Source organism: Sabethes cyaneus, chromosome 3 (assembly GCF_943734655.1).
Source record: "Sabethes cyaneus chromosome 3, idSabCyanKW18_F2, whole genome shotgun sequence".
Classification (NCBI taxonomy): Eukaryota; Metazoa; Arthropoda; class Insecta; order Diptera; family Culicidae; genus Sabethes; species Sabethes cyaneus.
Window position 1 is genome coordinate 216895399 of NC_071355.1, and position 117646 is coordinate 217013044.

Consider the following 117646-nt stretch of genomic DNA (forward strand, 5'->3'; position numbering starts at 1 on the left):
ACACACCGACCCACGACGACGACAACAGCGAGGTTTGCGACTGCGGAGAAAGCAAGCGCAAACGAAGGAAAGCTCAAATTAACTGAATAATTTCTAATTACATTTTCATGCTCCCAGTGGACGAGGAGTTGTTGGAAACGGTGTCAACCATAAAATTACTTTCGCTCAAGAGTGAGTCATTTTCATTTTTCGCTCTAAATTTTATCTGATATTAACTGGGAGGATCTTATTCAGTGTAATTTTACTTTATGAATATTCTATTTATACTCATGGAAGACATATCTATATCAGTTGTTTAAATAACCAAAGGGCATAAAGTGCTCGAAAAACATATTTACTATTAAAGAACAAAACTTTACTTAAATCTTTTCGACTAACATCGTACGAAAAGTTGTCAAACAATACTGCGTGTTAGGAAGTATTAAGGATATTGTGGATGCAATTTTTTCATCACATCTATAGATGTGGATGTAAATGGGAATGTGGATGTTGATTTTCAAGTTTTACAGAATTCTACAGACACGGATACTAAAATTAATTTGAAAAAGTAAATGCGATTTTATTCGAAGAAAAATACTACTGATTGCTTTATACAGCAGCAGCGTCTTTAGTGGCTGATTGTGGAATATTCCGAAAGAAATTTTTGTATGAAACTGCAAGCCTAAAATTTTCATTCCGATAAAAAAGCACAAAAAAGTGTGACTCGAGTGGATTAGAGTAATTATCCCAGTTGAACATAGGATCGGTAACTGAACTGAAAGGTTTTAAAGTCAATCCAGGCAAATCCAGGTCTTTCGGATCGGGGTATCACTTGAAAACACTGTGCACAAGACCGTTAGGGTCTTTTGAAAGACTTTGCGAGATCTCACGAATTTTCGACTGTACCGAAATTGAACGGAATTGGGCGAAATTTTCATAGCGTTAACTGCAATTTAATGGTCATAACTTACTTACTTTACTAGCCGAGAGCCGGGTGGCTCTTCTCGTATCCAGAATTCCTCTCCATTGTACTCGGTCCTGGCCTGCTCGTCGCCAATTCGTTGCGCGTCTCGACACACGCAAGTCGACTTCAACCTGGTCGAGCCATCTAGCACGTTAGGCCCCCTCTATTCCTGGTGCCGGTATGGTATTTGAAGAGAACGGATTTCACAGCACAGTCGTCCGGCATCCTTGCGATGTGGCCGGCCCACCGTAATCTCCCAACTTTCGCCAGGTGTACGATGGGAATCTCTCCAAGCAGTGCCTGTAGCTCGTGATTCATACGCCTACGCCACTCTCTACGCTTTCCGTTTGTACTCCGCCAAAAATAGTCCGCAACACCTTTCGTTCAAAGGTCCTCCGTAAGCAAAGTTACTCTTAAGTCCGTAGAGGACTACCGGTCTGATTAGCGTTTTGTACATCGTCAGCTTTGTGCGGCGGCGTATACTTCCAGATCGAAGCACCTTGCGGAGGGAAAAGTAGGCTCGATTTCCAGCTTGAATACGTTGTTGGATTGTCCTTACTCGTATTATTGTCGGCGGTGGCCAGAGATGGGGCTGTTTTTTACGAGCAAAACTGATTACAGTACATTTTTGAATGCTGATTAGCATACGATTACAGTTGCACCCATCGGCAAACAAATTGATCAATTTCTGAAGACGCAAACAATTTGATGTGGTTTCGATTGGCAGATAAATTTTTATATCACCAGCGTAGCACAGCCTTGTTACAGGAGGTAACAGTCGAGTGACGTCGTTCACGAACAGCGAAAACAGCAAAGGTCCTAAAATGCTACCTTGTGGAACTCCAGAATCATTCTGGAACCATCTCGATTGATTGGGACCCAATTTAACAGCGTTTTTACGATTGCGTAGATATAAGTTAAGCCATGAAAGCAAATTAGTTGACACTCCTAATTTGGCAAGTTTGGCTAGCAAGATATCATGATTGACTCGATCGAATGCCGCTTTCAGATCAATGTAAATGGCATCGATCTGGTAACCCTATAGAAATAATACAAAACTGGTCTCAAAAAGACAAAAAAATAATAGCAAAACTATTAAAAATAATCAAAAATAAGTAACTGAAAAACAAAAACAGAAAAATTATACAAAAATGGCACCTAAATAATACAAAAATAACCAAAAAGTGGGGTCAATCCCGGCGTAGTGGTTAGCATTCACGCCTCTCACGCCGAAGACCCGGGTTCAAATCCCAACCCCGCAAAAGTCCCGAATGACCCAAAACTAGCTAAAGTGACTATAAACTAAACAAAAAAAAACAAAAAATGACTGAAAAATAGTACGAAATGATACATAACATTACACAAAAATAAGGTAATATGGAAAAAAATTAAAAGCACAAAAACGGTACAAAAAATAAGAAAAACATTTCAAAAATGATATACAAAAGATACAAAAATGACCCAAAATGAGCAAAATTAATCAAGGATAAAAACACTGTTCGAACCGCAAAAACTGACTTCCAAAATGACAGAAAATGTGTTCCAAACTCTTGCGAATGACACAAAATGAAGCACCAAACAATACAGAAATGAAACAGTAATGACAAGAAAACTGACCCGAATTAATCCACCTAGCGGTGTGACCTAGCCTTTCTACTGCCGCAATAATTATTTTTTAATTTCTCAGGAGGAACATCTATAATTAACTTGACTATATTTTTAAATATCCGCTTCTTATTTTTCAAAATCCATATCTAAAAAAGATAATATCTGAATTTGAAAAAATAACGGAGTAGAGTATTAGATATGAAAAACGAAAAAGAGAAATTGGACTTTTACTTAGTTGGCGCTCTTTCAGTTATTTATTTTTGCATGAAAATCAAAACTTGTGCTTCTTTTGAATAAACTTTAATGAAAAAATAGTCATTAGCTTGATCGTATCGTTTATACGTTAGATATTTTAGGAAACGATGAGAACAAAACCGGCGCCATAAACATGCTTGAGGATGGGAAATATAATCAATATAATTTCGGCGCTTGTTATTTTTGCTGGTATGAGTGGACCCATATTCATTTATTTATTAAAACATGATACATGACATATGACTATTATCTTTTAAAGTGTCACTAGCGAAAACAAATCGTACAGAATTATTAGTAACCTTTTCTTCCTCTTTTTCATATAAAATTTCTAAGCTCTAGCATCTATTGATTGGAAAAGCATCTGTTGATGCGCAAAATTTGTTTGAAATTGGTATAAATTTATGGATTTGTTTTGTCGACTGTAGAATTTAATATTCTCGTTTTAATTGGCTGTCAGTCTATTGATAGTAGAACAGATTTTGAAATCTTTCCAACGTTTCCAACTGTTTATTTCAGTCTTCTTCAGGGATTGAATACTGTCTGCTCTTTGTCAAGTATCTGAAACGTTGGAACGATTTCAAAACCTGTTCTGCTCTCAATAGACTGACAGCCAATTAAAACGAGGGTATAAATTTATTTGGGAAAATCAACTCATTAGTATTTTCAATCCTGTACATCACTATACCTATATGATTAAATCAAATACTGTTCTTCGGTTTTTGCTTTGCTCGTCCGATTGCGAGTAACAGCAAGTAAAGAAAATGACAATTGAAATGTTTCTCACTCTTCTTGTATTTCTATGCAAATTTTAAAATTGCAAACCGCATTTACATACATACACGCATACATACATACATACATACACGCATGCATGCATACATACACATACATAACACATACATTGAATACAATCGACCCTTGATTAATTTATTTCAATTTTTTACATTTTAACGGTTTAACATACGGCGCTTAAGTGTTAAAGTTTGAATTAGTTTTGAATAAATCGTCCGATTTGCATTAACTTGGTTTCGTTTGATATATCTCAACAGTAACTTTCGAATGATAATAAATTGTAGGATGTTTCCCTTTGAATTAATGCTTATATGTAACAAAAAGCAGTTTTAAATACATTTTTTTCCACATTTCTTTATGTAACTTTCAAACCACAAGCCTATTCGTCATGAAATCTTGAAGTTGAGATTTTGAAAGACTCCCCTTTCATATGCAATCAATTTTGTTCAAATCGGTTAAGGAACCTATGAGATAATGAAGACTCATATTTTTCGTATTTTTATACATAACTTTTTAACTAAAAGTCCAATCAGTATGAAATTAAATAGCGAACAATGGGACACCTAGACTTTTCATTTCACCCTAAGATCATTAAAATCGGTCCAGCCATCTCCGAGAAATGTTGGCTCAATCAAAAGCGTTCCACACACACACACACACACACACACACACACACACACACACACACACACACACACACACACACACACACACACACACACACATACACACACGCACATACACACACATACATACACACATACATACACACACACATACACACACACACAGGCACGCACACACACGCACACACACACGCACACACACGCACACGCACACACACACACACACACGCACACGCACACACACGCACACGCACACACAGAAAATGCTCAGTTTTCGAAACTGAGTCGAATGGTATATGACACTCGTCCCGCTAGGCTTTCGGTTTTTCGAGTGATCCTAAACCTTTATACTATATTTTCATATAGTACAAAGGCAAAACACTTATCCATTCATGGCATCTGTGGTCTCAAAAGGTGTACTCCGTTGTTCACATGAACAAATTGCTTGCCAAATCAAGAATTTCTTGGCAAACTTCGACATCTTCTGTTTTCGGAAGTTCTCTGGAACATCAAACTTATCCTTTGCGGCGAAATGCTGGTTTCCTGGAATCTGGTTGAAGTCCGCTTTCACGTACGTCTCGTCGTTCATAACGCAACAGTGTGATTTCGACAGCTTTTGATCGTATAACTTTTGGGCACGACTTTTCACGACCGTATTCTGTTGGGGCCTTTTCTGAAGCTTGATCATACGTAACCTAGCACAAGTTTTGGCCTTCTGCAGGAAATTTTACTCACTTAGTTTTCTTTAGCACATCTCAAACGAAATAGTTTGGTTTCCCGTCGAAGGCCCCAACTACGCGGGTGTCAACCTTAACAGTATACAGACGACTTTTTTTCATATCTTAGCTTACGATCGACAGTCAGACCGTTTAATGACACGAGAAACCGTAGAATTCCGGATTTCCAACTTTTTACCGATGGCACGATATGATAGATTCTTATTTTCGAAGTATATATGCAGAATGTTTTCGCGAACGAGCCGTTTTTCGAAAAGATTCACAGAGCGCAAATAATGCACTTTGAACATTCTCCGTGCAAAATTCCAATTAATTTTACCCAGCAGTTAGAGCAATTTGACTGTGTTGCACTTTTACCATGGACCTTTTGAATAGATTTAATGAACGCCACTAACTGCTTAATCTGCGTGTGGACATGGTGCCTGTCCATAGCGAATTCGTAAAGTTCCTCGATTTTCGCACTAATCTCCACCATTCCACCTCGGGGTGCGCAACCACCAATCTTTGGCCTGAGCATCTGTCAGCTTCATACCCATGCCCTCCTTTCTGCTCTAATGGATGCATGCTACTGGAAAGTCCGCAACTCTCTCATAGGGACTTCGAAAAAACAATTCGGAATCGTGCAGTTAACCGCGAGTCGTGTGATTAAACGTTACTAGGGGAAAAGTGTATAATGTGACCTCATGTGTGCTCACTTTACGCAATCGAATCGCTACAGCCGGCTATTTACAGATTCTGTCAAAAAAATAGCTTACGGAAACGACGCAAAAAGTTATATCGGAAGCTGCTCAAAAACAGATTTATTTTTGCTTTGGTTTTATAACATGTCATACTTGCATAGTAAGCTGGTTCCATCAAATACTATAGTTTCTGGGTGGTTTTGCATTTGAATTTCGCTTGTTTAGGGAAAAAAGAAAGGGCGGCAAATTGGCCAGCGGCGCACGTTATACACAATTCCGTTACGAAACTCTGAACACCGTACGGAAGGAGAAAAGCAGTCAGAATGGATGTTCTATTAGTGATCAGGATCACAAGCGTGTCGTGAAAGCGTTTAAGCGGAATCCCAATGCTTTGGTCAGGGATGTGGCCAAAAGTTGAATCTGTCCAAGTCTTTCGTTCAGAGAGCCAAGGACCGCGAGGGACTGCTTACGTACAAAGTGCAGAAGGCTCCAAATCGTGACGAACGGCAAAATAAGGTAGGAAAGCTACGGGTCCGGAAAATGTATGCCAAGATGCTGACGAAGCCTCATTGTCTCATTATGGATGAGAAGATTTAGGTCAAGGCGGACTTGCGACTGCTTCCGGGGCTACTGTTCTTCACCGCCCAGCATAAGTTTGTTGTTCCGGAGGAAGTAAAGAAGTAGAAACTTTTAAAGTTTGCCCAGAAATACATGGTTTGGCAACGGCAAGCGATCTGCTCATGTGGCAAACGGAGTGCGTCGTTCGTGACTACCGAGACTGTAAACGGGCAGATCTACCTCAAGGAGTGTCTACAGAAGCGTCTGCTTTCTCTGTTGAAGCAACACGAGGACCCTACGATCTTCTAGCTTCGGCCACTACTCAAAGGGTGTCTAACGCCAACGGGGTCACTTTCGGAACCAAGGACATGAACCCCCCAACGCACCGGAACTAACGCCCATCGAAAAATGCTGGGCTATTATGAGGCAGGCACTACGGAAGCATACCAAGAGGATCAAATCTGAGGAAGACCTGAAAATAAAGTGAGTTTGCTTACAGAAGAAGCTGCAGCAAGATTATGTACAGAATCTTATGAGTGGAGTTAAGCGTAAGGTGCGAGCATATGGTTATGGTATTGAAGTTGAATGAAATAAATATGCCAAAAGCTTCCTTTATTGGCTGTAAGTTTGAAAAATATCAGTCCACTAGATAATTTTCTACAGCGGTTTTTCCTGTTATGTGGGATACCCTTCAGTCTTCCACCTCTTGCGAATACATTCACCTCTTTGCTAGGCGTCAAACCGTTGTTATTTCGAATCTCCTTTTGGGTGCCTGAAATCCCACTCCTGGGTGCCTGCTGGTGCCAAATGGCATTGGAATGCAGCGGCAAGACTGTACATTTTCCTTTGATTTGACGATAGTATTTCGCTTTCATAATTTAACCTTATTTAACAACGGTCTTTGCATCTAACTGTAAGTGTAAATGATGATTACAGGACCAATGCTAAAATACTACTTACTCACGTATTTGAATTTCTGAGTATTATTACATATTTACTTCTACCAAACCTGTTAAATTACTATTGAAATATTTTACGTAAAATAACCTAACTACCTTATTTTTCTGTCATAGACCTTTTCGATTCATCTTTAAATTAATTATTTTTGTTATTGTTTTAAAATAAATTACACAATGACTTTGGAAAATTAAGTTTACTTTTCTTTTTGTAAATTGCAATAGCAAAAACTTTGATATGCATATTCCGATGGTTTATTATATATACTGCAGCAATCTTATTTGTAAAGATTTGCTGTAAACGATCAATCAAAGAAATAATCTGCTTCATTGTCCACGATTGCTCCACCAATCAATTTAGTATCAATTTCCTATTCGCACATAAAACCTAAGCGGAGGAGAAATTTAACGCCAGGCAATGAAAAGGAGAAATCCTCCCTGCTGAAAAAAAAATCTCCACAACCAACCAGGATTGTCTGCGACAGTGTAACGCACAGGAAATAAAAACCATCGAATTTATATTCCGACAGCGTGACTGGGAATTCGATAGTCGTAAAAAGACAGGAAAGAAACAGCATTCGGGAATTCCAACATAAAACATAACTGTTACATGCACAAACCGAAAAGCGATGATGATCATCCCACAATGAAGATGATGCTGACTGCCAGCGCTGCGTGCTCCCGCAGTAAGCAAAAGCCTTCTCATCCCGTTACCCACCCAAAAGGTGAAATTGCAGCAGAGGTAGGACTGCTTTCTACGTTCGAATACGTGCTTTTCCGGGTGATGGCAAGAAACGATGGGGAAAGAAAATACGACCCATCAGGGAGCGAGTAAAACCGTACCATATCGCAGCCGGTGAGAACGGGATGCTGCATGGCATGGCGTACCTTCGGCGGGATCTGCAAATGGCTCAACGAAAAGCGTACGATAGAAAGTACTCTGCATTCAGGAAACCAAACAGCAGAAAAGCCAACATGTGAACCAGCGAAGCGATAGAAACACAACCAGCCTGGAAATCAGTACACCAGAAGTGTTTAACTTTGAATTTACGACACTTTTGTGCCATCCCAAAGGGGGTATGAAATCAATGCGTGCGTTCACACGTGGCGAATAGAAAGGATTTTCGCTCCGGAAGTACTGGAAAACTCTCACTGGCAGCTGAAGCTGGAGAACATGAAAATCTAGAATCGATTGCAATTGGCAGGATGTTTCCGAAGATTGATTTCTCAATAGAAAACTTTGAACGTTTCCCATCCTACTGATTCTCAAAGCAATCAAAGCAAAATTTGAAATATTTCTACTGACCCATTTTTTATTTGGGACTATGGTTACAGTCAAGCGCAAATAATACCAGATGCCATCGTATCATTTCGCATACCAACGGGGAATGAAGTAATAAAAGGCAAAGACAATTGCACTCATTTGGATTTCTTCACTCACTTTTCGACTGCCTTCGTTTTCCGGCTTGTCTTCATTGTGGCTGCTAGGATTTTCACTTGCTCCTCACAGGGTAAACTCATTTTCAGTAGAGTCGGTAGGAGGTTACATACTGGGAGGTCTTACTGAGAGGCTTGAATTCCTCCCACATTTGACCACTAACTCGAGAATGCTATCTGAACAAATTCATCGATCCGTTTCACTCAGCACGGTCAGATCCTTGCTACACCACTGACAAATTTCAAGCCACCCTTCAATCTCAAGCAGTGCTAAAGCTTCGACAGGCGGTAGCTTCAGAAGTAGTAAAGGCGAGGAAAATCTCCTCTCTAAATGTGTGCCAAATCCTTGCCACTGCAGGGAAAGTAAATTCGGGAAGCGACTCAAGCCATTTTATAAATCCGTACCAGCCAGCGCTATAACAGTCGGGCACCGATAACCGTTGCCAACGTGGCATTTCATCACATCATTACCTTCATTTAATGCTAATACCTTTGAAGCTTTTTCGGGGATTTGGAGCTGTTAAGAACGAATTTATCCCTAGTGGCAGCAAGTAATGAATGAGGATTGGAAACAATGTCCAAATTTGAATCGAAAATGAAGCATTTTGCGAACAACTGGTTTGGATATTTAAAAGAGTTTTCATCAGCTATATCGTCATATCTACGACGCCACCAGAGAAGCCAACTTCCTGTTATTATCATTGTCTTATTCTTTTCCTAATGAGTAGAAAATACGAGCTCTAATAACAAGTTCCGTAATTACAAATCTCGTTTTACTGCAACCAAAAGAAGACAATCATTTCAAGGAATACAATCAACCCCTCGAACCGAGAGCGACAGCAGCAAGAAAATCTATTTTTATTTAATAACAATATAAACAACCCAACCATATATAATATGTCTTCACTTCCGCCATGTGATCCTTCGGGTTGCGCAAGTAGTAGAGTCTTTGTCTGGCTCCGTGATAAAACATTTGCCCCCACGAATGCTGCTCTTTGCCTTCAGCCAATTCTGGACTGCAGCCGTTATTGCTCCGGGGGCATCATCCAGCTCGTACCTATGCAGCGTTGACAATAAATAATACACGATATTAACCTTTTATCATTAGGAAGCAACGTTCCACTCCGATGCAGTCCGGTTTTGTGCGCGCTAGGACTCGGTAGGTACCAAGACCGTCATCTGACATGCTGGCTTTTCCTAGCTACCGAAAGAGTAACACTTTAATGAACTTAACCTGGGCGACGTGGCGTGAACAGGACGAGATTTATGCTTCATTTTACGCTACGAACAGGAAGAGTAGTGGCTAGAGAAACGTTAATTTTCCTCAGCGTTCGCTTTGCTTCGGTGTCAGCAAAGCTGAAAGACTATCAACTATTACTAAAGGAAGCATCGGTTGACCAAAATCAATTTTTTTTTGTAAACATTAAAGTCAATAAAGTGTAATCCAATTTTTTTTAGCATTTGAAAAAAGAAAAACGCCAAATGCTTTTGTGAGTCGAATGCTGTTCAATGTTTTTAGTTCCTGTTTTAGCAACAAACTTATTTTAATAGATCTATGGAGACGAAATTAATGCTATTAATTTTGCAGCCCGGTAGAAGAAATTAATGTAACAAAGTTGTTGATATTGTCCAAACAGAATGGGACAAGGCGTGAAGTGGAAAGAACCTAAACTTGGGTAAAAAGGAACGATACGCAACTTCTTGCGTGTTATTTCAATGACCCTCTCTTACATAATTTTCCACTTTTTCCACTTCACGCCTTGTCCCATTCTGTTTGCACACTATTAACCGAAAATTCGCCAGGGGGTTCGCGAACCGAAAAACGTTGGGAACCGCTGCACTATATGGAAAAGTGTAAAAATTTCTTCCAGCTACAAAAATCACGAGTACACTAGGGTATTGTCGTTATCGTTGGGCCACTGTTATGGTCGGGCCATCACGATTTTACAGTTTTAGTAACTCATGATATCTATGATACAACCATTGTAAACTTCTTACTGTGACAGCTAACTTTTCACAATATTGTGAGTTTCAATCGTGTATTCAAAACACCCGTACTGAATTCAGTGAATAAATCTTATAAAAAAAGTTTTCTAGGCGCAATGAACTTTTCTTCAAGAAATTATTCATGAAATGCAACTATCGAGATAAATTTTGAAAATGTATGAAATGTGTTGTGCTGCACACGAAGACTATAGAAAAATCCCCTCCAGTAAGGTGTTTGGGAAGGCTAAGGTGAAATACTAGAAAAGCGCTATTTGTAAAGGTCGGGCCACTTGAGTAGTCATGGTTCGGCCACCATAATTTTAGGCGCAGAAGCGGAAAAATTCGTACAGAATGTCAGTCACGTAAAATGTGATGAAATAAAGCAAAATTAATACCATAAAAACCTAGATTTTTGTTGTTTTTTTTTTTCATTGTAGTTGTACACTTCGAAAAAGGCGATTATAGCAATATTAATTTTACCAGATCGCCAAAATTTCGCAAAAATGCAATTTAAAATAGGGTATTTGTATCTATATGAGCCGTTATTCACGGAATTCATTCTTTTCATGTCTCTATATGGAATTTCAATACGTATGTCTTAGATTTTCTGTGCTGGCCCAACCTGTACAACATAGCCCGACTAGGACAACATTTTTTGTCTTCACATAAATGCCAATAACTTTTTTATTTTTCAAGCAATCAGTTCAAACACTTCAAAAACTTTCAGAAAATATACCTTATTCTTAGACCTTTGCAACGATGTATTTAGATTTCCAAAATTCCTTTTGAAACGAAAGTTATGGGCGAATTCCAAAACGTGGCCCAACCACGACGACACTCCCCTACATACAGTGAATAACATCCCGAAAAGCATAACTTTGTTTTTTTTTATAACGGGAGTCTTTCCAATAGACAGTGGGTATGGTAGGAGAAAGTAATGAAATAAAAGTAAAGCATAGTACTCTATAGTGTGATAATACGTGTAGGGAAATGAGGAGAAAATTAAGGTAGGATCATTGAAGCAATAATTACTAAGTTCGTGGTTAGACCTTTTTATTAAACTGGAAAATCCATGGATTGAACCAAGTAATAAGGAAAACAATAAAATTCTTTAAATTGAAATGATAATATGAAAGTTTCTTATACACTTCTTCTGAAAGAAAGGAGCGAAAAGGATCAGTAGGGAGGGTTTACTCCAATAAATAGTGTATTAAAAAGGGAACATTTGCGTTAATGCTGTCATGCTGTCAATACGAACTTGCATTGTTCACTTTGAGAGCAGATAGAACTTTTCAGTATTATATGCTTTGATGGGATGACATTCTTCACTTTTGGGCTTTTGCTCTCTGAGCATTGTAAGGTTGAGGCATCAGCCTGTTTCTATTTTGGGCCTACCCTCTGTACTCCGCATCAAAGGGGGAAGGGGAAAATCATCACTAATGGTTGCACATTCGTTTTGTGATGATAAATTGGTTCTTCAGGAACAGGCAACACGCAAACAGAGTAGGCCCAATAATTAGAAGCATGCCGAAAATACCATCCCATGCCCTATACATGTATTCACATTAATAGTAATGCTAATATTTTGCTGGTTGGAAAAAGGTGAAATATTTTTGTTTCTATTTCTAAGCACATTCTGAGAGTTTCTAATATGATTTCTGTAGTGCGATAGAACTTCAAACTCTTTACTACTGTCAAGCGAATAAGGTGGTTCTTATTAACCAAGACGAAAAGAAAACAAAATAAGACAACAAACAAGCAACAATTCTAAAGCCCAATCCGCTTTATTTGAATTGTGTAAAGGTTTTATTGTGGCATTCATCATGACCTCGGATTTTATCATGGTATTGCGCAATACCGGCCCTCCCAGTTGGCCTCGAGGTAAGACGCTGGTCTAATAAGCCATTCGTCGTATGTTCGAATCTCGGCTGGGAGAGGCTGTTAGAGTCAATAGGATCGTAGCACTGACCCCGCACTGACCTGTATTCTAACAGCTGGTTGCGAAGTCTGTCGTATAAAAAACAGAAGGTTAAATTTCAATAACGGAATTAGCACCCAGGCTTTGCTTTGCGCAATACCAAGATGATACGAGGCAAAAACTAATTCTAGCTAACTTTGTTTTTGTATGTCAGAAGGGTGCAAAAAAGCATGTACACAGGATATAGTAAAAATTTGCTTAACAGTCTTGCCAAATGCCTAAATTTATACTGAAAAACTGGCACCGATGATAAGGAAATTTTTTTATACTGTGTACATGCTTTTCACTAGGGCAAAGTATTTTTACATTGCATAGAGACTTGCTGCTTCATGAAAAGGTAATTTTACTCATGGTTTTACATGAGAAATTGAGGGTTGCTTGCTTCAAAACGCTTTATCTCTGGATCGGCAAAGAATACCTCGTGACAATAAGTGATTCTTATGTAAAATAATCTGGGGAATACGATGGAGTCGAAATTTTTAAGATCAAATTCATTGTATTCATTGAGAGAAAAATGAAAATTTAGTATTCAAATCGAATTAAAAAATATTTGACAGCACTGCTGCCAAAAAATAATATCTTTTTCGAAATCCTTAGGCAATTTTCCTTGAAAATGTCGAAAAAGTGTCTTTTTAGACTCGATATTTCCGAAGATAAAAGCAAAAGAATGTAAGTGGATTTGACGAAAACAAGGCTTTTGCTTATAAAATGGGGGGTTCGCATAAATCGAGGGGAAGTCCAATTGGCACTAACCTTGGGATCTTTGCTTTTTGATTCAAAACGAACGGTGTGACCTAATTTGATAAAAAGCCGAGAAGGTCGATTTCACGGGTCTGGGACACTTGGCATGGAATGACCCATACACTCAAGTCTTTTTTTACACGATTTGTTCTTTCGATTACTCAAGAACGGTGACACTGAGGGACTATTTACAAACTACGTGACGAATGTCGGGCATCTTCCAAATATATTGATAAAGAAATGAATGGTACGTAAGTTACCCCATTCTTAATAATCGAAAAAACAAACCGTGTAAAAAAAGAACTTGAGTGTATTACATAACTTTTACTTGAAAAACTGTGGGCCACTTTCCTAATGAGAAAGTTTTCCTGATGCCGGATCCGTAGACCCCGGAGCTTGTACAGGCCCCCAATTTTGAACCATCTGTAAAAAAGTAAATGGACGACCGGGGCCTCTATTATTCCACATTGAGCGATCTGTTTCAATCACCTCATATGGAACGTCCATATTGGGCCTGGCTTCCATGCAGTCAGAGACTGAAGTTACTAAGGGTGTCAGATTGAACTCCCGATGTATGCGAAGATGACCGATTTAGTCACCTTCAAGTATAGTTTTACTCCTTTGCAACCATAGTGCGCCAAACTCTGTTTCCTTCTTCACATGAAGATCCAAAGGCAGTAAGCATAGCATTGCCTCCATAGCTGCAGTAGACGTTGTACGCTTGGCACAGGTAACTGAAAGACAGATCAGGCGCTGAACTTTGTTTAGTATGGCTTGGGCTGTCACCTCGCTCACCTTTGGCCACCATACGACTACAGCATAGGTTATACTATGCAATAGTATAGCCGTGCAATAGAAGTATATGACCAAAAGGCTAGTTGAGGTTTCAATCCCCAGGTTTTGCCAAACAATGAGCTGCATGCCCAGATAGACGAAGTTGCTTTCTTAACAAAGGCAACCCAGTTTAGTTTTTTATCGAGAATTATTCCGAATTGTTTGACTTCATTACAGAAGCTCAGTCTGACACCATTCAGTATAAGGGGAGTAATAGTATATTTCCTTCATCTAGTGAATGGTATAACGACTGTTTTGGTAGGATTTACATTAAGTCCCTCTTGTGAGTACCATACGATGGTGATGTTTAGAACTCCTTGCCAGCGACTTGACAATATTGTGTTAAACTTTCCTCTGACGATAAGTACAACGTGGTCGGCGTAAGCAATGGTCTCTTAACCAAGCTGTGATAACTTGTGAAGGAGTGCGTTGAACACCAGTGACCAGAGCAGGGGAAGCGAACTCCTCCCTGTGGACAACCTTTGATCACCGAAATCGTAACCGACGTAGCTCCCAATGATGCTGTAATTTATCTGCTCAAGAGCATTGCTTGAATCCATTTCATCGTAGTGATGTCGATTCCCTTTTGACAGAGAGCCGTATTAATTGACATGAAGGACGTGTTATCAAAAGCGCCTTCAATATCAAGAAAAGCACAAAGTGCAGTTTCTTGATATTTAAGAGATTTTTCAATTAACGTCATTAAGCAGTGCAGTGCAGTTACCATAGATTTACTGTATTGGTATGCATGTTGATGTACATGTAACGAAAAGTTTTTTTAAAAACTCATTGCCGAAATAGTTATCCGTGATTTTCTCCATCAACTTAAGATGTGTTGAAGATGTGTTCAGACTTATCGGTCTGAAAGCTTTAGGCATGGTTTTGTATTTTTTGTCAGCCTTAGGTATGAACACCACCCTTTCTTTCCGCCAATTTTCCGGGATATATCCTGAAGTGAAACTGGCTCGAAAGAGGTTGATGAGCTCAGACATTATAACACCGTCCGTTTTTTGTAAGAAAATGGGTAGAATATCCGGATCTGAAGATTTCATTGGTTCAAAAGAGCTGAGTGCCGATTTGATTGAAGCCTCCGTAACTACCACCGAGTCATTTGGCACATTAGGTCGTATGAACAAAACAGTTCACTTTACTTCCTTTACTATCTTATGGGTGGTTTACACGGGAAAAGTAAAGCAATTGGTTTTATTCATATGACGTATAGTGTAACGACCCATTCCGCTGCCGCCTTCCTATGTCTTGTCCAGTGGTCACTGTCGAGCCAGGAAAATGCGTGTTCACTTCCAGAGTTTCCCTGGTGGTAACAGTGAGACTCCCATCCTCTTTGTTTAATTGCCCTACACCATTGCAGTGGTCCTTAGACATCGCTTTCTGCAGACGCGTAGCGTCTGGTTGAGTTTGTATGCTGTCGCTAAATTTAACTCGTGATTTCCTTTTGGCTTTGCGTAGCTCAACTTGTATATGGTGAGGGAACCTCTTTAGTCTTCCCAGTAGGACATGATTTTGGCCCTGTTGAACAGATGCCTAGCCTTCCGATGAAGATTGCTAAGCGTCTCATTCCACCAGGGTGCCAGGGGGGATTGAGGCTGGAGACTCGAGTAGGGTTTTAGTGGGTCTGGATCCTCACGCCCCATTAGGGGGGTCGGGATATCAAACCCCACTCCCTGAGTTGTCTTCTCAGGTGTCAGATAGTACCGTATCTTTTAAGGTGCTGAGCAGATTTCCCTACTCGTTAAAAAAAGCGTCTCATTCCACCAGGACACATCACGAAAAACTGTTCGCGTGTTTACGGGACAGTTTGTATTATACGCGTCCGTGATGTTCCCTAAAGGAACTCCAATTGGTTTTCCTCGGATTCCTGAACTGTTCTCTCTTTAGAGAATAAGTCTCGATGTCGAAAATGATATGTTTAGCTATAAAACCACAATAAATCTGTTAATAAAATAAATTTATGGTGGTTTTTATATTACCACGTAAAAACTAGTTGGCTGTGGCACATCTCTTATTATCTTACCACACGTAGGGCGTAGCAATATAATAGCATAGTCTATGTTTTTCTAGCTCACAAACAAAAATTCATTAATTCAAAGCCTGTTGCAGAAAAAAAAAGTATTATCAATCGGTTTTCATGTCACAGGAAGCAACTAAAATGATTTTGCCAGAAACTGCGATTGGTTAACTATATATTAATTTTATTAAAACAACTAGTTCAAAAACTACAAAATTTTGTTAGCACGTTAATTTTATCTACCTATTATACCAATATGCACGATAAACTTTGATGCGCATATACTGCACAACTACGAAACATTTATGTTGAAATTTATTATTTATTCTAGCGAATAGTTTACTAAGGCATAAATTAAATCGAACAGGATGATCTGACAGTAAAACTTGTATTTCCAAGTTAACAAAGCTGGCTGACTGTATTAGCTTTTTACCAAAACAAGCTGTATGTAGCGAAAAGCTTCATTAAATTATAACGGTGGCTGTCAAGTGAAAAACATATTGGTTTTATTGCTGCTTTCTGCGGAGCGCAATAAGATTCCTTGAGCTTATAACCTGAGTCTTAGAAGTTAAGACTCTTCTGAAGAATGAGCCACTTGGTTGGAAGGCAGTTTGAAAGCGGTTATGAGAAAGTTCTGGTGGAGCTTATAGCATAGAATGTATGCTTGTCGTACTCTCATATGGGTGGTTGAGGACAAGCGAAACATACATCAGTTTTTAGTACTCAACCTGAACTTTAACGTTAAGCACTGAATTCACAAATCCACTTGTCCCATTTTACCTCATAGGCCCGTGAAGCTATGGAAAAGTAGAACATCAATATTCGATAACTAAGTAAGTAAAAATTTAATAGATTTGCGGTCTTTTGCAAAACCGTGTGTTTTGTGTATTTCGATAATTACCTAGAACAATGTATTCTTGTACAATTCTACTAAAAAGCTTAGTATGGTTCCGTACTCGGTAGAACTGGAAATTTTCTTTCTTCAGCAAAGTTGCTTGCTTTTATAGTTTTAACAACGTTTCCGAAGAAACTATGTCTATACTTCCTAATATAAAAAAGTTTTTTTTTTATTTTTATTATTACGATGACTAACTTTTGACACTTTTAGATTATAGCGGGTATTCAAACGAACAAAAGTGCTGAAGACCCTTAATGCTAAAATGAAAGCAAAGACGCTAGGAAAACCCACACTTTTCGCCGTTTTAGACCACTGTGCATCGGGTTTTGTTCAAAATGGTGCAACCAGATTGGCTGAAAACTTTACGTGAAAATTGAATTAAATGCCTATTGTGCATATATGTCTTTGTGTTATCAAATTATCTTTTCCAGCCCTTCTCATTCCGTCTGTTTTCCTGCCAGTCATCATCAACTGAATGAATACACGGGCAGAATAGGCAAGGCACAAAAAATTTCACTCGATTGTGAGGAACGTGCTGCTTGAGCCACAAATGCTAATACCTGATACCTTAAACAAACGAAGGTCAAAAAATCGAAACTTACTGCGAGAATTCAATGGTCGGTTGCCAAATAGGTTTCAAAGACCGTCAACCTTTTATCGTAGATTAGAACTATACTGTAGTAACTAATTTATGAAGCTTGCACACGCGAAACTTAAATTTCTTTTACATATTTCCCAATTATATTTTATTCAGTTTTTAATCGTTTTTATGTTCATTTTTTAGTGTAGATTAACTTTTCTGATAGAAAAATTATCAGTTTGAATATCCTCGTTGAATTTACATTACTATTAGCGAGATCTAAGAAAGTATCAAAGAATTTCTCTACTCGCAATTATAGGACGAACTCGTCTGTTCATATTGAAGTTCTGAAGTTCTGATTGGTTCAAAGCGAAATTCCAATGAACAAAAATCTCGAAATGTACATCGTAGTGTAGCGCAATGTAAGCTTTTGGCGATCAAAACACAGTGTTGAACTTATAATATTCAAAGCAATTCCAAGCGTTAGTGCTATGCTAACGCTAAAATCTACCATCAACCTTGCGTCCACATTATGTTTTATGCTGTCATTCTACCGGTTTATGCGTTTTGCTCGTTTTTCTGATAGCTTTACCTCAAAGCTTAACTGCTTGCTAACGCTTTCCGATAGATGTCTCTTGGCAAGTATCATCGGGTTCGTTTGAGAAACAGCGTTGGAATCCTTTTATCTATCGGATATCTGCAAATCGACTCACGCAAGGAAAAATAAATTACAGACGAATCAATTTTTCCGAATTGTTATCTAATCCTACATATATTTACAGAAAAATAACTTAAATTTTTACAAGAGAAAAATTCTAATCGAATCTAAATAGGTAACGCATCTGCTTCTAGCGCTTTATCAAAGTTCGCTTGGTTTGCAAACAAAATTTGGCTACATGTTCCCTCATTTCGTCGGTATGTGGTAACGGGTACTATTCAAAATTCAAATTATTAATCTAGTTCGATCTTACAAGAAGCAATAATTAAAAATGGTTGAATCTCTTTCGTATAGTTTCCGCTTTTGCCTATCACTATCACTAGAACATACAGCACTAGACTAAAGAGCACAACTAGGAGTTTGCAGCTTGGTAAGAAGCGTGACAACTTCCTTCATTCCGAAACGAATTTTCTGTATTGACATTTGCTTGCACTCGCGTTTTTTTTTTGTTCTTCTAAGGATTACACCGACACACGCAACACGAAGGAAACAAGAACCAGTCCATGAAAATTCCCTTGCAGTCATTGTCCGGATCGTAGGCCAGCAACCGGTGCCATTTATATTTTTGCTCGCAGCCACAATCGCCGGAGCAGCGAGATGTTTGAGTTTTCCTAAAAATGAGCAAATAAGCTTTGTTAATTATTCCTTAAAATTACGAATTATGCACGTACGAGCAAACTTCCTGGTGAATGGCTTGCTCGAAGTGTTGTGTATTCACAATGGCACGAACTTTTCCGGCAGAATTTGAAGCCCAGTATGGAGTGACGATCTCGATCTTCGATTCACATGCATCGACTCTGTAAAAAACTGTGAATTAAAACTTGCTAAAACTAAATTCGTGTCGTCACTCACCTCCCCGTACTCTCGCCACTACTATCGGACGAACTTTGCTGTCGTCCCGTAGATCGATTGCTATTGCTGCTTGAACTGCTTCCTCCGCCGCCGCCGGTACTTCCACTGGAGCCTCCACCCCGGTTCGAACTTTGCCTCTTGTCGCGCAACCTTCCAAAGTAGGAATCCCCTCCGCTGACGAACATTTCCGGTGCATCCGGTGATCCCGGCACACCGTACAAATCCATCAGCTCCGGCAGTATCGTGAAATGATCATCAACGTCCTGCAGGTGACGTTTCCGTTTCCGGCTTGGTTGCAACGGCGGAGTTCGCGACATTTCAAAGTCGCCGTACATTCGCTTCATCAACGCCTTATTCTCATCGATGAACGTTTCGATTTTGTCTCTGTGAAGGTATACAAAAAGGAAAAACAAACAATCGTTTCATGATCGTATTGACCTCTTGGGGCTGCTGCACATTGCTGTGAGATTATTTTCGATTCACAGGCACAGATAATGTGCCTGAACGCAAAGAGTGGCGACACGCGGCTGTCGTCGTCGATTGAAGCTTGCTAGCAAAGTGAAAGATAGTTCCGAGGATGGCCTTGTATTTTTGCCAGACCGAAAAAGCGCAAATGAACCAAACTTAGAGGGGTAAGCACTAGACCAGCAGCCTTGACTCCATTGGTTTGTTCGCTAAATGGCATTAATAAAAACGAGCTCCAGTTCGCGACAAACGATGTTTTGTTTTCAGGAAAATAATTTCCGAATGGAAACCTATGGAAGTTTTTAACCCTGACAAATTTCGCGCTGATACGTTTAAGCGACTAAACCTTCACTAAATGCAACGAAACGTTCAGATGCAGACTGTATCTAATTATGTAACATTGCATAATTTGGTTTCCCAGAATTTATGTTGAAGGCCATTTGGAAACGCAGAAACCTTTTATAAATATTTTTATAAATAAATATTGTCTAATATGATTTTTGAAGTTGCATTGGCTAAGGTCTTTACAACCAAAAAATTCAGTAAATCTTAAGAAAGTGCTTTTTTCTACTGCTTCTCAATTAATTAAACCACCGCGTGGAAAAAATCATTTAGGAAACGTGTTTTAAAAAGTTCAGTAAACCCAAACACCTACTACTATAACCACCTATTCTATATATGGAACGGGAGATGTAAAACGTTTTACTAATACAATCCTGAAATAAACTTAGGGTTCTATTTTTACAAGCAACAAACTCTAGCTATGCTAGTAAATTTTATGCTTATCGGTACAAATTATTTCACCTAATGCCCGTTTTTCTTTTCTTTTTTGTTTTTCATGATTTATGCACTCACATTCACTTACATGGGATAACTATTGCCCGCCGTCGGACAGAACAACTGATGATTTTTCTTAACACAAGGAACACCTTTGATCACATCTCCTCGCACATTGAGACCAAGCGCTAGCGATAGAGCCGTCCACCAGATCTGAAAAAAATAACATAAAAATAAAACAAAGCTGTTTAAAGCAATCCAAACAACTCCTCCACATAGTCTAATGCTAGGAACGTAACACCTTCCCGCACAAAGATTCGGCCGGCAGGTTTATAAATGTCTAATCAACTGTTTTAGCCTCCTCCGCACTCGCGCACATAAAACGGCTAGACGCTTAGGTCCTGAGTGAAATGTTAATCGGCGTTCGGAACTAAGTTGACTCACCCGCCCCGATGCGATGGCGATGGATGGAGCTACACTTGGACGATCATGCTACCCAAGCCTCAACTCCTGTTCTGCAAATTCTCCCGAAACACTGAGACAGTCATCTCACGTATCGGTTAGTCGTGACAGTTTGATTGTATGGGAATGGAAATAAATGTGCTGCGACGAGGTTCGTCGCCTATCTCGCGAGAACACACTCCTGAAACCATGATGGGCGGCTCATCCAGGTGGCTACCCAAGGCAACCGTTTGTCTATAGCAATCGACGATTTATATTCTACTCCGGTGCTGCACATTCACTGCCGCAGCCTGGATGTCATTGACAAACTGATTTATTTTATAATTTTCGCGAGTCGGCAAAACACGACTTCGATATATCGGAATTAGAACCAGTTTTTTTTTTAATCTTGATTTCACCGCTCTCGCACCTTGTCGACGTTTGCTTGCTTTGGGGAACTCCAATCTGGCAAACGAGTGTAGAATTGTCATTTCTTCTGTTAACCCAGAAGCAGAATCGGTTAACCATGAACAGCAGATCGCGAATCGAGCAGCCGTCGTCGGTACCTGGCCTTGTCCTTAGCGTGTGGTCACTTGATACGTAAATTTATTTGCATTTTAATAACATACCGCTCGAATCACAGATATTCGAGCGGTGCCTGATCTACATGTACATGCTGACCGTGTCGGCGGCGGCAGTCAACAAAAGCGAAAGAAGTTGTTTTCGGATTGTTCAAGCTCTGCTGCCCCAACCAGGGTGTGGTTCGTTGTGTGCCAGAGTCTACTCTTTGTTCACGAGCACCAACCTATGCTAGAACGAGGCGTGGAGGGGGAGGGGCGTGGATTTGAGTGAAGAACAGGTGTGGTGAACTACAACAAAACTGAAGTTGTTTGCACTCAATCAATGAGTTAGCGGAGTAAAGAAACTAGTTTAACGCTGAGAAAGCTAGAACGGGTGCCGAGTAATATAAATTATTGATTAAAATTGATATTCGAGTGCATTCGTCTAATTTCCGTGCTAATGAAACAAATGTCGCTAACGCAGATTGAAGTGCAGCTGCAAATTGCCTTGCTGATTATTTTGATTTTAATTCTAACTTCTAGTTTTTCAGAATGTATGCTATGTATGCTGCATCACAATTATGTGATTTAGAATACTGAACCATGCAATGGAGTATTTATTCATAGAAGAAATGAGCAACGGAGTTAGAATCAACTGTCAAACAACCACAGAGCGAAGCCAATATTGCTATATTACCAGAAATATGTAACCATACACATTAAAAGAATGCTGCCTGCTTTCAATTTCGATAACTAAGCAACGACTTGCAATATGTCAGTATGCAATCTGAATTGATTCGTCTGCTCTCAATGGCATTTTACAATTATATGCCGAAAATATACTCAAATAAATCCTATAATAAGAAAACTGAACAGCGATTTCAGGATTCTAGTGCATCTTTTATGAAATACACCATGAATAATTTTCAATATAACATGAATTTCTTGCGGTACAAAGATCAATGTTTGTTAATAATTTACACATGTAAAGCTGCCCAGGTAAGCAACAAGCATTACCAATGCAATTTAAATGCAAGATAATCAGAAAAACTGCCTTACAACCAAGGGGCCCAATCTTCAGAAGGCTTTTACCTCTTTAAGAATCAGATCATAAGCTTAAGTAGTCTTATCACACTCTGCAGAAAGCAGCAATGAAACCGGTTATGTATTTCGCTGCTTGACAGCTACCGCCATAATGTTAGCTTTTCGTTACATAGCTATAAAGCATACAGTTTTTACATACAGCATGCTCTGGTAAAAAGCTAAATTAGGTAAAGATTTGGTTTATAGCAAGCATTGTAAAATATCCCATAGAATATTTAATAAATTTTCAGCAGTCTCCGTTGGTTTTCAGCATATGCACATTAAATATTATCTTGCATAGTAGTATGATAAGTGGATCGAAAATTTTATTCGTAAACTGGTTGTTTTAACAAAATAAATATATTCAGGTAATCTCAATTTCTAGCAAAATCAGCAAAAGCAGCAGTTTTCCGGAGCATTCTGCAACCTTTTCTGGCGTACCACAGGGGAGCAACCTTCAACCACAACTGTTTTCTCCTTTTTTAAAAAACTGTCAGCTCTCCTGCCACATGCTACATTTATGCTCACCATGAAAGAATCTTTAATCATCACGCAAGATAAGTTTGCACGGCGAAGTTATGTATCTAGAAACCGGAAGTCTATGCTGGAAGGAGTGTCTTACAACCGCTGATAGATAAACTGAAGCAGGTATACGACGATCAAGGAGAAACTATTACAGCATACGCGGACGATATCACGGTGATAATTAAGCATTCTTCCAAAACGCAGATGGTGATTGATAGCTTTCGCCTATTCGGAACAGCATCCGGAGCGCAACTAAATTTACAAAAAACCGTGGGCCTCAAACTGTCAGAAGACTTCCCTACCCCGCAAGAGCTTATAATCCAAGACGAGGTGAAAATCCTCGGTGTAAATTTCTGCCGAACAATTGAGGAAACCGTACGCTCTAACTGGGACAAATTAAAGCGTAATCTGAACTCACTTCTTTGGTTAAATCATACGAGAATAATGAATGTAAGGCAGAGAACTTGGATACTGAATACTTACATATGCTCCAAGTTATGGTATATCGCATCTATATTACCATTGCCAGCTGGAACAGGAACAGTGATTAAACAACGAATATCGCAGTTTCTTTGGAGTGGAACTCCGCACAGAGTTCGATATGAACAAATTGTTAAACCGAAAATCAACGGAGGTCTTGGGTTACACTGTCCGCTTCGAAAAAGCAAGTCACTTCTAGTAAATCGATTTCAAGAAACCAGAAGGATACTCCCCTACCAAAATGGATACGCTTTGCAGACCAGGAGCCGAAGAGAGATACAAAACATCCCTGTCGAAATGTCACATATCAAGGAGATAATAAAAGAACTTCTTAGCATTCCGCTAGAAGTGATAACCGAATCGACAGCGCAAAAGTATACAAACACTTTCTCCATAGACTCCCAGAAAATCGCATCGAACGTGACGCTAACAGGGACTGGCCCAAAGTTTGGAGAAACATAAACCGCAAAGAATTGACATCTGAGGAGAAGTCTGTATATTACCTACTCTGCAACGAAAAACTAGACCATCACCAGCTGAATCACAGAGAGAACCGCAGAGACACGCCCAACTGTGCGAATTGTGACGCTGTTGAGACACTGGAACATAAATACTCAGAGTGCACGTATATTCAACCACTATGGAATTACATATTCACAGAATTATCAAGCATAGCTAGAATTCAATCTTTCAAGACTTTACAATACCCAGAGCTGCAAAGAGCAAATCATCCAAACGGCATGAGAAGAATAATGAAGATGTTCATTAGATATATTATATTCATAAACGAAACACCTCAATCAAGCCAGAATGTTGCGAATTTGATACACAATTTGACCATGTACATATAAAATTTTAAAAATAAAGAGGATTAAAAAAAAAAAATATCCCGTGGAATGATATAAGCGACATTGCTTATAGATCCACCCGACCCCTTTTGGTCCTTCACGAACAGCATTGACAGTAGCTAGGTAGATAAATTCGATTCTGCAGTATTTGCATACAATGGGAAATCTTTGAGGTGATGGTAGCTACCCCCATACATACATACATACGTTTAAAGAATCTTTAAGGGGACTAGAACATACTTTCACTACATTGAACCGCAACGCCCAATAGACAGATTGGAGATTGGTGCCCGGTAACATGTAACATCTCGAAGTACTTCGCCATCTACGGGATATAAAATATTTGTTACAACGTGGCAATCATATTTGTGATCTTGGCGTCTTCCTGGATAATGTAACATTATCTTGCGACATTGTCTCCAGAGCTAATAAGCAACTAGGGTTTATTTTCAAAACTGCTAAGGAGTTTCCGTGACCCTGCACCTGCAAGGACGGAATGCAACCTCGTTCACCGTTAGCCCTGAACGAAAAAACAACAGCTTGAATATTCTCTTCTCGCCGATCGTCAGTCACAGAAGGATCTTCTTCGGGAGCTTGGCGCGAAAGACATATACTTGACGCCTACCTTCTTGGTGGAGGTCCCATATAGCCCTAGCTGTGCTGGCGGCCGGCCAAATGGAATTCTTGGTGGAGGACATAAAGTACTCGGTCCTCTACGGGTCTTTGCCGCCCAGCGTCATCTAGTTTTCGTACTATTCGTCGCTCATTATGACCGCGATATCGTGTTCTCAGGACGATTGCCCGCTACTCAAATACAGCCAGTCTCGACTGACGCTTCCGCATAAAAATGCCCATTTTGGCCAAGAACCTCTTCACCGTTTAGCCGGCTACTCCGACCTCCCGATCCAAGACGTGGAACATTGAGACGTTAGCTTCTGCTGCACGATATTGTCGCGAAGCACTGTCAGGCTGCCGGAATCAGGTTTCCGCTCAACGATTTAGCCTTTCTCGAGAAAGAGGATGTTGTAAATGCCGGATTGGTTCTGTTCAGCGGATACGAAGTGCTTCATCATGTCCAACTTCTTCGCTACGGGGTGGAGCTGGCAGTACGAACAAAGTATCGAGCGTAGTTGTTTGACTGTTTTCGCTGTTGCATGCAACCCAACTGATAACGTGGCATGAAAAATCGTTAAGATCAGTCCATGCATATGTTATTGCTAATGCTTTACTGAGATGCAAGCCCTTTTTGACGCTCCTAAGAGCTAGCACCCTTTCTGGTGCCCTTGAAGGCTAGGGCTCTTGACGAGGGCCAGTTTGGCCAACTGCACGCTACGGCGCTGACTGTATGTATATTTTATTTCATATCATGAAGATCACTAAGAGTCCCATGACTTTGCAGGTAAGTCCAGATGTCATAATGCGGTTACTAACTATCGTAGTATATCCATACTTTACACTTTAGTGCTTTAGTAAAGTACACTCAAGTCTTTTTTTATACGATTTATTTTTACGCGGTTTTTTTGACGATTTTTGAATTAACACGGTTTTTTATGACGATTTTTGAATTACCGTGGTTTTTTTACATCATTTTTCGAATTAACGCGTTTTTTCAGGAATTTTTAAATTCGAGCGGTTTTTTTGATGATTTTGATTAACGCGGTTTATTTTATGTCAATTTTTGAATTAACATTTTCCAACATTTTTCGAATTTCTTAAAGTAACCGCGTTTCTTTAAACAGTTTTATTTTACACGCCACGTATCCCCCGTGTAAAAAAACACTTAAGTGCATTAGAAAATCTACATAATTTTGAACAGAGCATAGTAACGATCATCTCTAATAGTCAGCACAAAGCTAATTGCTAACTCCAGAATATTTTGCATATCATTTGCTTTGCCCCAAGGCAGTGGGCTTGGCGCTCTCATCTTTATTATCTATATTAATGACCTGTTGGAGCTCCTCTCATCATCGAAACTTTCTTTTGCCGACGATCTTAAAAAAATTCCTGTGTTTGCCACTCCTGTCGACTACATCGCATTACAAACAGAGATAAACTATTACTAATTTGGTGCGGTGACAATGGTATGTGTGTAAAAATGCAAAGTAATTTCCTACAGTCGCTGCAATCAGGGATGGTTCGATCACTTTTCGGCTCAATTTTGATTCATTTGACAGTACCGTCTTAGCTTAGCCAAATATAACAATGTTATGTGTGGGAGATTTGTAGAACTATTTCTAATCTACAATTTTCCTGAATAAAGTTTTGCTGTATCTTTTGTAGTTACGGTGCTACAACGCTAGTAACTAGTCAGTGACTAAATGAACGTTCATTTAGTCACTAATAAGATACTAGCATTGTAGCGCCGTGACTACAAAAGATACAGCAAAACTTTATTCAGCAAAATTATAGATAATAACCTGTTCTACAAATGTCCCATACGTAGCTATGTCATATTTTGCTCCGTTAAGACGGTACTGTCAAATGAATCAAAATTGAATCAAAGTGATCGAACCATCCCTGGCTGCATTACTGTTGCTCTCTATCACTATAAAATAAAATCGGATTGTCTGGAACATAGAGTTATTTGCCATCTAACGCAGCTGCTTGGTTTTATGCGGCGTCATGCTTCTGTATTCTTTGACTTTTCAACCTCAAGCAGTACAGCGTTTGCTCGCTTATCCGAAACATTTTGGAGTATGCATCCCCTGTTTGGATGCCTTTCCACGTAACGCAAACCTTCGCGATTTAACGAATCCAGAATAAATTTTTGCTATTCCTCTAGCGTCAGCTGCCATAGAATGAACCAGTTAATCTTCCTAACAATCCAGTTAACAAACAAACAATCTGAACTAAACGAACTGCACTTTTTATATGGTTTGAATGTTACAGAACACACATTGTTGAATTCAAAAATTACCTCTGCGGTCCAGTAAATCCGACGTCCCGCAAGGACCTCATTTAGGCCCCTTACTTTTCACTGTATGTGTCGATAATGTTGCTCTTATACCGAATCACCTAGAGTATTGACTTATGTCGATGTTGTGAAACGGTATATGAAAATTGCAAACAAATCCGATCTATAGCAATTTTAACAAGATGTTATATATTTGAAAGTTAGTAGATGTAAATTCATATAGAAAACAGGTTAATTCACTTTTCTATTTAAAAATCCATGTTTATTCATGTTCTCCAGCTTTACAGCACAGTCGAAAATATGTAATCAGAAACTTTTTTCACATGAGTTTGTCACACATGTATTTTATTCTTTAATATTATTTTCAAAACCACACATTTAATCAAAACAGACGAATCACGTGTTTGTTAGTATTATGAAATCACACACTGAAGAAGAAGAAATTAAAGAAATAAACATTTTTATCCTAATGCTATTTTCTTCCAAATACCATGTGCATTTTCACTTTGTTATCAAAACGGGACGAAAATGGTACGTTCTGCTAACACTGGCGAACGGTTAAACATATGCGGGTGAATCATGGCCAGCCGGCGTGATCAGCTGATATTCCGCAACTGACTTGTGCTTGTGAGATTCCAGTCAAGACATAGACAGCAAACCAGTAGAACAATAATAGACTTTGCTGCGGGTGCAGATTGGAATTAGAAACCGGCGACAAAACTAAAATATCCAACTAAATTTTGCAGAAACTTACACCAGCGATATCATAAGTTGTTATATTACAAGATTATCATTACAAATAATAATCGTTACAAATTTACGCTCTCAAAAGAATATCAAAACCGTGGATAAACAACCTCAAACAACACTTTCTGATATCCAGCACGATTCACACTATCATAGACTTCCGTAATATTACTCATACAAACCGATATGGCCACGGCCACCGGCCGTTTTGCGTACGCCACTCTTTATATTACCCAATAATTCCGTCCTGCCAGCATTTTTAACAGTTCTGATATCCAATATTAATGAACGGTTAGCTTAATATGTCGCTTGGTATATACAAATATTATTATTTTTGCTCTATCCACCACAGTATCCCGTTGGCCGAACTCCGACTGGTGGGTGTAAACCATCAGGGAATGAAAGAAGTCATCGGAATTCCGCATTCAATAACAACAATAATAATAGTCAGAAGAATTCCACTATCAAAAAAAGACTAATAAAAACCGGTCCGCTTGCAAATCATTCTTGTGTTTCAGATTGTAATGTCAACCTCAAAACCGGAACGATATAGGCAGTGCCAATCCCAATGAATGTTTGCGTGCAGATTTCCTTCCCCCCCGGCCCAAAAACTGCAGCAGGTTTGGTGGGTTTCAGACAATGGGTATTAAAATGTCAATGAACGAAGCCTCGGAACAGATAGTGCTGTTTCATGTGAGTTTGATTAATGAGCCTGTCATATGGAAATTTATTTGATCGCCTTACAGGGGACTTTACACACCACCTGTCAGCCGCGAAAGGTCGGCTACGCTAATTAAATCTATAGTCACACCACTTGACCTCCTTGATCCACCAGCTGGATATTTGAGGTTTGAGTTTGTTATTACCGAACAATTGATTCAAACTAGATACAGGCAGTTTTTGGTCAGATAGAACCATTTCGATGTGTTATGGAAATTCTCGCTTACCATCATAATAAGAAACAAATTCATATACAAACTTCCGACTTTTCGAACTGGTTACCACCGTTTTCATTTATTACCGCTACCGATTGTGCTAAAATACAAACCGGCGGGATTTGAATAAAACCTTCAAAATCGCAAATAAAATACCAATTCAATTATTATGCCATATAACCTAAACACACTGATGATGGTTTCAAGCTCACGGACTATCGAAAACTGTCTCAACTCTCAGGTGCCAGAATACCGATACCTTTCGCTAATGATTGGTGATGATGAAATCACTACTAAGGAATTCCAATAAATTTTAGTTTTGAACCGCTGAGCCGAACGCGCAAATGCCGGATATTCATGGATGACAATACCTACTATTCGCGTGAAACCGATCCCGGAGCGGAGAATTTGAAGTATCATGATAGTTGCTGATATCAAGCTGCTGACATTTGCCGTGCGGCGATCGAGCAACGCCCAAAACCGTGCCGAATCGGGAAGCAAAACCGACCGCGTGAGGCCAGTGCTCCTGTTCGCGGCGTTCCTTTCATGGTATCCTGCGCATTTGTGGTGGCAGCAACGAGCAACATTGCCGTGGCAAGTAAGGGGACACAATGAAATGAGAACTTGTTCTCATGAAAATGCAATTTTACTTTTTTACCTTTTCCTCTTCATCAGGATGACCATGTGGCGTGAATCTCGAAACAATGTAATAAAGTTTCAACCATACGACCAAGTCATAAACAGGCCCCTCACATTGAACGCTACCGATCTCTGCTGCACATTAGCGATCATTTACGTACAGCGGTAGAAGTCGCGTGCCTATTAATCTTTGGGCGCTACAGCGCCGACCTGACTTCCTTATTCCGTTTAAATTCCGTATTTTACTAAATATCATAGCTGTTCTCAACACAAATAGTAATAAAAAGGCTTTGTTTAACAGTTCGCCAATCAGAACTGTAGCATTAAACGGATTATAACATGTCAGTTAACTTGACGCTAATCGTTTAACATGAGCAGTGTAACTTACCGGTATCTGGACAAACGTTCCGTTGCTAACTTGAGGATACGCAAATAATGGCACGACAGGAACTGTTCCATTCTTTAAAAATATTGGACCCTGAATGGGGGTTACCGTTGGCATACGAGACTGTTTACGATTGTCTGAAAACGAAAAAAAAAACGAATACAAAAGAATTATTATCCGAGTATAATCTCTTTCATTCAATACACAATGATTCATCACTAACTACAAAGACCTCTGTGTACATAAAAAAACAACTAGACGCGATGGAATTCATGTTTAAATGTTTCAGTCGAGACTGTAATAATTAGTCTAATCAATAGTTGTTCAACCAATTTATCTAGATAGTAAGTACTGATTCAGTTCAACTAGAAAGGCAAGTTAGTGTACATGATGCTTCCACTTTTAACGAGTCTATTCGCATTAAAAATATAATTTACTGTTCAAAGGAAAACAGCGCGAATCATACTTAATCATACTTATAATCATACAAAGATTTATGCTTCCTCAAGCTAATCTTTTCAGGTGCACGCCATACTAGGAATAGAAAAAAAGCCGGGTGTGATCAACATCATTTGATCAATGCATCCATCATATAAGCACGCGAAACTAGATTATTTCGTGTAAATAATTTTTCCAAGAAATGGTCGATACTACAGGGTAAACTCATAACAGCGTAAATGAATCTAAACTACGACCGTGATGTGTAAAACGTTGTTCCAGATATAATCTCCAGATAAAAACGAATGGACTACAGCTTTCTTGGTACTGTCAACTTGGTTATGCGGTCAACCGTTCGGGCTGTGCTTGGGGGGCTATCAAACTGGATTGTGCGAAACGGCAGCAAATAAATATAACCATTCATAGGAGAACAATCACAACATAAAATTAAAATACAATGAACGTCGTGCCCCAACCAAGTCGGCACGTGACAGGCGCGATATAGCTATGCACGCCCTGACACGACCCGGGAGTAATCACTAATATTGCAATAAACTATACAACTGTCATGCATGTCAAGTCCCGGCTACCGCGCTCCAGACGTACGCTGTATAATAAAATTAAATATTTTAAAATGTTTTGTTTGTGAATATCGGTGAAGTTATATCATACAATATTATATTATGTAATTTTACTAGATAATCACGCCTTTATGCTCAATATAACTTTTATTCAGCGACAGATACTTTGAGTTGTCCACAAAAGCAAATTTCGTGGTCCGATGCTGTTAATCCGATCCTAATCGTTGTCGTTACAAAAACCTCCAATCTTTCTCGTTAAGAAAAATATTATGTTTATTTTCTTATAAGAAATATAAATTTCTAACCAAGTTGATTATCTATGACGTTTTTCAAAAGAAATTTAATTTCCCTGTTCTAAGTGCCATATATTCTATTTTAGTTCAAAAAGTCGTGGCCAAAACATAAATTTCAGAACCAGGATAACAATAAAAAATTACTAAACCAATGTATGTTCTGCTCGTGACGGATACCCCTAAACGTTCATGCGGTCATGCATCGTAAAATTCTGTTATAGTAGTTGCACGACATGCGTTCAATTAAAAGGCACAGCTACGTAAATCAAAACGGAACTCTAGCTTAGACAAACTATAAACATATCAACTGAGAAGTAAATCAATATTTTTTTAAACAAATGCATGAATTGCACACTTAAAACAGAATTGCCTAACAGTGTTGTTGATATCTCAGAAAACAAAAGCTGTCTGAGTAAAGAAGAGACTTTTCCATTTTATTCTGCTGCTATGGAATTCACAAAATATTCAGTTCACAAATAGGGTCTATTTCTAATTCCCGTCGTAGTAAGTAAATCCATTCTAATTTTCATCATTTGTTGGATGGATTTAATGAATACTCCAAAAGTTCTTGTGCTGATTTGACTAAAACATATTTACTTTTCGATCCGTGAACTTTGGAATCACTGAAAAGCGATTATTAAAGGATATTATTGAAATTACGCAGCTGACTTTATTTCTTAAATTCGTCGTACCGTTTTAAAATCCGTCCATCAAAATTTTTCATCGTCTGAACTAAAAATCATAACAATGCCCAAGTAACAATGTGAGTTTTATTTCACTCTTATCACGGTTCTCATGACCAATTTTGGTTGTTAAAACCATCATAAGAATATAATAAAACCCAAATTGTTACTTGGGTGTTTACAAAGCTAACGCGCATGTATTTGTGTAGAACGGCATGACAAATGTTATTCTGCAAAATTTCTGCAGGTCAGGCAAGTTTTCCTGGCTGTAGAATAACGACAATGCGTTGCGTGAGTTATTTTCATTTATGAATGACGGAAATTAAAACGATTAGTCGACATTTTCTTCTTCTTCGCACGAAAAAACGTAGGAAATTTGGTTGGTAGGACTTCTTTAATGATAAAAAGCATTTAAATAGATCTCAGCTCACTTCCCGAGCAGGAGAAAATTACTGAAGAATACCTGATCCAGATATTTTTTGGGTGAATAACTGCATATCTGAATTTGGTATTGACGAGGTTGATATAAGAGGTAAAATAGCTAAAATAATAGCTAAAAAATGTTCTATAAACACTTAAATAATAACTGATTTTGCTATTGCAATACCTAAATAATATCAAATGTTTTTGCACACGGGACGTCAATCGAATATCTCAGTTTGGTATTACTATGCTATTCAATACTAAATCTATATCTCATTTTGGCATTTTAAGAAAAAAATGAAATATCTCGTTAAGTTATTCAGATGATATTCAATACTAAATGAATATCTCCTTTTAGTATTATAAGAAAAAATCATTAATATTCCATTTTGTTATTGCTATGGTATTCAATTCTAACAGAATTGCTCATTTTAGTATTTTTACCCAAAATTAAAATACACTGAAATCGCTTTTTACGCAAATTTCAGAATTTACGTGGCTTTTCGTGATTTTGAAATTTACGCGAATTTCGGAATTTACGTTGTTTCGATTTACGTGGAACGCATCATTCGCGTGAAAAGTGACTTGAGTGTACCTCATTTAGCTGATACGTAGAAAAATAAACATCACAGTTAGCTTTGTAAATTTCCATATTCTTTCCAGCAGTTTTCTGAGTTTCATGTTTATTTAAAAACATCAATCATAGGCATAAAGGCCTGTCCGGCCATACAGCACACTTCACCCTATATGATTTACAGTATTAATAAAAATCTTAATCAACCTTAGACGTTAATTTTAGAACATTTTAAATGCAAAAATCAGATTTAGGTACACAAAATTCCAACCAAGTGGCATTTTTAGTATCTTCGGACAACTTGTTTATTTTTGTCCAGCTTTTGTACGGAGAGGATCCATAGTGCGTCGAAGCAGCGCTAGCATCGAACATTAGGCCGTACGAATAAAACAGTTTGCTTTGCTTTTCCCGTGTAAATCTTATGGGAGAGTATGCTCTAACTCTTTTATTCATACGGCCTATTGTTTGTGCGAACGAGACAAATCGCATTTTGAAATATGCTTACATACTTATTTCTTACATGCTTCTTAGATAACGCTAACATTGTTTTCTGAATACACCATTGTGTGTGAAACCCGTACCTGATACGACGTCACTACAGCGGAGTTTTCAAAACCATCTAATAAAACCGCACTCTCATTGAATATTTTGCTTAGTCTTTTTCCTCGCTCTAGTGCGCTGCTAAGCATTAAATTCACGTAAAATACGAATTGCGTAAAAATAAATCGCATAAGCGACTTCAACACTTGCCAAACCGCAAGATTGGTTGCCGAAAGTAAAACGCCGTGTGATGTGATACAACAATCCCGTCGACTAAACTAACGTCCCGAAAGTAAAGTGAACAGATCTCTGCTCACGCCACGGCACCAATTATTTTCGCACAAATCTTCGGTTTGGTGCAGTGCCTCAGAATTGTATGACATTTGGCAGTTAATGGGCTTATTAAAAAAATAGTATTTAAAAAATCGAGATCTCCAGTTTTCCCTGAAAGCTCTAAGGGAAATTTTCAGATTTTCTCGGACATCGCTTATTTGAAAAATTCATAACTCTTGAATCAAGCATCGTAGAACAAAGATTTTTTGTAAAGATACAAGAAAATTTTCTTAGCAATCTAGGAAAAATACCAGTTTTCACAAAATTTTCCACGGCAGTGGTAAAGAAAAGTCGAGAAAACCATGTTCTAATTCAAAGATTTTTTTTTAAATATTGTTTTCTTATTTTCAAATTCATTATTTTTTAGTGAAAAAACTTTACGATAGTGTTTTTGTTAGTCTAAAGCCGGAAAAGGTAATTTTTATAAACATTTATTTATCTCAAATAATCATTTCTCAGGAACTAAGCATCGCTGAGAAAATCCTGTTTTATGAAAATATTAGTTATATTTCTTGGTTATCCACAAAAAATGCTTCCTGGAAAAAAAATTCTACAAAATCTTTCTCGGTGGTAGAAAATTTCAAAGAAATGTCGGAAAATCTATGTTATAATTCTTAAAAATTACGTTTTTCTTACCCGTAGATTCATAATCTTACGATGACAAACATTTCACGATGTCGTCACGATTGACCATAACTCAGGAAGAAAACTTAACGCTATCGTAAAATTTTTGTCATCAAAAGATAGGGAATTGGACTTGATATTGTACTCAAATCAGACTTGAAAAGGAAAGTGAACTTAGAATTGAGCTTGAAATTATACTTCAATTGGATGTGACGTTGGGATTGGATTGGATGGAACTGAAAGTTGGACTTTAAGTTGAACCTAATTTACTGTTATTGCTTAAAAACTAAACTTGAAATTTTCCTTAAAATTGGATTTGAAATTGAACATATCAGACTTTCATTTGGACCAATTCAGACTGGAAGCTGGAACATGAAATTAGATGTGGGAGAAAACTTAAAATTGAAATTGAGATTTCACTTGCATTTACACATTAAGGTTGAAATAGTAATAAATGACCAGCCCACAGATTATTGTGTTAAATATAATTATGCGTAGCTTGACATGTTTCAATAATCTTACTTACTCTCGCTTGTGGCCTTTAAAATCGTCATTGGTTACAAATAACATTACAGCCAAAGCACGTTCATCGCAAATAAGATGAGCCATTCGAATGTCCTTCTCTTCTGACATGAATGGCAACAGGCACGATTCGATTCACCGTCTTTTGCTCCGAGAAGGTTTCACTAGTTTACTTTCACAGCTTACCACTTGTTACATAGCAAAAAATATGGCAAATACGCAAAAATTTCTATTTTATTTGTATGAGAGTCCTTATACATACATACATTATGCTTATCCTTGGTAGGAGGCACAGGGGTGAGGGGTCTCAAACCATCATAAAATAAATTCATGTCTCCAAAAACCCCATCTGCCAAATTTGGTTCCATTTGCTTGATTAGTTTTCGAATTTTGTGGAAATTTGTGTGTTATTTGAATGGGAGCCCGCCCACTTGCGTTCTTCATAAAATTGCTCTCTATCTCCCTTCATTAAATTACTAGTCATTTTATCTATCCAAAGACATATAAATTGTTCTGTTGCGTTCAGTGGTTTAGTAGTTATTAGCATTAGAAATCTTTCATTCAAACGTTACACTTATATTTTCGTTTTCACAAAGTGCTACCCAGTCCCATATAGTAAACAAAGACGTAGTACTACGTCAAAAAGTTGCTATTTGTTAGCTTATATGATGCACTAATTTTTTAAAACGGCATTCACTACAAATGGTTATATAAATAAACAAATGCGTTGTTTGTAAAAGGAAACCACACTAACAGATGGTGTGGTTAACTGTCTTCCCTGCTTCTGAAGCAAGGTAATCATAATCACGAAAAAAATGTATGGGAAAATTTGAAGTCGAAAAGTTTCGTTAATTTTAACTGTATTTAGTGATTGAAAATGAAAATTGTAATGAAAACCATATCATTATTACATCTATTCTGAATCGTTTGGTATTCAAACCATCAAAATCCATTCATAATTAGCGTTCTAAATCTTTAATTTTACCCGACGCTCACATTTTTTTATTTTTTGTAATTAGGCCATTGCAAATCATATTTAAAGTTTTTGTCACCCCCCCCCCCCTCCCTTGGAAATTGGCTTAAAAAAATCGGGGGGCAAAAAAATAATTTGTAGGATATGAGTCAAATTTCTTTTTATAAAATCAATTGTCTGTGGGCCTACAGTCTGAAAAACTCGAAAAATGAGTCTCCGAGTTGAATTAACGCTTCTAGCACGAAACAGGAATAGAAAATTCAAACAATGGAACTTCCGAAAATCGTCCAAAAAATTTTTTCTTCGTTTTTGTCTTTTTTCGTATATTTTTGCAAAGAATATTAAATTATCTCGTGTTTGACCCATCCGTTTTTTAAAATTCGAACGCATAACAAAATGGCGGACATTCAAACATAAAAGTAAGGTTTTTAGCCGAAAAAATTGACTTTAAAGATTTATAAAAAATACAAAAATTGTGATATCGAAAAAAGGATGGGTCAAACACTAGATAATTTTGTTAGCTTTGAAACAAAAAAGAATCATGAGAATTGCTTCAGCCGTTCTTGAGATATTTATGGTACCGACTTTCAAAACCTGGTTTCGAGAAAAACGACATTGAAGTTTTTATTCCCTGTGTAATCGCTCCAGACATGCGCGGTACAAATAGCTGTAACTTTGTCAATTTTTGGAATTCGTCGAAATGACTTGAAACACATATGGTCAAAATGTTAATCTTTCGAAATAATCAATAAAAAAAATTTCGATTTTTTTAAATTGAAAAAGTACTATGCCCCCTTAAATAAAATTTTTTAAAATCCATGTTTTTTTTGCTCGATTAAAAAAATCACTTTGTTTTTTTCGCCCCCCCTTCAGTGGCCGAACACCGGAAGGACAAAAACTTTATAAAATATTTGTAATGGCCTTATCCCCAGTACCAGCTACCTTCCTGGGAGACGTAGTCCTACGTCAAAAAAGAAAATTTAACTTGCTTAGTGAGTTATTCATTTGATGTAACATAAAACAGCACAATAATTAATTAATAACAAATTGAGGTATTATACCTCAATGAGGCATTTGTAAGTCATTCTTTGTAACTTCATAGCTGATTCAGTAATTCATTTGGTATAGTACAAAAATGTAAAATAACTTATTAATAGCATATTGAGGTATCATATCTCATCGAGATATTTACGAGTTATTTTTTATAAAAATACGATTACTAATGAATATCAAATTTAGATATGATAGCTGAGTTGGATATTCATTAGGTATGGATGAGGTATTGGCTCCTGCTCGGGTTTGATTGATCGCGTATAATAGACAACGAACTAAAATATTAGGGAATAACTAGTTTTGCATTGTGTGTCATAAAAATGCTGATATTTTTAACAATTTGTGTTGGATAGGACGGGAATAGGCAATTACGACGAAGCAGCAACATACCCTACTTGCCTCAAAAACTGTTCACTATAAAATATAAAATATTTCATCATAATATAACACTGCACAAATATTTCGTAGATATGTTTATTTCGAGAGTAACCTAACCCTCTAAGGCAGCGGTTCCCAAATGGGGGTTCGCGAACCCCCAGGGGTACGCCAAAACTTTAGTTCGCTTCAGAATAGTATAGGGAAATCCGTCAGGGGGTACGCGAACCGAAAAAAGGTTGGGAACCGCTGCTCTAAGGGATAAGGTCCTCTGTGAACGGACTGCGCTTTTAAAGCGTTAAAGCAACACTTGAAACTTGTTTTAAATGGACAACCGTGCCGACATTATGGCACCAACACCACAACATTCTGACCACACGTTCAAGATTAATCATCTTTCAAAAACAATAATTCAGATGAAATGCGAAAAAAATATTCCGCATTTTTCGTCGTGTTTACTTTCGCGAAGAAAAGTGGCATCTAGAATAAAATGATCAAACTCAAATTTTTTGTGAATAATTGACATGCTTTATATAAAATTTTTGTTATATATTTGGTTTGATAAAATATCCGGGTAGACTTTTTGACATTAAAAACGAAAACGATCGCACCGTTCTCACGATGTTGCTCTTTAGAGGGTTAAATGCTTCTTCTGTGCGTTGGTGAAAAAACCCTATCGGCGTTCTCACCCTACCACGCGAATGTAGCTAGCATTTGCGTCGTGAATGAATAATATTAAAAAGTGTTGGAAGAGAGGAAGAGATTTGAAGAGCATCAAAACACACCATCTAATACAGCGAAGAAGTTTCTGTCATAAGCTGTCAAACTGAGGGCTCATTATTGTTCGTTAACAGAAGACCAATATTAGTATCTCGTGCAAGTCCTCCGTTTATGAACTCTCTTTGGTTTTGAAATTTTCTTTCGACAAAACAAACCCCCCCCCCCCCCTCGCCCTTGGAATCGGCTACTTAACTAGCGGGTCCAAAATCTGCATCAATCGGAATGAAAAATCTCCTAAGCGTTCCAATACATTCCAATACGGATAATATCAAATAATACTAAATCCCCATAATAAAAAGGTACGAGGTACAGCCCTAAGGGTTGTACGAAAGAATGACGTAGGACTATATCAGATCATTAGATCAAAGACTAATGTAAACTGCATTTCTGGCATATGTATGTTTATAAGAATTTGTGAGTGCCATTGTTTATGTGAATATTTAAAAGAGAAGAGCGAAATATTCAGATTCAATTCTTCTTTGAATGCAATGGTGGCTTTGAAAATACGTGGGCGCTGGTTCATAAGTACAACGCCTGCAACCATTGAGACATTTTAAAAATCACTTTTGTGCATCTTAATGGTTGAAATAGTAATGAATAACCACCCTACAGAAATTTGTATTAAACATGATTATGCGTAGCTTGACATGTTTCAATAATCTTACTTGTGGCTCGCTTGTGGCCTCTAAAAGGGCCATTGGTTACAAATAACATTAATTCGAATCATTCGAATGTCATTCTCTTTTGACATGAATTGCAACAGGTACGTAAGTTAGCGGCGTCGATTCACTGTCTCTTGCTCCGAGAAGGTTTTGCTAGTTTACTTTCACAGCTTACCAGCAGAAAATATGGCACATACGCAAAAATTTCTGTTTTGTTTGTTTGAGAGCCCTAATCCACAGGGGTTAGAGGTCTCAAACCATCATAAAATAAGTTTATGCCTCCAAAAAACCCCACATGCCAAATTTGGTTCCATTTGCCGGATTAGTTCTTGAGTTATGAGGAAATTTGTATTTCATTTGTATGAGATCCCCCTTCTTAAAGAAGGTAAAGGTCCTAATTCACCATAGAAAAAATTCCTGCCTCGAAAAACCCCGAGTTCAGTAGTTCAATAGTTATTACCATTTGAAATCTTTCATTCAAACGTTACACTTCTATTTTCGTTTTCACAAAGTGCTACCCAGTCCCAGTATAGTAAACAGAGACGTAGTCCTACGTTAAAATACCGATTCTTAAAGGTTCCATATAAAAAATTGAAAATAATGAACATTTACTTAATAATTTTCTAATTTGCATTGTATGCAACGTGAATCTACTACTTTCATTGCACATTGCACAAGCTCTTAAGTCAGTCAATAAATTTCAAAGATATTTATATCAAACAAATGGCAACTTTTTTACCATTTTTAACTATTTTTTTAAATAATTCAAAGTAATTGAGGTTGGAATAAGTATTGCTAATTTTAAATTATATTCAAACGGCTTAATACAACTTACGAATCAACAAAAGATGAAGTAAAATTTCGTTCAAACCTACTAGAACTAATATAGTACATAGGGTTTTTTTCTAATTTCCGTCGTAATACTCCAAAAGTTCTTGTGCTGATTTGACTAAAACACACTTACCTTCCGATCCGTGAACTTTGAAATCACTGAAAAGCGACTATTAAAGCATATTATTGAAATTACGCAACTGACTTTATTTCTTAAATTCGTCGTACCGTTTTAAAATCCGTCCATCCAAATTTTTCATCGTCCGAACTAAAAACCACAACAATGTTTACGAAGCTAACGCGCATGTTTTTGTGTAGGACGGCATGACAAATGTTATTCTACAAAATTTCTGCAGGTCAGGCAAGTTTTCCTGGCTGTAGAATAACGACAATGCCTTGCGTGAGTTATTTTCATTTATGAATGACGGAAATTAAAACGATTAGTCGACATTGTCTTCTTCGTGGCACGAAAAAATGTGGGAAATTTGGTTGGTAGGACTTCTTTAATGATAAAAAGCATTTAAATAGATCTCAGCTCACTTTGATTGACCTCGTATGATAGACATCGAACTAAAATATTAGGGAATAACTAGTTCTGCATTGTGTGTCATAAAAATGCTGATATTTTTAATAACTTTTGTTGGATAGGACGGGAATAGGCAATTACGACGATGTAGCAGCATACCCTACATACATACAATATATACTCTTTCTTGTTGATAATTTCATTTCTGTGTCGCACCTCCAAGGGCAAACGGTATCACAGTTTTATGTTTTTACAAAAACTCCTCGTCCATAATCTGAGTTTCATTACGATCAGTAGAGCAATGAAAATTTTTTTTATCTTTAATTACAAACCTGGTCGTTCTGAAAAGAACGGCTTTTGGTAATTGTTAAAACACTGTTACGAATTTGGGCTTTTTTCTTTGGGTTTCAGTTTTCAGGCTTCAATTAACAGCAAAACGGTTAGAATGTTAGGCAATACACCATCTTCGGCATTGACACCCCCATTCAGAAGTGTGTTCAGTTGTTTGTCGTTACGGATGACCAGCTGCAAATGACATGGGATGATTCTGGTTTTCTTGTTACCACGAACGACCTACCAATTCCGAATACTTTATCACTAGGTAGACGGGAGTACCTACACTAACAAGTTCAATGCAACCGTAAACTAGGTAACAGCATGACTTGTAGTTTGTTGTTAGAGACGGCGTGCTTTCGTCTTTTTCTTTGTTCTTTGGATGCTTTCCATTAATTTATGGTGCCTTTCCGCTAGTTTGCGTTTTCCTTCTCTCCGCAGCAACTGATAGCCCTTGTTTTATTCGTAAACTTTTCTGCAATTTTAGTCCATCCCATTTTTTAAGTTGTGCCATTTCATTACTTGCAAAGCCGAACCTTTCATTTGATTGATTGTGTTCTGGTGTATAACGAGAGGTGTGTCAATGGACGGCATCAGTTTGTTGCTATTTCTTTTGCAGTAGACCGAAATTAAGTCATTCAACATATCTGAGTGCAGCAAAAAGCGAATGGCAAAGTCTCGGTGAATTCTGTTTCTATTCCGCGGCAGCGTTGAATAACAACTCATTTGAGTTTTACCTTTGAATCAATTGGCCATTTTCAGAATCAATCGGCCCAACACAATATATGAAGATAAATTAGATTTTCACACCAAACATCAATTTCTGAAGTTGTAAAACGTTCAAAAATTAAAATTTTTATTTATTTAAATTGTTTGTCTTCGGCTTGCTAATACCACCCAGTGTGCTACGACTAGTGCTTTCACGATATTTTTTTAACTTGTTTCTTAACGTAAATAGTATCATTAAATGATTAACCGTTATGTGTGCGACAAAAAAAACACCTTTAGCAGGGCGACAAGGGTACCCGGGTACCCAAAATTGATATTGTTATAGCATCAACAATTTCAAACCGATTTTTATAAAATAGGTGTCATTTGATTCGTTAATTAATCTAGTTTTGAATTACTTGGCCATTTGGCCATAAAAAGACATACGGGGCCCGAAAATCCGGAATTCCGACAGAGTGTCCGCTGTGAGGTAGAGAACTGATTGTATTGCAGGAAAATCAGTCATGCGGATATAAAAAATCTAAAAATTCATACAATGATCTATTTTATATAATGAGATGAATCAGGTTGGCCATTCCGGAGTAGGTTCCTGTGGGGTCATGGGTGGCCAGGATTGGAGGTAAAACCTAGCAATATGGGTATCAAAGTTCTTGGAATTAGTTCGGTAGGTGATATTTTTTACATTTCGATGTATTTTGATTGGTTATTTTGAAAATGGTTTCTACGGGGTCACAGATGATACCGCAGGATTCAAGATAATGCCTAGCATTATCAGAACAGTTCAAAATGTAGAACCATCCGTTATACATTTGGAATCAGTTCCGAAAGTATTAATCAGTACTAAACTGGCCATATCGGCTCAAAACATCTAAAAGATCCGCTAAACCAATTCTAATATTGGATTAGGCGCCCAACTGGCCATGTGTAACCCTACAGAAATCCAATTCTGGAATGGCCAATGCTATCTAAAGTCACCAATTTATATAATAATATGAAAAAAAGGGTCCACAATGTCAAGTTCAAAGCTAATAGCTTTGCTGAAAGCTGATATTCTTTTAAAACAAACGACTTCCCACGTTTTACCGGACATTGCTCCGGAATCACCGATTCCCGGGAACTACATGTCATTTAATGGCCAAATGCTTTATCTAATCAAAACTAGATAAATGTACGAATCAAATGCCACTGGTTTCATCCAAATCGGTTCAAGATAGACAAAGTTATGAACAAAGCAAATCATGGGTACCCGGGTACCCTTGTCGCCCTCCTACGTAATAAAAAAATTCAAGTGCCTCTCATGGCTAATCCCCTTTATGGATATGCACCAAAAACACCTCAATTACTTAAGATCAACGAGTTTTACGATGTCGCAAAATTTCAATGGCGTATGTTTTAAACTGAATGAGTTATAACTATTTTAAAACTGAAAAGGTACCCGGGTACCCTGTTGCACACATAACGGTTAATAAAAATAATAATTGATGTACAAGATTCCAGTTCCTATGGATTATAAGGCATAGGTTTCTAGCTGATGGCTGTCCTAAAGTGGCTATCAATGCGACACATCATATTTCGTTATTCAAAATCATGCAAAAAGCAGACTAACTCCAACATTTCGGCTGACTTTCACCTCACGCCGCCTATAACTTACTGTTCCAAATCCTGTTACGCCGGCTGTCACCGATAGCACATGGGTTCGTAGGGAATTACCAGACGAGCTTCAAAAGGGCTCACGCCACTACGGATCAAATTTTCACCATCCAACAGATTTTGCAAAAATGAAGGGAGTACATCATGCCCACGCATCACAACTTTATTGACTTCAAAGCTGCATACGATACAGTCGATCGAGACCAGCTATGGCAGATAATGCTCGAACACGGTTTTCCGTATAAACTGAAGCGACTGATCAGAGTTACTTTGGATCGAGTGATGTGTTACATTCCAAGACACTCTTGAGAAGTCACTCTTTGAGACGCAGTGAGGGTTGAGACAAGATGACGGCTTATCCAGCATCGCTCTTGAGCGGGTGATCTGACGAGCGGGTTTCGAAGCAAAGGAGCGAATTTCATCAAGGGTAACCAACTTCTAGGCTTTGCAGATGATAGCATAGCCAGAAACTTTGCGACGGCGGAGGCAATCTACCCCAGAATAAAAGCGGAGACTAAGATGATTAGGCCTAAATACATGAAAGAAACAGGCTCAAAAGAAACAAACGCGCGCCTTGCTCGAACGGTATCCATTGTCGGCGACGAACTACAAGTAGTAGATAAGCTTGTGTATTTGCGATCACTGGTGACCACGGACAACAGTACTAGTAAGGAGATCGAGCGGCGGCCGAAGTTAACAATGTACAAAACACCTATCAGACCGGTAGTTCTTTATGGACTTGAAGCTGTGACACTGCTTACGGAGGATATACGCGTCCTTACCATTTCAAGCGGAAGCTGCTGTGGACGATATCCGGCGGAGTACAAACTAAAAGCGGAGAGTGGCACAGGCGTATGAATCACGAGCTAAGGCACTGTTTGAAGAGATTTCCATCGAACACCTGGCGAAAGTTGAGAGACTACGGTGGGCCGTTTTGGTGCAATTTGTGCAACCGTGCAGAAAACCTAAACACGCCTCATTTTGTAATTGTGTGCAAAACGAATTATGCCTTTGTTTTGATATTAACTTTTTGCTCCTCGGTTATTGAAAGGGGTAAGCAAAAAACGAGTAAGACTGTCGAGTTATAAAAATGTAGTGACTCAAAATCACTACGAGAAACAAGCGGTCAAAACACAATCGACGACCTACGTCAAGGGTGATTTTAAACAGATTCCCGGGTAGAAGTTTTATACAGTTACAAGAATAGGAAAGCTGTCAAACATTTTCAAGCATATGTAATTGTTGAAGTTCGCTAAAAAGTATCAGGTTTAACAGGCTATCGGTACCAGTTGTTTGAAGAGCGCCATTTTCATTGCATTTCAATCAATAAATTTACCGTGGCTCTATGGTTAGCGACATTCGTTAGCTGCGCTCACGGTAGTGAGTTTGCGTTCAATTCACGATCAAGTCGAGGAATCTTTCAGGTTGAAATTTTTCTCAACCAGCTCTAGAACAGGTTGTATCGTAGTACTCATCTTACAACATGGAAAATGTACCAAATAAACGAAAAAGGTTTTCTCGAGATCATAGCAGGGTCCTAGTCTAAAACATACGCTATATAATTTTTGTTCCCAATGAAAACCAAACTTCTTTTTGTTTTTGTAAGTAACCACTATAACATAACCAATTTGATCGACTAATTAAACTAGACACTCCTAAAGTCGGTTGACTAAGACAAAATTTAATATCACTGGGTAGATCGATCTTCAAAACGCACGTCTCATTCAGAAACGCAACCAATAGTGGCTCCCAGAACCGGTTAGAATGAATAGAACGAATGAGACACGAGACTCGGTGGCAACGCCTCCATATTGTGATGCAATTCGCCAATCATCGTCGGATGGCTTCATTTGTTCTAAGAATACCGACACTAATTCACGGAACGATTTCGACAGACTTCTCAAGCGGATGAAATAGTCTCCGTAGGGATTCCCGATACAGATGAATGATTGCAAATACCCAATAAATTAATCATACCTTTTCTTCGCCGCTCAGAACTGATGGCGAATTCAAAAGGGTGATCAAATTTTATTAGGAAAACAGTCACACCATCACAAGCTGCTGTGTATTTATTACGCGTATTTCACTAACTAGTTCTGATGAATAATTCAACAACACGTATTAAGAATAATTGGATTGCTTCTACCGTCCATAAATGCACTGCATCGCCTACGCACACAATAACTCAAACAATCATTGTAAAATACAAATATTAGTAAAGCACTAGTAATGTGGAATAAATTAGAGTTATATTAACAACTTCTGGTGGATACAACATGTGTCAGTTAGTCACAACTAATTGGAAAAAAATGAATTCAGGTATACCGAAGTGGTTGTCCACTTCGAATAGTTACACGAATAGTTAAAGACCTAACTTACGAGTCCAAATAATAGCAGGAAAAAATGTACTTGAATCGAATGCCACCGCACAGTAAAATACAGCCACTTTGTTTCGCTAACGACATCGAACTAATGTTATCTCGCCGCTCGCGAGACACCGGAGCAGATGCGCCTTGTTCCCAATACTAGTAGTAGCGGCCTGTAGTGTGTTTAGCTGGAAGCTAATGTAACATTTAATTGCAGCATCCCTCTAATTACCGGCACCGAGTGCAACGTCAATATTAGCGAGAGACGTAGCGGCTTCTGGGTAAAAATTGATTTGCGCTAGCAAAAGCCCGGTATTCAAGCTACTTCGAGAGATGGAAAGTGTTCACTGTTATTGTAATAGTGAAGCGCATGGGGAAACCACTTACGTGTTGAAAAAGCGCAGCGGCAAAAATAAACATCGTCGGAAGTTCAATGTCGCAAAATACTATCGCAGCGTGGCGTATGTGTCTGTATGTTTTTGATTATAAATTAAATGACTGCTGTTTATAGGTTTTTTGATTAGATGCACCTTTTGGTGGTAGGAGCTGAAGTGATACGGTTCTGAAATTCTCCGAATAAAATGATGAAACACAATTTTTTTAAGGCAAAAAAATCTGACTTCAATAGCGCTATCATAAAAAAGCTCGAGCACTGGAGATTCTAGTCCTGCTGTTGTCCGTATTCTTTTCATATGAATCAGTGCGAAAATTTCTCAGCAATCTCATATTTAATACTTAGTGCCATTGAAACTAGAACAGGAATCAGCTTATGAATGCCTGTGCGCTCATCAATTGGATATCTAGCTTTTATCATTAATCATTACATTCATAGCGTCAGTAGATTAATGATCTGTGGGAACATCCGTTCGGAAGTTGCCAGCCGGGTATTATAAAATACAGTAACCAACTTTTTCCGGGATTCATTTGACGTACCTGTGTAAGATGGCATGCATGATACATATGTATGTAAGCAACCGAAGAAGCATCCGCTTCCGCATTGCTCAAGGTGCGTCATCCATTACGCCAATGCAAGCCCTTTCTGTGTCCGTTTTCGGAATGAACAATAAATCTCGGATTTTATGGTCAATTTTTCTCATTAATAGTGCTATGAAAATGACTTTGACAGTTTGTGGCACCTGCAGCTCAATAATATGCAGCATCCATGAATAGCTGTCATGAAACTGAAGGGCCCGTACATTAGCACTCAGCAGCTAAGCGAATTGCAGAACAACACTGAAACGTCAACAAACATTAACGCTTCATCCGTCCGTCGCAGCTAATATCGTGACCTTATCGTTGGTAATTAACCCATAAAGTTGGTTTGCTGCCCTGAAGTGGCTCATCCGCAAACAGAAGCAGCGGAAGCTTGGTTGTAAATAAATATGAATTTATAGAGATTTGCAGCACCTCGTTTTCGAATAATTTTTCCATGAGATCTTCCTTTTAACAGCGGGCTTGATTTTCGGTCGGACCGAAAGGTAATAATACCCACAACACACTACTCACGTTGCAGAAAAGTCTAGCTAAGCATCAACTATCGGTGGTTGTCATTCAGTGTTAAACGACTAAGATCTTCTTAGTTGATTATGCTCAAACCATCATCGTTTCGAGGGGCTATTGCTCTTGCGTTTAGTGTCAGCATTGAACTGAGTAATTTATACGTATGAGTGCTACTGATGTAAACAAATCACCGCGACACGATTCTTTACAGGGTGAGTAGTAATAACTGTCAGTAAAGTAAATGGTCAGAAAAATAAGACGTTCATATAAATTTTAATTTTAATTTTTTTAGTGCAAAGTATATCCATAACATTTGTCTTAAATCAGTCGAATTCAAATCTATCTCCCTTTGCTCTGATTATTAGTCGCAATCGTTGTTGAAAAGCGTTACAACAGGCACGCACGTTATCCTGAAGCATTTCATCCCAAGCATTTCTCCAAGCGGTGCTTGAGACTATCCACAGTCAAACCTTTGGTGTTTTCTAATTTGCCTAGCATGTAGCTCGAGAGGATCACTGAACAGCAATAGAACCTTCAAATTTTTGTAGAAACATCCCCGTACCATCACCCTGGAAACGTTCTGGAACCTTTGAACAACCAGTTTGTCCCGATGAATATCAGAAAAATGTGCTGAATATATCCGATCATTTTGTTGGTTGTGATGATCCTATAAAGGGTGTCCCACGTCAAATTGCATCACAGAAGAAACGCTGTAGAAAATTACCCATTGGGTATTTTCTCTTGAATAGAAGTGGATTAGGGTGCTGCAAATTTATTTTGCGCTAACGTCAAGGCGGACTTCCGGGAACTTTCGGGGCTACTGCACTTCACCGCCCAGCACATGTTTGATGTTCCGGAGGAAGTAGTGATGCAAAAACTTTCAAAATTTGCTAAAAAAAATACTTGACGTTCGTGACTACCGGGACTGTAAACGGGCCGATCTGCTTAAAGGAGTGTCTACAGAAGGGTCTGCTTCCCCTGTTGAAGTAACACAAGGGTCTTACGGTCTTCTGGCCGAATCCAGCTTCGTCTCACTATTCAAAGGATGTCCTGGAGGAGTACGAAGCCAAAGAAGTAACTTTCGTACCCAAGGACACGAAAACAGAACTTCACAAGCACCTTGTCGTCAGCACCATATTTCGACGATTTTTCTAAAATTAATATATGGATATAACACATGTTAGTAACATTTATTTCATTAAATCCAACAGTTCAGTTTACCATATCTGAGCTAACAATCAACGTCAATAAAACTATCAAAGCACTTCTTGAAGCGAACGGTCTCTAAATTCATAAGCATTTCCAACGCAAATACGTATAGATATAGCGCCGTACAGGTTCAAGATTTGAGAATAATATAAATATAAAGACCAACTTGATAACACAAGGTCAAAGAACCTTTCAGTTATTTCTGAGGAAACGGCTGATCAACAAAAGGTATAAATTTCACAACATTCATTGCATTAGTAACTTCACCCTGTATAACTGAGAAGATTTAAAAGTTATAATATATGCAAAAAGGTGCGCACCTCTGGGGTATCGCATTTCGGTGGACTTTGGGAACATCTGGCATGTGCAATAAAAACTATCGTTATAGCATGGTAACAAGAGACCACCGTTAATCCATATTTCTGATAAATTAAAAATACAATTTAATAAAAATAACTATGAAAATTTAAAATCTTTCGATCTGTCTTCTTTTCCCTGTAATCCCTGTAAAGCGAATAAAAAAACCTTATCACATTTTTGAGCCTCCCTCTTGTCAACGCCACCCTATCCTCCCTCTTTGAGAAATCCCCTATTGTCGTCCAACCACTTGTACAACTGTTATCGCTTTAAATTCAAGAGAAGTACACCATTAAACGCATTTAAACCTTCCTCTATTGTGTAAGAAGCTACCCCCCCCCCCCTTGGCCATCCCGCGCTACTTGTTTTATATCAACGAACAGTTGTACCAAGTTTGACGAATAACCATCCAAGCGTTTCGGGGTAATTCATTCGTTTAGCAGCCGCGAGCCGGGATGGCTCTTGCCGTATCAATAATTCCTCTCCATTGTACTCGGTTCTGGGCTACTCGTCGCCAATTCGTTGCGCCTCTCGACACACGCAAGTCTGCTGCAACCTAATCGAGCCATCTAGCACGTTGCGCCCCTCTATTCCTGGTGCCGGTGGGGTTCTTGAAGAGAACGAATTTCACTGCACAGTCGTTCGGCATCCTTGCGACGTGGCCGGCCCACCGTAGGGACTAACTTTCGCCAAGTGTACAATGGGAATCTCTCCAAGCAGTGCCTGTAGCTCAGGATTCATACGCCTCCGCCACATTCTGCTTTCCGTTTGCCAAAAATAGTCCGCAACACCTTTCGTTCAAATGCGGCAAGTGCACGCATGTCCCCCGTAAGCAAAATTACTCTTCTAAAATTACTAAGTCCGTAGAGGACTACCGGTCTGATTAGCGTTTTGTACATCGCCAGCTTTGTGCGGCGGCGTATGCTCCCAGATCGCAGCATCTTGCGGAGGTAAAAGTAGGCTCGATTTCCAGCTTGAATGTGTCGTTGGATCTCCTTACTCGTATTATTGTCGGCGGCGACCTCGGAAGCCTCTTACTACCACATATTTGGTTTTCGATGCAATGATTTGTAACCTTAACCTCCTAGCCTCTGTTTTTAGTCTGGCGTAGATTGCCTTCGCCGTCCCAAGGTTTCTAGTAATGATGTCGAGGTCATCTGCGAAGGCTAGAAGTTGGCTACTCTTGTTGAAGATCGTTTCTCTCCTTTCGATGCCCGCTCGCCGGATCACAGCTTCAATAGCGATATTGAATAATATACACGACAGTCCATCGTCCCCGAAACGCGCACGTAGCACATCACTCGTTTCAGGGTAGCTTTGATCAGCCGCGTCAGTTTGTCCGGAAAACCGAACTCGTGCATTATCTGCCATAGCTTTTCTCGTTCAACTGTATCGTATGCTGCCCTGAAATCCACGAAAATATAATACGTGGGCACGATGTACTCTCGACATTTCTGGAGGATTTGTCGGAGAGTAAAAATTTGATCCGTAGTAGCACGAGCCCCCATAAAACCCGCCTGATACTGCCCCACAAATTCTCTTGCTATTGGGGATAGACGACGCAATAAAATCTGGGAGAGGACCTTGCTGACCAACGTGATGCAACAGTAATTACAGCAATCTAGCCGGTCGCCCTTTTTGTAGATGGTACCGACTACACCTTCCATCTACTCCTCCGGTAGTTTCTCCTCCTCCCAAATCTTAGAAATTATCCAATGAAGTGCCGCTGCTAGCTGCTTGGCCATTTTTATAGAGCTCTGCCGGGAGTCGGTCCTTCTTCAGCTGATGGATTTCTCGCCGGATCTCTTCGAGATCGGGAGCCGGCACGCTGTTGTCGTTTGTAGGCACTCCGTGATTAACTTCCAATCGTCTCCTGTTGCTATATCGCCGTTGATGTGCTCATCGAAATACTGCTTCCACTTGTCGTTTGTGATTAGATCCCCTTTCTCGTCCCTACACATGACAGATTTAGGTGTGTAGCCCTTACGAGTTTGGTTCACTTTGTCGTAAAACTTGCGCATGTCACTAGCCCTAAATAGTTGTTCCAGCTCCTCACGATCTCTGTCCTCCTTTTGGCGCTTTTCCTCCTCAGGATCGTGGTCAAATCATTCCGGGCTCGTCGATACTTGGCCAAATTTTCTCTCGTGGATATGTTTAGATCATTTTTCCAAGCTCTTTTTTTCCTCTCTATCGCTTGTTGGCATTCCCCGTCAAACCAATCATTTCGTGCACTCGAGGTTTTCAGTCCTAGCACCGCGGTTGCTGCCGAGCCTATCCTACTCCATACGTTTTCGAGGGTTGAAGCATCTAGCTCCACAGAGGAAGGCAGAGCTTCGTCGAGCATCGAACATGAGCGATTCCCCTAAAAGTCAGATAGAAAATTTATGTTTTGAACAGTAAGAGATACAGTAAAACAATGTTCTACAAAATTTTTGAGAAGATTATAATAAAAAAGAAGATTATAATGCACATTTGACATGTTCGGCAAAGATTTTCACAGTCAACAGTCAAATTACATACTTTTCTAGAATATAGTAACTTGCTATCGTCAATATTTGAGGAAAAAACTAAAGTTTTTTTTTATCATACAATTTTCAATAGCAATAGCTCCTAAACATGCAAATACATGCAAGCCATTTATTACCCATGTGAAAGTACAAGAAAAATACTACAAAATGCGAAACAAATTTGCTTGACCCTGGTTATCCCTCTACCAAAACACTCGCATTGAAAATTGTTACACGGTTGAATTTAGTATGGCGTGTTACCCCGATCAAGTAAGTGTGCAAAATATGTAATCTAAGCAGCTTGAATTAGGGTACGTTGCTACATCGTCGTAATTGCCTATTTCCGTCCTATCCAACACAAATTATTAAAAATATCAGCATTTTTATGACACACAATGCAAAACTAGTTATTCCCGAATATTTTAGTTAGTTGTCTATCATACGCGATCAATCAAAGTGAGCTGAGATCTATTTAAATGCTTTTTATCATTAAAGAAGTCCTACCAGCCAAATTTCCTACGTTTTTTCGTGCGACTAAGAAGACAATGTCGACTAATCGTTTTAATTTCCGTCATTCATAAATGAAAATAACTCACGCAAAGCATTGTCGTTATTCTACAGCCAGGAAAACTTGCCTGACCTACAGAAATTTAGCAGATTAACATTTGTCATGCCGTCCTACACAAATACATGCGCGTTAGCTTCGTAAACATTGTTGTGATTTTTAGTTCGGACGATGAAAAATTTTAATGGATGGATTTTAAAACGGTACGACGAATTTTAGAAATAAAGTCAGTTGCATAATTTCAATAATATGCTTTAATAGTCGCTTTTCAGTGATTTCAAAGTTCACGGATCGGAAGATAAGTGTGTTTTAGTCAAATCAGTAGAAGAACTTTTGGAGTATTCATTAAATCCATCCAGCAAATGATGAAAATTAGAATGGCTTTACTTATTACGACGGGAATTAGAAAAAGACCCTATTTGTAGAGATTCAAAAAAAGATTTTTAATATTCGTTTTTGCATGAAATTTAATTACTGCAGTTCGAGGTGTACAAATTTCGAAGTGTATTTGAAGATACTTCATACAATAGATGGAGGGGACGGTAGAAGGAAGTAATGAAACAAACGTGTTTGTAGTGTCTCCAGAGCGCAAAAAACAGGTAAGGGATGGCCCTTGAAGCAACGCTTACGGGTCCATGAAACAAAACAAACTATAATGAGAGCCAATTAGAGTAGGGCGGGGCATAAGTGCGATGTTTGAAGTTGTCATCAATTTTCGCGAGATATAAAGAAGGACAACAACAAAATATATTTTATTGTGATGCAGCTATTCAATGTCTTTGCATTCAACTATACATCTTCTGGAACAATAGTGTTATTGAAAATAAATTCTTCATTCTTCTGATCAAATGCCAATTCGCACTTTTACCCCACTAGCACCTTTCCTATTTGACGCTGGTGTATTGCAGCCTCCGACAGATCGAAACTTTCCCAAACGTTTGTTTTTTGTTTCATCAGCGGATAAACATTGTTTTCCTTCGACCAACATCTGTAGAGCACACAGTTTTCTGCAGATCTTCCATTTCTAGTATCTGTAATATAGTGCCAAAAGCTGTATATAATTAGCTATACATTTTTGCCTCGTCCATGAATCGCAATTTTGCCCCGTCCGTGAATCGTACTTTCACCCCACTAGGCGCATGACGGGCTTTGATTAAATTATAGAAAAGCGAAATATATTTTGTAAACTCTTTTCACCGTATTTTCAAAACAGATATGCAGATAACAGATTTTCAAATTTTCAACAAGTAATATCCTCCTGTTGATATCGTGTTACCCGTATAACAAAAAATTACGTCAAAACCGTCCTAAAATAACATTTGCACATAACTCAGCAACTATGCTTCGTAAGCAATCAAAGTTTACGTTAGATTCAAGCTGCCAAAGTAGTCACCCAATAATGCCAAAGTAGTCAATTTACTCGGAATCTGCACCGATAAATCATTAAATCGGACTTTTACCGCTCCTTACTCTACAACAAAGGTAGAAATGTAATTTCTTCCATATTTATGGTTGTTTTACGCACAAACAAAAATTTCATTTTGTTTCAAACTGATATGTATGCTTGAAATGAAAATATTTATTGTTATATCGAAAATTCAATTTGACAATACTTTTCATTCTAAAACTGTTATTTTCTTGATTCAAATGGAATTTCGTTTTGAAACAAAAATATTTTTAAGTTGTTATAAAAATTTCGTTTGAAACAAAACGGAATTTTTTCGCTCCGTGATAGAAACGAAACCTTTCCCCGAACAACCCCGTTGAGAATCGCGGCTGTAACGCTGACAAACGAACAGCGTCGCGCGCAGTACCTTACAAGTCGCAAGGACTTGCATAGTGTCATCGTCCCGTCAGTAAAATGAGTTAGATTCTCGATCCAAGAATCGCATTTACCCTGTCAGTAAATCGAACTTTTGTCCCGCTAGGCGCGTGACGGGGTTTGATTAAATTATGGAAAAGCGAAATATATTTTGAAAATTCTTCTCACCGCAATTTCAATAGAGATATCTGAGTGATGTAAAACGCTGCTACAATTTGTCAACAAATAATATCCTCTTGTTGATATCGTATTTGCCGTACAACGAAATATTACATCAAAACCGTTCTAAAATAACATTTACCCATAACTCGGCAACTATGCTTCGTAAACAACAAATGTTTGTGATAGATTTAAGCTGTCAAATTACTCACCCATCCATGCCAATGTAGACAATTTACTCAGAATCCGCACTGATAAATCATTGAATCGCACTTTTACCCTCATCGCACTTTTACCCCTCCTTACTCTATAACAGAATTCGAACCCAACTTTTCCCCAGGCCCTGCGGTTTGTAGATATTGGTGAACCTTTGGACCACAGCGGGTTAAATATGGAAAAATACTCTCTTTTCAAATGCGTTTTTCTAGAAAATTCGTTGTATAGCGATACACAGATGAGATACAATTTTGGTTTCTTCGGCGAAGTTTCTGCAAAATAAATTATTTACAACTTTGTAGTAGAAAATATTGCTCTATATCGCAAGACTAAAAAGTTAAAAAATTTATAACGAGTAAAAGTGGACCCCGCTTATGACTAATTATACCATTTATAAACAAAATCTTCTGAATGCATGAAATATGCAGAGCTGATGGTTTTCAAAATATTGATTTTTGTCTGGAATTTTTGCTTTCTCGACCATACTGCATGCGTCTCCATTGATTTGATTTGATTCTTTATTTCGGAGGCTTTTCCCAAGCAGGAGCGAAGAGCAAAATAATATAGAAACAATATCAAACTGTGTTATAATGGTATATTTTGTTATTGAATAGATATGGAAATACATTGATTACACATTTTGTTATTGAGTAGATATTTAAAACAGTGGTTGTAAGATGAGTTTAATAACTGATTTTGTTATCATATCTTATTTTGGCCTTAAAATGACATTCGATATATTTCATACAATTTTTTTTATTCAATAGAGATTTTATATTATAAATATTTTATAAAATGATTTTTTAATATCTCATATACTACTGCATTCGTTATTCAATACCTTAATAATACTAAAATATGTTATTCTAAACTCTGAATACAGTCATGTTATTGCTTTGTTATTCAAATAACACAACTAGTTATTCTTTTGGCCTTAAAGGAGTAAAATTTTGATATTATTTTTTGTTATTTTACCAACTATGTCAGTCAAAACAAGACCAAATTTAGATATGAGTTATTCGATTTCCAATAACACATTTTGATATTATTTCGCTCTTCGCTCCTGCTCGGGTCAGACTGCGGCTGGTTCATCTCTTAAGGCGCCTCCATTTAGCAACATTATTTTATAAGTAAAAAATTTTCAGCTTTCCAGAAAAAGGTAACAAATTAGGGTCGTCCTTATGAAAAAACAAGTAGGTACACGAATGTGTTTTTATGTTTTCGTAATTAGGCCATTGCAAATTGTTTTCAAAGTTTTTTTATGGGGGGGGGGGAATTGGAAATTGGCTTGAAAAATCGGGGGGCAAAAAAATAATTTGTAAGCTATGAGTTAATTTTTTTTATAAAAACAATTGCCTGTGGGATCTATAACCTGCAAAACTCGTAAAACGAGTGTACGAGTTGAGTTAACGCTTCTAGCTCGAAATAGAAATGGGAATTCAAATCGCGGAATTTCCAAAAATCGGGCAAAAAAATTTCTTTCGTTTTTGTCTTTTTTTCGTAGATTTTTGTATGCAAAATAATAATGAACATATTAAAAGTAAGAATAGATTTGGTTTTCACGTTTAAACTTTAAGTAAAAATGCCTAAAATCCATATTTTTTTGCTCGATTAAAAATTCTCTTTGTTTTTAAATCAAAACCGTGTAAATTCCGAAGTTCGCGTAACAAAAAACCGAGTTCGCAAAAAAACTAGAGAATTTAAAACTATACTCGTAAACTCATATAGCATATCCACGTTAATTCTAAAAAGCGCGTAAATTCAAAAATTCGCATAAAAAAGGTCGCGTCAAAAGTGACTTCAGAGTATATACTTTTTGGGAATAACATAAATTATAAAGAACAAACTAACAAATACACAAATGCTGTATTAGCAAAATGAAGTTTATAAATTACAGAATTTATCATTATTTGAAATAATGTTCGTCCTAAATGCATACATCGGTCTATGCTACGAACAGTGGAGCAACTCAGTGAACAAGAATAAAATGCGCACAATCAAACCATCATCTATAACCCCATAACATATTTTAGAAACACTGTCGTGATTGACCCTGAGCGCATACGATAATCGGCTTCTAGTGGGCAGCGTTGAACTCCTCCAGAAACGCACATAATTACTTCCCCATTCGAAACCACCCTGAAGCCCGTAATCCATTCATTCGTACAGTGCACCGCGTCCAAATACCATTATTATTATTCGAGTAAAAACAAACCTAAACAGCTCTGGAGAGCACTCGAGATGCCAAAATTTATCAAGTAGCCCCGAAGCTATACAGAGAGAATGATGTACACTTGATTGATTGATTGCCACACTTACCAGAAACTCGACCGGCCACGTTCGGTGAGCCATCGTCTCCATCGTCGTAGTACTCTTCCTCGTCATCGTCGTAGTCCAGCACGGCGTGCACTTGAGTCCGCGAACCTTGACCGGCATTCACTTTAACGAAACCGGGTGGTCGCTCCGGAAAGGCACTACCGGCAGAGGTACTGCTGATGCCGCGACCGCTACTGACCGGCGGTGGTGGAATTCGACTGGATGATGGAGGTGTAGGTAACGTTTGCGGCACTTTCGGAGGCACTGGCGGTGCCTGCGGCGGAGGTCCCCCAGTGTTGCGGTAATTTGTTGGCGACTGTGACTGTGGAACGTTGAAACCGGTGGGCTGCTGTTTGGGGTAATGTTGGTTATACACAGCAGTATTGTAGTAGCCGGGATTCTGCTGCTGAGGGTTGTTTCGTGAAGGATCTTGAGAGTAGGATCCCTCACCGTACGTTCTCGAGGATGGCTGCGGTTGGGGCTGCTGGTAGACCTGCTGTTGTTTTGGAGGCGGAGGTGTGTAGGATTGCGGGGGAGGGGGTAGGTAGTTGTTTCTTGGCGCTTGGCGATATTGTGAGCTCTGCTGAGGAGCATTTTGCTGCTGTTGGCGATGCTGCTGCGCTGGAGGGGAGTAAGGGCTATTCTCGTAGAAAGCTTGATCATTTGGATCACCTTCCTGATGGCCCGTGGGACCGTACAGCAGGTTATTCACGGCAGATGCGTGCTGACTGTGGATTGGGCTTACAGTACCCCAGGCAGGGGCCTGAATGCTACCAAATGGCAGTGTGTAGTTTGCTAATGCCATCTCGCTGGCAGGGTGTCTCTTCTCCGACTTCTTGTAATACACGGACCTTTAAAAAAATCTTCTGTTCTTCAGACGCACTATTAAATAACATACAATATTGCACTCTTCCTGTATGAAGCTTCAATAACATCACGTTTACACTGCATTATTCATTCTCATTTTGAACTCTGCTGGATTCTATTTTCACTTCATGCCACCGCTTGTTGATTCAAACCGATTTCATGTGCAGCACTTTCCAGCAACTTCAAAACCTGAAAACGAACGCTAATTATTGTTTATGACTGAGTTCAGTATCAAAAATTTCACAATATATAAATTTATTTCTACCATAAACTAATTGAGGAGGAGATAATTGATCAATTAAAAAACTACCGATTACAAACTATCACGTCCTCTCAAATTAAAACACCGTCAACGAATCATGCCAATTCACTGTCAAAGCACAGAAGGAGCATCTTTAAGAAACTGAAATAACACATCAACACAGCCGATGCTATCGCCGCCACCGAATCCACAAGATGTTACGCAACCGCGCAGATTCAACAGTGTAACCCTCAACACACATCACTGAAGTATGTTAATGTCATACGAAGGCACTCGGCAGATAGCTGAAAACGGAGAGTTTCAAACCAATCCTAAAGATCATCACCAAACAGTCATAATAATACGTGTTGAGCATAGCCAGTTGAGCTATGCCAAAACCTGTCTTCGCCCAAGCAGCCGCTACTTCTTGATGACTCGTCGGCCCAGCTGGATGAATGTTTGTTATGTTTAATACATATATTTTGCCTACTACAAAATGTTAATATCTTCTCACACGCAAACCGCGTCTCCGCGCCGGCCACCGTCGACGACATCGCAGTTGCCGTGCTGATTGCTTGCACAGCCGTCAACAGAGGCGATGAACTCGTGACGTATTCATAACAGCTCAACACGGAACTCTCACCGCCACTGCCGCCGCCGCGACAGCAGCAGCTCTAAAAAGCCGCCTTCTGAAGATGTTTATAATCATCACGTGCCTTATCGGTTCTGATCTATGTTTACATAGGCACTGTGTGGTGAGCTGTTTCTTCTCCGTGCACCGATCTTTGATCTTTTTATTTGCCTCCTGTATCAGAGTTCAGAGATATACAAGATCTTTCATCACAAGTGATGCAGCGGTGCTGTTAATCAAAAGAACATGCAACATCACAGTCGACCATTGCACGTAGAATCGGATGAATTATGTTTGGGAATCGTTCAATTACAAAATTTTGCAAACCGTCATTGTGATTCACCATCACCGGGGAGAATCTGTGAGTGTGTAAACACCCCTGGCAGTGTTCATTTTCTATTCAGAGCGATTTGATCATGCCAAACACATCCAACCGAACACGAATCGTTATATTTTATCGAGCAATATATGGCCACCGAGACCGAACGACGGTGTTTGCCTTTGCGACAAGATTTACAAAGCCAAATCGAGGTGGGAGTTGTTTTCCGAACCAACCGCCTAAATATTGGAGGAAATGAACGGGCTGGTTAGTTGTTTCAATTTTATTCAATTGATTTATTTAACTGCATGGTAGGTAGTTATTGCGAAGCGAACAAAGAGCAAGACTTGTGCATTCGAAGTGGTCGAAACGCCCCTGCAGGCGTTTGCTGAAATGTTTATTCTTGGCCTTGATCTCCGATCTGTGACCAATCGGAATTGTCGAGTAAGGAAAATCGGTGCAACAAATTGAATGACTAGCCCATTGAACGATTATTATTATAAGATTGAGCTGCAAACGTTCGTGCCAATTAAAGGAACCATATGCACTCACTGTAGGTGGTACTGTTACGATCGGGTATAAACAGAGTTGCTAAAAATATCTCGAAAGGTCATACAGGGTGTGTTTTTCGATTATAGTGGTCTAATGGGAATCAATATGAATCAATTATTGATTGAGCCGGTCAAATTAATCATGAGACTGACACCGCAAAAAATGATACAATTATTAAACTGTGGGCACCCTTGCAAACTGATAGCTATCAATGTACGGACTATTCCTTCACAATAACAGACATTTTATAACATAACGCTTTCTTGTGCCGAGTGTTTCAGTACAATATTTATACATGAACTGTACTGAAAACACTGAAATCCTTTTAGAATTGTCGAATGCAAATCTTGCTAACGTTGAAAAATACAATTTTCTATGCTCCTATGAGCTAAATATTACACAGACACAGCATAATTCTTTTTTTCAATTTCATATTCTATATTCTAATAGATTTAACTAATGGTCGCAGTGGTGCAAGGCTCCTACAAAAAAGTGGGGCACCCACTGCTCACAATTGAACAAAAACAGCTATATACGAGCGATAAAAATATTTTTTATCGGTTCATAACAATAAAATTCATGGGCGTAGCGGCGGGGGGGTTTTGGGGGTTCAAACCCCCCCAGACGAAAATTTGTTCTACACTTTGAAGCTTGAAATTTCTGCTATCAATTGCTTAGAGCACAGGAAAATTTACGGGACTAGTTATACGTTATACTCGTTGTCGTCGTCTGTAGCATAGACCCCGTGCTGTTTCAACTAGTCGGCTGCATGCAACTCAATCTTGGGTTACTCGTGGCCGATTTTCCAGGCGTTTCAGAAGGCGCAAATCGCAAGACCAAGTTAAGCCATCTCACACGTAGAGCCCCTCTGTTCTTGGTGCCCGTGGGGTTGATAGAAACGTTTTCCTTATGACTGTCCGGTCTACCGTAGTTTACCGTTTACTTCACCAGATGTCCGATGGTAATCTCCCCAAGTTGTGTCTGCTGCTCGTGATTCATATACACGCAAATTTCGTTTTACGTCCACTATTATGGAGCGTAAGAACAATCGGTCGTCAAAAGGGTGGTCGTTAATTTAAATTTTAGACGTAAAACGAGACGACATTAATTCAAATTCCGTATGTAAAAATATTGACGCAAAAGGAAATCACGTAAAATAAATGGACGTAAAAAGAGATTCTAGTGTAACTCCGCCGCTCTTCGCTTCCAGCTTTTGCTCCGTGAAATATCGTCCGCAAGTGCGGGTGTGTCCCCCCTGAGTATCGTAAAATTGAGCCTCTCGTTTCGATTTTGCTCGCCGGATCATCTTCTCAAGGACGATGTTGAAAATCATGCAGGTCAACTTGTCTCGACTTTTGCCGCGCTTGGAAGGGACCCGATCCTATTGACTCTAATAGAGTCTCCCAGCCAAGATTTGAATATACAACGTACCACGATGTCAACTGGGAGGTGCAATTTCAACATTTATCTTATTTTATATCAATTTGTTTTTTTTAAGTCATACATACTTAAAAAACTCAGCAAAATTTGCCGAGATTTGGACAGCCGAGCGTTCGGTAAAAATTTCAGTTTTGCAATTCGACGTTTACGGATCTTTACTAACGTCTGGCATCATAAAAAATTTTACCGAACCTCTCGGCTGTCCAAATGTCGGCAAAATTTTGCTGACTTCGGCACTTTTTTTAAGTGTGTATAAAGAACCCGGAGTATAAACCAAAAAAGCTTATGATGATTGAAAATAATTCCCCATTTCCTGAATAAACCCCTTAAGGTTAGACTATGTAATTTTTTTTTGTTAACCCCTCCCCCCCCCCCCCCCAAGGAAAAATTTCTAGCTAAGCCCCTGCAATAGATGAAGTACAGATTCATCATTATACGCCTAAACCGAATAGACTGTCGGTCAGAAAGAAATGGAGAGCGCAAAAGCCGGCTGAAGAGCTGGAAAACTTCTCAGACGAAAAGTAAGGTCGTGGCCTCTGTATTTTGGGATTCACAAGAAATTTTTTCAATCAATATTCTTCCGAAAGACGAAGTGGTTCACAGCAACTAGGTACTAGAATGCGTTTTTGAATCAAACGGGTGACGCAATCAAGTAGAAAAGTAACATAACGAAGAAGAAAACATCGTTTCACTAAGACAATGTACATACTGATTCACAAGTCAGCGAACAAGATTGCTGTTTTAGAATTTTTTTTCAATATTCAATCCACATTAAACAAGAGTCACTGCGGAAACATTTCCTCCCAAGCAACAATGTGAGTTTTATTGTACTCTTATGGTGGTCTTCAACACCAATTTTGGTCTTAAATGCCATCATAAGAGTGTAATAAAACCCAAATTGTTACTTGGGCTACCATACGTATGGTTTAGAGTGCACTATTTACACTGTATTTTTACCGTTGACAGTTTTTCAAAAATTGGAAAAAAATTTGTCACCCGAAAAGGAACGTCGCGAATTGATTTTGTGCTAGCACCTGGAAAATCCTACACTCTTTCAACGGGACATCGGAAAACAGCTCGGAATCGTGCAGTCAACGGTGCATCGTGTGATTAAACGTTACTACGAAACTCTGAGCATCGTACGGACGGTGAAATGCGGTCAGAATGGATGCTCTATTGGTGATCAGGATCAGCGAGTCGTGAGAGCGTTTATGCGGAATCTTAATGCTTCGGTCAGGGATGCGGCCAACTGGTTGAATCTGTTCAAGTCCTTCGTTCAGAGAGCCAAGGAACGGGAGAGACTGCATACGTACAAAGTACAGAAGACTCCAAATCGTGAAGAATGGCAAAATACGGTGAGAAAATCACGGGCCCGGAAACTGTACATTCAGATGCTGACGAAGCCTCATTGTCTCATAACGGATGATGAGACTTACGTCAAGGCGAACTTCCGGCAGCTTCCGGGGCTACTATTCCTCACCGCCCAGCACATGTTTAATGCTCCGGAGAAAATAAGGAAGCAGAAACTTCCAAAGTTTGCCAAAGTTTGAAATATATGATTTGGCAAACGATCTGCTCATGTGGCAAACGGAGTGCACCGTTCGTGACTACCGGGATAGTAAACGAGCCGATCTACCTCAAGGAGTGTCTACAGAAGTGTCTGATTCCTCTATTGAAGCAACACGAGAGTCCTACGATCTTCTGGTCGGATCTAGCTTCGTCTCACTATTCAAAGTATGTCCTGGAGTGGTACGAAGCCAACGGGGTCACTTTCGTACCCAAGAACATGAGTTCCCTCAATGTACCGGAACTAAGGTCCATCGAAAAATACTGGGCTATTGAAGCATTCCAAGGAGGTCAAATCTGAGGAAGACATGAAGAAAAAGTGGGTTTCCCTACAGAAGAAGCTGCAGCCAGATGTTGTACAGAACGTTATGTGTGGAGTTAGGTATAAGGTGCGAGCACGGTTATGGTATTGAAGTTTAATGAAATAAATATGCCAAAAGCTAATCAATGGGTTATATTTTATAATCTGAAAATTTGAAATGGATCGGTCAATTAGATAATTTTCTACAGCGTTTCATCCGTGGTAAAATTTGATGTGGGACACCTTTACACCGACAATTCTTGTATAAAAGCCACGCAGGTTTTGTTGTTTACTACCATGAGCTGCAACTGGAGGAATCCTTCTCTCCAGAAGGTATTATAGCCTTTTCTATACCGAAATATTTTCAAAGCCAGTTCAAAAGAAGCTGATAGGTAAAGTTACCTACTTCTAAGGTTAGCGACTGACATGGATTCAAGACGCAACACAGTTCCCGTTTACTGAAGCTTAACTTTTCAAACTTTTAAAAGATAAATGAAATTTAATTTTAAAATCTACATAACAAACAAACCTTCAATTTACCATCCCCCTACTTCCTCGCTGTGGCTACTAGGATGTGAGTAGCCAGCAAAAAGTTCAAAATGATCAACACTGATGGAAATACTAGTCGGTAACAAGGTTAGTCAAGAGAGGTTTTCTGATGTTCAAATTTGTTTTTCACCCCCGCTGGGTTACCCTTGACGATCACCAAAATTTTCAAAGCGGAAACTGCTGAATGTATAAACAACGTCGATGGTTGCTAACCAATCGTTCCGCGCACTTCTGTTCTGCAAACTGTGAAAACTAGATCACCTTTAACTCACCTTGGTCGGTACATGGGCTTTCTTCTTCGGAAGCGCCTTTTTTCTGAGCCTCTGTTTGACAGGTTTTTGATGGTAAACACAAGGGAAGGTAGCAGCCTGAATTTCTGGGACTGAATGAGTGGTATGCTGACCGAACTCTGGCGAACACAAGGCATCATTCGAGATAGTCTTTCTCCATTCTGGCATATGAGGAAAAAATGATACTCGGGAGCAATGAGTTAGATTCCTACTGAACCCAGTGGCTCATACGGCCCTGACGAGCTGGGAATCAAAAAGCGAATTCGCATCAACCGAAAGTGGCGAAACAGCCTTTCATATATTGCATCAAAACACCCCTAAAATATGCTTGGACATCGCACGTGACCCACAACGGACAAGAAGTTGGAGATCGCTACTACCATCCACCGACTGTAGAATCCTGAAGTGCAAAAGGCCTTTGTCGAATAACTCGAAATGGAGCCAGTGAAAAGACAGAGTGCTCAGCAGACAGATGTAATGGATTTCGGATGAAACCTGAACGATAATCGACGAGCGGAGAGAGGCGAAGAGCAGAGCGACTAAAACTGGAGAGCGTAGTTAAACAGTCTCGTAGACAGTACAAGAGGGCCTAACTCCCTAGCCAAAGAAGTAGAAAATGGCGACGCTATTGATGATTCCCGCTTGTTGTTAGACATTTCTCGTCGCATGCCAAGCTACAATGTGAGTTTTATTGTACTCTTATGGTGGTCTTGAAGACTAATTTTGGTCTTAAATGCCATCATAGGAGTCAAATGAAACCCAAATTGTCACTTGGGATTGGTTGTGCTAGGATGAATTCTAAGATGCCGCTAAATGATAGAACTGGCCAATTACTGACTAACCGTTTAGCTTGTAGAATGAACTGAACATTTTAAACAATTCTTTAGAGTTTTAAATGTCAGATACCAGTAAAACCTGAAACATGACCCCAATAGTTCACATCAATGGCGACAACTCTGACACGTCATTACTAGCTGAACTTCAAGCAGCCTTCAAAAGAATAAAATCCAACAGAGGGCCATTTATATACCGTATGTCATCCGAGATGCTCAAAGCTGATCTAACGTTGTCAGCCCAGATGATGCATAAGCTATTCAGTAATATATGGAAAGCCTCAGCTTTTCCGAAGAACTAGATGCAAGACAAAGTCACTAAAAAAAGGGTCACCCAACTGATTGCGAGAACTGCTGTGGCATCAAATTACTCTTAAAAACCCTGTAAATAAATTGGAGCGGATCAATGAATCCCAGGATTCTCTTCTGCTGGTGTCTGTTGACTCATGAAAAAGTATTTGGCCGACTCAAAATATCTGGGGCGCGCTTAGGCGTAGCTAGTCATCGTTCTCGGGCGGCGTTCCTGTGCAAGGTGTTATCCAATGGCATCTTGTTGGAGTTTATAAGGGTTTCAGTAGCGGGACAGATGGAACAGGTTGATTGTTGATGCGCTTCAATATCTTGGTAACCAGAGTTCTTGATGAGGTACCAAACATCTCGGTTCTGGACTACTGAAGCAAAATAAGGTCGGACTGGGCTGTCTTCGGGGGACTTTAAGTGTAGGACTGACATCTTTTTCTGATGACATTCAACGGTCAAATCTAAGACCGTTGGCGTTTGCAGGCGAGACGAAGGTCGTGAAGCTTGCAAAACTTTTTTCGTCGTCGTCAGCAGCAGTACAAAGCCGGCGTGACTCGTGCAGTTACAAGCTGTCATCTCTATTCAACTCGATCTTAGGCCACTGGGACCGATTCGCGAACCGTTTTCGTCGCACTGTTGTCCGGCAGCATTACGACATGTCCGGCCCACCGTAACCTACCGACTTTCGCCAGATGTACCATGAGAATCTCTCCAAACAGTCCTAAAGCTCATAAATCATATACCTCCGCCACTCTTCGCGTTCAGTTTGTACTCCACAAAATATTGTTCTCAGCACCTTCCGCTCAAACACCACAAAAGCGCACCTTTGAAAAAAGTTACTTTTGATTACTTTACTGATTACCTCTGATTACCAGTAATCAATCTTTTGTGATTATTATAAATTAATCATGATTACCAATGATTACTTAGGATTATCATTGATTACTTTACTGGTTACCATTGATTACCTAATTAATTCGTAAATGATTACAAAAGTAATCTCTGATTACTACGCACTTATACGCCTTACTGGAAACCCCTTGGTGATCCGCGTCACAGCTTCAAGTCCGTAAAGAAATTCCGATCTAATAAGGGGTTTGTACATTGTCGTACGTACTACGTATACTTCTTGATCATAGTGTTTTGCGAAGGGTAAACTAGTCCCGGTTTCCCGCTTGAATGGTTATTGTCCGCGGTCACCAGCAATCCCAAATACACGAACCACTTCTCTACCACTTCTAGTCCGTCACCGTGGGAAGCGCACGTACATCTTCTGTGAGCCTCTTTCTTTCATGTATTTGGTCTTCGACGCAATTTTTAGCCCAATCCTCCTAGTCTCCGCTTTTAGTCTGGCGTAGATTTCCTCCGCCGTCGCGAAGTTCCTGGCTATGATGTCAAAGTCATTAACCAAACCTAGAAGTTGGCTACTTATGGTGGAAATTGCAACTCTCGTTTCGATGCCCGCTCGTTGGATCACATTCTCAAGAACGATGTTTAACAGCATGCAGGATGTGACGTCACCTTGTCTCAACCTTCGCCGCGTTCCGAAGGAACTAGAAAGTATCCCAAGTTGCGCACGAAACACCCCAGTCGATCCCATGTAGTTCAATGTAGATTGTCCGTAAAACCGTCCATGTAGACAATGTAGATTGTCCGTAAAACCGTGTTTTTGCATTACCTGCCACTGCTGGTCTCGAACGACTGTATCGTACGCTGCTTTGAAGTCAATAAAAGCCTTAGGTTTAAACCGTCATTAGACATTACCCCTCTTTATCGACAGACTTTGCAGCCGGCTGTTAGAGTTCAGGAAAATTACGGGGCCAGTGTAACGATCCTACTGACTCTATCTAGCCTAGCCGAGATTCGAACATACGACGACTGGCTTGTTAGACCAGCATCGTACCTCGAAGATAACTGGGCGACTCGATTTCTGCAAGATCTGCCGGATGGTTAAAATTTGGTCCATAAAGGTGTGACTCCCATGAAGTCACCTAATAATTCCATACAAAACCTTGTGCTATCGGTGACCGCCGGCGTAAGAGGATCTGGGAGACGGTGTTTATCAGCGTTATGGCGTGATAGTTGCATCAGTCGAGCCGATCACTCTTTTTGTAGATGGGACAAACCACTCTTTCCATCCATTCCTCCGGTCGCTTCTCCACCTTCCAAATCTTGGTGGATTAGGTTTTCTACGTCTGGAAAGCGCAATTTGGCTCTGACATCTCGCAAAATAAACTCGTCATATAGGGGTCAGTCCCGGTGTAGTAGTTAGCATTCACGCCTCTCACGCCGAGGACCCGGGTTCAATACCCCACCCTGCTCGGAGAAGCTGCTCGGTACCACTCAAAACAAAATAGCGACACCAAAAATTTACATTCCAGCCAGACCAAGCTAGTATTCACACCAGTTAGACTACTAAATCCCAATTCGACACATGGAAAATTAAACAATTATCCGGCAGTCCGAATCTAAATCCAGAGGTACCAGGTGCGGTTCAAGGTGCGGAAAATGGTTGTGCAACGGATTTACAGCCATTTACAAGACCCAATGCAATAACACTGATGAGCTGAAAGTGTCAATTTTAGGAGCGTGGCCGAATTTTAAAAGCTTTTAAACGAAACCTTTTAAAGAAACCTGGTTGAAAGCATGCCCAAAGGGATTTTTCCGCTAATGGAGCTTGTCGGTTCAACAAATTATTAAAATGCCTAAAACAGTCAAAATAGTGATAAACCACTAAATTTGATAAAAACATATAAATAACTGTTGCTCATTATCATGTTATGAATTACTGCATGATTTTTAATAAATTCAGTTAAAACGAATTATAAAATTTAATACATGTTGCAGGAGGTAGGCTACAGAAAATAGACTAAAGTGACGCGGGTGTTGGTGTTTACTGCCAAGAGCTGAAAAATCCTGTTCTCTGGAAAGTTACTGCCCTGTTTTAGACGCGGAAATATTAAGTACATGCGCCGCTTCAGAAGAAGTTGGCAAATAAAACTACCTGCTTATGTTCTTATATCCAGGCGGCTGTAAAAGTCGTTGGTGCGTATTGGTCGTAGAAAACAGTCATCCCGCGTTCATCCTATTCTGGTTCCGGGTCAGTTTGGTATAATGCTCAATGTATTTGCAAACGTCTCAACATCAATAAAAGTTGCCTAATGATTCAATATGTTTCAGCTGGATATTAAAAACCCAATCCAATTTCCCCAAAAATGACGTTTTTTTTGCCGGAACTCCCTGTTTCGCAAGCGTTCCGAAATAACGTCTTGACTACACCGATCTCATAAGCCCCAGCCAGTGGTAATTGAAAACATCCTTCACCAAATTGCCGAAATGAGCCATTCCTATTAGCACCTTGTTCAGTGTGTGCACCTTCGGGTACGCACCGACCGGTAATTTGAATCAATCAATGAAATAAATAACTCAAAAAATACCCTTAAATAGCACCCAGATCATCGAGCGCCAAGTGAGATGAACAAAAAATGAACCGTCATTGAAGCTCAGCAGATATGATGGCACAGGTTCCAAGCAAAGCGAAAAATAAATATGCGCACACACACGCGAACCGCTTAAAACGTGACGATAAACGTGGTGTCTCATCACCTCGTTAGATCACCGTTTCGTTGTCGGAATAGGACACAAAAAGAAGGGTTTTTTTCGTGCAAGAGACAATCGTAATATCATTCTCAAATACGGATTTGTCGAATTCTTTTCGAATGTCGAATCGCAATTACCGAGCGATTTTTCGATGAGGCAATGAGTGAATACGCAATGGGGCACGTAATAGTGACACTGACTTCTGAGAAAGCGGCTGATTTCGTAATTATACAGTCAAAGCTGAGCCCTACAACGGTAGTGTGGATCGTCTGTGACCACCAAGCAAGTGCAATAAATTGCACTCAAGCTCTTGATCCAAAAAATTATTGCCACAAGTGTCCGGTGAAAAATTTCCAAATAAAAGAGTCCAATTCACATAAATTTCGCTGAGAAATGTAGGTAAAATCAACACCAATCAATATTTTAACCCACTGGCGCATGGTTTATAAATAGTAAACATTCAATATTTGAACCATCCTAAATTGCACAGACTACGCTTCGTCGCGATGCGTTGCACAGGCGAAGGCAATTTGTCACCAGTTTGATTTGCGAATGCCGACGTAAATTTATTCGAAAAATACGTACGAAGTGGAAAAGCAAACTTTCTGGATTACTATTGACGGGCCCGGCCCCGTCCCATCATCAACAGGTCGGAAGCTTTGCGGTTTAGTTGCATAATAAACCGACCGATTGCGTGCTACAACAGCAGAAACACGAAGACTTGAACGAACCGTTTGCAAGCGATGAACCTCTCTCTCAGATGTACGAGCAGCGCAGCGATTCGAAGTTCAAAACTAGGTAACCATTTTCGATTCGGCCGATGCAATGCGACCGACGATTGTTGTGGTTGTACTAGGAAATATACCAACGCTATCTTGCTCAAAACTTTTAAGTAACGATTTAACAGACAAACAACCTGTGCTGTCACATGTTTTGTGATTTATTTACTTCATTAAGAAACCCGTCGGCAACGGAGATTGTGCTCCGATTCAATCATACATATCCACAGATGGACGACATGAAGATTTATCGCCACTCCATAGAGTGCACATACATTGTTGAGGATCAACAACGTGAGCGAAACTTGCGCATATGCGGGGAAATGGTAGCTGCACAGAGGAATGCTAAAGCAGTTCAAGGATCAAGAGATCACTACTTGAGAGATAAAGTGCTTTGTTCTCAGGTGTCTGCAGAATAAGGCCAGCGCAATTATGACTGCCACAGTTTACATATAATTGAACGTCTAGTTGAACCGAAGCTTTCAACAGCATATTGCTACGTGTTCACTCGCTCGGTACTGTCGTTCAATTAAGTGCAAAAACGTGATCCTGAACTAGTTTCTAGCTAGCTGTTGAACTGTTCGTTGCAGTGTTTAATGAATGGAAAGAAAAAAGGAACGAAATGCGCTCCACTTGGAAGTGGATTGTCATCCAACACTCGTAGCATACCGGCTGCATGTCCGCTCGGTCGCCTTTGCTCGAGTGGAGAGTGCCATGCTTCGGTCGTGTTATGTATGCAAATTGCAGCAATCCTGAAAATAAACAATTTCAAGGCTAATTTCAGTACACGGAGAACGCACCGCCACCGTGTGCAAGTGCGCAGGCTGGCTGTGGTCGGACCGAACCAAAACAATTGCCGGTTTTGAGCGCTCGTTTAAGTTTGTGTTGTTTTTTGTTCAAAATAATAATGACATACTTATATAATTCGTGCGGAAATAAAAATAATTGATTGTTTGGTTTCATGGGGGCGACGGTTGTCATTTTACCGGGTACATTAGAATATTTTCTTTAGCGAGAGGTAACCTTCTGTGCAATTTCTGGGTATTAGAAACCATGTAAAAGAAAATGATACAGTTTTTCATCGACCAGAGCAAATAAAAACATTACCAAGAGTCATCAAATTTCCATATTTCCATAATTTACCATGAAAATCGTTTTTGTGGAACTTCTTCGATGAATTTACACGATTGTCAAAATACCAATGTGTAAGTTCCATTAGAATAAGCAAGGCAAATTAATTCTAACTACAAGTTTACATCAAGGTAATAAATAGGCACACTATAATGGACATAAAACGAATTTAATAGATGTTGGAATTACTATAACCAGCCGCAATATTCTAGCCATTCGAGTAGAATCTGCGCCAATCACCATGAGAACCACGTAATAAAACAAATTCTTCAAGAAATCTACCATCTAATCGGTTTCAGCGATCCGCAGGTCTAGCGAAAAAAAGCAGCCTGACGCAATACGAGTTACTCAGTCAAATAAATAAACACAAACACACAGTTCAAATGTTATAATCTCTTCAAACTGTACACATCGAAATTGTTTGTTCTACCGTTTATCTTTCTCCACCAGGCCCACCGTAAACACGACCACTCAAATGCACATCTTTTTCAATGTCACATCACAATATCCATAAAGAAAACAATCAACCACCCAGAGCGGGAAGGTAGGCGGTATGCGGTTGCTCCGTTCAACCGCATCGGTCGTCGTCGGTGGGACCAGTGTGGTAGCGGTGCGTCAATATCTTTCAACCGCAGTCACACGGTCCACCAGCTTCCACCGTTCCTAGGCAGCTGGTTGTATCTTCCAGCAGCATTAACCCCGCGCATCGATTGCATAACGATAGGATGCCTAATTGCACCAAATTGCGCGCTTTTCTGTCTCGCGGCAGTAACCTTTGCGCTGTTATTTGCATTCTCATCTCAATGGAAGCACTAAACATTGCCCCAAACTGCAAACTCTATAGAGAAGCAAGCGGCAGCAGTGAAACGCACGAAAAAAACAACCACTAAACTGACAGCGGTTCGGCCTACCGATAGTCGATAATTACTACCACAGATGCGGCGTACAACTTCGGTCCAGACGACGACGCGAAAACCATCGACGTTGATAACGACATTGAACTTCAAGTACAAAGCGACCGAAAGATTCACACCGCAGCAGGTTGGCTGAAAATTAGCACCGTGTTATTTTCGCCAAACTTGCTTCTTTACAAACACTCACTAATCTACCGCTACTAAAGCATACTATACACCTCGAACGAAACTGGGCGCCTTTTCTGCGGAGGGCCCACACGAGGACTGCGAACTTCGACACGACGCGTATTGACACCCCCAGCGAACGAAATGAACTGAACGCAACTAAGACCGCGAAATACGATTAAATCCAACCTGCCGGGCCGGATGCCGCGAGCGGCTGCGCGAGCTGAACCTGTGATGCGATGGGGTGGCGCGCTCCACGAAACGAACGTCCGCTCGTCGCGAGAGAGCGCGAGCGAGCAACCAGGGGACCGCATTAAGTATAGTAGCGCTCTCTGTACTGGGTACAAACTTTAGTGTTCAGTGGATGAATTCAATTCACTTGTTAGTAGACCGCATAAATAGAGTTGGTTGTGTAGTTCATCAAAACGGTAAGCTGCGAACCCCTAGAAGGAAAATGGATGCTTTCTTTGAGAAAAACATCGCGGAACTATAGGTTGACAGGTGAAGCAGGTTAGCTCTTGATCAGTGTTGAATTTTATTTGCTTGTGGATGTTTAAACGAAACGAAAATCAAAACGAAAAAAAACCATTTAGGTATTATTACACGCTTATGGTGGCTTTTATGACCAACCTTGGCTCTTATAAAATTACTCAGGTGAATTAAAAAATTAACTGTTCATGTTCAACAATCAGTGCAGTCAACCTGTACAGTCCCAAGCCAAACACAAAACAAGTTAAAACTAATATAAGGTACCCCGGGGCAAGTGGGAATACGGGGTAAGCGGGAACGGAGCTCATAACTCTCTTCAACTTCATTTTCTCCAACTGAACCTTTCTAGAAATGAAAAATACAACTCAAACGCATGTATTAAAATTATAGATTATTTATAACAGGCATTTCAAATAACAAAATTAGACTTTAAATTTGAGCGTTATTTTCCATTTGCGTTGTAAGATTGACGCACCTTTCTAGAAATGATATTTTGGCCACAAGCTTTACGTAAAAGTACATGTTTTTCTGGCAGTAGATTAACATAACGACTGTATTAACAAATTATACCCGAAAACTAGTTGTTTAATTTGAAAAATGGCATTAAAAAAAATGGGTCGAAATAAGGTCGGCACTTCGAAGCACCCGGGGCAAGTGGGACCTATTAAAAATAAAGTGTTTCAGCACAAAACTTCCTGTTTTAATACATTTTTTAGATGTACTACCAAACATTTTCAGTTCAATTACATAATATTTGTACCAGTAAAGCTTTAAAATAAAACCGAAAAGGACTAAACCAAGTGGCCCCAAAAAAGAAACCCACATGCACAGCTTATGAGGGAACAAATAGTTTGGTCACATTTTGGTTACACCTAAACGATGTTAATTGAATTTGGAAAGGCAAATTTGACATAATTAAACAAATCTGCAACTGGAATTGAAACAATAAAGTGTTGTGGTTATTATAGCGTAACTATCTCTTATGAGTAGCTCTACCGAATTGGGCATGGTAGAACAAACAGATCATAATCGTATTTTTGAGCTATTAAACAATGGTTAATGCTAAATGACGTCTCGCAAGAATTGGATGCAACGAACTATTCAACTACATGTCATTACAATTGCAGCCCCCGCGTATGGGACTGCCGCGGATCCACCTGGAAGAGGGGAATCCGCGAACTTAAATCTAAAGAAACCAAACACGCACGATCTATCTCTAGATTACGACTGACTTTATTGAAACTAAATTTACAAAACAGGAAACTTAAGACCAGGTAATAACACTGCTGTCGGTAGGCTTCGTTGGAAATTCCATGGTTGTGAGCATCGGTCCGCCTATTTTGATGCTTCGTCCAGACGGTGTGAAAACAGGCAAACGTCCTGCCTATGGAATGTTGATAGATATGATGATGATGGGCAAAGCGAGATGGGCGGCAGGTAGTGGCCAACAATAACATATCCCTTTAGTTTATTTGGCGCATAGGTAGCAAGCGCCGTTAAACAAAACAAAATCAAATTAAACCTTATGTTGTGAATAGGGGTTTTCCCCGCCAGAAGGCCGATCCTTCAATCAGCTTATTGTAATGGATCTGGGGAATTCATATCACACCGCATATACTTTAAAATACAGGTAGGCAAATTAAGGAAGAGTGGCGCTGCACAATAATACTTTACAACGTAATTGTACACAATCTGTGTTTTATATAAATTATAAGGTCGCCCGTTGTGATCTGATTTGTTACGCTATTTTTGGATGAACCCTTCATACAAATATTGTTTTTGATTGCTTCTTGCAATGCTTTAGCATTTCTGTACACTAACTTACACAATTTATTATTATTTCATACTTTTTAATCAAATTTGAATATAGGTCCCACTTGCCCCATTTACCGGGGCCATAATTTTGAAAATTCTCCTCCAGATTCATTTCATGTAAATTTATAGGCCTTTTTCGTAATTATTCCTTCGAAGTGATACCACTGAAGAGTTTCTGTGCTGAAAGAATTTTGAAATAATCATAGGTATAGAAAACACAGTGGAATAAACCCAAACTATGCATTTTTTAGGTCCCACTTGCCCCGGTGTACCTTAGTCATTTAAAGTATTAAGAATTTAAAAATACTATAAGTGGTTTGAAACCATCACTCTTTGCTGCTACTGTTGAAAAACAAATAGAAGCAGGTGCCCAAGACCGCTTTTGGCAATCTCTATTTTTTGATAAAAATAGACCACATTTATCAAAATTGGGGAAAAAATTTTCAGGCTGAAATAAAATTTGTGTAAAAACTCGTATCTAATGAAGGGTGTAAAATTTTTTTAGAAATAAAATGCAATCTTGGACCATGAAGCTTTGAGTTTGAACGTTGATTTCGAAATATTGTTAAGTGTTGTTAAATTCATAATTAAATCCGGTATGATTATGTTTTGGCCAGGGATGGTTCGATCACTTTGACTCAATTTTGATTCATTTGACAGTAGCGTCGTAACCAAGCAAAATTTGGCAAATTGATATATGGGACATTTGTAGATAATAACTAGATCTACAATTTTGCTTAATAAAGTGTTGCTGTATCTTTTGTAGTTACGGTGCTACAATGCTAGTACCGCATTAGTAACTAAATGAACGTTCATTTAGTTACTAAAGAGGTACTAGCTTTGTAGCGCCGTAACTATAAAAGTTACAGCAACACTTTATTCTGCAAAATTATAAATAATAACGAGTTCTACAAATGTCTCATACATAACTTTGTCAAATTTTGCTCGGCTGAGATGGTAGTGTCAAATGAATCAAAATTGAGTCAAAGTGATCGAACCATCCCTGGTTTTGGCTGGTAAACGGCTTAATAATCCGTCGTAGCCTTGTGCACGTGTAGGCATAAAATAGACCCTACAGTGGTTCATAGCCTCTTATTCAGCAACTCCTGTTCCTTCCTCCTCGTGGTACCAGCCGGGATACGAGCAACTTTGGTGGAGATCGGGTAACCAACCCCAGTGGAAACCAAGGTCGTATACTGACAGGAAAGGGGGGTTCTTTCGAGCTTCGTTGGCCCTCCGGCGAAACAGGGGGTTGGTGTAGCAGGCTTTGCCAGCCGTCACCACTAAAAATACTAAAGCACGGAACGAAGAACAAATATATTCTTACTGGAACAATCGGAATAGACCCACGCGACGAAAAAGGACTATGGATTGGAAACTCGGGACGTGGAACTGCCGATCTCTCAACTTCCAAGGAAACACTCGAGTGCTTTCCGACGTATTGAAGAGTCGCAAGTTCGACGTCGTAGCGTTGCAGGAGGTGTGCTGGAAGAGCTCAACGGTATGTACGTTCAGAGATGGACATACCATCTCCCAGAGCTGCGGCAACACACACGAGCACGAGTGGCCAATCAATCCTCGAATGTGCAGGTTGAGAATCAAGGTCCGATTCTTCAATATAAGCATTATCAACGTGCATAGCCCTCACCTCAGAAGTACCGATGACGACAATGATGAATTCTACGCGTAGTTGGAGAGTGAATACGACCGCTGCCCAAAACATGATATCAAGGGATCAGCAGGAGGAACCGGTGATTGGAAGGTTCAGCGCACACCAGCGGACCAATGAAATGGGCCTAAGACTTATCGACTTTGCCGCCTCCAAGAACATGGCCGTACGTAGTACCTTTTTCCAGCACAGAATCCATCACAAGTACACCTGGAGGTCACCAAATCAGACAGACTCACAGATAGGCCACGTTTTGATCGACACTTCTCAGACATTATCAACGTCAGATCGTATCGAAGCGCTAACGTTGACTCGGACCACTACCTAGTGATGGTTAAGATGCGCCCAAGACTCTCCGTTGTGAACAACATTCGGTACCGACGCCAACCTCGGTTAGACCTCGCGCAGCAGAAGCAGCCAGACGTCGCCACAAACTACGCGCATTCATTCGAAGCTGCGCTGCCGGAAGAGGCCGAGCTGGACGAAGCCCCTCTCGAGGACTGTTCGAACACTATCAAAACAGCCATCAGCAGTGTAGCGGAGAGCTCCATCGGGCATGTGGCCCGGAATCAGCGGAACGATTGGTTTGACGCTGCGCGGACGGCCAAGGTGCGCAGTGCCACACGACAGAACGTGAAAAGACACAAACAGAAGAAGATGCAGCGAAACCAAATCATTCGGGAAAAGCGCTACCTGGAAAAGCAGGAATATGCAGAGTTGGAACGGCTGCATCGTTCTCAGGAAACGCGAAAGTTCTACCAGAAACTGAACGGATCCCGCAAAGGCTTTGTTCCGCGAGCCGAGATGTGTTGGGATAAGACTGGCAGTATTCTGACGTGATCGTGAGGTGACCGATAGGTGGAAGCAGCACTTCGACGAACACCTAAATGGCGCCCAGGCGGAGAACCATAGCAGCGGGGAAAGCGATTTCGACGGTGCAACAAACGGGGAAGAGGTACCAGCCCCAACGATAGGCGAAGTTAAGGAGGCCATCATGCAGCTAAAGAACAACAAGTCAACTGGGAAAGATAGCATCGGAGCGGAGCTTATTAAAATGGAACCAGAAAAGCTGGCCGTTCTCAATGCCGTCTATAAAGTGCTGTCCCAAATCGTTTTCCGCCGACTATCACCAATTGCGAAAAGATTTGTGGGAACTTATTAAGCCGGCTTCGTCGAAGGTCGGTCTACAGCGGATCAAATATTTACACTGCGGCAAGTCCTCCAAAAGGACCGTGAATACAAAGTTCCCACGCATCATTTGTTCGTTGACTTCAAAGCCGCATATGATACCATCGACCGGAAAGAGCTATGGAAAATCATGGACGAGAACACCTTCCCCAGGAAGCTCATCAAACTGGTTGAATCTACGATGGATGGTACAAAGTGCTGTGTTCGGATTTCGGGTGGATTGTCAAGTTCATTCGAATTACTTGGCTTCGACTTCGTCAAGGTGATGGTCTTTCATGCCTGCTGTTCAACATAGCGCTACAAGGTGTTATGAACCGAGCGGATATCAACACGCGGGGCACGATATTCAACAAATCTAGCCAATTCGTCTACTTTGCCAATGACGTGGATATTATCGGCAGTGGCTGAACAGTACACCAGACTAAAACGTGAAGCAGAAAAGATTGGGTTAAAGGTAAATACGTCTAAAGCAAAGTACATGCTGGCCAGCGGAACCGAGCAGACTAAGGCTCCGTGTACCCTGGACAAGACGCTTATTACACCGGTTGTTTTCTACGGGCATGAAACATGGGCAATGCTCGAAGAGGACCTGCGAGTGCTCGGAGTTTTCGAACGACGAGTGCTAAGAACGATCTTCGGCGGTGTACAACAAAAGGGAGTATGGAAACGGAGGATGAACCATGAACTCGAACAGCTCTATGGCGAACCCAGTATCCAGAAGGTGGCTAAAGCTGGACGGATACGATGGGCAGGGCATGTTGCAAGAAAGCCGGATAACTACCCTGCAAAGATGGTGTTCGTCTCAAATCCGGTAGGAACAAAACTACCAGGAGCGCAGCGAGCAAGATGGTTAGACTAGGTGGAGCGAGATCAGGCAGAGAGTACTCCGTGTCCGAGAAATTAGAGAGCGGTAGCCCTCAACCGAGTTACATGGAGAAACTTTGTTCAACAGGCTTTGTCTTAGGACGGCAAGCCACCTAAGTAAGTAAAGTAAGTAAATGTTTTTGTGTCGAAGTTACGCGTTAATAATGTTTTGACTAGATAGTATTAATATCAGCCCGTAGCTTTTACCAGCCGCGTCAGTTTTTCCGGAAAACCGTAGTCGTGGATTATACGTCACAGCTTCGCGTTCAACTGTATCGTAGCTGCTCTGAAATCCACGAAAATATGATATCGTTGTACTCTCGATATTTCTGGAGGATTTATGTGGGAGTAAAAATTTGATCCGTAGTAGCACGAACACCCATAAAGCCCTTCTGATACTGCTCTTGCTATTGGGGATAGACGACGTAACAAAATCTGGAAGAACACTTGTAGGCGGTGTTGACCAGCGTAATGCTACGGTAATTACAGCAATTTAACCGACCGCCCTTTTTATAGATGGAACAGACCACACCTTCCATTCACTCCTCCGGTAGTTTCTCCTCCTCCCAAACTTCCAAATCCTTGAAATTATCCAGTGAAGTTCCGTTGCTAGCGGTTCTTGGCCATTTTTATAGAGTTCTGCGGCTCTATTATTCTTCAGCCGACCGATTCCTCGCCAGATCTCTTCGAGATCTCTCTCTCCCTTTCTCCATATATCTCTCCCTCTCTCCATCTATCTTTCCCTCTCTCGTTTTGAACTGGGAGGACGCCTTAAATACCAAAGGTACCAGGGAACGAACGGCTCTGTACGAAGCTAACCAACGGATCATTGTCAGGACCTGGTTGGAAGGACAAATGCCGGAGGAGTAGTTTGATGGCCACGTTTCCCATTCCCTGTTCTATGGACTGAGACCTTTGGCGAGGTCCTTCTTCAGCGATCAGATGTTTACTCTGCGTCAATTACTAGACAAGTTCCGGCAGTATAACTTACAGACTCATCATCTGTTTGTGGACTTTAAGGTGGCGTACGAGTCAGTCAAACAAAATTTAGAAAAAAATCAAAAATCTGTTTGTTTTGGGTAAAGATAGTACCAATAGTACCAAATTTCAGATTTTTGAAAAGTTTTTTAAAATTGTGATATTTTGTGATAATTGTATACAAAATTCTAATGCAAAAACGATTGCTAGCACCATATAAAACCATATATGTGGCCATTAATGCTCAACTGAATAAAGCCGATAGACGAAAAACGATATTTTTCTAATCCTTGAAAAAGATTTAATATAAATCGAAACGTCGGAAGTAGACGAAAAACGTGCGTTTTTATCAGCAATTCGACTGCAAAGCCGAAAAACAAAGCTATAATTAGTACAATAATGGCCAGGCACCTTATTCTAAGCATGGTAGCTAATTCTGCGCACCGCATATTTTCCTTAACGAGAAATTAGCCCTCATCATGTATTCATGACTACCATGATTGCTTTCAGTGTGTTAGTAAATAGGTCTTAATGGCTCTTTAGTCGCAATTTTTTAAATGTAGTATAGTAGATTCGCTAGGATAAGGCTTGTTCGCGACAAAATCTGGACACCTCAATTTTGCAATAAAACACATTTGCTAGAAGTTTAATCCATGAAACAATTTTATATCATTTAAGTGTGTATTGTTAATAATTATCAAACAAATTAACATTACTTATTTGGTCTGCATGAAAAGTTGGCGAGCTTTGGAGTTTATCCTTGCCATGAGGGTCAGTGCAGACTTGTTGGCAACCAATTTAGCTGCGTTTGTCCAAGATTTTCGAAATTTATCTATAGTTGTTGCTTGTTATTTGTGCTGGGACAGCTCTCTCTTCACCAAAACCCAATACCGCTCAATGGGGCGTAACTCTGAACAATTCGGTGGATTCGCCTCCTTCGGTACAATATGGACTCCATTAGCATCATACCATTCCAAAACATTTTTGGCGTAGTAACAGGATGCCAAATCAGGCCAAAACAGCGAGGGTACATCATGGCTGCGTAAGAACGGTAACAATCGTTTCTGCAAGCATTCTTCACGGTATATTTCCTTGTTAACCGTTCTCGTAGTGATGTAACTTTTGCTTGTTCGACCACAGCTGCATATGGCCTGCCATACTATATATTTTTTAGGGAACTTGGCTTTCTTCTTTGTCCTAAAATGCTCTGCAACGCCATTCCGTTTCATGGCAGTGTAAAATGATATACCAAGAAGCTGTTTAAAGTCTTCTAGGACGTTTCATCGTCCATTACAACGCATGGAAACTTCGTTAAATATTCGCGATAAAGCTTACGAGCGCGTGTTTTGGCCGTCGTATTTTGCTTATCATTACGGTTTTCCACAGTCCTCACCTTGAAAGACTTCATGCCTTGTCGTTGCTTAGAAGTGTGCACGAATGTTGGCGACATTTTTATTTTACGAGCAATGGTACGTACAGAAAGGTCTGGCCTCCTCCGGAATATTTGTTTTACCTTCGCATCCTTCTGGTGGTTCCCCAGATCCGTTTTTGTTCCACTTCCCTTCTTCCTAGATGTTGTCAAGCGAGTATCGAACGATTTTAAAACACTGTGAACAGTTCTTGGAGGAAATCAGCTTTTTGGCAAGTTTTCTTAACGAGAGATTCGGATTTTCATTGCGACCGCACACGATTGCTTTTCGCACCTCCTCTTCGTTCGACGCCATTTTATGCTGAGCGCTTGTAATATAAACAAGTGTTATATTTTCAAAACGAACAGACATACGTCTACCACTCTGCAAAATATTTCACTCATTGTTAATGTATTTCTGAAGCTGTGTGTGTTTAGGGGTGTCCAAATTTTGTCGCGAACAAGCCTTAAATGTTTATTTGTCTTACATTATCGATAAACTTCAATATGCAACTCAGTTCCATCGACAACAATGTTTTTCTGGCAAGAAAACTGCTTATGAGCACATGCACTTCAAAATCATCTCAGTATAAAACATAAAGCATAAAACACACACACAATACTAACCTCAGCGCGTATCGCATTTTACCTGAATATTTTAAACAAAACCGGCCCTTCACTTCACTTGAAATGCAGTAGTTAAAAACATTTAATTGTAGCACATCAATATCTGGCTCACTTTCCGTCAATATATCTCCGCAGTTGACAGAAATTTACAAAATATGAAAGCACACGAGCAGCTACACTACATTTGCACATGCAAAAGACACTCTGCATGCACTATAAAAAAATATGTATGTATAACTGGCGTAAAAACTTGCGCAGTTTTCATCTACCGAGCTTTTCACTTAAAATTTGCATTTCAGCGACTTTTACTCATATAAGCCAGTCCATCTAAAAATCTGGCAAGTTTTATTTACTTTATTTTTAAATATAAGACGAAATGCATGCCGACTGCAAACTAGATGTTTCCAAAATTATTCCGGTAAATGAACGTATCGATTTCTCAGAGTGCATCAGAAGGGATTCTTTCATTTATCTCTTGCTCGTAGTAAGCCAGTGGTGCCACACAAAATACTAAGATTGTGGCTTTTTCGTCATGTAATAAAGAAATCTAACGGAAGATATGGCAACATTACGTTGCGTACAGAATACCAGCGGGGTGGTGTGGCTGTCAAACTACATACATTGTACATGTCCCACTCATTGGTTTTGGTACTTTTGGTTCTAGTGCCTACTTAAAGGTTTATTCATTTTAAGACTACTGAAACTAATTAAAAAGCAGTTAAACACAGCGTTTTAGCTATAATTTAACTAATTTTAGCTGTTATTTTCGGTATACTGGCTGGTTCCAAGTTGTCGCCGTCCATGGATGTTTATTCCGCTAAATTTTGACAATTTCATTTTTTTGAAATGTTCATCATATGTTATAGAATGCTCCCGTTGTTTAATAACATTGCTCGTAAAACCGCATAGACACACACAATACGTTTGGTTATTTTTCACTTACAGTTTCAATACAAATATAAAATGATGATAGCTTAATAATCACTAATTTCACCTTAAGCACCATTACCATAGCAATCTCAAATGAATAGCTCTTTATACACATATTTTCCTAGATGTGTTAATTAAGATAGAAATTTTCAGGAATTTGGAAATTTTGAAATGTTGAAATGTGGGGTGCGCAGAATTAAGGCTGTTTACGGTATTTGTCGACTGGTATTTTATATCAAAAAATAAAGCGTCCAGTCATTAAATAAAAGTGTAATTTGTACTTGTAATTAAATAAAAGTGTGTAATGACTAACCGACCAAAACTCCCAATCATTTTATATAAAGTCTGTACAATAGCTGCGTATTTATTATTGTACCGCATCGTTAGATAAGAGCAAAAAATTGTTCTAATTCACCTAGTCGTTTCGCAAGCTAAGTAAGATCTACCACACGCCCACATAGGTATTATACCGGAATATTTTTTTTCTCATATCTCAAGAGAAAGAGTATGAGATCAGTTCTCGGCGACCGCATCACATCGCGGAACCGCGAATTCTAATAACGCGGTAAACTGAGGCAGTCGAAAGTGGAATCAAAAAACAACCGTGATGAGTACAACCATAGACGGATATCGCTAAGCTCCACCGGATCAAATAAACAAACCCCGGACTTTGCCGCACAAATGTATGCGCAAATTAGTCCTCTTATTCCACGTCGCTCGTGTCGTAGCAGACAGCTCCGCGCTAAGATACCCGGCTAACAGTTTCTATTCTACAAACGGAACCGCGTGTATCCGTTTCAAATTATGCGGAAAATCAATCTGGTCGTGAGTGGAATTAGGGATAAGGGAATTAGTCACAAATAGTGTAGCTAGCTATTGAAACGGAAGACAATTGAACGATGTTTCCCTTGCTTTAGACAAATGTTGGCGAATGTTGGTTGTCCGCGCTTAGCGAACCGACTGCGGAACGAACGGTGGTCTAGTCTGGTGCTAATATTCTCAAACGACCATTCACGTCGGCGCAGAAAAAATACTGTCATTTACCAAATGCGATCAAAATGCTATTAACCTTTCCTGACTGACTGCGCGATTACAACAGCGGGAGACAGGGTTGTAAAATTGTTATACGTATACCTACCATGTGTTAGTGACAGTAGTGGTGGACAATACAAAAAGCGAAAAACATGTAAGATTCGAATAACAGAATACGAGAATGGCCGTTCCGAGTTTATTTCACTGACCGTAAAGATGTATTTCAGCCAGAGTCGGTGAAAGGAATAAGAGTGAAACAGAAAAAAACGTTGTACAAATTTGCAAATAGAGCCATTAGCCACCGAAAGGAAAACGCGTTTCATCATTAAAGAGAATCTTTAGTGTAAAATCTTAATCATTTTCGTGCTACTCTATAGAACCCTATATAACCACTTTTACAATGATTACCTAAGATCCTAATTTTACTACACAAATTAACTCTAATAGGGTTCAAAAATCACCAACCAAGACTGAACCCCTCACACAGAATAAAGTTCACTAGTTTTGTGTACGTTATAATACAAGTAATCCGTTCTTTTATAAAGGCTGAAACTTTCAAAAAACTAAAGAAGAGATATTTATTTTTAACGTTACCTATTTATAATTTACAGAAATCGATTGTCAATGTCGTATCTCACAAAGCATTAGCAACCCTAAAACCGAATCCATCAATTCATGTTGTTAAAAGTGAAGGCCATCCCAATTCTAGAGCAAATGAAAATGAATGCTCGCCAATCTGAGTGGATAGAGGACAGGCCAATAAAGGACCATAAATTATTACACATATTTGTAGGTACCACTACACTCTGTACAAACCGGCGCCCGGCGGTGGCATGCAAACTGGAGCTGCTGTCAATATGGGTTGCAATCAAAGGGGATTTTCAAATGTGATTTATTGTGCTTCGCTGTCGAACGTGTAATTGGAACTTTATGCAAGGTCAAGCTCTGAATTGGAAAGTAACGGTGGGCAAAATGTAGCGTTATTTATGCGGCAAAACAAGTCAAGTGTTCCCACCCCTAAAACCTTGTGTCTCAGATTTCGAGAATTTCAGTATGAATTTTTTTCTTGGCTTCCCAAACAGCAGAATAAATGCTTGTAAAATAGGATCATTCTTTAGATAAAGAGTAAGAAAAAGAATAATGTCTTTGATCCAAACATAATCAGCATAAATGCCATTACACTACATGTTATAATTTCTAAAGGGTGTTGCAATCAAAATTTGGTCGACTTAACGCATTTCTTCTAATAGTGCATTAACAAAGCCAGGATACCCCTGTAGATGTGTGTGCAAAATGTTGTCTGCGTCCAAGTAAAGAAGAGCAACGTAACAAATTTTTGCTCGAGTGTCCCGAAACACATAGCTGTCCATAATATCGCATACAAGCTGAGTGTGTCGTCTACAATCGTGGATCGAGCTAGCACGAACCGGAAGAAAGTGACTAAATCACGACAATAAACGAAAACAAGATGATCAAAATACGATACCGGTAGCTGTACACGGAACACGATTATCACTGGCGTGCCCAGACACACCGCCCAGTTAACTTCGAAGTACGATGCAGGTCTAACAAGCCAGTCGTCGTATGTTCGAATCTCTGCTAGACGGTGCTGCTAGATAGAGTCAGTAGGATTGTTGCACTAGCCCCGTAACAGACCTCCAACCTGAACTCCAACAGCCGGCTGCGCAGTCTGTCGATAAAGAAGGGTCAAGTCTTAGAAAAACGTTTAAGCCCAAGGCTTTGCTTTTTGCTTAGACAGGCAGAAGGTGTGGCACCGGCCTTTCAGAAGCATATTTTAACCTAGAAAAATCATGTCATGAGTACTTTTGAAATAATAGAAATCTGAAGAATTTTTTTCTAATTTTTTCTCGTTTATAAAAGTAAAAAACTAAAAACGCAACAGTCAAAAGCAAGAACTCAAAAATCAAAAGTAAAAAGTCAAAAAACACAAGCAACAATTCAAAAGTCAAAGGATAAAAAAAATTAAATTAACAAGTCAAATGTACGAAGTTGAAGGTCTAAAGTTCCAAAGTCAAAATTAAAAAAAAACGACGTCACAAACAAGTCAAATGTCACAAATTAAGAGGCAAAACTCATAAGATAAAAATTAAAAGTCAGAGTAAAAGTTAGAAAGCCAAAAATCAAAAGTCAAAAGTTAAGCAAAACGTCAAGATGAAAGACAAAAGTCAAAAATCAAAAGTTAAATTAAGCCATTGTAAGGCCATTTCCGCAATGTTCTAATTTGATCTTGTACGGTTGTGCTAATTATTTTTCTGTTTTCATTCAATGGACGACATTGTTGAATGATATTTAAAATTTTTCGGAAATATTATATCCCTATAAAGCCGGTTACAATCCTGTAAAAAACCTGATTCCGTCAAATGAAATAGGAGCTCTGGTAATATATGAAATAAAACACTAGGCAAATTGATATACGAAACTGATATTTGGTATAGCGTTCCAAAACACGAACCAAACGTTGTTATCAAACATGGCAAACAGTCCGAACTCTTGATGGCATACCAACTCACGCCTTTTTTCCCTCAGTTGAGCTATTCAAATTTTAATTTAACAACCTGATCAAGATCCCCAAGCCGGCAGCGCGCTCCCCATGGGCGAATCTAGCTCCAGCAAGATCCGGCAGGATTTATGACTGTGGTTCTGTTCGATTGAGATCGAGGGTGATTGCAAAATTCCTGACAAACATTTACTGTGCGCCTAATTAGGGCAGGCACTTTCAAAAACCACACCTACCGACCGCGCACATTGGGCTCTCATCGATCAGATCTGCCGGCAGCGCGGTTAGGAGGTTTAACTTACTCAGCAGGGGGCGAAATGCTAGCAATTCGACGCGACAGTGTCTGGAACTATTTAATGTGTATCATTCACGGGCGTATTGTTAGTTAATGACTATCATATTTAATAATACACAACACGCATATTATCTGTAAGCCGTCCCGGCACGGTTCTCTATGCCCCAGCAGTAGACATTAAGAATATCCGAAAGGAAGTCTGCTAGAACCTTGGGCGGTGGAATTTATTTCGATATTCTTTTCCTGAAATGACTGACCACTGTCTGTCGAGACCGCATACCATCCACGAGCGTTGATCTAAGTCCACGACGGCCGAATGTCAAATTCTTCTAACCGACTACAACTTAATCCTACACAGGTAAGAGCCTCAAAACTGGATTCCCGCTTTAGTGACTAGCGCACAATTCTAAACTAATGTTGTGTCACCGTAGACCCTATACGTTGCACAGCATGATTGATGTTTATCATGTGAATTGAGGCAGCAGCCGGAACGGTCAGTATTCGCCACGTTGAGTGCGAATTACAGATGCAGTGGCATAACTGTCACAGTCACAGGCTGATTGATTTCCTAGAATTAACCATGCAGCTCAGCCGGTAACACTGCTACCGAGACCAGCGTAGCTGGTATCCAAACCTTGTACAATCCCCCATGTCCTGTTCGGATGGAAATAATAGTGCCTAGCTAATAGAGTTAACAGCTCGGTCTGCTTTCATTAATGGCGACAGAAAAGTGCCTATCTAGGGCAATAAAGAATAGAACATTAAATTGAATCATGAATTTACATACCTCACCGAGTGAGTACGGACACCTTCGAAGTAAAAAGCTTGAAAGAAACCGCACGGACGTAAGTAAGGCATTTAAAAGGTAATAAAAAACACGAGACTAACGTGGGGTAAGCTGACTGATTGTATGGGTATATTGAGAATGTTTGTCACTGATTGTTTTAAATTGCTAATTGCTAGGATATTAAAGTGAAAAAACTAGCAGTGGTAGTATGCTACTACTGGAATTGGAATCAGATGGATAGATTCAGAGTAAAAGTCGAAACTTCATGGTATGAAACTGGAAAACTATATAGGGTATATTGCTGCTTCGTCGTATTAGCCTATTCCCGTCCTATCCTGCACAAATTATTAAAAATATCAGCAATTTTTAGAACACACAATGCAAAATTAGTTATTCCCTAATATTTTAACACAGACAAACAGACATAACACTCGTTTTCCATTCATCGTACCGATTAAACCGTCATTTCAAATTTGGGCTTAGTCGGGAATGTCTCCGTTTTGGTCAAAGTGGCGTTTTTGACGAAAGAAGGGGAATTCCCCATAAAAAATACTTGCTACTTCGAGGCTACCCATATTGCTATTTGATATTTGGGAATGTCGATCATAGATGGTGCTAGTGTTCAGGCTAAATGTGAGGTACGATAATTTTTGTTGATTTTTCTTCCAAGAGTTATGTATGTTTGTCTGTGATTTTAGTTTGTTGTCTATCATACGCGATCAATCAAAATGAGCTGAGATCTATTTAAATGCTTTTTTCGTTAAAGAATTCCTAGCAGCCAAATTTCCTACGTTTTTTCGTGCGATGAAGAAGAAAATGTCGACTAATCGTTTTAATTTCCGTCATTCATAAATGAAAATAACTCACACAAGGCATTGTCGTTATTCTACAGCCACTTGCCTTGCCTGACCTGCAAAAATTTTGTAGAATAACATTTGTCATGCCGTCCTACACAAATACATGCGCGTTAGCTTCGTAAACATTGTTGTAATTTTTAGTTCGGACGATGAAAAATTTTGATGGACGGATTTTAAAACGGTACGACGAATTTAAGATATAAAGTCAGTTGCGTAATTTCAATAAAATGCTTTAATAATTACTTTTTAGTGAATTTAAAGTGCACGGATCGGAAGGTAAGTGTGTTTGAGTCAAATTAGCACAAGAACTTTTGTAGTATTCATTAAATCTACCTAAGAAATGATGAAAATTAGAGTGGCTTTCCTTACTACGACGGGAATTAGAAATAAATCCTACTTCGATTCATCTATGAGTCGATTCAAATATGAGTCTCCATTTTCTAGACACATTCTGCCTTGTGCACTGCCTTGACACAGTGCTTTATGCACTGGGGTTAAAATAGACCCAACAGTGGTTCACAGCCTCTTACCTAGTAACTCCTACCCCTACCTCCTCGTGGTGCCAGCCGGGATACGAGCAACCTCGGTGGAGATCGGGTAACTAACCCCGGTCGAAACCAAGGTCGTATGCTGACAGGGGAGGAGGGTTCCTTCGAGCTACGTTAGCCCTCCGGCGATACTGTGGGGTTGGTTGAGGGCTTTGCAAGGCTGAACCACTAAAAAAATCAAAGCAATGGACTTCGTAAGTAATAATAATAACTCTAATCGGAACAATCGGCAAAGACCCAGGCGACGAAAACGGACTAACGATTGGAAATTAGGAACATGAAACTGTCGGTCTCTAAATTTTCTCGGAAGTACCCACGTGCTTTCTAAAGAAGTGAAGAGTCGCAAGGTCGACTTCGTAGCTCTGCAGGAGGTATGCTGGAAAGGAACGATGGTACGTACGTATAGAGATGATACACACGAGCTGGGCACAGCTTTTATAGTGATGGGCGAAATGCAGAAGCGGGTGATCGGGTGGTGGCCGATCAACCCCCGAATGTGCAGATTAAGAATTAAGGGCCGATTCTTCAATATAAGCATAATTAACGTGCACAGTCCTCACCTCGGAAGTAACGATAATGACAAAGACGAATTCTACGCGCAGTTGGAGCGTGAATACGACCGCTGCCCAAGACATGATGTCAAAATTATCATCGGGGACTGTAATGCTCAGGTTGATCAGGAGCAGGAATTCAAACCGGTGATTGGACAGTTCAGCGCTCACCCGCAAACGAACGAAAACGGCCTATGACTTGTCGACTTCGCCGCCTCCAAGAACATGGCCATACGTAGTACCTTCTTCCAGCATAACCTCTACCATCGGTACACCTGGAGATGACCCAACCAGACAGAATCACAAATCGACCACGTTCTGATAGATGGTCGGCACTTTTCAGACATTAGGCCGTATAAATAAAACAGTTTGCTTTGCTTTTCCCGTGTAAATCTTATGGGAGCGTTTGCTCTAACTCTTTTATTCATACGGCCTATTATCGATGTCAGAACCTATCCGGGCGCTAACACTGGTTCGGATCACTACCTAGTGATGGTAAGGATACGTCAAAAACTATGCTGCGTAGAGCCACCCGTCAGAATGTGGAGCGATACAAACAGAAGCGAAGACAGCAAACCCGACTCTTCAAGGAGAAGAAGCGCCACCAAGAGGAAAGGAGTGCGAAGAACTCGAACAGCTGTACCGCTTTCACGACACACGGAAGTTCTATCAGAGACTCTACGGATCTCGCAAAGTCTTCGTGCCGTGGGCCGAAATGTGCAGAGATAAAGATGGAGGTATCTTAACTGACGACCGTGCGGTGATCGAAAGGTGAAAGCAGCACTACGATGAACACCTGAATGGCGTGCAGGCGGAAGATCATGATAGCGGAGCTAGTGACCACATTGGTGTAGCAAGCAATGAAGATGTTCCACCTCCATCGATAAGGGAAGTTAAAGAAGCCATCCAGCGGCTGAAGAACAACAAAGCAGCGGGAAAGGATGGCATTGGAGCGGAACTTATTAAAATGAGCCCGGACAAGTTGGCCGGCTGTCTGCATCAACTGATTTGGGATTATCAACAAGATTTGGGATACGGAACGACTAAGGGGCCGTGCAATAATTACGTAAGGGCTTTTTCTTCATTTTTGAACCCCCCCTCCCCCCTATATAAGATTTTGTAAGATTCTGCCAATCCCCCCTCCCCCCCGTAAAAAATCTTAGTAAGATTTTTTGAAACATCAAAATGCAAGTTTTATTTAAAATGTTAAACATTGAAAGAATATTGAAACAGCCAACAAAGTTCAAACAAGTGCATAAAAACCAAGTTTCAAACAAATTCATAAAAAAACAAGCAAAATCAAATCTGTTGTAAATCCCTTCATAGCCCACTCACGAACCGAACGTATTTCAGCATTGAGGTTGTCAATAGATGTTGGTATATGTTCAGAAACTCACTAGCGTACACATAATTCTGGCTTTAGTTTTCAAAAGGTCGCATCATCAACCCTTTTGCATGCATTATGCGACCTTCTGAAAACTGAAGCCAGAATTTGCATTGATTGACATTGATTGATTGACGTGTCCTCGTGCAGTAGCATACAAAGAACTTCTTTGCCTCTTCTAGATGACACGCGACATGGTCTTACATCCCAAGAAACATTTTTGTTGCACAGTAGCTTATCAAGCGCTTGTTCCCTTGATACAGCTATACATTAGCTGTGATGTTTGTAGTGATATCATAAGGGATTTTGCGGCTGCCTTGCGGGATTGGGATAGGCAATTGCAACCGAATATGTTGGAATAATAGCATAAACCGATAATATCAGATGGCTCTGGAACAAGTAGGTCGCCTGATGTTTCCCTGAGTGGGCAAGGGTAAAATACTCAGCAAGTTGCAACGCATTTCTTGTAGCATGAAGGATTTTGACACTTCACAACTTAACTCATCAATTAAAAAAAATTGTAACAAGTAGCATGAGTTGTTATTAAAAAATTTGTCATAATTTTTTCGTGTACGGAAATCTTACGTAAGAAATTATTAAGCCCCCCACTCCCCCAAATAAGATTTTGTAAGATTTTGCGGAACCCCCCCTCCCCCCATTATGCCTTACGTAATTAGTGCACGGCCCCTAAAGGAGGAGTGGAAAGACGGGGTTATCTGCCCTATCTACAAAAAAGGTGATAAGCTGGATTGTGAGAACTACCGAGCAATCATTATCCTGAATGCCGCCTACAAAGCGCTGTCCCAAGTTGTTACAATGATAAAATGGACACATGTGAGCTTTTCAAATAGGATTTTATTAATGATCTATCCACCAAAGGCAGTGTTGCCAAGTTTCTTTAACATCACAACATATCTCCCATTTTATAATAAAAAGAAGTTCAACAATATAATATCAAATCACTAATAATAATAATATCAAGTATATAATATCAAATATGTAACCGATGGTTCCTATTTATACGGTCTTGTGACTCCATCCCAAGAAATCACTTTTTCTTTGCCATAAAAACATCAATCCCAATACCCTCATTACGCCTCTGACCGGACTGACATTGATGTGAGAGTGACGAGTGGGTATGTCAGACATCGCTCTGCTGTGTACCGCAAGCAGGGGCTTGCGATGGGTGCCATGTTTTTGTTGCCAACATCTCAGCACATCTCGACAAGGTTGGCAGCCAGCCACGTAGCCAGAGGTGGGGGCCAGGAGTCCTATCTTGGCTCCTAATACATTATATGCATATCTTATTGGTTATAACTATAATATATTATAATATATTTAATGTATTGTGGTTCTAAACGAAAAAATATGCACATAAAACAGTTAAAATCAAAATTGGGCCCCCGGGCCCCCCCTTCTGGCTACGTGGCTGTTGGCAGCAAATCTACCTGTCAGACGGGCGCTATTTCTTGCATTTCTTGAAATAGCGCCCTTCGTTAAGTCGACTGTCAAACACCGTTCGTTAAGATAGGGATAGCACCCCGCTGACCGCAAGTCCCATTCTGAACAATCTTCATGAAGAGGGTGTGAACGCACTCCACCAAAGTACTTATAGTTAGCACTAGGGGGACATTGATTGGCAACGTCACCAACAGTTACGGAACCAAACGGATGTGGCCAGATCTGTCAAAATTCAACAGTTGGTTGAAGTGAGGCCCATCTAATAAAGTTTAGCTTATTAAACTTGGCATCTGGTGGATGCTTTCTTTCCGTTCCCGACTCCTGAGCAGAGCAGAAGTGCGCGTCGTGAAGTAGTGTAATTATAAATTAATTGTGTAATAAGTGTAGGGTAAATGTACTTAAAATTACTGTGTTCTTTTTTTTCTAGAGTTACTAGTAACAGTAGTTAAAATTACTAGGCAAGTTACAACTAAAGATTAATTACTCAAATGAAATTTATTAAGTGCTAGTTAGGACCAATACAACACGTTAAAAGGTGACTAGTCGTGGAATATTATAACCTAAAAATAGTGTACTTAAAGCTAATTCCTATTGTTTAACTTACGTCTATTGTATAGCTAAAATTGTTAGTTAAACGGAAATGAACAACACGTGTAAGCACTACGAGCAAAAATAAGAAGTACGAAAAAGGTAATTTATAAAAAAAATGTTAAAAGCTGGATAATTAAAATTGTCAAAAGAATGTTAAAATAAGCACATGTTAAAATTGTTACGTCACAAAAGCTAATAAAACCCGACAGGTCCACAAAGGGCCTTTTTCTTTACATCGGATCAAAATCTCCGACTTTTCTTCGTAGTAATCCAACAACCCCTGACTTTCTGCTCAATCTGGGACATACAGTCGGTTCGGAAGTGAATCCGCTTTTGGATATTTAATGACGCAGAAGGAGAACTTCCTGTAACCCGGTATTATCAACACGAATACTGGCTATCTGGTCAAGGCTTTCACAGGTGTACATTGGATAAAGTCACCTCAGCTACCTCAACAACTTGCTCCCGGCCGTTTGCGGTTAACCGATTCGATCAAGGAGGCATCGTGATTAGAATGTACGACCATCTTCTCAACCTGTGAGCGATTAACCTCAACGAGGTAGGCTGCTGTAGCAGATATGACATGGATTGGTAAAAAGTCGGTATAATAAAGTACAATATGGATAACCACAAATTAGAGTGTACAATTAGACTACTCGAAATCTGAAATTAGGTCGATTGTATGCGCCCTGAGTCAGACTGAGACAAAGCGAAAGCGACATCGCAAAGGCGATCGATTGATCGTTGAGAGAATGAGAGATATTTGAATCGGAGCGAAACGAAAGGAAATTCAGTCTGTTGGATATATTAGCCGACGTAAGTCGCACTTGCAATTTGCTCCCGAAAGAAAAGAACGAAAAGCGCGACAGCTGCGTCGTGCTGGAACCTACCCGAGGATCTGACGATGAGCGATTCCGGCAACATCAACGTTCTATCCCTCAGGAGGGATGTATGGTAATCAAAAACATGCCCGTGAGTGTATAGAGTTAAGTTCGCAAACATTAAATTAATGCCTACTCTAGATAGGACACGTAACGTTTCGTATATTTACCTTGCCGCAGATTTCACCTCCGTTACTCCGAACCCACAAAAGGGGTTGTTAATTCTCGCTGGTTTCGAGTCAGGCCGGAACAAAAGTGTTCGCGGCTTGTGAGTCCTCCCTTCTATTAGATTCCGTTCGGTGAAAGTAACCACAGGGGATCGCGAGTGAATGTTCTAAAATTGTATAGGGATAGTTCCCCTCCCGTACCGTGAAGCTGTTCACTGCCGCTCACATATATGGTCAGCCGTGTGTCAGTATGCGTTAAAAAGACCCTGAGATTGCACCCCCTACGGAGCATAAAGCACCCGCAAGTAGGGAATACTGGGTACGATACCCCTGAGCTACAAATAACGTAATCTTCGAAACGCCTGGGAAGTGTAACACATCTACGGGGTCTATCTTGACCGGAATTCGTTGATTGTGGAATGTCCTTCGTAGAATCATCTCGTTCGCCGTAGCTGATGCCGTCTGCAGACGGTAATGGATGGTGCACCTTTAGATGTGATGTGTTTCTTTTGAAACGTTGACCACTCTCGGTCTCCACCGTCGCCGTGCTTCCATGCTTCTCCACAACTGTTGCTGGTACAGGCAGAAAAGTGGATGACAGTTTATTCGCTGGATGCATGTTTTTCATAAGCACTTCGTCGCCGACATTAATAGATGTTTCTTTGGCTCCTACCTTGCTGTCTCGATTTTGTTTAGTACGATGTTTGATAACAGCATCCTTGTCTCGAAGTTCATCATCCATTACCACTTCATCTCGCACTGTAGGATCGGACCCACCGGCCACCGGCTTTGCTGGTGAAAAACCGGCCACTTGGCAACCCTATCTTGAAGTGTCCTGTAATTTGACACTTGTCACACTTTTTAGACCTTGCTGGGCACTTTTTATCATTGGCGAAGTGACCTAAGTTTCCACAGCGGAAGCAAATGTCGTCACGTCGTTGCTTATTTACGAAATTTAACGGGCACTCTTCCATCGGTTTTTGCATTTGATCTCGATTACGTTTTACAGTTTCTAGTACTCTTCCCTCATCAGCAATTTCTTGAACTGACATCAATTTTTTCTTCAATATTGCTTCTCTCAACGAATCCGATAAGCAGTTGTCGAATACTTGTTCGGTAATGCGCATCTCTAACGCAGCACCATAATCGCAGAGACGACCTTGGTCCCGGAGTCGATGTATAAACTTCTCAACCGATTCATCTTCCTTTTGTGCTATTTTCCGGAAAACAGACCTTTCATATGGAACATTATTCAGCGGAGCAAAATGCGCATCTAATAAACGTAGAGCTTCGGTGAAAACATCTGATCCCGGTGGAGGAGTTGCGTCATGTCCTTCTATATTATAGAATATATCCTGCACTTCCGGCCCAGCGTAGTGTAGTAAATATGAACGCTTGCGCGAAGCAAGAGCTACACAGTTCACTTCCAGGAACAGTTGAAACGATCTTTTCCATTTAATCCAACGGCTGGCGATGGACGCTGTCCGATATATCAAATGGTAGTAAAGTGTTTGTTTTTTTCCGTTTTCGACCGAAGTGGGGTTATGTTTACTTTCAAGCTTTACCGATTAGCTTCTCATCACACGACTGTACCCGAAATGTACCGCCACGAATACACCGAATGTAACTCGCTTTACTGATTTTCGCGTATTTAAACAGTTCTTTTTAGCATTTAAGCACTCCGTTAACGAATTTAATCACAAAATCCCATCATTAGTCGCCAAAATGTTACAATGATAAAATGGACACATGTGAGCTTTTCAAATAGGATTTTATTAATGATCTATCAACCAAAGGCAGTGTTGCCGAGTTTCTTTAACATCACAACACAAGTCATCTTTCATCGACTATCGCCAATAGCCAATGGATTTGCGGGAAGTTACCAGGCCGGCTTCATGGAGGGTTGGTCTACAACGGACCAAATCTTCACCCTGCGGCAGATCTTCCAGAAGTGCCGCGAATTCCGAGTCCCCACGCACCACCTATTCAACGATTTCAAAGCCACATATGATAGCGTAAACCGACAAGAGATATGGAAAATTTTGGACGAAAATGGGTTTCTGGTTAAGCTTACTAGATTTATCATGGCTACGATGGATGGGATCCAGTGCTGTGTGAGAATCTCGGGTGGATTGTCGGACCCATTCGAATCTCGCAGAGGACTTCGACAAGGAGATGGTCTTTCCTGCCTGCTATTCAACATTGCGCTTGAAGGTGTTATAAGACGAGCGGCGATCGAAATGCGGGGCACGATTATCAACAAATCCATCAATTTATCTGCTTTGCTGACAACGTGGATGCTGTCGGCAGAACATTTGAGGCCGTGGAAGATCAGTACACCAGACTAAAACGCGAAGCAGAAAATTGTATTGAAGATAAATACGTCTAAAACGAAGTATATGCTGGCGGGCGGGACCAAGCGCGACAGGGCCCGCTTGGGCAGTACCGTGGTAATCGACGGAGATGAGTTCGAGGTAGTCGACGAGTTCGTATACCTTGGCTCACTGGCAACAGAGGACAACAATACCAGCCGTGAGATTAAAAGACGTATTAGCAGCGGGAGTCGGGCCTACTACGGACTCCACAAACACTTGCGGCCGAACAATTTGAGTCCCCGTACAAAGTGCACACTGTACAAAACGCTAATTAGACCGGTTGTCCGCTACGGGCACGAAACGTGGACACTGCTAGAAGAGGACCTACGAGCACTCGGAGTTTTCGAACGGCGGGTGCTAAGAACCATCTTTGGCGGAATGCAAGAAAACGGTGTATGGAGGCGAAGAATGAACCACAAGCTCGCGCGTCTCTACGGCGAACCAAGTATTCAGAAAGTGGTAAAAGCTGGACAGATACGTTGGGCAGGACATGTTGCTAGAATGCCGGACAACTATCCTGCAGATATGGTTTTCGCATCAAATCCGGTAGGAAGACGAAGAGGGGCACAGCGAACGAGGTGGCAAGACCAGGTGGAGCGAGATCTGGCGAGCACTGGGTGCCCGCTGAACTGGAGATCAATTGCCATGGACCGAAACAGATGGAGAAATTATACTGTGCAGGCCTTGTCGTAAGACGTTAGGCCAATTAAGTAAGCAAGTCTGGTCGGAATTTATTGTAAATTGGACATTCAATTTTGCAAATTAGAGAAGTTATTAAAACCGCAATAAGACTAAGAGTATACAAATAATAAAACTTACACTGTACGAAATGGTTTAAAAATAGTTACTCGAACTTTGGTCCAAAGCTACCGCAGTAAACACACTAATATTGAACACATGATAGCTACGTGTTATTCATCGCAATTTCTCAGGCTTCTTCAAATAGATATAGCTGGTTCATGGTAAGCGATAAGCGTTTGATAAGCCCCAATAATATGTCAAGAATCAGCTTTATTGTTAATTGCGCTACTAAGAAATTACGCGCAGTAGCACGTATTGAGTTATTCGGGGGATTGCTTTATAAATGTTATGGTTTGTACCATATCGGCGCGTTCGGCCTGCCGGAAATTTAAAACACACATACACGATACACCACAATAAAAATGGGTCTATAATAGTCTCAGCAACCTCATCATGTCTCGCGACTATTTCTCAAATTACACAGCGTTTTATTAAGGCCAAAGCGCACTGAAATATTCAGTAAATGTTATCCAAGCAATTGGTATGAAAATCTGGTCTCAAATAAATATAGTTTCGACGTTATTCATGAATATTGTTCAGGCTACCGCTTAATGGGTCCGCACGAACCCTATATATTAAGCGTTGTTGTTTCAATTTGAAGAATCTATTTTTGTTTTAAACTGAGCAGGAAGTTTAAACATTTGAAAGATTGGAAGGACCCGATGCTTACAAAATTGCTTACAATAATTTCCATTTTCGAAGAAAAATTTCGTCCCTCAAGGTATTTTTACTGTCGCGTTCTTTCGAGAAATGTCGGAGCATTTTCCTCTACATCTTGATGTCAAAAATGACGAAAAATGCCAGGCAATGATAGATCTTTGGGAAATACCATAAATGATTTGTCCTGAGCCTCAAACTTTTTGAATAAACTTTAAATTTTATGGAACAGACGTTAACAATGGTGTGTTATACTATCCTCTCTAGTAAACTCGTACTACAAACAGTATGAAACGCAACAAACTAGTTCCATATTACTCGTCCACTCGTTATTACTCGTCGTAGATTTGACCGAAGGAGATAAATTTTCAGTCCATATATTGCTTTTGCCATCAATCTCGCGTGATGAAGCATGTCCACATGTGTAGCATATCCTAAAAAATGCATCCCGGCTGGTACCACGAGGAGATAGAGATAGGAGTTGCTGGATAAGAAGCTTTGAACTACTGTAGGATCTGTTTTTTGCCCAGTGCGCATGGCACCGATGGTATGCATTATCCAGCCGTTTATCAACCAATCCACAATCCATAAACCAATTACATAATCATTATTTTATAAGAAGTAATTTTTTGGTTCTATCATCACAGTCAAAACACAGAAACACGAACTATTAAACCCATTTATTACGTGATTCCATTTAATGCATACAATAAGAATCAATCGTTCATCCTAAAGGGGGTAGAACTTGTACCCACAGGAATGAGTAACTGTAATTGGTATTGTGCACATGTATTCAGCGCTAGAAGTGGATAATATATCTATAGACTTATTGAATGTTAAGGAATAAATATCGACGGTTTTTCCACTGTCTTCTAATATTGGACTTTTAAAATGTACTTTCTACTGACCGCATCAGTGAGTGTGTTAGCATGGTAAAAGTAGTAGTTGCTTAGATAGGTCTCATAATTACAAGGTTTGTACTGAACTTATGCTGCTTTGATTTTGTAGGGTCGCGCAACTATTCTCAGTGTTTTAGAAATGTAAATGGGTGTGTGTATGTGAACATGCACTAACACAATTGACTATCACTGTTGGAAACTAACTTGCCTAAAACTAGTTGATAAATGGCTTTTTTTCTGCAGATAGGCCTATGTCATTTTTGCTGCTAACTTGACAAGGATATACGATACAGTGATAACATTTTCCGTGTTCGACATCGAAATTTTGTTCTTCTGGCAAACTACTTGATATAACATGTCATTGCATTGTAACCCTTATATTACTAAACTTTGATATACTAACTGCTAAATGTGTTTAAGTCTAAATTCACCGGAAATGTGAGTGTCAGCCAATAAATGCCTTTTTTATTCCGAGAAATAAATGTTTTGTTAAAAAAAAGTTTGCTAAGAAAATTTTCTGTGTAAATAGAATAAATAGAATCTAAATAAATATTGAGCAAGCAAGGTAAAACAGATTGCTTTTAATTTAAAGCAGTCTATCGAAGGAATTTTTTAAGAAATAGTTCACGTTTAGGTAAGCCTCAAGTAAAGCAAGATTTAGATAGCATCAATGTTTTCCTCATTCTCATTCTCGTCATCGGTAACAGATATTTCACCGGCATTCTCGAAGTTGGACGATTCCGATGTTTCCAGAGAAGATGTGACTTCCTTCTCTTTGGCGGTATCTTTGTTTACTTCGATATTTCCGGCCATTTCTACGTACTGGCTGCTGCTGCTGCTTTCCCCTGCTTGTTCGCCAGCATCGGTAGCGATAGAATCCATCAAAAAATTATCCGAATCTGACGAACTTGACGCGGGGGTCTCTTCTTTTTCTTGTAGGGCAGGAGAAACTGCGGCATCTTTAATTTTTGGAGGAGAAGCAGAGTTTGAACGGGATGTAGAAGGTGTAGGTGACTCATTGACTGCAGAAGAAGCGCCAATGGACGAATCTTTGAGTGGTTCTCGAATGCCTTGTTGAAAATCAGCAGCACGGAATGTTCCATCCGTGATACGACGAATTTCACGCGGCCTAGGAAATCCATTCTGTCCGGCTGCGCCGGCTGGGCGGAAACTGTTGTCATCAAAATTGAATGCCCAACTGCGGAATGGATCGCGAACCGCTGCCTGGTCGTCCCGTCTTGCTGCACCGGCAGCAGATCGTACTGGACTTTCCGACCGTGCACGGTTAGCGTGACTCAAAACGGCACGGGCTGCAGCACAATCCAACTTTCCCGAGGGCGAATCCACAGGGACATTTTCGTACTCGTGTTCGCGCAATCTTGACAGCTGCGGAGTATTCCTTAAAACGCGCGGATAGCTTCCATTCATGGTTGGATACTCTCTAGCCGGGGGAATGTAATCTCCGTACTCTTGCGAACGCATCTCCGGCATGCCGTCCAGACGCATCAGTTCCTGATGGTTTGCAGTGCTTCCGCATCCATCACAGTTCCGCGAAAACATAAAATTAAAATCGATAAATTTATAGTCCGGAGGAGTTTGACCCACCCACAAGGGAAGCCACTTATTGACGAGTAACCACTGAAGGGATGGCTTGGAAACACGACTAGAATGAGAATCAGATTCCGTTGGTTCAAGCGAGTTATGGGTTTCTTTCCGGATTTTACTCTTAATCTTTGGAATAGTTCCAGTTACTTTCGTTGCAGTGATCGAAGAATTCGTCGAAACAACGGGACTGACACCGGAAGCACTATCGCCGTTAGCTGTAGGCCCGACCGAAGTTGGCTGTGCTGCTGTGCTATTTTTGCTGATGTTATTCATTGATTGTGAATTCTCGCCTCCGAGGCAACTGAAAAAGCTCTTAACATTAACCGAAGAAGAATCTTTACAGCTAGCGGGCTGACCGTTTGTGGCGGAATTCAATTTAACATCGCCGGCTGCCCCTAAATGGCTGTGTCCCAACACTGCGTAGTGTCCTCCCAAACTATAGTGATCGATGTTTCCGCAAGATGAGCTTAGATGACGCTCGATACGACCAACGCCGTGGCCAATAACATCGAGCCTTCCGAAAATTCCTCGGTTGGCATTGGCGTTTGCACTGCCGGACATTCCGAACGCTCCTGTGTTCTGGTATGCTGGCTCTTCTCGAAGCAGTTCATACACGTTGTCATATTTGGTACAATTGTTCTGATTCTGATGTCGATAGTATTGGTAGGATTCGGTATCGTCGAAGCTTCGTTGTCTGGGAGTTCTCACGGGATTCTGAGAATAACACGGTCGGTTAAAGTCCAGATGAATGTTTTGATAACGCGGAACGGCGCCATTCGCTGCCTGGTTTTGGTAGTAATTATTGCGTGGACATCCCCGGGGAACATCGTATCCGGCCGTTCGTTCGTACAATTCGTTGCGATAAGCAAGTGGGTGATATTGTTGTTGCATCTGTAGCATACTTGGTGGTGGAGGAGGTGGAGGGCACGAGCCACTCGTTGGAATATTGTTTCTCAATCCCAAACCGACCGACGCCGCTGCTGGTGGCGGAGCGGCTTGAGATGGTTGATTCAACTGAACGCCGTGTGATGGCGGAGGAATGTTTCCTAGAGGGTTACGAACTACAGCAGGGGCCACCGCAGCCGCACCAGCATTTGCTGCAGCAGCAAATTGTTCAATTGACTCATAGATGTTTTCGTAGTGTACGTTGATGTTATTGTTGTTATTATTGTTAGTATTGTTAACATTATTGTTATTGTTTGAGATCTGATTATAACCTACAGCACCAGCTTCTGAGTTCAGCCCTTCAGCCTGACTATTTTCGTCGTCATTGTTTTGGTTATTCTGACTGTTATTCGTTGCACTACAATTTATCGAACAATTCGCATACCTTGAACTGTTTGCTGCTGTGGCGGCGGTAGCGCCCTGCTGCTCGCTTCACATGGGCTTATCAATCATGGCTACACCGGCATAACTGCGCCCAATGCTCATCGAGGCAGGCAGCAGTCGCCAGGTGTTAGTCTCCGGCGTATATACTTCCACAGAGGCTAAATTTGAACTGCCATCATCACCACCAACGACGAATAGCATGCCCTTATGGGCCACAACACCTGCATTTCGTCTGCAAAAAGCCATATCGGCCACTTTATGCCATGTATTAGTTTCCGAATTATAGGCTTCCACAGATTTTCTCACCAACGGACCATCGTGCCCTCCAACAGCATACAAAATGTTATCCAAAACACCTACTCCAGCGCCACTTCTGCGATCGGACATTTCAGCAATTTGAGTCCATGTATCGTTTGTTGGACTATAGCGCTCAACCGAGGCCAAACATTGCCTCGATGCTCCATCGTAGCCACCCACAGCGTAGAGCAAACCATGAACGACTCCTACCCCAACCGAACTTCGTCTTGTTGACATCGATGCAATCAACTGCCACTCCTGTGTTCTAGGATCAAACATTTCCGCTGAACTCAAACCGGAAGAACCATCGAATCCACCGACAGCGTAAATGCAGTTATTCAACACAGCTACTCCCAATGTGGAGCGTCTTGCTTCCATACCACTGCAAGCAGTCCAATGATCCTGAACCGGGTCATAAACATCGACTGTTCGCACTCTTAGCGAACCATTAAATCCTCCGATGGCATAAACCTTATCTCCCAATACAGCGAGACCCGCCCGGCATCGTCTGGTAGGCATTTCAGCTACCTGATACCAGCGTTCCTCTCGAAGATCATAACATTCAACCGACCGTATAGCTTTCGGTGCTTGTCCACCAATAACAAGCAAAACTTTTGGCAACCCTACCGGCTGCCGCGGAATGGTTCTAGGTGTCTTAAAGGAAGTCTTCTGCTCTCCCTTCAGTAGATGATATTTAAGTGCTTCAATAATAAAGTCTTTACATTGAATATCGCCCTTCAATAAATATTCTTTTTCCACTCGCTGAACAAGATATTCCTGTGATAATAACGGAAGCCGCACGTGTTCCATTAGATCCGCCAGGTATGCCTGACGACCTGTAATATCGTACTGGATCCAAGCGATTACACATTCATAAACCTAAAAGTAATTCAATCACGCTACGTCCTAATAAATTGTTATGATAAATACAAACCTTTTCCTCTGAAGGAACCAACAGTCGATCGCTTTTAATCAAGTTAACTACCTGGTCACTAGTGAGATTCAAAAACTCATCAAATTGCACTACCTCCCTGGAAGCAAACAAAATAAAAATATTGCATTGATTGCCTGCCTCTCCTGAAACTTACGAAAAGTGTTGCTCGATGTACGTTTCCGCATAATTCAACAAATCAATGCAACCGTGAATGTCGGCAAAATCTCGAATCCCCAAGCAATTGCTCGGATCCAGCTGAGTTTGCAGATAATCGCAACAAGCATCGCGCACGTCAGTCAGCTGTAGCAAATTTGCCGCCGTCAATAGCACTTGCACGTTATCTTCGGTAACTTCCACCACTGATGTGTATACGTATTCAACAAGCAGCTGCAACGCGCGATGATCGACGCCCTGCAACGTGATACGGTCCTGACGGCTCTCCTCGAATCCGGTAAACATTGCATAGAAGTACGGACTGCAGGAGGCCAGCACCATTTTGTGCGCTGGAATTTCGATGCCATCGGCAACGAGAATCACATCACAGAGCAAGTTTTGTCTGCCAACAAAAAATTAGAAAACACGGTCAGTTAACCCAATTTCGTGGGAATTATGCAAAATCATAATTATTACTCTCTCATAGTGTTCATGGCATCGAATGATCGCTGAGTGTGCACATTGTTCCGATAGGCTCCCGTTGCTTTGTCTTTTCCATCTTGTCTGGGCAGTTGCTTCTGGGAACTCTCGTCCAGAGAATTCTGACTGGCGTAACGAACTAAAATACAGCTGCAATAGACATGCATAAATAAAAATTGAATTTCACTGTGTTTAAATTCGCCTATTATCATTATTCATAAATGTATAGAAAACATTAGTACCAACGCTATATGTATGTATAATGTAAACATTACTAGTGAGATAAAATAATAAACATGCCACTGCTGGGCAAAAAAAAACATCTCTCCCCATCTCCCAGTTCATCTCACCTTCCTCTTTCCATTGTGCCTTCAGCAGCAGAATTTTGGCTGCTAGCGGTGTTGCTGTGGTGACTGTTGTTAAAATTGCTCATGACGCTTAGAGTATACTGAATAAAAGATATCATACACCGTTAAAACTGATCTAATAACAAGACTCCAACCTAGCGCCCAAAAAACCAGGAAAATTCATCCAACCTTCGCCCGTTCCGCAGAGACAAGATAGAGCTCAGCCCCGAGCAGTCGATGTTGTTGCTTTTGCTAGTCGTTTGCTCGTCTGTTGAACAATGGCGATCGGTCCAGCTGAAGTGAAAAACGATCCTAGCGCAACAATCGGCAGCTCCTCACAGGAAACTCTATTCGTAAACAATGACACACACTGTAGCCTAGCACTAACGACAGTTTTCGTAACGGAAAAACTCCATTACGACCGAAAAATTTAACTTTTACACGTAACAAATAACTCCGCAGCCATAACCGATAAACGAGAGTGAAAACAAACCGGTTCGAGTCTGCTGACTGACAGCTGTTGGTTCGAGTGAGAACGGTGAAAATATCTCACAAGAATGAAGCGGTTATTTTCCAATTGGAAATATCGTATGTATTTACATTTAACCTGCCAGGGATACCAGATGTGTTACAGATTATTAGAATTCGTGGTTTATGTTCAATTGCTCAACGAAAATTAAACTTCCTGACTTTTGTGGGCAAATTTTGAAATAATTCCAGACATTTTTAAAGCTTTATGGACGATTTTTCTAAATTGCCTCCTGGATGCCTTTTCAATAATCAATAACAAGTTTGGTTGTATTTCTCGTTTTACGTCTTTCAAAAGCTGGAAAACAGTCATAATCAAAAATAGAATAAATGTAAAATGTAAATGCTTGTAATGTAAAAGTTACAAGCAAATATGTCCACCACGTAACATGAGTTTCTCCGGAACTACACAACCGATTATCTGGGCACTTTTATTATACCACAAAGTTTTCTGCGAGGTTTAATCGGTTTAATTGAAAACAAACAATTAGTTTAAGAGTTATGCTTAAAAACCTGTTTTGACAAAGTATTTGTGAAGTAGATTCAATATAAATCGAATACCAGCGTCGCTGTATAGTGCTCGTGGTAAACATCACACATTATGATAGAGTAGGGCGGGGCATAAGTGCGATGTTGGAAGTTGTCAGCAATTTTCATAACATATGAAGAAGCACAACTATATAATATATTTTATATTTATTGATGCAATAACTTATTAATATCTTCACATTCAATTATAAATCATCTGGAGTAATAGTTCTAGAGTAATAGTAAATTCTTAATTTTTTTTATCAATTACCGTTTCGCGACCCGCTAACCGCCCAGTTAGCTTCGAGGTACGATGCTGGTCTAACAAATCAGTCGTCGTATGTCCGAATCTCGGCTGAGCTGAGAAGGGCTGCTATTGAGTCAGTAGGATCGTTGCACTAGCCCCGTAATTGTCCTGTACTATAATAACCAGCTGCAACGTCTGTCAATAAAGAAGGGTCAAGTTCTCAACAGGACGTTTATCCACCTTTTCGCGCGGGTAATGGCGGCTAGTAAATACACTTTTCCACAATGTTTATTTGCTTTTAGGAACTCCACTCACGTACGCTTGAAAGTTCTACAGCAACAATCAAGGTTGGAAATATCAACCTGACGTGAATAAAGTTGCCAAAGGCTTGCTAACGTTCTCCGAAAGTTGTACCCACTAGCCGCCATTACGCACGCGAAAAGGTCGATACTCATGGCTTTGCTTTTTACATTAAAATTACTCTGAAATAAAATTTACACATAACTCAGTGACCATGCCCAAGAAACAATTTGAAGTCGTAAATAAACATGCCTATTGAACAAGCGCTTAACACAAGCGTTGGTAGCTGAACAACACTTGTGTTGAAAAACTTTTCATTTTAGAACTTGTTCGTTTTAGAACTTGCAGCAGCTTTATGCAGCGCGAGTTAATTATAGAACATAAAGTTTGGAACCAGGCAATTAACTATAGTCCCAGATAACACAAAATCGTAATAGAAAGTTCACATTAAATCGTTTTCATGTCAATTTCACATTGGAATTGTATAATGATTAGAGTATGTCAAATCGAAGTGAACAATAAGTTGTTTTGCAGTCATGCGTATCTTCATATACAATGACTGTGAATTATAAAGCAGTATAGACGATTGCAATATTTGATTATACTTTAATCATTCAGGAGTATTCAGTTGCGTGTTAGAAAAACTACGCAAAATAGAATTACAAATAATTGTCAAAGTTTTCGCACGTATATCGCCTCCACTTTGGTACATATATGTTCTTATATGGCGTGATATAACTTTTTCGGTTAGATATGATTTCGTATATCTCAGTTGCAATCGAGATATACAAACCAAATGGTTTACTGGGGTAGTGAGATACCGACAGCATATGCTACACAACACAACACAATAATCAAGAGCATTACATTCTAATTTATATTTGTAATTAGAAATGTGCGAGGATTAAATTTATTCAAGTGAAATAAAAATAATTAATCTCCAATAGTTTCAGGTTCTGCTGGTTTGATCACCAGAAATATAAACAAAAAAGCAGCACGCAGAACTTGTTAGCAACTAAAGTTACTTCAGAACTTCATGTAGCATCCTAATAGCTTTGAAGAGCTATTCGTGATGCGAGCTTTACTCGCAGCACTTCTTAAAGCATTTAATTCCACGTATACTTGATATACACTACTAATCAGCAAGAATGTTCCACGGAACTGAATCTGAACTAATTGTAAACTTTCGAGCTCGCGTGTCAAGTAATATTCGAACTTTTGGTTGCTTGGGAAGCGTTGCAAATTCTAAAAGACTCATACACTGCAGTAGCAACAAGTTAGCACAGACTAACAAACGTAACACTTCGAACAAATTTTCTAACAAAACATCGTTTCATTGACACCCCTGAAACTTGAAAAAAACACTAGCATTACCTGGTACAGTCTTCGCGCTACGCAAAGCAGCTCGCTATAAATTTAGCAATGCTATAAATTTGCTTGTATATTATCTGACAATAGCGCCAGCGCAAGCGAGCGGCGTTCTCGCGCAGCGACTGTTGTTTGAGTCTTGGCTTAAGTGAACATTTGAAATGATCGTTTTTATTAACGATGGAATACGGCTTCAGTGTTACGTCTGTTAGTCTGTGAAGTTAGATTTGCCAGAGTTAATGAGTTGCTTTGCTTGACCGAAAGCAATCAATTTCCGAACATCAGGTTTTCTGGCGAGAAAACCAATTGAGCAATTCGCAAACTATCAAAACGATAGGGTTTACAAAACCGAATGCTCGATAAGCTATTATCTAATCTAATCTAATCTAATCTAATCTCACAATAATAACACAGCCAAGTCTTGACAGCTTCCTGGAAAATGACGGTTACTTGAATCAATCATTGCCAACGGCCAGACCAACTGTGCAGCATGTACCGCAGAGAGAATTCCAAGGAATCAAGTGGAACCAGAAATAATACCTAATTCCATTAAATTCCTTTAAATCATGGAGAAGGAAGAAAGCGTGGTCCTCCCCGTACCAAACGCTTCCCAAACGCGGGCAAACAAACATTTCGGTCACAGATCATGGACGTTTCAACAAGACTCAGTACTGTCTCACAAAGTGCGAGTGAACGATTGAACAACGTTCCGAACGTCATTCCAAGCACACAATGGCTCTCAAATTCTCTAGACGTAAAATCCAGTGGATTCTTCTCTCTAAGCAATTTTGCAAAGCAAGGTACAAGCTAGAAAATACACCAAACCTCGATACGCCGAAGAAAGCCATTGTCCCTGAGTGAGCCAAAAAGAGTTGTTGTAAGATTAATAACTTGACTTGGCCTTATATTCCGATATCTTATTTAATCATAAAATATACCAGGATACAGAGTGGATTGATGTAAAAATATTCGAAACTTCATGTATTGTTAGATGGTATTAAGGTAATTATTTTCCTTATGTTCGAAACTGTCCTCGGACTTAGTCTAGTGACTAAGCCAGAGGAATAGGTTCAACTAAGGGCATCATCACAACTAAGCGACAAACAACTGATAATAATATCAAAAGCGCAAATTTAGCATTCTCCTAATGCGAAGTAAATTTCTAGTTCAATATAAATACAACTACAGACGTTCCCCAGTCACTAAGCGCCGATTATCTGATAATTCTGACTTTGAAAGCCGCCTCTGTTCTGTTGTTCGAATATTTGATACGAAATGCTGCAAACCCGAGGGCCTGTTAATTAACCTAACGTGTATGGAACCATCGCATTGTACTCGCGTGCAGTCTGTACCACCGATATCCTGTCAACCAGATCCAGATAGTATCGGGGAAATATTAAATTATAGCAAAAAACTAAATGATTATTTTACATCAACCGTCGGTTTCCAAATGTTGCAAGTACATACAAATTCACTGTATTCCATATTTCTTAATTTCAGAATATTTATACTAATGTTCACGCTGCTGATAAGAAACATAGATAGAACACTAACACCATTTTGATGACACGCCTTCAAGATAGGAATAAATCAAAAGCATTTGTAAACATTTAGAAAGGTGGGAGGTAATCAAATATTGGTTTTACAACATGTCTTTCAAAATGGCTATTCGAAGCTAAGATGTATTAAAATATGTTAAAATATATTTTAAAAAAGGCAGACTTATAAGACATACTGTTGTAGCACTTTTCGTGCGACGGCACTTGGATAACTTTTACATTGTATTTCAATATTGACAAGTTACATCTACGTTATCTACGTTATTATTCTCTATATACAGATTCTACCAAAAAGTTTAACGAAGGAACGTTAAGTTAATTAGAAATGATCCTTGCCGTGCCCTACAGTTAAATTCCCATTAATTCATATTCGGTTATCAAAGGTCTTGAATATACAAAAATAGCATTACTGCGACGTTGAATATTTTTTCGCTTTCTTCGTGAAATTCGTAACAAAAGTAAGTTAAATGTTTAGACAGCAATAAAATAATAATGTGGTTCTTTTCACTTTGCACGTTTTTTGTTACTACATTCTTTTCATTTTTGCGACTCATCGTAGTAACAGGATGCTCATCCATTATGCTAGCGCGTGAATCAACCAGAGAAATAAAATAAAATTAGGAAGCTCGAACTGATAAGAACTCGCTATCGCTCTTGTCCAGATTTTGCGCGCTTAGAAAGAACGAATTTTGTTTCTGAATGGCAGCACGTTCGAATACATTTTTTGCCGACAGCCGGTGACGCTTGAATCTCGTTCTAATAGATCAATGTTTTTGTTTACTACTGAACTATGCACCAACTACGCCATGCTTCTACCACAAACTGTACAGACACAACACAAATGAATTCAATCTAAAATTTCTGAAAATCCTAGGATAGCTATTTACCTACTTGTTATACAATTTAGAATCCAAACATACTATACATCAATTACATAATTTAATGGCAAATTTCGACTGGTAAGGTTGTTGGAATCCTGATAAACGAAACGATTACGCTACTTATGTCTCCTTCTGAATAGTCTACACTTATCATTAATTCTAAAGAATTTTATCACTGTGGATGGAATTATGTTTCATTAATGTCACAACGATTTTGAATTGAAGTACCTACTTTTGATTAATATCTACAAAAATAAACTTTGAAAAAAGCTATTCCACGCAAATTATTTCAGTTTCGGCGCGATAATTACTATTCCAATCACCTTTGATTGCTGAAATAACTACGGCGCATAAGCGCCAAGTCGTTAAACGTTCAAGCAACCACAGACAAGCAGACTGTAGATATGAATTATACAAATAGTTTTGGGAATATTAGCGAGCATGATTGTTACCGTCAATACTGTTTACGCGTGCAATATAAATGTTCCTGATATCGATAGGACTAGATCGATTTAAACACATTTCTAAACATTAACATTAGGAAGACCTACTCTACCCACACACAATGCAGATCATGTCCGTGTTAAGCATATAAAGTACTTCGAGATATCAAATTTCTTTAACCAAGGAATCCGTACAAACCTACACGACAGAGAATATAGATATGCTCAACAGTCGTCGCCGCATTGCCGGCATAGACCGCACAATTGGATTTGACTAATTATTACAACGTTATCGTCAGTTATGTACTGTCGAAGTCAAAGTTGTATCCAGCTCGTACTAATATAGAACGAAATGCCTCTAGACCAACTACCGGGTAAAAGAAAGAACAGCGAAAGCTAGTCTAACTATTTTCCGCTGTCTCGTGTCGCACCAAACCACTATTGGATATCGTTTCGGTGGACGATTTAGAACGAGGACGTGAAACACTATCCTTTCGATGGTATCGTGACGAAACTATTAGAGAGCTCCAGCATAGGGTAAAGTTGAGTAATTTTGACTTCAACACGCAAATGCATTCTACGAAAGACTAAAACACTTCTATTTACCCTATGCGTACCAACTTCTCATGCGTCTCGTCTGTGTCTCGATAGCTATAGTCAGTGTCATTGACACGTACATGCATATATTATGGAGAAATATAAGAGTAAGTGAACTGCAACGGGCTGGTCACACCTGCTATAATACTCAAAACAGCTAAAATAAAATATAATCAGGTCTCTGGACTGCTACAAAGATTGCATCGCAGGTTTAAAAACAGTAGACAATTACAGGTATTACGCCACCGGATGATACTGCATAACACCCGCGACTATCTTCAAAAAGTCATCGCACGCGTTTAACGTGCCAAACTGATAGTAAGGTGGTTACCGAATCGAAAATTCCTGCAAACCGATTGTATCAACACCATAAACCGTCGCCCAGTACAACCTCACTGTCTTCACAGATAGATAGTAACATTAGTAATTCGAAACTAATTCATTTACCAACTGGGAAACCTTTATTCGCAATTGAATAGCGGTAATCTGGTTTACCAGCAACCTATTTCAACCCGCTTGTCTAGTCACACCTCGTACCCCAGTTGCAAATGCATCCAAGGATCCGCGTCACCCTTGCCTTGCCCGGTGGAATACTTACACACCCCGCACCCGAATCCATATCAAATAACGAAAAGTATGTTTATAAAACACGCTGAAAACTCACAACAACCTATCAGTGCTATTTCACCGTCGGAAGTGGTCACATCCTGCAGTGTCTCGTAGCGCGCTATCTATCAATTCATTTTTGGGCAAATCGTTCCCTCGTGGTAGGTGCAATGTCTACTGTGGACACACAGGTCCTCGTGAGCGTGGAAACGGATGACGCAACCATCGTCCCTGTTGTTAGCGAGCAGCAGAGCGCCAGCTTTCTGCAGTTAGCGATGACGGCACTCAGACTTAGTACGACCCCTAGCGGTGATCGAAACAACAACCTACGGTACAGAAAACAAATCACGCTGGACGAAGTGTCTTATCACGACACGCCTAACGACTGCTGGATTGTGCTGTTTGATCGGGTGTACGACATCACCAGTTTTCTGCAGTTGGTGAGTGATGTGATAGTGTATTGTTGTTTTGTTCTTTCGGAATGAAAATAGTGAACACTAGGATCAAGTAAATGCGCATAACAACCATGAAGTTCGTGTGACATCTTTATAATGAGTTGAAAAAATCCAATCATGTTTGTTCGATTTTATCGTCGTTTTTCGGCGAAATAAGTACCTATGAAGATTTTTAAATACCAGGAAAAAGATAAACCAAGTAAAACCCAATGGGCGAAAAAAGCTGTCCGCAGATGATGAGCGAAGACCAGCAGTAGCTCGAAACGTCCGGTCTAACTGGTATTTAAAAATCTTCATACTTATTTCGCCGAAAAACGTCGATTAAATCGACAAACATTGCGGTGACGGCGATTATCTGAAATCAACAAAATTCCAATCAATATTCTAAGACTGGCGGCGCTGCGAAAATGCTGTAAAATTGACGCGTGTTTTTAAAATATTCTTCAATAATAGTTAATTAGGTTATATTTGTAAAAACAATCGAAGTCGAGGCGTGTTATCTCAATCTATTCAATGTATTTATTAAATAAGTTTGACGATGCTTTATAGATTGTGATTGTGATTGTTTTGTTGTTCTATAATTTCGCTCTAAAACAAATTCTCAGTGTTGTTCAGTCAACTATTGTAGTAACAACGAGTTCGATTCCCAATCAGGTCTAAACATTTTTCGGGTTGGACAAGCAACTTCCTTGAAGTTATGCCTGAGATATTTTTTTATTCATTTATAATTCCATTAACTGTGTGCATATACAAAGTATTATTAAATTCTGGAACCCTTCAGCCAATTTTATACGATAATTCTGGAAAATATCCAGCAGTCTAAGTGGCAGGATTCCAAATCCGGTCAAAACAGCATCATGAGATTTCAAGAAAGTCATCAAGAAACGATTTTAATCGATAACTTGCTTTAAACTGTCTTTAACCTGACGATTGTACATTTTTCTCAATGTTCTACTCACCAAGACTTATAGTAATCATTTCCTTTTTTATCTAACTTGGCGAAAGTTCTAAATCATGGTCCACCGATTTCGAGACAAATTTATAATGTTGCTTTATGCCGGCGGCATCGTCATGGATTTGGATTATAGAAGAGTATTGAACGCAGCAAAACTAAAAAATATGAACGGCGAGCTTCCAGAGCAACAATTTAACCGGAACATTCGCCACGGCGGACAAAAGCATGCGTAAAGGCATGTTTTTCAGCCTTTTCTTCGTTTTATTTATCAATTCCTCCTCAGTTTTTGGACAAAATTGTTGGAGTAGCTCTTACGCTTCAGGTTTGCCCAGAAATTCTCGATGTGACGCAGGGGACGTTGGGCGGGTTCGCCGACGTCGATATTCAGCCGCTCCATCTCCACCAACGATCGCTTCGAGTAGTAGGCCGACGCCAGATCCGACCAGAACACCGCGTCTTCGCCCTTATAGTATTTGTTGATGAACGACGCAACTTCCGGCAGGCACTTTGTACTATAAATTTCCCCGTTCACGGCCAGTCCGGAGCTAGAGAACCTTAGAGAGTCGCCATCTCAAACCGAAAATTCCAATCGAACAGAATCAGTTGTCAAAAGGTACTCCAATAAGTCCAATCAAACAGGAGACTTGTCAAAACACCGATTTGAGAACCTTCAAAACTAGAGAGCCTGTCATAGATAGAGAGACGCCATCTCGACCGAGAACATTTTTTGAGCAGATTTTCCTAAATTTTAGAAACTTTTTATGAATTATTAAAAATAAAAGGTTCCTTGAGTAAGTTAGGTGTGGTACACAAATTACGTAACGCAAAAATTCCGGTTTTTTACCCCCTCCCTCCCCTATGTAACATTAAGTAACGCTTGCCCCCCCAGTAAATTATGTAACGTTAACCAAACCTCCCCCGCTAATCCGCTAAATTTTGAATCAAACCGGAGAGTTACTTTTATTTTATAGAAAATTTATCGGTTTTTGAGTGCCTTGTCGCCTCTGTAATCTACAGTCTCTGTAGACGAGACTGCCGCTTCCTGACATGTATGTCCATGTTCGCCAAATACTTTTTCAGTGTTTGGCCGGTTGCACCGACCTTCTGGCCCAGCGCACGCAGCGGTGTAGCCACTTTTCCTTCGATCTTCCTCTTCAGCATCCTTCAAAGATGGAGTAACGATGGAACTAGAGGTTGTCCGTATCCTGCTGTGTGTGTAGACCCTTTCTATCTCCCACTGTCCAGCAGTGATATTATGAAGAAAAAAAAGATAACTGCAGTGATGATTAGTCTCTGCAATTATATTAACTTCGGGCTATAAAAGGTGTTAGCTCTACTGACAGTCCAAAAACCCACTAAGAATGACTGAGTACTTGCCGCACATCCCGGCTTTATTTTTCTGCCAGCAAGCCACGCCAGAAAGTAACACTAGAATCATATGAATTTTACTACTACTTTCGGACATTCAACTCTAGCAAACCCTAGCTACTAATTTTCAAGCATTACCGAGTATGGCCACGAGGAGGCGCTAGTAAGAGACCTAGAATGGCTAGAGCTATGTTTGACGCTTCTTCTCAATAGCCATCCTCATTTCATACTCTAGAGGTAGTCAATATCGTGCTGCTCGAAAAAGAAGCAAAACGGAAAAAATGAGACAAAAAGATAAAAAAAAATCGGAAAAAATCACGCAGAAGAACGTGTCAAAAACTAGACAAACGGGATAAAACAGAAAATAAAAACAAAACGTGACAGAAAAGGAAAAAAGGCAATACATAATAAGTACTTAACTTATAAAACTACTTAACGGGACAGTAAATAGCAAAAACCAGACAGGAAAAGAGAAGACATCGGAAACTGCGGGCAGAAAAAAGGAATACGAGATATAAAAGGAAGAAAAACAAAACAAATAGATGGGAATCGGGAAAGAAAAAGAGGAAAAACGGAACAGAAAACAAGAGAAACCTATAAGCAAAATAAGAATAAGGAGAGAAAAAAAAGAAAACCAATGGAGTAAACGAAACAACGCGAAATAGAGATTGAACGGGATATAAAAAGAGAAAAATTGGATATATTGAGATTGAGACGGAAAATTGAACAAAAAAGAAGAAAAGAATAACTGAAAAAACAGATCATAGAAAAAGATGAAAAACCTAGAGATAAAATGAAAACCCGGAGAGCAAAGAGAAAAAAGGTCCAATGTCAAGTCCCATTACATATCCGGTTTTACTCCCCATTATAAGTCTAATTAATTCCAATTCCAATACTTCCAATTTTAAAGTCCAGTCTAATTTCTACTACAACTGGAATTCTAGTTTCAAACGTAATTCCAAGTCTAATCTCAAGTCCAATTTAATTTCAATTCAAATTTTTTTTGTGTTCAATTTCAAACTGAATTTCAAATCCAATTTCAACTTTATTTTCAAATCCAATTTAGAGTCCATAATAACTTCAAATTCTTTGCAAGTCCGATTTCATGTCTAATTCTAACTAAAACTTCCGGTCCAAATTATTCCAAATTCAAGTCCTATTTCAAATCCAACTTTTAGTCAAATTTCCAGCTTAATTTGAAATAAAAGCCCAAATTACTCCAAATTCAAATCTAATTTAATGCCCTCTGTCAAGTCCGATTTTATGTCCGATTCAAAGTTGAATTTCAACCCTAGGTTTTAGTCCAGTTTCAAGTCATCGAGTCCAATTTCAATGTTTCTATTCCAATTTCTATGTTTATCCAATTGCAACCAAAAATCCGGAATTTTCAACCTAACCGGCCACCATTTTTGTGATAATTAAATAAAATGCGTAAAAATGGGTCCAATTTCACGTACAATATCAAATAATGTTTCGTTTCAAGTCTAATCAAATTCCAATACCAATTGCATGTTCGGTTTCAAGCACAATTTTTAAACCTAACTAATTTAATTCTAATTTCTGGGTCAGTCCCGGTGTATTGGTTAGCATTCAAGCCTCTCACGCCGAGGACCCGGGTTCAAATCCCAACCCCACAGAAGTCACGAATGACCTAAAAGTATTAACGTGACTATAATCTAACAAAAAAAATCCAATTTCTAGTAAAATTTGAAGTCCCGTTTCAACTCTTATTTTAATTCTCATTTCAAATCCAATTTTAAGAGTCAAGTCTTGGAAAGGACGTTTAAGTCCAAAGCTTTTTTTCATATCCAATTTCAAGTATAGTTTGAAGTCCAATTTCAAATCTAATTCCAAGTGTTATTTCAAATCCAATATGAAACTATTTGTCCAGTTTCAAATGCAATTCTATTTCCAATACGTGAATTTCAAGTATATTTTCAAATTCAATTTCACGACCGATTTTAACTCTAAATTCAAATCCAATTTGAAGTCCAATTTAAATCCTATTTATGTTCAATTTCAAGTCCAATTTCAGGCTTGATTTCATTCCGATTCCAAGTCTAATTTGACTCCAATCTTCAGTAAAATTTCAAATTCTATTTTAAGTTCGATTTCAAGTAAAGGTTCGTGTCTAATTTCCTGACAAGCTGAAGCCCGATTTGAAGTAGAACATGAAGTCTAGATTATTGGAAATTTTTTGTTTATGTTTATGCTACGCTAGTGCCCATATACAAAACCCAATCCAAACCATTCCATATCGACCACCGAAATTGCCAGTAGAGAAGTACTCTGGACCTTTTCGTAGAACTCGCCAATAACCCGTAAATCCATTAGGGTCATCCAAATTTGACTTTGATTTGACTTAACATGGAAGATAACCTGCAGTAGAAAAACAAACATCAAAATGATTAAAAATTTCAAAATATTTTTTTATGCATATAAGTTATATTTAGAACTTTGTTTATTTTAGATAGACATGGCACGATCACTTACTCAATTATGATTCATTTAACTGCGCTGCATCAGCAGAGACTGCGCTACAACAGAGCTGCAGAGTTTGCTAAAGTCAATAAGATTATAGCAAAAGGCTTGCAATTGTCCTGCACTCTAGTAACTAGCTGACTGCGAAATCTGCCGTATGAAAAGTCAAGTTTCTAACTCAAAATTTCTCACTCATAACACTTCTTTTTGGGATTTTAAGTTGGCTGATCGAGTAAGTTTTCTAAAACTAACTAGAAGAAAAGGGTAACAAAACACTCCATGCGACTATTTTTCACAGTTGCAACGAACACACGAGAACTAATTCAATATCGATAATAAGTCAAATGTTTTTATCTTAGCATATTTATTATGAATAATAATCATGATACCATGAATATTTTGTAGAGCAAAGACAACGCGAGATCATGAATAATAATCATAATCTTAATAAATCGTACATAAGTTCAAAAATAAAGCTTGACTTCGAATCAGAACCCGCTTACCTCCCACAAGGATCATTTGAAATAAGGTCAACTCCAGCAAGTGATGAAGCACGTCAAAGCTCATTTATATATACAAAAAATACAAAATATTCCCTCCACATCATCTGTTGTAAGCTCACAGCTCGTAGAGATAACACAGGTTATTGACTGCTGTAAATTCCTGTCACTGGGACAAGACACTGACAGAGATATCTTACGTAATTGGCTAAGCTAAACTTGACCTGGAAAAGCTCTCGCTAAAGCAGATAAGGAAAATAGTTATCTATATACGAGAAGAGTTAGGCCATGTCCCCCACTAAATATATGTCTATGTTGTGAAGACCCAAAACAAACCAATAAACGAGTATGAAAGTCGACTGAAAGTGGTTAAAATAATATTTTTATATTATTTTTATATTATTTTACCGATTATAATTAACGATATATCGTATACTTATTTATTTGCCAATGCGAATAACGATAGGCTAAATGGTACACAGTACCCCAGAGCAGATGATCAAAAATTTTCAGTCTGAAATCCACTGTCGATCAGACGAGAAGTCTATCCAACAAACCACAAACGTATTGCAGTTAACCGATTGACACCACAAACCACAAAGTCTCACGAGCAGCCCAATAAAAATGACATGATTAATAATTTTATAATGCTTTATAAATATAGACAAACCAACCGTTTCGTTTTTCGCACTGCATGTTTATTGACCCTCAGAATCCACAGAGTAAACAAATGCATAAGAAGGCACTGGAGTTAAAACTACTGCCTTATCAACTTCAAATTTTGCTAAGTAAGCAGCGCTCAAACAAAGTAGCAGGTTTTGATTAATTTTCGGCTAACCCCAATATTGCGCATTATCGAAGGTTATGCAAATGAAAATAAAACACGCTTCTCATGACGTTAATGGTTTAGATTCATGTACTGAGATTGTAGTATCTTCGTCTTATCTCAATTTGTTCTTGGAAACGCATTCGAAAAAAAAAATATTATTCTGATTTGCACTCTTTGTTCGAACGATTATAAATATAATTATTCTCTGTCAACATCCAACAAAATCTAACACACTTCTTTACTTTTGTTACTTAAATACTAAATCTTTTATATCCCACTATTCTTGCAGCACCCCGGTGGCCACGACGTACTGTTGGAAAATGCCGGTCGGGATGCAACGATCCCTTTCAACGGTAGTGGACATTCGAAGGCAGCATTCGCCTCGTTGAAAATGTACGAAATTGGAGAGCTACCGCTGAAGGAATGCATTTACCGATGCCCTGGTAAACTGACCGCAACCCATCTTCCTGATTGAAGAAGACTGATTGACACTAAAGTGGAACATTTTACGCGCTAATTTTACTATTAAGCTAAGGATAGAGTCTGTTGGTAACAAAGCTTTAAACTTGCACCAATATATGTCGTGTGTGTATCAGGGATGCAGAATACTACCGCACGACATGGCTGAGAACTTCAGCGTAGGATGCATCGATATGGGTTGGTTGGTACCTACTCGATATCGATAAAATAGGAATAGCTTTAATTGTAAGACTATTTATACAGTAATTTAATTTCTTTATTCTTTTACAATGCTTTTAAATTTATAATAAAACAAACTGTTAAAAATTCAATCTTACTTGTTTCTCACAAAGGCTACCTGTTTCCTTTTCTTAATATGGAATCTTTATCTTGCAAAAATTGTACAGACCCAGCTTCAAGGTATTAAAGTAATAAAGTCAAATAATACCTGAAAACTAAACTAAAACCGAAATATTTGACGTCATACAGAAGAGCATTTTTGGTGAATCCCCGTCGTGGTGAATCTCCGACCTTATTTTTCATCTGTCAACCAACTCCGTCACTTTCTCTTTGTCTCAGATACACGCCACCCGCAAGTACCCAAATTGTGTGTAAACAACACACATTACACATTCCAGGCAAATCATCTAATATGGTATAAATATCAGGATGACACATCCTCCCCCTATATTAAATAAACAATTCAATATATGATTAGCCTCGACTCTGCATACCGACTGGACTCGTTTCGATCAGAAATTTCGTTCCGATCAGAATCATACTTTAAGCTTGTTAGCCTTTAACTCGCTCAGTTGATGGGGAAGGGAAAATGTGCACTATGGAAACTGGTTTGCGTCACGACTATTGCTACCTTCAATCCGATACTCGATCACCCACAGATACCGCTGGAACGAACCACTAAATGGGTTTATTATACCAAGGATAATTGTATTGCCAAATCCTCGATGACCGAGATTGTCAGTACCAAACTTCAAGAGAAAACCGAACGACAACAGTTGACCACTCCTTTCGAGTTTGAACCGGGAATTTAAAAGATGAACGGTTATCAACTTTAAGGAGAATGTTGCTCACGTAAAACTCCTATTTGCATATAAAACTGTAAGGTTTATATTCCCATTCCCAACAATCAATACTTAAAGCTAAACTACTTGCGTATTATCTAAGACTGGTGTATCTTTCCTCAGGCTTATTCTCGCTTTTTGTTGTGTGCTCTCCTGGACCGCTGCAATGGTGGTGTTAACCCCTCCGTCCCATACGCAAAGCGCCACACTTGGAGGGTTATTACGCATGCATCTGAGTCTTCGTGATTGTGTTAGAAACCGCCTTTCCGCGAGTCACCCCTCCGGTTCAGATGTAAACGTCAGACGTGGAGGGATATCACTTCCCCAGTCGACCGCATCGCCGTTTCTCCTACAGATTTCAGAGAGAGCATTTCCGGGTGAGTGACCGTCCGTCCCAGCCGCAATGCGACAGACTTGGCGGGATATCGCTCACTTAGTTGACAGCTTGTTTTTAATCCATTTATCTATACCAGAGAGAGTTTTCCTGGATAAGTGTCCCCGCCGTCCCAGACGCAATGCGCAAGACACGGAGGTATATCGCTCACCTAGATGATTGCTCACTCAAGTCGTTTCTGAAATCACAGAACAAGTTTTCCTAGGTCAATAACTCGTCCGTCCCAGGCGTAAAGCGATAGACTTGGAGGAATATTACCCACTCAGTAGACAGCTGGGTTAGAGGTGTACTTAGGAAATGTGGGTTAGAAATTTTCAACAAGGTTGAAAACGCAATTGGAATTGGTGGAGCTAATTCACACATTGTAACCGATGGTTACAAGCTATAACACACGCCGCTCGGGATTCAGAATATGATTTCTGATCGGAACGGGCCGGATCGCAATGTAGAATTGAGGCGATTATTCCAGGTCAATTCTAGATTATTTACATTCCTGGTGCAGTCGTCAAATTATTCTTATTTAATAGCTCAGCTTGTATTGAAATTCTTTAAGCCATACGTCCTATGTTGGAGTCTCAGCTGGTAGAAGCTGTTAGAGTCAACAGGATCGCAGCACTAGCTCCGCAATGATGCTGTACTCTAACAGTTGGCTGCACAGTCCGTCGAATAAAAAACAGGAGGTCAAGTTTCAAAACCGGAATGTAGCACCCAACCCTAGGTTAGGTTT

At 39.7% G+C, this 117646-nt stretch overlaps 3 protein-coding genes across 4 annotated transcripts; 1 reads left to right on the forward strand and 2 right to left on the reverse strand.

The window, feature by feature from the left end:
- Positions 1–18389: 18389 nt before the first annotated feature.
- Positions 18390–70500, reverse strand: LOC128741781 (protein spaetzle 3). The gene is made up of 7 exons (XM_053837815.1): positions 70445–70500; positions 55948–57000; positions 30008–30141; positions 20536–20660; positions 19206–19589; positions 19025–19150; positions 18390–18964 (listed from the first exon to the last, which is right to left on the reverse strand). Exons 2-7 carry the CDS (start codon positions 56747–56749, stop codon positions 18808–18810), a joined length of 1728 nt encoding a protein of 575 aa, XP_053693790.1. The 5' UTR covers positions 56750–57000; positions 70445–70500; the 3' UTR covers positions 18390–18807.
- Positions 70501–95976: 25476 nt separating this feature from the next.
- On the reverse strand, positions 95977–101789 carry LOC128744551 (ring canal kelch homolog). 2 transcript variants are annotated; one of them, XM_053841634.1, is made up of 6 exons: positions 101529–101789; positions 101343–101440; positions 100990–101142; positions 100514–100915; positions 100360–100456; positions 95977–100304 (listed from the first exon to the last, which is right to left on the reverse strand). In XM_053841634.1, the coding sequence occupies exons 2-6, from the start codon at positions 101423–101425 to the stop codon at positions 96852–96854; spliced, it is 4188 nt and encodes a 1395-aa protein (XP_053697609.1). In that variant the 5' UTR covers positions 101426–101440; positions 101529–101789; the 3' UTR covers positions 95977–96851. The 2 variants fall into 2 exon arrangements, with proteins under 2 accessions (XP_053697609.1, XP_053697608.1); XM_053841633.1 differs by having other exon boundaries at positions 101343–101789.
- A 6777-nt stretch (positions 101790–108566) lies between these two features.
- On the forward strand, positions 108567–115459 carry LOC128740704 (uncharacterized). The gene is made up of 2 exons (XM_053836268.1): positions 108567–108836; positions 115274–115459. Exons 1-2 carry the CDS (start codon positions 108567–108569, stop codon positions 115457–115459), a joined length of 456 nt encoding a protein of 151 aa, XP_053692243.1.
- Positions 115460–117646: the final 2187 nt, after the last annotated feature.

Bases quoted from the DNA above. Each gene is read 5' to 3' on its own strand.
- LOC128741781 (XM_053837815.1), bottom strand. From the start codon at position 56,749: ATGGCATTAGCAAACTACACACTGCCATTTGGTAGCATTCAGGCCCCT. The intron at 30,142-55,947 runs GTAAGTGTGGCA...TTTCGTTTTCAG, and splicing joins CGTGGCCGGTCGAGTTTCTG to ACAATCGTAAACAGTCTCGT. The intron at 19,590-20,535 runs GTAAGTGAATGT...ATACCTTCACAG, and splicing joins GCGGGCAATAGTTATCCCAT to AGACAAAATCGAAACGTTCA.
- LOC128740704 (XM_053836268.1), top strand. From the start codon at position 108,567: ATGTCTACTGTGGACACACAGGTCCTCGTGAGCGTGGAAACGGATGAC. The intron at 108,837-115,273 runs GTGAGTGATGTG...CTATTCTTGCAG, and splicing joins TCACCAGTTTTCTGCAGTTG to CACCCCGGTGGCCACGACGT.